At 37.4% G+C, this 144179-nt stretch overlaps 3 protein-coding genes across 3 annotated transcripts; 1 reads left to right on the top strand and 2 right to left on the bottom strand.

Moving 5' to 3' along the window:
• Positions 1-10855: 10855 nt before the first annotated feature.
• Positions 10856-17191, top strand: LOC131155975 (uncharacterized). The gene is made up of 3 exons (XM_058109430.1): positions 10856-11029; positions 11111-11250; positions 16540-17191. The coding sequence occupies exons 1-3, from the start codon at positions 10856-10858 to the stop codon at positions 17189-17191; spliced, it is 966 nt and encodes a 321-aa protein (XP_057965413.1).
• Positions 17192-30566: 13375 nt separating this feature from the next.
• On the bottom strand, positions 30567-33111 carry LOC131155974 (uncharacterized). The gene is made up of 4 exons (XM_058109429.1): positions 32969-33111; positions 32290-32923; positions 32002-32172; positions 30567-30743 (listed from the first exon to the last, which is right to left on the bottom strand). Exons 1-4 carry the CDS (start codon positions 33109-33111, stop codon positions 30567-30569), a joined length of 1125 nt encoding a protein of 374 aa, XP_057965412.1.
• A 22033-nt stretch (positions 33112-55144) lies between these two features.
• Positions 55145-135502, bottom strand: LOC131156372 (uncharacterized). Its single transcript, XM_058110003.1, has 7 exons — positions 134909-135502; positions 118586-118685; positions 87967-88032; positions 85797-85914; positions 69182-69264; positions 67499-67560; positions 55145-55574 (listed from the first exon to the last, which is right to left on the bottom strand). The coding sequence occupies exons 1-7, from the start codon at positions 135142-135144 to the stop codon at positions 55463-55465; spliced, it is 777 nt and encodes a 258-aa protein (XP_057965986.1). The 5' UTR covers positions 135145-135502; the 3' UTR covers positions 55145-55462.
• Positions 135503-144179: the final 8677 nt, after the last annotated feature.

The following is a 144179-nucleotide window of genomic DNA, read 5'->3' as shown; positions in this document are numbered from 1 at the left end:
TCCGATCGTGCATATTAGATTTTAGGGGTAGTTGGACTCAGTTCATGTCGTTGGTTGAGTTTGTGTATAATAACAGTTATCAGACCAGCATTGACATGACACCATTTGAGGCTTTATATGGTAGGAGATGCCGATCTCTTTTGTATTGGGACAAGATGGGCGAGCGGCAAGTTGTGGGACCAGAGCTTGTGCAGTAGGCATACGATAAGGTTTTACTCATAAGGGATAGAATCAGTGTAGCTCATAGTCGACAGATTGCTATAGGAATTTGGAATTCGATATTGGTGATCATGTATTTTTGAAGATAGCTCCATTGAAAGGGGTTATGAGATTTGGAAGGAAGGGTAAACTTATCCCTAGGTTTATCGGTCCGTTTGAGATTTAGAAAAAGTAGGGCCGGTTGCCTACAAGTTAGCTTTACCACCTGCGTTATCCAGGATGCAGGACGTATTCCATGTTTTCATGCTGAGGAAGTACGTCCCAAACCCTTCTCATATTATCAGTTATGGTGAATTAGAGCTCAGTGATTCACTAGTCTATAAGGAGGTACCAGCGCAGATTTTGGATAGAAGAGAACAAGAACTATGTAACAAGAAGATTCCTCTAGTAAAGGTTCTATGGACGAATCATGCAATAGAAGAGGCTTCTTAGGAGCTCGAATAACATATCAGAAAGAAATACTAACAATTGTTCCAAGAAGTTCAGACATAACTAGACAATATAAATAATTGTATAATGTTTCTTTTGCAGGTACATGTAATAATTTAGTTAGTAAGTAATATTTTAGTTTTGTAGGAAATTTTCTTTTGTATATGTATTCTCCCAAGACTCGGAATGTAACCACGGTATTCCTCCACCATAAGTGAGGGTAAGTAATAAAATAAGTAAACCGTTTTGCCTTTAAGGGATGATGAGTTATAAGAATAGTAAATTTTGAGAAAGAAATTTTAGAAGGAGGGGAGAATGTAATGACACAAAGAATGATGGTGTTTAAATAATAAAGAAAGGGGAAAATGGAAATAGTAACAGAAGGAGGTTCGCGTTCGTCGACGACGTTGCACTTTAGGCTCGTCGACAAGGGTGCGTCTCGTTAACGAGAAGATACCGAGAGAATATTTGGGCGACTCTGAATTTCGTCAATGAGGTGACGTGGCTCGTCGACGAAGCCCATGGTATAAATAGCCCAAACCTCAGATTTTTACGTAGGAAATCAGAAAAATTCCCTCTCTCTCTCTTTTTCTCTCTCTCTCTCTCTCTCTCTCTCTCTCTCTCTCTCTCTCTCTCCCGTCACTCCTGTTCTTCTCTTCTCTCTCTTCGATTTTGGCTATGATGTTTGCTGGATCGATGATCTGAGATCACCACGACGCTTCTGGGGAAGTTCTCTCCAAGTCTGTCGGAGCGGATCGTTGGTGGGGCAGAGTTGGAATTCATCTCTGGGTTAAGATAAGGCTTTTTATGCAAAATTTGGTCTTCCCATAGTTATAGGAAATGTTATTCACGGAAAAATACTGAAGTTTAGTTCTGGGAGTTGTCGTTTTCAGAGTGTTGAATGGGGAACCCTACGGGTGCAGGACGAGTGTATTTTAGGGGGGTTTCTTCTCAGAAATCAGGTAAGAGAATAAACTAAAACAGTATTTTTTCATGAAAAATTATTATTAATTGGAAGAATTATGTTCAGGAAAGCATGTATTATTTTTGTACATTACTGAGAAAATGTATATTTGGGAAAATACTACTATTATGTTGAAATGTATATATATCAGTATGAAATGCCAGAACCTATGATTTTAGAATGGAATATATGGTTTATTCAGCATTGTGTGGCATGAATATTATTTTGCATGAAAAGTATTATGTTATGATAATTTTACGAATAAATCACATTTTTAGAGATTATAAAATAATGCAGTACATGATGGTTTTTAAAATACATGATAAAAAAATTATTTATTGAGAGTGATATGAATGAAATATTCGGTGCAAAGCCGTGTTTGATAGCTGGCGTAAGGCTGTGTTATATGTATGATTTCAGCGCAAGGGCGTATTTATGAATGTTCGGCACAAGGTCGTAGATATGAAAGAAACTGGCGCAAGGCCATATGTATATATGTTATTTCAAAAAATGCTATCAATCTATTTACGTTAGATAAGTATATTATCATGTATTATATGTTATCAGAACCCGGATGATAGTTAAGTTCAGTTATAGGAGTACAGTACCGTAGCTATACAAATTAGATATTATGTTTAGACTTGTGCTAACCGCCCCACAAGGGGGTGGGAGATGGATAGTTGATGTGACTTTCAGTGTAAAGTTGTAGATGTCCACTTGGCAGTCCAGACTAGGGTGTGGCGAGCCCATCGTACTTACAGATATTTTTGACTTGACAGTGGTAGGCCAGCCATTGTCGGGTCCCGCCTTAGGGCTGCACAACCCGTCGTGGGGGATAATATATGACATCAACTAGCTATACATCCTGGGTAAATTTCAGTATTATTACATATATCAGACATTTCATGATTAGTATAAATTATTAGAAGTTATGAAAGTTATGATTATTCAGATATGTTATCATGAATGTTTTCCAAAATTTGAAATGTACTGTATATATATTATAGCATTAAATATTCATGTTACCAAACAACTGTATTTAGTTTATTTTCCCTTTCTAAGAAGTGTCTCACCCCCGAACATTAAATAATTTTTAGGAAACCCAAAAAGACCGGCGGATTGAGGCTGCCGTTGAGATAGATTGTTACTACCCCGCTAGGAGGGTAAGTTTTTTATCTAGGGACAAGAAACTTATGTAATGGGTTCCTAGATATGTATAATTTTTTTATTTTTGGGGAGATTGTATATAAACACAGTGTTTTGGATTATAGTTGACTCTGGTATTTTGTATTTTGTGGTTATGAGAATGATGATTTACATTTACTGCTGCCTAAGTTCTGCTGTGTATGACAGGTGTCCCCGTTACCCACGGGTTCTGGTTGACTATTTTATTTATTATGTTTTATTATATGATATATAAGCAGGTTGTTACATCTGGTATTGTGGTTTATTGGATGACATGTTTGTAAATTATGTTTCCTGCTGCTTAGGTATCAGAGTTAAATGATAGGTTTACCTCTGATACCCATGGGTCCAGGTTGATCATGATTATTTCAATTTAGTAGGTGTTAGAGTCACTATGAGTATTTATTTTAAATAATAATAATAATAATAATAATAATAATAATAATAATAATAATAATAATATGGTAAAATATATGGTAAAATGGGTAGGTCGTTACAAGTTCGTTGTGGTTTTCATTGATTACATATTAGTCTACTCGAGGAGTTTGAGCATGAGATGCACCTAAGGCTAATACTTCAGATGCTCAGGGAAAAGAAATTGTATGCCAAGTTTAGAAAATGTGAATTATGGTTAGAAAAAGTTGCATTTCTGGGCATGTTATATCAGGGGATGAAATTTCAGTAGATCCCAGCAAAATAGAGGTAGTAGTGAATTGGGTCAGACTGAGGAACATACAAGAAATCAAGAGTTTCTTGGGACTGGCGGGATATTACCATTGGTTTGTAGAAGGATTCTTAGCATTGTTAGGGCCTTTGATGCGACTAACTAGAAATAATGTCAGGTTTGAATGAGACGACAGTTGTGAGTAGAGCTTCTAGGAATTAAAATAAAGGCTTGTCACAACACCAGTATTGACTATTCCATCGGGAGGTAATGGTTACGTGATCTACTATAACGCGTCTTTGGGGGGCTTGGATGTGTATTGATGTAGTAGGGTAGAGTAGTAGCATATACCTCTAGACAACTGAAAGAATATGAAAAGAATTATCCCACGCATGATCTAGAATTGGCTGCAGTGGTTCATGCACTGAAGATTTGGAGGCATTATCTGTATGGAGAGAGATGTGAAATATTTTTAGACCATAAAAGTTTAAAGTACTTCTTCATGCAGAAGGAGTTTAATATACGGAAAAGAAGATGATTAGAGCTCATCAAGGATTATGATTGTACTATCAGTTACCATCCAAGTAAAACTAATGTGGTGGCTGATGCTCTGAGCTGAAAATCTGGGGAACAACATAGTTAGAAGCAGTAATTCAGTGTCCGATCCTGATGGACTTGGAGAGGCTTGGCATGAAATTAGTAGAAAGTGATCACGAGGCATTTATTGCCAACCTGGTGGTGCAGCCTACCCTACAAGAAAGGATTAAAGTTGCTCAAAGGGACGACGTAGAATCAGTAGAGCTGATAGCTAAAGTGCAGGATGTACAGGAAGAGGAGTTCAGTATTTTAGATGACGGAGCTCTAAGGTTCTGTAACAGGTAATGCACGCCTATAGATGAGGATATCAGAAAGGCGATCCTTGAGGAGGCTCACTGGTCCCTCTATACGGTACATCTCGGTAGCACTAAAATGTATAAAGATCTGCGAGAGTATTTCTGGTGGAGTGGCATGGAGAGAGAAATTGCCGAATTTGTACAGTAGTGTTTGACGTGTCAGCAAGTAAAAGCTGAGCACCAAAGGCTAGCAGGCCAGCTACAACCACTTTACATTTCGGAGTGGAAATATGATCATATTTCTATGGATTTTGTGACAGGTTTACCGCTGGTACGGCAGGGACAAAATACTATTTGGGTGGTCGTAGATTGATTGACAAAGACCGCGCACTTTATACCTATTAAAGTCAACTACTCCATGGAGAAACTGGTAGATATATATTCAAGAGATAGTATGATCACATGGTGTGCTAGTGTCTATAGTATCAGACCGAGACCCACGTTTCACGTCACAGTTTTGGAGGAGCTTATAGGAGGCTCTGGGGTCTCAGTTGTCATTTAGCACGATGTTTCATCCTTAGACAGATGGGTAGTTAGAGAGGATGATTCAGATATTAAAGGATATTCTACAGGCATGTGTGCTGAATTTTGGGGGTAGTTGGACCCAGTATCTGCCTCTAGTAGAGTTTGCATACAATAACAACTATGAGACCAGCATCAGTATGACACCTTATGAGGCACTATATGTAGGATATGTCGTTCTCCTCTATACTAGGATGAGATAGGAGAGAGGCGAGTTTTGGGACTAGAAATAGTACAATAGGCATATGATAAAGTTTGGCTTATTAAAGAAAGAATTAGTGCAGCTCAGAGTCGGCAGAAAAGCTATGCAGATAATCGCCGCCAAAAATTGGAATTCAAAGTATGAGACCATGTATTTCTAAAAATAGTGCCATTGAAAGGTACTATGAGGTTTGGGAGGAAGGGTAAAGTGAGCCCTAGGTTTATTGGCCCTTTTGAGATACTTGAGAGAGTGAGGTCAGTTGCCTACCAGTTAGCTTTACCACTAGTTGTATCCAGAATACACAACGTCTTTCATATTTCTATGCTGAGGAAATACATCCTAAATCCCTCCCACATGGTCAGTTATGCAGGGATAGAACTCAGAGAATCACTAACTTATGAGGAGATACTAGTGCAGATCTTAGACAGGAAGGAATATGAATTGTGCAATAAGAGAATTCCATTAGTAAAAGTCTTATGGAGGAATCATGCGGTGGAAAAAGTTTCATAGGAACTTGAGGAAGAAATAAATTATAAGTACCCACATCAGTTCAGTGGGGACCAGCAGTAGACAGAGGGAAAAAGTAGTAATAATCCAAGTAAAGTAGATAAGATTTGAGTTATTTTATGTTAAGTAGGATAATGTATGTATAAGCGTTACTATTGGTTATAGGATAGGTAGTGTTTTGGTTTTGGGAGAATTTTTCTTTTATGTATTTGCAATCTCCCAAAACCCTGATGTAACCACAGTATTCCTTCCCCACAAGTGAGGATAAGTAATAAAATAAGTAGCCCATTTTTCTCAAAGGATGGTGTTCAATACATATAGTAAATTTCGAGGACGAAATTTTATAAGGAGGTGAGAATGTAGAGACCCAAAAATTTATAGCCATTGAATAATAAAAAGAGAGAAAATAGGTGAATGGAAAAGAAATTCAAAAGGGGGACAGAGCAAGGTTCGTCGACAAACCTTCTGGTCTCGTCGATGAACTCTTTCACTGGTTCATCGTACGCCACGTGTCTTGTCGATGAAAATATACCAAAAGTGGTGAAGTTGGACTTGAAGTTCGTCGATGAAGGTTATAAGCTCATCAATGAACTCCCTTCTTGGCCTCGTTGACGAGGTGACGTCTCGTCGACAAATCCAGGTGTATAAATATGTCAAACTTGGGATTTCAGTGAGGAATTTTGTGTGGAAACTCTCTCTCTCTCTCTCTCTCTCTCTCTCTCCTTCTCTCTTGAAGTTCATCCCCTCTGCCTTCTCTCTTCCATTCTGGCTTCGTTCTTTGTCGATTCGATGGTTGGAAGCCGCCACATTACTCCTGGGAAGATTCTCTACAAGTTTGTTGGAGTAGATTGTTGGTTAGGCCAACTTGGGCACCATCCCAAAATCTGGGTAACTTAGTTATTTTGAGTTTTATAAGGTATTTGGTGTTTCTGGACTGAGGAAAATGCTTTAGATAGAATAATACTGAAGTTTTGTTGGGAAAAATGTAATTTCAGGGTGTTGAGCTGGGAACACCACAAGAGTAGGTTTGGTTTTTTTTGTAGGCTTCTTAGTAAGTCAGGTGAGGGGATAAATTAAACCAGCATTTTTCATGTTATTTATTATTATACAACATTTATTTTTAGGAAAATATGTATGTCATAGAACTATGTTTGGGAATACTGTTGTTGAACAGGGAAATGATTTTAACACATTTTATAAAAAAATGTGATTTCAGAACAAATTATGTGTTTATAAGGCTACTTACATTTATGTGGCAAGAGTATAACATTTCCATGAAAATTATGTTATATTGGAATATTATGATTTTCCCAAGATAAGCAAGTTATAGCAGTTTTCAGGAAAACCCTAAAAACAGTACAGGAACTATGGTTTTGAGATTATGTTAAATAGTGTAAGAATTTATGTTTATTACATTATGAATTATGCTGACGCAAATGCCGTGATTTTTATGTTATGAATTATGCTAGCTCAAATGTCGTGATTTTTACGTTATGAATTATGGCGGTGTAAAGGCCATGATTTTTACATTATGAATTATGACGGCGTAAATGCCGTGATTTTTACGTTATGAATTATGCCGGCGTAAATGTCATGATTTTTACTTTATGAATTATGCCAGTGTGAATGTCATGATTATGTATGATATGTAAGAAATCATGAAATATGTTTATGTCAAATATTACTCTGAAATACGAAGTAGCTATGTTTTAAATGGAATGTATTATATGTTATTAGAAGCCGGATAGTTTAGTTCAATTTTATGAAGCACGATACTGTAGCTATATGTTCACGATTATAAATATGTTAGTGCTACAACACATCTTAAGTAAAGTGTGTGAGATGGCAGTTGATGTGGCTTTATGGGTGTGTCGTAGTTCCTCTGGTAGCTTAACACAGGTGAAATAGGCTCATCGTACTTACACACCTATGTTTGACTTGGCATGGTCGGCCAGCCATTGCTAAGTGTCGCCTTCAGCCTGGACAACCCTGTCATGTGGGGGGGGGGGGGTAAGACATGACAATAGCTAGTTATCTATCCTGGGTAATAAGTCAATATGATATGTTTATATAAGATGATTTTGCAGTAAATAAATTTAGTACGTTAAACTATGTTATGTTAAATCATGTTTTATTCAGATATGATACAACTATCGATACCAATTATGAATTATGTACTGTTATATGTATATCACGAAAAAAATACTCATGTTTCCACACACTGATATTAGTTTATCTCCCTTACTGATAGGTGTCTCACTCCAGCCATACAAACATTTCAGGAAATCCAGGTAGGAGGGCGGATCGAGCTCCGTGGTAGTAGAGATTGGCCGAGCTACCCTGTCTATAAGGTAAGTGGGTGAGCTAGGGTTAGATGGATTTTGGGTTATGACCTTAGGATACTTTTTGGTCTTTTTGGGATGTATGTATCTGTATATGACATATTTAGTAGAACTCTGCTATGGTTTCTAGTGTTTTATGGCATGTATGTAATTTTATATTTTCCGTTACTTAGGTATCAGAGTTGTATGACAGATATATCCCTAGCACCCATGGGTCCAGGTTGATCACGACTATGACAGTTTAGTAGGATTATTATATATGTTATTATATGGGAAAAAATATATATTTGGAAAAATAGGCTGGTCGTTACAACGGTACCGTAGCTATATGTTGGCAGGGAGTGCAATCACATTAGGATGATAATGTGATGATGGATAGACGATTGGTGACCTTGGCATAGGGGTGAGCATAATTCAGGGAAAACCGAATTAATCGAATTAACCGATCGAAATTGGTCAGTTCAATTCGGTTAAAAAATTCAGTTTGGTCGGTTCGGTTAGGCTTTTCAACATTTCAGTGAATCGGGCTTCGGTTCGGTGAATAGAGAATATTAATTCGGCTAACCGATTTAATAATTAATTAAAATTTAAATATAAATTAGTAAAATAAAATCCGATTATTCACTTATTCCCTCTCAGACTCTTAGTCTTACACTATCACTACTCTCAGAAGTCAGAACTCAAAAGGCCCTCACTGGCACTGCGGCACTGCCTCTCTCTCGCACACCCGAGCTCGGTCCTCCGGAGTCCGCACCACCAGGCACCAGGCACCATCTTCACACGATGCCATTGTCTGTGTCCATCGCCATCGACGTCGTCGGCCATCTTCACCAACACAGTCATTGCTCTCAGAAGTCGAAAGGCCCTCACTAAGTCACTACCTCTTTCTTGCTCACCCGAGCTCACTGCTCCGCACCACCATCTTCACGCGATGCCATCGCCTGCTCCCATCGCCATCGCTGTCGCCGACCATCGTCACCAGCACACAAGCTCCCTCTCATTCTCATTTTTCTTCTCTCGCGCACAGACCAGTTGGTCCAGTTCACCAAGAACCACCCCCGACTCCTCCTCATCGGAGTCAAGCTCGCCCGAGCCCAATCGTCTCCCTATCCACCTCTCCTCCTCATCAGTCTAGAATTTGAATACACCTTCCCAACTTCCCCCCTTCCCTCGTTCTGGATACACCTCCCCGACTTCCCTTCTTCCCTCATTTCTTGGTTAAATTCGGTTAACTGAATTACCCGAACAAGAAATTTGATCGGGTTCGGTTCGGTGAGGCCTAACGGTTTGGTCAGTTTGGTTAACAATATTCTTTAACCAAAATTTTTTGTTAATTCGGTTAATTAACCGAATTTGGCCGAACCAACCGTTTGCTCACCCCGACCTGGGCATAGTACTCCCCTGAGGAAAGTGTTAGGGGGGGCCCATACGATCCAGTTCCGTATGACCATAGGTGGGCACAATCGTACTTACTACCTTTTTTGACTCAGCTATGGTTGGCCAGCAGTATGCTGATTCCAGCCTTTTGGCCGCACAATCCATCATGGGGGGAAGCTTGTCGTATGAGAATGTGATAGCGTAATGACGCTAGTTTAACAGTATAGGTTGTATCTTTTATACATATATGGGCAAATTTACTATAAAAGGGCTATATTGAGTCGACAGTTTATTATTCAAAAATTATGTAATTTTAGATAAACAGTGTAGTACAGTTTTAAATGCCATTTCACATATAGTTAAATAATGGAAGTTTTATATTCACACGAGAACTCATGCTAGTCACACATTGATAATAACATAATCCGTCTTACTAAGAAGTGTCTCACCCCATTATACAAATCATTTTTTAGGTCCTTTAGGGAACCGTACCTACCTTTCCTTGAGGTTGCGGATTAGACTCTTGGGAGTAGATATCAGAGCTAGTGAGATACCAAATATCCTATTTTGGGATTGTAATATATTGACAGATAGAACTCTAGTAAAGTGTTTTGATGTTTTAGAAATCTTCCACTGTATGCTTTAATTCCAGTAATGATAGGTGTACCAAGGATTCCCTAGTTAGAGCGGGTTGCAGTATATGTATATGTGGTATCAGAGAGTATTTATGTATCATACTAGCACTCCGAGCTCACGTGGTGGTTTAGGGCGCTACAAGTGGTATCAGAGCCTAGGTTGCTAGGTTCTGCAGACTAGGTCAGATGATCTTACTAGAGTATAGGTTTAAGTGGGATGATGATAGCAATAGGTAGAATAGGAATTTTGAGTTTTGCTTTATAAGCCTGGAGACAGAAATTCCTTGACGGACTTCTATGTTTTTCTATATCAGTTGATGGGTTCAGAAAACTACGGTAATCCATTGATGTTTTTGTTTCCGAGCAAAGAGGCAGGAACTTGAAAACTAGAATGGGAATATGAAATTGGCAGAGTATGTCGTAAAGATTTAGGCCGATATTTAGAATTTATTTAAAGTAAGCATTTTAGTATTATGATTCCACAAGATATGGTAGGATATTAGGGTTCTAAATTCGTTTTGGTTATGTCTACAGGATGGATCCCAAGGATAGTAACGCTGTCACCGGAGGTAGTAGCAATGAGGGAGTTGCCCATGAGGGTGGCAACAATTCTACAGTGGTGCTTTGCGATTTTTCCCAGCAGTTTATGGCCGAGGTTTTGTGGAGCTCTTAAGGGCAGGATCATCCCATTACTAAGCTAGGAGATTTTATTGAGAAGTTCACTTGCCTAAAGCCTCCTACCTTTGCGAGAAGTACCAACCTGACCCTTGCAGAGAATTGGATTCGGGAAATTGAGAAGATCTTGGTCGTACTACGATGCACCGACGAGCAGAAGGTGATATATGCTACATTTAAACTGACTAGAAAGGCCGAGAGATAGTGAGAAGCAGTAAAGCTGCTGGAGGAGTAGAGACCCATGCCGGTGGCGATGATGTGGGGCTGTTTCAGAGAAGTGTTCTTTGATCGGTATTTTCTAGCCTCTGTCAGGAAAGCAAAGACAGAGGAGTTCTTGAACTCGACTCAGGGACAGCTGATTGTTCAGCAGTACGTCACCCGATTTGTGGAGCTATCACACTTTGCTCCTTACATGGTACCAGATGAGTCCGCGAAGGCTTGGAAGTTCGAGAGGGGTTTGAAGTAAGAGATTATAAAGCAAGTGGTTGTGTTATAGGTGCAGGAGTTTGCTACACTAGTAGATAAGGTCACTGTGGTAGAGGCAAGTCTACAGGGGGATGTAGAGGCTCAGAACTCAAAGAAGAGGCCGATGCTTTCTAGTTCTCATATAGGCGCGAGGAAGGGTCCTTGGAGGAGGTATGGTAACGGCAGAGGCCAGTAACGGGATATGGGTGGTGAAGCATTCCAATGTACCTCATTATGCCCTGTTTGTCCTATGTGTGGCAAAAGGCATTCAGGAGAGTGCAGGGCAGGATTAGGTGGTTGCTTTTGGTGCAGTATGTGATGACCTGCTTAATTTTCACATTTTTATTATATATTCAATATCATAAGTCTCAGATTAGCATACCATAATCTACCTGGATCCGTGGGTACCAGGGATACATCAGAACACATAACGGAAGCCTAAGCAACAGGAAATATACAATTATATATATATATATATATATATATATATATATATATATATCACATTATTCCATACATCACAATACCAGAGTAACCACAATCACTATACACATATATATACAACACTCATCCCAAAATAAGTCTTAGGGCCATTCCCTCAAAAATCCAACTGTCCCTACTAAAACTTACCCTTTAAAAGGGCGGACAACAGCTCCAGATTAGCAGGGCTTTTCCCGCTCTCCTATCTGGGGCTCTTGAAAAGTTTACGAAATTTCGGGATGAGACACCTCTTAGTAAGGGAGATAAACTAATACTAGTGTGTGGCAACATGAGTATTCCGTGTTATGCGTATATCATACAAAATATATTCAGTAACTGTTTTGTCAAATCTAGGAAAACATATATATAAAATCAAGGCAGACCATATTGCATTTTCATAAACATATTCCATCTTATATAATAATAATAACATAAAAACATTCTTGGTAGGTTAGCTAGTTGTTGTCATGTATTACCCCCACATGATTGGGTTGTGCGGCTCGAAGCCAGGATCTGACAATGGTTGGTCGACCACTGCCAAGTCAAAAGTACAGTCTGTAAGTCTGATGGGTCTGCCAGACCTAGTCCGTATACCAGGGGCGCTCACACACTTCTTAAAAACCACATCGGACATCCAATCTCACACCACTCCGTACAGCGGCATTAACACAAATATCATGATCACGAGGACCATGGACACATAGCAACGGTACCGTGCAAGTGCTAGCCTAAATCAAGCCAACCAGATTCTAATATCATATGACATATACTAAAACTGTGATACATGAATATCTCATATCATTAATTATCAGATCAATCATATCATTTTGCATATATACGTATATCATGAAAATCATCGGCCCGTACGCCGACAAGTCATAGCACAACCCGTACATTGGCAAATCACATCCATAGCTCGGCCCATATGCCGAAAAATCATATCATAGCACAGCCTGTACACTGGAAAATCACATCCATAGTACGACCCGTATGCCGGCAAAACATATAAAAATCTTGGCCCGTACGCTGGTTTTCCATTATAAAAATCCGTATCATTCACCTTCCCAGAAAACAGTATTTCATATTAATTTTTACTCATGCCACACTAACAGGTTTTTCACATATTCAACACACCATCATTTTCAACAGTATTTCCCAAATATAAATCATATATAAATATACTTATTTTCCTGGAATCAAAGGCTATAACAATATACATATTTTTCATAAAATACTAGCTTAGTTTATCCCCTTACCTGGCTACTGAGAAAGCCCCCAAAATATTCTAGTCTAACACCTGAAGGATATACTGACCAATACCCTGAAAATGAAAACTCCCAGTATTAAATTTCAGTATTTCCACATGTATATCATTTTCTATAACTATCGCAAGACCAAATTTGACTTAAAAAGCCTTACCTCAACTCAGAGATGATTTCCAACTTACTTTCACCAACAATCCGCTCTGGCAGATTTGGAGAGAACTTCCTCAGGAGCGTCGTGATGGCTTCGGATTGTCGATTCGGCGTAAATTTAGCCCGAAATTGATGAAAGAGAGAGAGAGAACCGAAGGGGAGAGAGAGAGAGAGAAAAGTGTTAGCTTCATTAGAAAGTTAAAAATCTGGATTTTGATATTTGTAGAGCAGGGAATTCGTCGATGAGCCACGTCATTCGTCGACGAATCCTTTAATAATTTCGTCGACGAAATTCAGTCCTCGTCGACGAAATTCAGTCGGCTCAAAACCTTTCTCGGTATTTCCTCATCGACGAATCTCCTGTATTCGTCGATGAATTCTCTTATATCCTCGCCGACGAATCCCCTGTATTCGTCGATGAATTCTCTTATACCCTTATCAACAAATCCCCTGTATTCGTCGATGAAGCCTGATGTTTCCCTCGGTTATTCCTTTCAAAGTGCAATGTCATCGACGAACGCTTCGCATTTGTGGACGAAGTCGACTTCCTCCTTCTGTAACTATTTTCCATTTCCCTTCCTTTTTATTATTTAAATCCCATTTTTATTCGGGTTGTCACACAGTAGGCTCGGACATTTGGCGTGAGATTACCACATGGCATGGAGCAACGCACCCCTACAGCAGCCATATCATGAAGGCAACCGGGCACCATGCGGAAATTATCAAAGGGGTATAACCCAAGTGAGGGTATATTCCTTGACTCCTATCGACGCTGAGAATGCAAAAGATGTGGTGATAGATAACATTTATGTGCTTTCAAATAAATTCATTGTATTGTTTGACTCACGTGTATCACATTCTTTCATTTCTTAGGGATTCATTAAATTGTGCGGGGTAGAAACAAAATTGTTAGATTTTGAGTTAGAGGTGGTCACACCGACAGGGTCAGTGGTAGTGTGTAGTAAAATGATCCAAGACTGCAAAGAAGAAATTTAGGGGAGAATGATACCTGCTAACTCGATTATCTTTGACATGCATGACTTTGATCTTATTTTGGGGATAGATTAGTTAGCAGCTAGCTATGTGAGTATTGATTGCCATAGGAAGGAGGTAGTGTTCCAACCTCCTGAGGAGCCGGAGTTTATATTTTTCAGGTCGTGTGTGTGCTCTACACCACAGATCCTTTCAACTATATAGACGAGGAGGTTACTCTTAGAGGGATGTCAGGGGTATTTAGCATTCTTAAAAGAAGCACCGAGGGAGGAACGTAAACTGGAGGATATTTTAGTGGTAAGAGAGTTCTCAGATATTTTTCTAGAGGACTTATTAGGATTACCTCCTGATCGTGAGGTGAAATTTTCCATTGCGTTGCTTTTGAGGACAGCATCTATTTCTAAGGCTCCATACAAAATGGCTCCAGCAGAATTAAAGGAGTTAAAGGAGCAGCTGCAAGAACTTCTTGACAAAGGATTTATCAGACTGAGTGTTTCACCCTGGGGAGCACTGATGTTGTTTGTAAAGAAGAAAGATGGGTAGATGAGGATATGCATCGACTATAGAGAGATTAATAAAATGAAAGTAAAGAATAAGTACCCATTACCCCGAATTGACAATATGTTTGACTAGTTACAGGGCACACAAGTCTTTTCCAAGATCGATTTGTGATTCGGGTATTATCAATTGAGAGTTAAATCAGAGGATGTACCGAAGACGGCCTTCCGTATTAGGTATGGCGACTATAAATTTATGGTTATGCCTTTCGGATTGACTAATGATCCTGTGGTATTCATGGACCTGATGAACAGGGTATTCCACGAGTACTTAGATCAGTTCGTGGTGGTATTCATCGATGACATCCTGGTTTATTCGAGGAGTCCCGAGGAGCATGCAACTCATTTGTGGTTGGTACTGTAGGTACTTAGAGAAAAGAAGTTGTTTGCGAAGTTCAAGCGATGTGAATTCTAATTAGAGCAAGTGGAATTTCTAGGACATGTGGTGTCCAGTGAAGGTGTTTCAGTGGACCCGAGCAAGATAGATGTGGTAGTTTATTGGGCGAGACCAAAGAATGTGCATGAGGTTAGAAGTGTATCGGGTCTGGCAGGATATTACCGCCAGTTTGTAGTGGGATTTTCTAGATTATCAGGTCCGTTGACATGACTCATGAGGAAGAACAAGAAGTTCGAGTGAACTAGAGAGTGCGAGCATATTTTTCAGGAACTGAAGCAGTGACTAGTTACTGCCCTAATGTTGACCATTCCATTAGGAGATGGTGGATTCTTGATCTACAGCGGCACATCTAAGAAGGGACTCGGGTGTGTCTTAATGCAATAGGGAAAGGTTATTGTGTATGCTTCTCGCCAACTCAAGGATTATGATAAAAACTATCCAACGCACGACATGGAATTGGCAGCAATAGTCTATGCATTAAAGATCTGGAGGCACTACCTGTATGGTGAAAGGAGCGAGATTTTCACCTATCACAATAGTCTTATGTACTTTTTCAATCAGAAAGAGTTGAACATGGGGTAGCAGAGATGACTTGAATTAATAAAGGACTACGATTGTACCATTAGTTACCACCTAGGAAAAGCTAATATGGTAGTTGGTGCTTTGAGTCGGAAGTCAATGACTGTGTTAGTTTTAGCAATTGGAGTTCAACATTAGATCAAGATGAACCTGGAAAGGTTGGGTGTGGAGTTAGTGAAAGGAAATCACCAGGCATTTATTGTTAGCCTAGTAGGGGAACTGACCTTACGGGAAAGGATCAGGACATCTCAGACGAAAGATACAAAGATGGTGGAGATTGTGAGTGGTGTATAGGATGGGTTGAAGGCAGAATGCAATGTCTCTGACGAAGGGGTGTTGAGATTTCACACTAGGGTATGCGTACCGAATGATCTTGAAATTAAAAGGACCATCCTAGATGAGGCACATCGCTCTTTATATACAGTGCATCCAGGGAGCACAAAGATGTATAGGGATTTACGAAAATCTTTCTGGTAGTCTAACATGAAAAAAGAGATTGGATGTTTTGTTGAGCAGTGCCTGATATGTCAGTAGGTGAAGGTCGAGCACCAGAGGCCAGTAGGACCATTACAACCACTTCTCATTCCTAAGTGGAAGTGGGAGTACATTTCCATGGACTTTGTCATGACATTGCCATCGGCACTTCATCGACAGAATGCTATCTAGGTAGTTGTTGACAGAATGTTATCTGGCTAGGTTTTGACAGATTGACGAAAACTACCCATTTCATTCTAGTTAAAATAAGTTATTCTATGAATAGTCTAGCAGAGCTCTATGTGCAGGAGATAATCAGATTGCACGGGACGCCTGTGTCCGTCGTTTTAGATAGGAACCCACGGTTTACTTCTCAGTTTTGGAAGAGTCTACAGGAAGCTTTGGGAACTCAACTTACTTTTAGTACTTCTTTTCACCTATAGACCGATGGTCAGTTAGAGATGACTATTTAGATTCTATAGGATATGCTGCGGGTGTGTGTATTGGATTTCAGGGGTAGTTGGATTAAATATCTACCGTTAGTTGAGTTCGCATACAATAACAGTTATCAGGCCAATATTAGGATAGTACCATATGAGGCACTGTATGGTCGGAGGTGCCGATCTTCGTTGTATTGGGACAAAGTCGGTGAGCGAAAAATTTTGGGACCAGAGCTTGTTCAGCAGACCTATGAAAAGGTCCAGTTTATCAGGGAAAGAATTAAGACAACACAGAGTCGACCGAAGAGCTATGCAAATATATGCCGACGAGAGCTGGAGTTTGAGATAGGTGATACCACATTTTTGAGGATTTCTTTGATGAAAGGGGTAATGAGATTTGAGAAGAAGAGGAAATTAAGCCCTAGATACATCAGGTTATTCGAGATTCTGGAAAGAGTTGGTTTGGTGGCGTATAAGATAGCATTACCCCCATCACTGTCTAGGATTCATGACGTGTTCCACATATCCATCCTAAGGAAGTACATTTTGAATCCTTCGCATGTAATCAATTACGAGTCTTTTGAGCTCGAGGATACATTGGTATATGAGGAGATACCGATTCAAATTCTAGACTATAAGGAACATGAGCTACATACTAAGATGATTCCGCTTATAAAGGTACTTTGGCATAATCATGCAGTGGAGGAAGCATCATGGGAATCAGAGACAGAAATACGTCAGAAGTATCCACAGCTATTCAGAGAGGCTCAGCACTAAGCAGGTACATGTTAGTTTTGTATATAGGTTTCTTAGAGTAGGTCTATTTAGCTTTATTGTTTGTTCATAGTGGGTCTTCGAGGGAGTTTTGTGTGGATATTGTAATCTCCCGAGACATTGTGTGTAACCACAGTATTCCCCCGCCATAAGTGAGGGTAGTTAATAAATTTAAGACAAAGCTACTATGTGGGTGGCCGTCGGCTCTTCCTAGAGTCGAATCAGCAAATCAGGGATAATTCAGGGGATATAATGGAAATCAATTAACAAATTTTGATGATGAAATTTTTATTGGGGGGGGGGGGAGATTGTAAAAATTGAACCCGAGAAATAAGAAAATAAATAAAAGAAAAGGAAAAAGGAAAAATTTTAAAAGGCAAGCAGCAATTCATCGACGAATTCCCTGCTTTTGTCGATGAATGTCCTTCTGTGGTTTGTCGACGAAATTCAGGCATCGTCAACGAAGAGATACCAAGAGGAGTTTTAGGTATACGGTTCATTGATGAACCCTTTCTTTCATTGATGAACGTCCTTTTGCAGTTTGTCGACAAAGGCTCCATTTCGTCGATGAATTGTGCCAAGTCAGCGGTCTATAAATGGATTTTCAATTGCTTCTTTATTAAGAAACTTAATTTCTCTCTCTTTCTTTTTCTCTCTCTCTCTCTCTCTCTCTCTCTCTAACCTACGCCCTCACCCCTTCTCTCTTCAATTTCTCGCCGTTTGTCGCTTGAATTGATGATCGGAAGTCACCACGAGGATCTAAGAGCATTTCTCTACAAGTCTAGCGGAGCAGATTTTTGAACTGGGCTTTCCACGTACCACTCCAAAACTAAGGTAAGTAGGGTATTTTAGGGTTTTATTGTTAATTTGGAGTATATGAGGCCTAGAAAAAACCAAATGAGAAATATTATGTGGATTGAGTTGATTAATTTGTGGAAAATGTAATTTTAGGGTTTTAAACTTTGAACGCCGCAGGGAGTGGATTTAGGGTTCCTAGTAAGTCAGGTAAGGGGTTTGTATTATGTCAATTGTTTTGAATTATGGACCGACTTAATGGCAATGTATATTTTCAAAAATGGTAAATGTGATTTTCTGAATAAATTGGGTATATGAAAATGATGGTTTTGACTGTTATATGTTTTGGGAAAAATTAACGTGATTGGTTTGAAATCTCCTATTTTCTAAAAAATAAATAGTTTAAGTTAAATAAAACCCTAGAGATTCTCAAACCCTATTTTTAGCAACTTATGTCTTTCCCATCAGTTTATTTTATTTATGGTTATCGGATAAAAAATGTGTGGCATGATGAGAACACTTTCTAAATGACATATGAGAACAAAATGCTTTAATTGATTTTATACAGTTTTGACATAATGGTCGAGAGCTGAGTTTGATAAAACGGTCGGGGGCCAAGTTTTGCTATAACGGTCGGGGGTCGATTTTTGATATAATGGTCGGGGGCCGAGATTTGATATAATGGCTAGGAGCCGGGATTTACATAATGACCGGGGGCTGAGATTAAAGATAACGGCCAGGGGCCGAGTTTCGTTGAATGAAAAGTTTTATATGAAATGAGAATAAAACAATTTTTATTGTGTAAATTGTCATATATGATTCTAGAACCCTGTGGATATGAAATGTGATGTTATGAGCGTGGTACCGTAGGTATATGTTGGCAGGGAGTGCAATCATACTGGGATGATAGTGTGATGATGGATAGACGATTGGTGACTTGAGCACAGTACTCCCCCAAGGAAAGTGTAACGCCCCGAACCCGCCAAGTGGGGCCCGGAGGTCACGTGTTACATTCACCTGCTTCTAATACCATACACCACAATTATGTAGTGTAATAAAAACATATAACCTCAAATTTAAATACCAAAGTTAACCTATTTACATATATATATATATATATATACCCCATAAACATTCGCTACCATTCGTTTATATTACATACCGGTATTTTTTTTTTTAAAAAAAACATAAACTTGCATAAACTGTTTTTACATACTTCCCAGATTTACCAAAAATACTACCTTGTTAGAGCCCTAAGCCTGATCTCCTGATGGACCTGAAAACATAATCATCCAGTATGGTGAGACACATCTCAGTAAGGAAGAACAAATCATAGCAGTGTGTGGCAGAGTGTTTAAATATTACAAAATATACTATCATTTGCCAATCACCACCAACCCTAGCTGAGAAAACACATCATTAATATCAACATAAATCTCTAAATTCGTACTCACATTTAATATGCATTCTGATCTCTGATTCCACACTCACATTCATAATTATTTTTAATAATAAAACCCGAGAATAGGGAAGATTACTCGCCCATACAAGTAGCTTCCCTCTACTCTAATACCACTATCAGGGGACTCACCTTACTCAGCAATCCCTCGGGCTATGTATATAGACAAAGTCTCCAAGAATAGGGAAGATTATTTGCCAATACAAGTAGCTTCCCTCCACTCTGGCATCAAACTGAAAATACCAAGGCACTCGCCTTTTTCAGCAAGCTCTTGGCAGAAAGTTTTACCTTGTCATTTATATATATACACATATAATTAAATTATTATATCATTCATCTTATCAGATCACATTCCATATAAACATATTGTCCACACAAGACTCTCATCCATACAAAACAAATATCAACACATGGTCCACACAGGATTGGACCACACAAGACAATCATCATCATATGGTCCACACTGGACTAGTCCACACAGGACAATCATCATCACATGGTCCACACAAGATTGGTCCACATAGGAAAATTATCATCACAGATCACATTGTGGCCCAGACAGGCACCTCTAACCACCAGTACAAATCCCCACGACCTACCTGTAGTATATCAGTAGAACAACCTCCTCATGCCTGCCAATGCTCTACCCCAATATATAATGACAATATACGAACTCCTCAAGCCTGCCAACGTATATCATGATTATATCTAGGCAATATAACGAACTCTTCAGGCCTGCCAACGTTATATTGTGATACACACGAATAACCACACAAAAATCCATACACACAAATCACATTATTTATCATGCAACAATCTCAAGCAGCCAGTATTCACAACAATCATTATTCACCATAAACTGTACTCATGGCTATCCATTAGTTCACAAATCAACAGTAATTTCATCATTCTGTACTCACATCAACTAGTTAAAATTATGAAAATTGTATTCCTCCCACACAATTTCTTTTCCATATATATATATATATATATATATATATATATATACATATATCAAAAACATTATTTTCCCAAATGTTCCACTGTTCAAATAAATCATACCTAAGTATAAATGTATATTTTATATTCTCAAATGAACCAATTTAAACTTTAACAAAAATCCTACTATAATTAGTTCCCATTACCTATTCTTCTAAATTATGCTTGGGAAAACCCTGAAACGACGCCGATGGTACTCACCTGGTCCTTAATTCAAAAACCCGAGTCTATCAACCCAAACTTCAACAAAAATGCTATTTTATCACTCCCTAGACCCTATACATTCCATATTAACAATATAACTTAAAATATCCTACTTACCCTGATTTTGGGATGATTCCCAAACTCCTTAAACTGAAATTCTGTTTCGGCTAAGTTGTAAAGAATCTTTCTAAGATCAATATGGTAGCTTTTGATCTTTGAACCAGGGTGAAATAGCGCAAAAATCTTAGAGAGAAGGTGGGAGGCCATTTTCTAGAGAGAGAAAAAGAAAAAGTAAAGAAATCTCGTTGAAATCCCGATTTTCGCCTATATATAGGTGACTTACCATGTGGCCTCATCGATGAGACATGTGGATTCGTCAACGAGCCCAAGAAGATCGTTCGTCGACAAGACTAAGAGTTTGTCAACGAAATTTAGAATATCTGAAACCTCTCTTGGTATCTCTTCGTCAACGGAACATGCATACCTGTCGATGAGACTATGTAGGTCATTCATCAACGAGTAATACTACCTCGTCGACGAGTCCCTCCTTAATGCCTTTTCTAAATTTTTCCTTCCCCTTTTTTTTATTCTTTCTTTTCCCCTTTACTCATTTTCCTCATTATTTTAATAGTTAAAATTTTTCGGGTCATTATAGAAAGTGTCGGGGGGCCCATCCAATGTAGTTCCGGATGACCATAGGTAGGCACAATTGTACTTACTACCTTTTCTGACTCAGCTATGGTCAGTCAGCCATATGTTGAGTCCAGCCTTCGGGCTGCACAACCTGTCATGGGGGGAAGCATGTCATATGAGAATGTGATAGCGTGACGACGCTAATTCAATAGTAAAAGTTGTATCTTTTATGCATATATGGGAAAATTTACTATAAAAGGGCTATATTGAGCCGATAGTTTATTATTCAGAAATTATGTATTTTCAAATATATAATAAAGTATAGTTTTAAATGTCACTTCACATACAGTTAAATAATGAAAGTTTTATATTCACACGAGAACTCATGCTAGCTACACACTGATAATAATATAATCCGTCTTACTAAGAAAAGTCTCACCCCATTATACAATTCCTTTTTTAGGTCCTTTAGGTAGTCGTACCTACCTTACCTTGAGGTTGCGGATTAGACTCTTGGGAGTAGATATCAGATATCCTATTTTGTTATTTGGGATTGTAATATATGGACGGATAGTGTTATGTATGTGTGTACTCAGATAGAACTCTAGTAAAGTGTTTTGATGTTTTAGAAATCTTCCGTTGTATGCTTTAATTCCAGTAATGACAGGTGCACTCGGGATTCCTTGCTTAGGGCGGGTTGCAATATATGTATATGTGGTATCAGAGAGTATTTATGTATTTTACTAGCACTCCGGGCCCACGTGGCGGGTCGAGGCGCTACAAGTGGTGTCAGAGCCTAGGTTGCTAGGTTCTGTAGACTAGGTCAGATGATCTTACTAGAGTATAGGTTTAAGTAGGACGAGGATAGCAATGGGTAGAATAGGAATTTTGAGTTTTGCTTCGTAAGCCTAGAGATAGAAATTCCTTGACGGACTTCTGTTTTTTTCTGAATCAGTCGATGGGTTTAGAAAACCACAACAATCCATTGATGGTTTTGTTTCCGAGCAGAGAGGTAGGAACTTGAAAACTAGAATGGGAATATGAAATTGGCAGAGTATGTCGTAAAGATTTAGGTTGGTATTTGGAGTTCATTTAAAGTAAGCATTTTAGTATTATGATTGCACCAGACATGGTAGGATATTAGGATTCACATCTTGTATAAAAACCATTATTCTCAAGTTCAGTATAATTCAACGATCAGTTAAATCACATTTCAGTGTAAAATTCTCATTCTTAGTTTCAATATAAATCACATATCTTAATTGACATTGTTGTCGTCATATCATAACTGGTAAAAATGTCATAATTACTCAATCCCTAAAACATCCTCATGCCACACAATTTTTTTTCTGGTAAATTATAATATTATATCGACCCAAAAAAATATAAATTTTCTGCTAAAATATCATTTTCATGCATGCTTAGATATTTAGAAAAGAATTTATATAATATTCCAAAGATTCCTGACATAACCTATTCCCCTTACCTACTTATTGAGAGAATTCCTAGGACGATCCTAAAACCCAAGCCCACAGTGACTCAGAGCTCAAAACCCTTAAATGACATTTTCCCGGTTCAATCAACTCAACCCCAGAATTACAATTATTTTAATATTTCCTAGGCCCACTATAGAAACCTGAAGAATTATAGTAATCAAATAAATAAAAGAAAAGAGAGAAAAGGATTTTTCAAAAAGGGGATTCCGCAGGTCTCATCGACGAGGGCAGAGTGCTCGTCGACGAATAGGCTTCTTGGGCATGTCGACGTGGACGCATGTCTCATTGACGAGAATTCACTGAGAGGGTTATTCTTAGGGCATGAAACTCATCGACGAGGGTCGATGCTTGTCTACGAACCTCCTTCTTGGACTCGTCGACAAGAGGCTGTGGCTCGTTGACGAGGCCACGTGGACAACACTCTATATAAGGCCAAAAATCACATTTTCCAATGAGGAACTTGCATACAACCTCACTTTCTCTCGCTAAAATTTGCTCCCCTGACTTCTCTCTGGATTTCCGGCTTTATTCTTCACCAGTTCGACAGTCGGAATCCACCACGCTACTCCTGGGAAGATTCTCTTCAAGTCTATTGGAGTAGTTCGTTGGTTAGGCCAACTTGGGCACCATCCCAAAATCTGGGTAAGTTGGTTATTTTAAGGGTATTTGGTGTTTATAGACCAATAAAAATGCTTTAGATAAAATAATACTAAAGTTTGTTGGGAAAAAATGTAATTTCAGGGTGTTGAGCTGGGGAACACACGGGTGTAGGTTTGGTTTGAATTGTGGGCTTCTCAGTAAGTCAAGTAAGGGGATAAATTAAGTCAGCATTTTTCATAAAATATTATACAACATTTATTTTCAAAAAAATATGTATGTTATAGAACTATGTTTGGGAATACTCTTGTTGAACAGGGAAATGATTTTAACACATTTTATAAGAAAATATGATTTTAGAACGAATTATGAGTTTATGAGGCTACTTACTTTTGTGTGGCATGAGTATAATATTTCCATGAAAATTATGTTATATTGAAATATTAAGATTTTTCCAAGATAAGCATGTTATAGCAGTTTTCAGGAAAACCATAAAAATAGTACAAGAACTATGGTTGTAAGAATATTATGTTAACAAGTGCAAGAATTTCATGTACATGTACGATATGTTATGGTGGCGCCGGTGTCATGATTTTTACGTTATGATATGATGGCGTAAATGTCGTAATTATGCATGTTATGTCAAGTTTCAAGAAAATATTATCATGTCATGTTTTACTCTGAAATATGAAACTGCTATGTTCAATATCATGAAATGTATTAAATGTTATGATAACCCGGATAGTTTAGTTTAGTTTCACGAAGCACGGTACCGTAGCTATATGTTCACGTTTACGTTAGTGCTACCACACATCTTATGTAGAGTGTGGGAGATGGCAGTCGGTGTGGCTTTATGGGAGTGTCGTAGTTCCCCTGGTAGTCTGACACATGTGGAACAAACCTATCAAACTTACACACCTATGTTTGACTTAGCATGGTCGGCCAGCCATTGCTAGGTCTCGCCTTTAGGCCGCACAACCTTGTCATGTGGGGGACAAGACATGACAACAACTAACTATCTATCTATCCTAGGTAATAATTCAAGTATGATATGGTTATATAAGATGATTTTTCAGTACAGGAATTTAGTACGTTAAACTATGTTTTTTTAAATCATGTTTTATTCAAATATGATACAACAGTTTATACTAGATATGAATTATGTAGTGTTTATATATCTATCTATCTATCTATCTATATATATATATATATATATATATATATATATATATATATCACGAAAAATACTCATGTTGTCACACACTGATATTAGTTTATCTCCCTTTCTGAGAGGTGTCTCATCCCAGCTATATAAACATTTTAGGAAATCCTGGTAGAATGGCTAATAAAGCTTCGCGGCAGTAGAGATTGGCCGAGCTACCCTGTCTATAGGGTAAGTAGGTGAGCTAGGGTTAGGTGGCTTATTGGGATATGACCCTAGGATAATTTTTGGTCTTTTTGGGATATATTTTTATGTATTTGACAAATTTAGTAGAACTTTGGTATAGTTTCTGTTGTTTTATGGCATGTAAGTAATTTTATGTTTTCTTCTGCTTAAGTATTAGAGTTGTATGATAGATATATCCCGGGTACCCATGGGTCCAGGTTGATCATGATTATGACAATTTAGCAGGATGTTAGAATTATTAATGTTATTATTACGAGGAAAAAAATATATGTTAAAATAGGCAGGTCGTTACACCCACACACTCCCAATAACTAATTAAACTTTAAAAATAATTAACGGATATAATTTCAATATCCTTACCCTAGCCTTGGAGTGGTACCTAGGAAACCCAAATTAAAAATCTGCTTTGATTAAAATGACGAGAATCCCCTGTGGTGATGTCCGATCGTTGATTTGGCTAAAGATTTGAGAAAAAATTGGGGGGGGGGGGGGAGAGAGAGAGAGAGAGAGAGAGAGTTTACCTTATCTCAGGAGTAGTGCCTACGACGCCCTAATCACAAATCCACTCCAGTTAAAATATTGATGGCTGAGAATGGAACCCAATGGTATTTTTCGTTCTTCAATCGGCTGAGAATCGGAAAAAAAAAAATTGAGGAGAGAGAAAGGAAGTTTGAGGTGAGAGAGAGAGAGAGAGAGAGAGAGAGAGAGGCGAGACGTCTCAGGGGGGATTTGATTTCTCAAGAAGGATCTTCCTGATCCTTCCTGAAGTAATATATATATATATATATATATATATATATAGATATTATATTATATTATTTAATTAATAATAATTATTTGATTAATTAATTTTAATTTTTAGGATCATAACCCCAATCCAGTATAACTATTTTTGGGGTCGTTACATTCTCCCCTCTTTAAAAGAATTTTGTCCTCGAAATTTGCTACTTACTTTCATTACACTCACTAGATTATCACCGATCTGCTGATCCGACTCTAAGAAGAGCTGGTAGCCGCCCACATAGCAGCCCTGTCCCAAATTTATTATCAACCCTCGCTTATGGCGGAGGAATATCGTGGTTACAAAACATAATCTATGAGGAAATTACAAATAGCCAAACTTTCCCCAAAGCCATTCAAACACATAACACCTAGACTTACACGTACTCAACATAACTGTAGCACCTGCACAAAACACACATTTAAAATTCAAATTAACTACTTATCTATCCTCCACTGGGCCCCGTTGAACAATTGTGGATACTTCCGGCGTATTTCCTCTTTCAGTTCCCAAGAAGCCTCTTCAACCGCATGATTCCCCCGCAATACTTTTACTAACGGTATACTTTTAGTATGCAGCTCATGTACCTTCCAATCTAGAATCTGCACGGGTACTTCCTCATATGATAAAGTATCACTCACCTCTAAAGACTCGTAGCTTAACACATGTGAAGGATCTGAGATGTATTTTCTCAACATAGATATATGAAATACATCATGAATTTTTGACAACACCGGTGGTAACACCAACCTATAGGCAACTGGACCCTCTCTTTCCAAAATCTCAAATGGTCCAATATACCTAGGGCTCAGCTTACCTTTTTTCTCAAATCTCGTAATTCCTTTCATCAGTGCTATTTTCAAGAACACGTGATCCCTTGCATCAAACTTCAACTCTTGCCAGTGAGTATTTACATAACTTTTCTGTCGAAATTGAGCTACTCTGATTCTATCTCTGATGAGTCTGACTTTATCATAAGTCTGTTGTACCAACTCTGGCCCCAAAATCTGTCTTTTACCAATTTCATCCAGATCGGCACCCCTTACCATACTAGGCTTCATATGGTGCCATCCCAATGCTACCTTGGTAGCTATTATTATAAGCAGACTCAACCAGTGGCTAGAGTTGTATCCAGCTACCTCCAAAGTCCAGCACACAAGCTCGTAGCATATCCTCTAGTATTTGTATAGTCCTCTCAATATGCCCATTGGTCTGAGGATGAAATGTTGTGCTGAATGTTAGTTAAGAACCCAGGGCTTTTTGCAAACTTATCTAGAACTGAGATGTGAACCGTGGGTCTCGGTCCAATACAATGGACACTGGTACGCCATGCAGTCTAATGACCATTCCATATGCCCAAATCATACATAAATTCAAATACGCTAAAAATTCTATTTAATTTAAACATGCAATTTTTCCTAAAATGGAAGCACACGAACCACCCTCCTGGTTATTCCAAAATATGTATAACACTAAAAAATGACCATTCCTGTAGCGCCCCGACCCGACACGTGAGCCTAGGGTGCTACTTTAGTGGTGTACCTGATACCGTCTCAACATATAAAATATACAGCGGAATAAATAAAACATTCTCCACAATCTATTACGAGAGTCTAAATCAACATATATATATATATATATATATATATATATCAAGGGTTTGTCCAAACACATATTACATCTCAAAAACTAGTTCACATGCTTGGTCTGCATGACCAGCGATACAAGCCTGAAGGCCTACTACAATAACTAGTCACAAAAAGTAACTAAACTAGTCTCCACCATCTAGATCCCGCTAAACTCAATCTCTGGGATTCCCTGAAAAGATATGTTGTACAAGGGGGTGAGACACCTCTTAGTAAGGAAGATTAAGTTAATGACAGTGTGTGGTAGCATGCTTTTCAGTGTATACTCATTTCTTATTTCTTATAACATATTTCAATACTGGGAAAAAATTTACATCATTACATAAATATACAGATATGCATAAAAGATACACCCTAGAACCACTCGCCATGTATAAACCCCCGTGGTCAAGGTTGTGTGGCTCAAAGGTTGGACAAAAACCCAGGGGATCAACCCAAGCCAAGTCAACTCCCTGCTATATACGTTAGTAGGCTTCCGCAAGCTCGCTTACGGTTTCGATTGTGTCTAGGTCAATCGGTTAGGACCACCCAACACCACACGCTCGTAAATGTGGGCGCACGCGGTCAACTAGTGAAACTCTCTCTAGCAACGGTACCGTACTCGCAACACTGGGTCGCGGGTTTCCTAAAGCATATCGTGCAATTTAAGTAAATAAAGTTGTACTTTAAAACTCATTTCATAAAACCCAGCCTTGACAGTTTAATACTATCTCGAGCCTCGGCCCTCTTATAAAGTACAAACTCGGGCCTTGGCCCCTCTATAACAACTCGGCTCTCAGCCTCTGGATAAAGTTCTGCTATTTTATAAATCTCGGCCTCAACCATTTAATACACACTTGGGCCTTGACCCCTTTTTGTTACAAATTCGAGCCTCGACCCTCTCATAAAATCCCTATATTTCTCTAAATAATTCAAGTATATTTCACAAACAGTTCAATATTACACAAACATACCCATTCTAGTATTTCCATAATTCTCAAAATAATATTCAACTACCACACAGTTTTTCATATTAAAAACATAGCCTGTAGGCAACCACGAAAAAACACTATATAAATGGTTTGTAGAAACAAACCGATATTTCCACCATTCCTTTTTACTCAAAATATCATATAGTATATCCTAGGCTAAAAAATGAGCCTTTTGAATGGTTGGTTTTTAGAAATCTCAACTGAAAACATAACATACTCACCTCACAACATTTCTATCTGTTAAAAAATGATATAACACTACATTAAACATAATCCCCTTACCTGATTTTGAAATAGAAACAAAAACACTCGGAAACCAAATCCTGACCTTTATTACCAAACTGAAAATCTAATCCACTAGAACTATAGATCCTAGGTCCCTGATCCTCGTAGTAACTTTCGATCGTCGAAACGAGCGACGAACAGCAAAGAACTGTAGAGCAAGAGAGAGAGAGAGTGAACTCCTCGGTTCTAGAGAGAGAGAGAGAGAGAGATTTTTGGGTTTCCTAACCCTTAAGCAATGAAAAATGATATTTATAGGCCTTTTGACCCAGTTAAACTCGTCGATGAATTAGTCCCTCGTCGACGAACCCAAACTTGATATTTTTCATGTTGGTTAGGATCTCTTTGTCGACAAGACTCTGAATCTCGGTGATGAAGCACTGAAGGGCATTCGTCAACGAGAACATTGGCTTCTTCAACGAAGCCTGCAAAAATCCCTTTATATATATATATATATATATATTTCTTATTTTTATAAGTTCGGGTCTCTACAATCTCCCCTCCTAATAATAATTTTTTCCTCAAAATTTGCTAACTGATACTAAACGTACTTTAACTTACAACTTAGCTCTACAGAAAAGTTGGCAACTACCCACATATCAACTCCAACCCAAGTTTTTTACATACTCTTGCTTATGGCAGAGAAATACCGTGGATACAACATAAAATCTCATTACATCACACTCTTATACTAACCTCTCTCTCAATCACATGAAAATAACTAATAATCACACAACCTACCTTATCTGTCTAGAGCTAACCCTCTTCGAAGAGCTGTGGGTACTTCTGGTGTATCTCAATCTCTAATTCCCAAGAAGCCTCCTCTACTGCGTGGTTCCACCGCAGTACTTTCACTAATGGTATCTCCTTAGAACGCAACTGTTGTACTTTTTAGTTCTGAATTTGAACCGGTACCTCCTCATACGATAATGTGTCTCCAATATCTTGAGGTTCATAACTGAGCAAGGTGCAAAGGGTCTAACATGTACTTCCTCAACACGGATACGTGAAACACATTATGAACTCTGGATAATGCTGGTGGCAACGCTACCTAGTAAGCAACTAGACCTATCCTCTCTAAGATCTTGAATGGCCAAATGTACCGAGGGTTTAACTTCCCTTTCTTCCTAAACCTCATCACCCTTTTCATCGGGGCAATCTTCGGGAATATCTTATCCCCGGTCTCAAACTCTAACTCCTGTCTACGAGTATTTGCATAACTTTTCTACTGACTCTGAGCTGCTTTAACCCTCTCTCTGATAAGCTTGACATTTTCGGAGGCCTGCCGGATCAGTTCTGATCCCAACACCTGCCACTCTCCTACCTCATCCCAATATAATAGAGATCGACACCGGCAACCATACAATGCTTCATATGGTGCCATCTCTATACTGGCCTGGTAGCTGTTATTAAATGCAAACTCCATGAGCGGTAGATACCAAATCCAACTATCCCCAAAGTCTATCACACATGCCTGCAACATATCTTTTAAAGTATGAATGGTCCTCTCTGATTGTCCATCCATCTGTGCGTGAAACGAGGTGCTAAAAGTGAGCTGCAATCCCAAGGCATCCTGCAAACCATTCTAGAACCAAAAGGTAAATCATGGGTCTCGGTCTGAAACTATAGAAACAGGGACGCCATGAAGCCGCACTATCTCCTACACATATAAATTTGCTAGCCTATTCATGGAATAGCTGACTCTAATAGGAATGAAGTGTGCAGTCTTTGTCAGTCGATCCTTTATAATCCAAATGGCATTCTACCCATGCAGCGCTGTAGGTAACCCCGATAAAAAATCCATCGAGATGTGCTCCCACTTCCATTTGGGAATGTCAAGTGGTTGTAGTGATCCTGCTGTCCTCTGGTGTTTTGCCTTAACCTACTGACATGTTAGGCATTGCTCCATAAATCTAGCAATTTCCCTCTTCATGTTACTCCACCGGAATGATTCTAGCAAGTCTCTATACATCTTTGTACTTCCTGGATGAACAGTATAGAGAGAGCGATGAGCCTCCTCTAGAATGACCCTTTTAATATCAGTGTCATTCAAGACACAAATCTGGCTATGGAATCTCAACATCCCATCAGTAGAGACATTGAAATCTTACTTCAACCTATTCTGCACTCCTTCCCTGACCTCTACCAGCTCTGCGTCTTCCCTCTGAGCTGTCTTGATTCTTTCTCGCAAGGTTGGCTGAACAACTAAACCGGCGATGAACACCTGTGGGTCTTCGTCCACCAACTCTACCCCCAACCTCTCTAGATCCATCATGATCTGATGCTGTCAGACAACTGTTGAAACTGACACGTTCACTGACTTTCGGCTCAAAGCGTTAGCCACCACATTAGTTTTTCTCGAGTGGTAGCTAATGGTGTAGTCATAGTCCTTAATCAGCTCGATCCATCTACGTTGCCTCATATTTAGCTTCTTCTGAGTGAAGAAATATTTGAGACTCTTATGGTCAGTAAAGATCTCGCACTATTCACCATAAAGGTAGTTCTGCCAGATCTTCAGTGTAAACACCACTGCCACCAATTCTAAATCATGCGTAGGGTAGTTCTTCTTGTACTCCTTGAGTTGGTGAGAAGCGTAAGCGATAACCTTACCCTGCTACATCAAAACACACCCAGTTCCTTTCTGGGATGCGTCACTGTAAATCACGTAATTACCATCCCCTGATGGAATGGTCAATATTGGGGCCATAACTAAACGCTACTTCAACTCCTGAAAGATCTGCTCACAATCACTAATCCAGTCAAACCTACTATTGTTTTTTGTAAGCTGTGTCAACGGACCTGATAGCCTAGAAAAGCCCTCGATAAAACAGCAGTAGTACCCTGCTAGACTTAAGAAACTTCTAACCTCATGAATGTTCTTTAGTCTCGTCCAATTTAATACTACCTCCACTTTGCCCGAGTCAACTGATACTCCTTCTTTGGACACTGCATGTCCCAAAAATGCAACATGCTCAAGCCAGAATTCACATTTTCTGAATTTAGCAAACAACTTCTTCTCTCTAAGTACCTAAAGTACTAGCCCCAAATGAGTTTCGTGCTCTACAGGACTCCTGGAGTAGATTAGGATGTCATCTATAAATACTACCACAACTGATCCAAGTACTCATGGAATACCCATTTCATCAGGTCCATGAATGCTGCAGGCGCATTTGTCAAACTAAACGGCATAACGAAAATTCATAATGGTCATACCAGGTTCAAAAGGCCATCTTTGATACGTCATCTGACTTCACCTTCAGTTAGTGATACCCGGATCGCAAATTGATCTTAGAGAAAACCTGAGTTCCCTTCAGTTGGTCAAATAGGTCATCAATATGTGGTAACGAGTATTTGTTCTTTATAGTTACCTTGTTTATCTCTCTGTAGTCGATGCACATCCTCATCGACCTATCCTTCTTCTTCATGAACAACACTGGCGCTCCCCAAGGTGATACGCTCGATCTAATGAAACTGTTATCTAGAAGTTCCTGCAGTTGCTCCTTTAACTCCTTTAGCTTTGTTGGAGCCATTCTATACGGCACCTTGGAGATTGGTGTTGTCCCTGGTGCTAAATCAATAGCGAACTCCACTTCCCGATTTGGAGGCAACCTTGGTAAGTCCTCAGGAAAGACATCAAAAAACTCCCTTATCACTGGAATATCCACCAGCTTCAGTCCTTCCTTTGGTATTGCTTTCACACACGCCAGATACCCCTGCCAACCATTCAGAAGTAACTTCCTTGCCTACACCGCTGAGAGGATCTGTGATGCAGAGTGCACACACGACCATACAAATTTAAACTCTTCCTCCCCTAGAGGTCTAAACACTACCTCCTTCTTTCGGCACTCTATGCTCGCATAGCTGGATGCTAACCAGTCCATCCCTAAGATAATATCGAATCCCTGCATCTCCAAAATAATGAGACTGGCAGACAACTTCCTCCCCTGAATTTTTATCGAATGGTATTTAACCACCTTAGTACACACAATGACCGACCTCATCGGCACAGCCACTCCTAAGTCGATGCCTAACAACTGGGTCTCAACTCCACATACTCTAGAAAATCTCCAGGATACAAATAAGTGGGTTGCCCTTGAGTTGAACAGTACAATAGCATTATGTGACATAAATGAAATCGTACCTATCACCACATTGCCCATGTTCTTTGTATCACCCGGCGTCAACGAGTACACCTGCGCTTGCACGATGCCCCCTTGGTGACCTCCTCTAGTTGCCTGACTACTTCCTCCATACTTCTGCTGTGAAGGCGCGTTGTTTAGTACCACGTAACAATCCGGTATCCGGTGTCCTGTACTACCACACCAGTAGCAAGCCATAAAACCATCCCGACACTCGTCTATGTGCATCCTATTGCATTTAGGACAAGCAGGGCGCTGAGAATTTCCTTGAGTGGCTTGTGGTTTTGATGCCTGTTGCTGGCTTGATGAACTACTAGGTCTCTTCCTGGAGTTCTACCCAGTGCTGCACTAATAACTCTGGGATAGAGACCTCTTCTTTTGACTTGCCTCTCTTTCCCCTTTATGTACATTGGCTTCAGCCACCATGGCTCTATCCACTAGCTCCGTAAAGACCTGGACCATCAACACTGCCACCTGCGCACGTATGGCGTGCCTCAGTTCTCTTTCGAACATTCGAGCTTATCTGGGACTATATGTGGAGCAAATCGAGATAGCTCCACAAATCTAGCTGCATACTGCTATACGGTCATGGATCCTTGTGTCAGATGTAGGAACTTCTCCACCTTTACCTCTTTAGTGGCAACAGGGAAGTATTTGCTAAAGAAGACCTCCCTGAATTGGCTCTAGGTAACCAATAAGCACCATGGACGCTGCTCTTCTACTTGTAAGAACCCGAACCGTGATATGTGGGTTTAATTAATTGAATGAGGGGCAAAAAGGTAAATTAAGCAGGCCTCGTCGACGAATCCAGAGTTTGTTGATGAAGTCTTAAGGATACTCAGCGACGAGTTTCAGGGGCTCATCGACGAGGAGAAGCCGAGAGGTATTGGGAAGTGCGACAAAATTCAGGGCTCATTGAGGAGGAGAAGCTGAGGGGTTTCGAAAATCCAAAAATCTCAGGCTCGTTGATGAGGTCATGGTCTTATCGATGAGAAGACTATGAGTCCTCATCGACGAGGACGCAATTTGTCGACGAGAACGACCGAGTTAAAGGTACTATAAATAGATATTTTCATTACTTCTCAGCTAAGAAATCTCATTTTCTCTCTCTATCTCTCTAGAAACTCAACCTGCTCTCCATCTCTCTAGATTTCTTCACCGTAGGAAGTGAGAATCATAAATCTGAAGTTACCACAAGGATCGTGGAAGGATTCTCTATAAGTTCTACGGATCAAATTTTCGGTTCGGGTATCTTCGTGTTTTAGCGTAAAATCGAGGTAAGGCTCGATTTTCATTTATGTTCTAGTAGTTTTGTAGAGAATGGAGTCGTGAGTATATTCTGTACTATACGTTGTAGGTTTTGGAACTCGGTTCGCTATTTAGGGGCCTTGGAGTTCGGGATTTGCCATTTGGGGAAAAGGTAAAGGTATTCAGTTTATATTGGTTATTTTTGAAATCGGACTTGGTGGAACTGTGGTCCACGGTTCTGTGTGCGTTTTGGTTACTCATTTGGAGGAATCTAACGGGTAAAAATTATGAGTTTTTCATGATTACAATTTTGGAAAAAGGAGGCAACGGGTTGCATCCCTAGTTTTGTTGGAAAACTGTGTGTATATGGTGATTTATACTGTGTAATAGGGATAGTCGTGCCTTGACTTGTTTAAACTGTATATAGTTGGAAAATCATGATTTTAGATTACCAAATGAGTGTGGTTTTGTTTGGTTATATGAGTATGCATGTGTTGTATTTTGGTGAAATAGGAACAGGGTTCTGAATTGTTCCAGGTTTAAAAATCTGGCTTTTCCCAAAGAGTGCGCAATACCACTAAATTGGCCAGCTTTCGAGCCGAAGGGTGTGCGAACACCAGATCTGCACCGGTTCAATGCCGATGCTATGCCAGGTTATCGGGGGCACCGGTGTTTTCTGAAGGGTGTGAAATATCACCAGATTGTCAGTTTTTACCAAAGGATGTGAAATACCACCAGACAGTCCGGCTTCAAGCCAAAGGGTGTGACAACACCAGATTGTATTGCTTGTTTTTGTGAAAATACTGGAATTGGTTTTGACTGTTTTGACTGTTGAACTATGCGTGTTAGTATGTCATTATAACATTCATATGCCACACACCGATATAACCTGTATCTTCCTTACTGAGAGGTGTCTCACCCTTGCTATACGTACATATTTTTCGGGTCCATCGAGTAACCGAAACTAGCGTCCTGGTGTGGGAGCGTAGTGGTTAGTGTACTGCGAGAGCTACTTGGGTAAGTACTAGGACTATATTGGGTGGTCTTGTGTGGTTTTGGCAGACACCCGGGTTGTGTTTGTATTATGGACTTGGATTTCCTTTTTATATAGACTCTGGTATGGTACCATGTATGTATAGAATGACCTTTTTCCACTACGTAAATTCTATTGTGTATGGATGTGTATAGGGTGCCTGGGAACCCCACAAGGTCGGACCCTCATTCATTGTGTTGTATCTTTGGATGATTTGTTGGATACAGGGACATGTTAGATTACATTTTCACCCCTAGGTCCCATTTCCGGGTTCGGGGCGTGACACTACTAGCTTTGTGGATCGCCACCATCTCTTTGCTTCCCCCACCAGTTTGAAGGCGGCAAAATGTACCTTCTGTTCCTCTGTACACTCCAGAACTTCCAACAACTCCTCCATCTCTAGGACCCAGTCCTCTGCTGCAATTGGGTTTGGTCCTCCCGAGAATGCCGACAGATTTTTCCGCGAGAACTACTGGAACGTGCAGCCTCTATCAGCCACTGGTTGACTCTGCTCCCTAGAATCTCTCCGAGACACCTCTTGGCCTACTGTGCCCTGCTACGTAGCATGGAAAAAGCCTCAACATCATCACTGTTGGAGGTATCCACGTGATTGTCCCCTCTAGTCATCACTCCCTTTCCTCTAGAATCCATCCTGAAGATAGGATATGACCCAATTTAGAAATTCTACATTTATCATGTTTAAAAAAAATATGGAATAACTAACAGATAGAATACATAAGTCTGTAGTTTAAAGACCCACATGCACATTTCTACTACAAGACTTTCAAAATATCTGACCCTAGACATATGATAACACGACACACATACTTCCCAAGTCTAGTCCTTCAACCTAGAACCAAAACCATCAATGGATTTACCATGGTTTTCCCGAAATCGTCATTCTAGGAAAAGCACAAAAGACCATCGACAGAATTCTATTTCCAAGCCTCTAGAACCTATACTCTAGTAATTAACATAGACCGTCAAAGTATGCAGAACCTAGCAAACCTAGGCTCTGATACCACCTATAGTGCCCCGAATCGACACGTGGGACCAGGGTGCTACTTTAATGACGTCTGTGTACCTGATACAGTCTCAACATATAAAATATGCAGCAGAATAAATAAAACATTCTCCACAATCTATTACCAGAGTCTAAATAAACATACATACATACATATATATATATATATATATATATATATATATATATCAAGGGTCTATCCATACACATATTACATCCCAAAAACTAATTCACATGCTCGGTTTGCATGACTAGCAATACAAGCCTGAAGGCATACAACAATAACTACTCAAAAAAAGTAACTAAACTAGTCTCCACCCCCTGGATCCCGTTAAACTCGATCTCTGGGATTCCTTGAAAAGATATGTTGTACAACGGGGTGAGACACCTCTCAGTAAGGAAGATTAAGTTAATGACAATGTGTGGCAGCATGCTTTTCAGTGTATACTCGTTTCTCTTTTCTCATAACATATAAAAATACTGGGAAAACATTTACATCATTACATAAATATATAGATATGCATAAAAGATACACCGTAGAACTACTCACCATGTATAAACCCCCATGGTCAGGGTTGTGCGGCCCAAAGGATAGACAAAAACCTGGGGGATCAACCCAAGCCAAGTCAACTCCCTGCTATATACATCAGCAAGCTTCCGCAAGCTCGCTTACGGTTTCGATTGTGTCTAGGTCAATCGGTTAGGACCACCCAACACCACACGCTCGTAAATGTGGGCACACGCGGTCGACTGGTGAAACTCTCTCTAGCAATGGTACCACGCTCACAACCTTGGGTTCACAAGTTTCCTAAAGCATATCGTGCAATTTAAATAAATAAAACTATACTTTAAAACTCCTTTCATAAAACTCGGCCTTGGTCATCGGTCGTTTAATACTATCTCGGGTCTCGGCCCTCTCATAAAGTACAAACTCGGACCTCGACCCCTTTGTTACAACTCAGCTCTCAGCCCCCAGATAAATTTTTGTTATTTTATAAATCTCGGCCTCGGCCCCTTTTTGTTACAAATTCGAGCCTCGGCCCTCTTATAAAATCCATGCATTTCTCAAAACAATTCCAGTATATTTCGCAAATAGTTCAGTATTATACAAACATACCCATTCTGGTATTTTCATAATTCTCAAAATAATATTCACCTGCCACGAAGTTTTTCATATTAAAAACATAGCCCGTAGGCAACCATGAAAAAACGTTGTATAAATGGTTTGTAGAAACAAACCGATATTTCCACCGTTCCTTTCTACTCAAAATATCATATAGTATATCCTAGGCTCGAAAACGAGCCTTTTGAACGGTTGGTTTTTAGAAATCTCAATTGAAAACATAACATACTCACCCCACAACATTTCTATTTGTTTAAAAATGATACAACACTGCATTAAACATAATCCCCTTACCTAATTTCGAAACAGAAACCGAAACACTTGGAAACCAAATCCCAACCTTTATCACCAAACTAAAAATCTAATCCACTAGAACTATAGATCCTAGCTCCCTGATCCTTGCAGTAACTTTCAATCGTTAAAACAGATGACGAATGACGAAGAACTCTAGCAAAAGAGAAAGAGAGTGAACTCACCAGTTCTAGAGAGAGAGAGAGAGAGAGAGAGAGAGAGAGAGATTTTGGTTTCTTAACCCTTAAGCAGTGAAAAATTATATTTATAGGCCTTTTGACCTGGTCAGACTGGTCGACAAATTGGCCCCTCGTTGACGAAACGTAGAAGGCTGTTCGTCGCCGAATCTCCACCCTCATCGATGAACCCAATGTCAGTCAGGATCTCTTCGTCGACGAGACTCTAAATCTCAGCAACGAAGCACTGAAGGGCATTTGTTGACAAAGCCTGTAAAAATCGCCCTTTTTATATTTTTCTTATCTTTACGAGTTCGGTCTCTAAAATTACATACACCCAAATCATACAGAAATTCAAATATAGCGTATACATATAATATCCTCAAATTTAATCGATTCAAAATCTTTAAAAAGCTGACATAATGTATTCCCCTTACCTGCTTATTGGGAACGTGCCTACAAGTATCCTAAACTGAAGCCTACGGCGTTCACACAAATCCCTGCATTCACATACCTAAGTTTAATCAGCTCAACCTTGAAATTATAATTATCTAACATTCCTAAGCTCACACACTCCTATTAACCAATTAAATTCTAAAAAAAATGCGGGTGTGATTCACTTCTCATATTTAAATTTAATCTCTAACATATTTTAAAAAAAACACCAATATGATCAAATCCCCGCAATTTAATCTAATTCTAAAATATCCCCAAAAATATAATTTAATCAAATAAATTGAAGTGGTGATGCTCAGTATAGAAACTCTATGTGAAGTCTATTGCCGAAGGCCAGTGTGGCGCATAAATTGAAGCGGTGATGCTCAGTATATAAACTCTATATGAAGTCTATACTGATTCTGAAGACCTGTGTGACATATAAATTGAAGTGGTGATGCTTAGTATAGAAATTTTGTGTGAAATCTATATTGATGTCGAAGGCCTGCGCGGCGTATAAATTGAAGTGGTGAGGTATAGAAACTCTATGTGAAATCTATACTGATGTCGAAGGCCTATGTGGTGTATAAATTGAAGTGGTCATGTTCAGTATAGAAACTATGTGGGAAGTCTATACTAATGTTGAAGGCCTGTGTGACGTATAAATCGAAGGAGAAGGTTTTTGTGGCATATAGAAGTGCTATAGAAGTGTAAATTTAATTATCTGTGATGTGTTGTAAAACTTATGTTAGTAGATGTAATTGAACTCCATTATATCAATTCCTTCAGGATTAAGAAACCATAACAGAACCCCCCCAATTCACGGCAACACTCTCTCTCTCTCTCTCTCTCTCTCTCTCTCTCTCTCTCTCTCTCTCTCTCTCTCTCTCTCTCTCTCTCTCTATCCTCAACCACTTTCTCTCTCCTCAATTTCTTTAGCGAATCGTGCACCGATCGAAAAATGGAAAATATCGCTAGGTTCCAAATTCAACTACCAACATTTTAACTAGAGTGGATTTTTCGTAGGAACGTCATAGGCACCACTCCAGGGATAAGGTAACTCTCTCTCTCTCCTCTCCATTTCTCTTCAGCTCTTTAGCTAAATTGACAATCAGACGCTATGTTAGGGTCCCATCTTCCATCCTCGTTGTTTTAATCAGAGTGGATTTGTGATTTGGGCTTCCTAGGCACCACCCTAAGGCTTAGGTAAGGGGAATAAATTATGTCAAGAATTTTTATAAATTAACCAATTAAATTGTAATATGAGATTACATGAATCATATACACGTTTTTCTGAATATTCTGGCATATGGAAATTAGATTTTGGATTATTATTATTATTATTATGAATTGATTAAATTGGTGTTTGTGAGCATAGGGATTTTATAATAATAATTATTTTAAAGTTGAACCGATTGAATTAAAGTATTTGATTTTTGGATGATTATAGTGGATTTTCTAAATAAATTAAACGGCTGAAATTAATGGTCTTGGATTATTAAAGTATGATTTATTATTCACAGGCATTTTAGTAAAGTATGGTTAAATATATAAACCGTGTGACATGAGATTAATATTTTTGTAATAAATTGGTTGTGATTGTTGTGGGGTGTGTATTTGATATGTTATGGTGTCGTGTTGTTATTCATGTAAATTGCAGTATAACGTTGACAGGAGTGAGGAGTTCGTTATATTGTACTTGTTTTAAATCACAATATAACGTTGGCGGGATTTGAGGAGGATGTTATATTGTCATTTATATAGATGGGGTAAGACGTTGGTAGACATGAGGAGGTCGTCATACCGTTTTACTATGAATAGGGTTTTGTATGTTGTATCTGTGTGGCGTGATGAAGTGGTGATGCTCAGTATAGAAACTCTGTGTGAAGTCTATATTGATGCTGAAGGCCTATGTGGCGTGATGGAGTGGTGAAGCTCAGTATAGAAACTCTGTGTGAAGTCTATACTGACTCTGAAGGCTTGTGTAAGAAAGTATTAGGAAGTGAAGTAAATGTGCATTTTCATTTATGGGTGTGAGTGCATAAATGTGGGTTGAATGCATGGTAACTGTGGATATGTTGTGGTATATGTGCATGCGGATTCTGTGGTATGATTGATGTTGAATGTGTGTGAGTTATAGTTGGTAAATGAAAGTTAATTAAAGCAAAGTATTAAATGTATTATTCTGTAGTATTTCGTGTGATTGAGGCGAGGTAAACTCTCCGCCCGAGGGCTTGCTAAGTAAGGCGAGTGCCTTGATAGGTATCAGTTGTAGCCACACCCAAACTAAATGGGCAAGGTTACATAAGGTATCAAAGCAAAGGGGCGTTACATGTATGAGCGTGTAATCTCCCCAATCCTCGGGAACTCTCACTTATAAAAGATGTTGCACATGTGAATATGATTTATAAGAGTCTTAACAGTTGTTGTCGTTTAACAAATGATTATATTTTGTATACACTAAAACTCACGTTGCCACACAATGATAATAATTTATTCCATCCTTACTCAGAAGTGTCTCATCCTATTATTATCAAATATTTTTCAAATGTCATGTGGAGTATGACAGGAATCAGAGTAGCGCAGCAGAAGCGTGGGTGGGAGTCAGAAATAGTAGTTTAGATTAATTATTAAATTTGTTATTTGTGGTTTATCTTGAAATTCCTAAGGATGCATTAAATTGATATTAAAGATATTATTGATATTTTATTTAGGTTTTGATGAGTTGGGAACTTCATTGAGATACTGGGATAGATTTAATGTTATATTGGGATATTTTAGTTACTCTAATAATTGTTATGAAAATCTTCCGCTGTTTTATTATATGGTATTAGAGATTTAATTTAGAATAACACTCCGGACCCCAGTTTCGGGTTCAGGGTGTTACAATATTGACACTAATAAAAATTATTACTATAAAATAAAAATAACAATAAAAAATGAAATAATTATGTATTAGGTTTTTACGAGAAATAATTTATTTTTCATTCCATTATATAAGCAATTAAACTATACTATATATTAAAAATAAATTGAAACTAGATTTTTACAAGCATTCAATGTTACTAACCACACCATCAACGATAGCACATTATTCAAAGCTTCCATGCTAGACATTGGTCCATTTAACACTTCCATCTACAAAGGAATGCAAGTATTTGAAAATATTGCAGTGTTGTTTACTTGCAGTTCAATGTATCTTGAACTATTATATTATTTGTGTGTTCATAAAATCTGTTCTCCTCTATCATACATCAAGAGGTCTAAGCTAATACCTCTATTTCTATGGTATCTTCCTTTCATCTTCATCTCCCTTCAACCCCCTCTTATCTCTATTTCTTTTGTTGTTTGTCAATAACTTTTGAAGGTCATTGTTTAAATCTTTTTACTAGATTTTCATTATAAGCAAAATGTTTGACTTTTTCTCTCAAATGATTTCCCTCTTTACTTTGATATATTCCATTCCATTCTTAGCTAGAAGTCTTTAGTTTGAACTGGAGCACATTATGGTAAAAAAAATAGTTTTTTTTTATTTATTTATATGAAATTAGTTATTGACGATTCTATCGTGAAAAAAATGTAATTTTGTTGAATTTAAGTTTGAAACTATATTTCCGATTAGTTTTGTAATTTTACATGGTTTAAATTTGTTGAATTGTTGTTTCTGATTTGTTAAGTGAATTGATTAATTTTTGAATTATTTCTAATTTCAATGCAGTAGTAATTGGGACTTGTATTTTTTCAAAAAAAAAAAAAATGATGAATCCTTTAGATTCTTATTCGATTTCTTGGTTGGTAATTGAAGCTTATATAATTGTCTTAATTTTTTTGTAGTGATAATTGGGGCTTATATTTTTAAAATGCGCATTTTTTTCTTTTTCAATTTGTCAAATTCTTGTTCAAAGTTGTTGCTATTTAGAGCTTCTATTTTTTGTTGAATTTGTTGAATTATTCTTGCACTCCTACTAAGTTGTTAAATTTTGAATTATTATGTTTTTTTATATATTCTTTTGAGTTGTTTCTAATTTTCAGTGTTGTGCAATTGGGGCTACTACTTTTGAAAATTTGATGTATTCATCAATTTTTTCTTCAATTTCTTATGAATTAATATTTTATATATTTAATAAAATTTATTATAATAAATTAAAAATTAAGAAATATTAAATGTTATCATGTGAATAATTATTTTTTGGTCATTAATTTGTAAATTGTACATTATTTTTTTTACTCTCATAATCAAACATGAAAAAGTAAATTATATATATATGAGTAGAAAAATATTGACCTATTTTAAGATTTGACAAAAAGATGTAAACTTCTCCTAAAGTCACTAAAAATCAATGAGTTTCCCATGATTTTTTTTTTTTTTTGAAAAAAGGATACAGACTCCTAATATTTGACCAAAAAAAAAAAAAAAGCTCAAAAAAAAGTATAAAATGTCCCAAAGCCAAAAATCAAGAAAAAACATTATCTTTTATCTCTCTCTCTCTCTCTCTCTCTCTCTCTCTCACACACACACACACACACATTAATGTTCTTCAAATTCTAGAGGAGCTAAAGAGGGTAAGAAAGTAAATGGTTGGGGTTTTGATACACTTCACAGTCTTATACTACCTATCCATTGAAGTATAAGGAAACTAGAAATTTGAAATTGCAACAATGTAATATTGCAGTGTGTTAGGTCTTAGAGTTTTGCAACCCTAACACATGGTGTTGGTATATGATTTTGACTTGGAGGGCAGGTCGGTTAACTTAGACCAACTATGCGATTGTCATGAGGATGGTTTCGGTATATCACTTGATGTTGTGGTTGGTCTATATAGTTTATATTGGTGGTGTTCTAGTGATTACGCGCTTAAATTGCATAATTAGATGTTTTAATTCATGCATTATGAATTATAATTTTAATTAAATGTCTAATTAATCTTAATAAATTAACATTGTGTTATATTTATAACATTTGAGTTTTATTGAGTAAATTATGAATTTTTGGTATTTTTTATCGTAGGGCAATTGTTGAAAGCTAAAAATCGATGGTACTTCGTAATCTGTGCGTAACTCTCTCATTCGACCTCCGATTGAGACAATTCAAAATTTTGGGGAAAGCTAAGAAAGAGATCTACAATTTTCATGTTTTGAGCTTTGAGAGATACGATCTTTAGTATGGTTGAAATCGGACTTGTTCGCTGGGGGATAGAAACTTAAAATGGAGCAAATAAAATAAGAAATTGAAGAAAGAAAAAAAGATGTGGGCTGGGTCCATTGATGTGACCCAGCCATATAACTTAAGAGGCCCTAGGGAGAACTCTTTAGGCTGGCACGTGAAGGGCTGAAGGGCTGGAGGGCAAGAAAGGAAAAGAAAAGAAAAGGAGGTAGGGTAGGGTTGAGATATTAATTTCTTTTGAGGGGGCAGCAGCTGGGGTTTTTTCTCTGGAGTTCCGCGCCACTATACAGCAAGTAGAAGCTCCTCACGGCCAGCCCTCCATTGATCTCTCTCTATCTCTCTCTCCCCCTCTCTCTCTCCTCTTGTTTATTTAATGTTGTTTTGCTGAGTTATTATTTATGTTTTATTGTCATTTTCCATAAATATTTTAAAGTATTGTTTGTATTATTTATTAATTGAGTATTCATATTTTAAGTTATTGTTGGGTTTATCACTCTCTCTCTCATCTTGTTTATTATTTTTAATGGTGGTTTTAAAACATTGTTTGACTAGTTTTAATGTTGGATTGAATATTTTTCTTTACTTTATTATTTGAGTGGTTTATTAGATTAATCAATGTCTTGTCTTTCATTTTTTGTTATTTTGAATGCTTTTAAGGTTGAATTAATTTATTGTTTTAATTTAGTATACATTTAGTCTAGTGATTGGAATGATTAGGTTAGATTAATTAGTTTTCTTTTAGTTTTAGTATACATCTAGTTTATTGTTCTTTTGAGTTGTTGTCTTTTATTTTATTATTACAAAGATTTATTGTTGAAGTAATTTGACCCAGAAATTTTGGGTTGCAAGCATGTGGGGCTAAGTTTCATAACTTGGATTATGGATTAATGTCGGTTGTTTTCCATGATTTATTAATTTCCCTTTGAGATCTATTGTTAAGTTTATTTTAATTTATTTAGTTGAACTTTATTTATTGTCTAGTTTAGTCTATGTTCATTTAGTTGAGTCATTGTTAGGTTCGGTTTATGTCTACATATCGTAGGATCTATCTATTTTGTCTAAATCACTATTGTGTAGAATCAGTTCATTATCCTTAAGTCATTGTTGAAGTTTGATTTTAGTTATCTTTGTTTTGTTATTTGAATGTTTAATTAGTGAGTTGTTTGGTTGGTTTATGCGTGTTAGGTTCATAGTTTAAGTTTTGCGTCATTTTGATTCCATCACAAATTCTCCAAAAACCTAAAATTTCGAATTTGAACCATGTTCAGTAAAATTTGTTTTCTTATTTTCTTCTTCTATTTCATGCTAGTTTAAAACTAATCTGCATTCCCTGTGGAGACGATCTGGCCTCTTTCGGCTAATTATTACACGATGTAGCTCCTATACTTGGGATAGCCTTAGTGCTACTTATTTTTAGAAGTAAGTCATGTTTTTGGCGCCATTGCCGGAGAATGTTAGTTTTAGTTTCAAACTAGTGTTTTTCCCGTTATTTTAATTTTTCTTATGAAAAAGAACAAGAAAAAAAATGAGTTTTGAAGAATATATGGCTGCACCTGCACAACACAATCTTATGGATTTTTGCAGTCTAGATGCACCACTGCACCATCTTACACTGTTTTATTTGATAGTGCACTTAATTTCATGACTCAGCTTGGGAGGACGTCATTGATACCTCAGTTTTATGGGATGGAATCCAAGTGTCCTTATCGACACCTGACGGAGTTTGAGTTAACTTGCAATATTTTTTTCCCTAGTGCTAGAACTGATGAATTCACTAGAATTCATTTATTTACTTCCTCTTTGAAGGATAGAGTGAAGATGTGGTTTAATTCTTTGATGCCTCATTCTGTCTCTAGTTGGAATGATATGGAATGTGAATTTCTGCATAAATTTTCTCTCTCACAGAGAACTCAATTTTTGCAAGAACAGATCAGTCACTTCAAGCAAAGAGCTGGCGAGAAATTTCATGAAAGCTGGGAGCGATTTAAAGATCTGGTCAATATGTGTCCCTACCATGGATTTGAATCATGGCGCTTGGTCAACTACTTCTATACTGTGTTGACTTCTGACTTAAAAAAGTTTGTCCATACTATGTGTTTAGGAGATTTCTTCGATAAGGAGCCTGATGAGGCATTGGGTTTTTTGGATCATTTAGCTGATTGTGCTCGGCAGTGGAACACTAGGATTGACAGAAGACCAATTGAAACTCAACCATTGAGAGCAATACATGGTGGAGAGTGGTATGAGACACCTTAAGTTACAACGGAGACAAATGAAGTCAAAGAAAAATCAGAGAAAGCAAGCCCGGAAGTCAAGAAGTTGGTTAATAAGGAGGCCGAGACTAATAAGGAGTACCAACCTGTGGCACCTTATTCTCAGAGATTGGTAGCCATGGAACCGTCTCTCCCTACTGAAGTAAATGCAAAGGAGTGCAATGCTGAAGCAAATCTCTGCAGTGATAAGGTGATTGGTATACTAGATAGGGAGGATGAACAGAATGATGAGAGCTTAAATTTCAAGAAACTAGGTAAAAATTCTAATGTTGATGTTTCTGAAGAATCGAAAGTAACTGTTCCGACATGTTTTCCTCAGAGACTGATTCTTAAAGTATTGAATTTCCTGAAAAATATACTGAATAAAGATCCTTTCTTGTTAAAACAAGGAAGTCAACCTGCACATGTTTTGTCTGGTATCTTAAAGAGCATTGATTTGTCTGGTAACAAGACTGATTCATTGTGGCAACTCAAATTTGGAGACTCGCCAATTCAATATATAGACCTGCACCCACCAAATGAAATTCCTCCCGAGCCTCCACCAGACATACTGTGATGTTTTTCTTTCCTTTCTTTTTCATTTTGTTTTATTTTGTCTTATTTTAGTTTATTTTCAAGTACATTTTTCCTTAGTTTTAGTTTTTATTTTCCCTTACTACTCTGCCCAGGTACGCTTCTACTTCCCTCAGTATCATTCTTTTGCTTCTCTTTTCAATCATTGAGGACAATGCTACATTTTAGTTGGGGGGAGAGCATTTGTATGTGATATTGTGTGATACTGCGTGCTTCCACCTGATGAGTTTTAATGTGATATTTGCATATTATAGATGTTTGCATGTCTGTTAGGCCCACCTTTTGGGAAATACTGGTATTGAGCTTAGAGCGTGCTGAATTCCTTATTTGTGAATGTTATATGCCCAAAATTTTTTTCCCCTTTCTGAGGATATGGAACATATAGAATGTATTGCAATCAAAGTTTGAATCAAAAGAAATTTTTATCCATTTCATTTAGTTGTAACCAAGAGAAGGATGTTGAAAGTCTTGCTACACACACTTCACAGCTTAGAAGACTTAGAAAGACTATCTTAGATCATTTTTGGTTGATATACACTTTAATTGTTTGGGACTCTAATGAACCATATCCTATTGGCTTAGAAAGAAAGAGAAAAAAAAAAAGTTTGAAGCAAATGAAAACAAGAAGCAAGCTAGGGATCAGTTGTAAAAAGAATTAAAAAAAATCAAAAAAGAGGGAAACAATTGTGTATTGGAAAGGGCTACCTATTACCGAAGCCCCCAACTAAACAAAAAAGTGGGTTCCTTTTAAAGTGTATTAGCGTGAAAGCCGCCTTTGTACATTCATGCACTGGAAACGACTACTTACTATCGGAGTCCTAACTAATCAAAAAAGTGGGTGCATTTTAAAGTTTAATAGTGTGAAAGCCGCCAGTACAATGGTTTTGAAATAGAGTAAGACCGTGCGGTTGTCTCAAACTAATTGATTGTGTTTAAAACCGTTAATATTTTCTTGTGGTCAATCTTGGAATTCTGATCCTCTCTTGTACACGTGAGCTTTATTACACTCCATTACCTTGGTTGTTTTATTAAATGATGTATAAATCTTCCAATTGAGACGTAACTTGGATTAATTTCTGTCATGTGTTCCTAAACTCATTAAGCATATTTCATGGCATGTAATTTTCATAAGTATTTAAATTTTAGTGCTTCTCCCCTGGTTTGATTGCATTCACGTTATTTGCTAAGGACTAGCAAAACGTTAGTTGGGGGGTGTGATTACGCGCTTAAATTGCATAATTAGGTGTTTTAATTCATGCATTACAAATTATAATTTTAATTAAATGCCTAATTAATCTTAATAAATTAACATTGTGTCATGTTTATAACATTTGGGTTTTATTGAGTAAATTATGAATTTTTGGTATTTTTATCGCAAGGCAATTGTTGGAAGCTAAAAAACGACGGTACTTCCTAATTTGTGCTTAACTCTCTCTTCCAACTTCCGATTGAGACGATTCAAAATTTTGGGGAAAGCTGAGAAAGAGATCTACAATTTTCATGGTTTGAGTTTTGAGAGATGCGGGCTTTAATATGGTTGAAATTGGACTTGTTCGCTGGGGGATAGAAACTTAAAATATAGCAAACAAAATAAGAAATTGAAGAAAGAAAAAAAAGATGTGGGCCAAGTCCATTGATGTGACCCAGCCATGCAACTTAAGAGGCGCTGGGGAGAACTCTTTGGGCTAGCACGTGAAGGGCTGAAGGGCTGGAGGGCAAGAAAGGAAAGGAAAAGAAAAGAAAAGAAAAGGAGGTAGGGTAGGGTTGAGATATTAATTTCTTTTGAGGGGGCAGCAGCTGGGGTTTTTTCTCTAGAGTTCCTTGCCGCTAGACAGCAAGAAGAAGCTCCTCGCGGCCAGCCCTCCATTGATCTCTCTCTCCCTCTCTCTCTCCTCTTGTTTATTTAATGTTGTTTTGTTGAGTTATTATTTATGTTTTATTGTCATTTTGCAAAGATATTTTAAAGTATTGTTTGGATTATTTATTAATTGAGTATTCATATTTTAAGTTATTGTTGGGTTTATCACTCTCTCTCTCTCTCTCTCTCTCTCTCTCTCTCTCTCTCATCTTGTTTATTATTTTTAATGGTGGTTTTAATACATTGTTTGACTAGTTTTAATGTTAGATTGAATATTTTTCTTTACTTTATTATTTGAGTGGTTTATTAGATTAATCAATGTCTTGTTTTTCATTTTTGTTATTTTGAATGCTTTTAAGGTTGAATTAATTTATTTTTTTAATTTAGTATACATTTAGTCTAGTGATTGGAATGATTTTAGGTTAGATTAATTAGTTTTCTTTTAGTTTTAGTATACATCTAGTTTATTGTTCTTTTGAGTTGTTGTCTTTTATTTTATTATTGCAAAGATTTATTGTGGAAGTAAATTGACCCAAAAATTTTGGGTTGCAAGCATGTGGGGCTAAGTTTCATAACTTGGGTTATGGGTTAATGTCGATTGTTTTCCATGATTTATTAATTTCCCTTTGAGATCTATTGTTAGCTTTATTTTAATTTATTTAGTTGAACCTTATTTATTGTCTAGTTTAGTCTATATTCATTTAGTTGAGTCATTGTTAGGTTTGATTTATGTCTAGATATCATAGGATCTATCTATTTTGTCTAAGTCACTATTGTGTAGAATCGGTTCATTATCCTTAAGTCATTGTTGAAGTTTGATTTTAGTTATCTTTGTTTTGTTATTTGAATGTTTAATTGGTGAGTTGTTTGGTTGGTTTTATGCGGGTTAGGTTTATAGTTTAAGTTTTGTGTCATTTTGATTCCATCACAAATTCTCCAAAAACCCAAAATTTCGAATCTGAACCATGTTCAGTAAAATTTGTTTTCTTATTTTCTTCCCCTATTTCATGCTAGTTTAAAACTACTATGCATTCCCCGTGGAAATGATTTGGCCTATTTGGGCTAATTATTACACGACGTAACTCGTATGCTTGGGATAGCCTTAGTGCCACTCATTTTTGGAAGTGAGTCATCTAGAATCTAAGATGTATGATCATGATCATTAGATTCTTGGTGGTTAGTGACTGAGAATACTTCAAAGATATGACTTTTTGAGGAACACCAGGCAAACAACCTACCTCTCTGGTACCTTATTGGGTACTAAGTGAGCACCCTGAGGAGTGCTCAAGGATGGGCTCTTGACATCCTCAAGGGATGTCTTGAGATTTTATGTGGGATTGGGAGCCCCACATACGATCCATTTAGGAATGTGATTGCACAGTACTCTATGCCTAGAAAATAAGGTGCACGCCCTTCTTGGTCATCGACTATATGGGTAGGCAAGGTCATCTAAGACGGGGATTGAGAGTTACCCTCAATGCTGGTGGATTGTGAGTTATGTCTCTTACAGTTCGAGTCTAGAATCCTTGGTGATGACTTTAGTTTGTTCAAGGGTCGTTGAGCCGTGAGACTTGGCCACTGGGTTAGACACTTAAGTTGTTTCCTTGGACAAGGATTAGTATGGTTTGGTTGGACTTGGTGTAGTCTTGCAGCTGTATGGGTGTGACTCCTTAACACTTCAAAAGGATCTTTGCAAAGGTGATACCTTTTTTGGGCCATTAAGAACTCCACACCCATGACATTTGGAATCAGAGCAGGTCCCTGGATCTTGAATGAAAATGAAATTGAAACTGTTTGCATCAACTCAATGTGGGTATTTGGTTTATGACATTGAGTTGCAAAAGGAGCAAGCTATCTTTAAGTAGGTTCTTATCTCACGTTCCCCTCTTGTCATGTGACATATTGCGTGTAATGAAGGGAAAATTGGCCTTCAATGAATATCTTGTGAATGTTAGGCCACTTGATGGAGCCCAATACCTTTGAGAAGGGATGAAGGTTGTGCTGTTTCGAAGGCAACCCAAGAAATGGGTGAATTGGGTTACTAAAATATTTAATTTTAATTGCAAGTAAGCAAAGTACACACACAACCAATGCACATATACAAAAATAAGGAGATAGAGAGAAGAAAATGCAAACTTTTTAATAGTGATTTGGCTTTCTCTAGCTTACGTACACTCTGTCAAGGTCCAAATCACCTTGAGGATCTAGTATATAAAAAATGCTTATAACCCCTTGATTTCTATAGAGGCAATGACTCCAATATTGTATGATTGAATGAGTACAAGAAGAATTCCTCAAAAAGGAAATATGTGCACAAGTGTGTGCACATAACAAAAAAAATACTCTCAAGAAGATGAGGAGCTATGGCACAAAAGAGTTTTGAGAGAGGAGAGCAAATTGGCCTTTCAAAATATGAGAGTAATATATATATATATATATGAAAACATAAAATATTAGTTGTTTTTTTTTTCCATAATGAAAATTTTCTAGTTAGGTTGGTTTAGCACTTGAAGAGGTCGGTTGGCATATTACTAGTTGTTAGGGAAAAAAATAAAACCATTGAGGCCAACTAGGTGAATCAGTCGACCACCTTTAGCTATTGCCTGGACCGATCGACCACCCTTAGTTCACCGCCCCAAGCTAGAAGGCCTGGACCATACTTCTTTCTCTCTTTATTTCTAGGTTCAATTATCTTGTGCCACAGTCATTCAACTTCTTTAGATATTACATACAATTACAACACAAAATATGTTCAAAATTACAATCAAATAGAGAAAATAAAAGGCTTTGGAAGTTCTTTAAGCTTTGCCAAATTTTGAGTCCTTAAGAATTCCTTCAAGCTCGTATACATTTATACCTGTTTATCACACTTAAACTAATTAGCTCTTAAGTAGTTTGTTATCATCAAAATTAGACCATGAAACCTTGGGGCTAACAATCTCACCCTTTTTATAATAAAAAAAAATCTTTTTTTTGAAAAATGGGGGCAAAGGCTCCCCCTAAACACATGCATATCCTTAAAATTCTCAATAATCCATTAAAATCAAGTTGCATATAAGAGTTTTAGCATTCCAAATACTCAATCATAAGTCAATATTCATAAGTCATTCATCAACATATAATCTTATAGTAATTAGCACTTCAGTAGTTTTTATCATCAAAATTAGACCATGAAACCAGGGGCTAACAGGTTTATGGAATAGAACGAAGATGAGAACTCCTTGTGCCCTCAAGGTGGATATTGTTGCCACACTTTGGGAGTCGTCCTATTGTGGTTGGCATTAGAGTTTGGATCATTATCCGTGTCTTTCACGGAACTTGAGAAGGTTATACCTATAAAGTGAGGCGACATTCTTGGATCTATAGGGAAGAATGAGTTATGAGCGCCTTGGACAAATAGTCCTTAGGCCATGAGTGTGACTCTATGTTGGTCATAGCTATGAAATTGATCTAAGGGGTTATGGAATCAAATGGAACCACGAATGTTGCTCATTAGACTCCATTGGAACCCAAAGTTGCCCATATGATATATTTTGGTGGAAACGCGGTTGGAGACCGCTATTGTGGAATTGATGAGAGTGAGTTTGTGCCAATAACATTGTTGCCTTATCGATGACCCATTCCATAGGGCATTGGGATGTGTTTTGGCATAAGTTATTTGATCTATGTTGCCAATGGGCACATGAGCCGTTGTAGTTAGAGGGCCTTTTTTGTTTGTTGTTGCTGTGCAAGTTAGTGCGACACAAATATAGAGGGTCGCCTTTAGTTGAAAGTTTGAGTTTGAGCCAGAGGGAAAAGATATCAGAATGGTAACCAAGATGAATTGTGGTTGAGATTTGTTTTGTTTGAGGACAAGAAATTGCATATTGTTAAACTTTGATTTGGAGATTTGGATGTCTAACAACTTAGAAGATTGGTTTCGAGATTGAGGATTGTCACTTAAGGCATGACGTGAGTTTGAACCTTGAGGACTTGAGGAAGTTCTCGTATTGTTTTTATGGTTGGATTTGTGCTAATTGGCTAAGTATTGTGGTATTTAGGTTATGTCGATTATCTCGTGAGTAATTGGGTTGTGAACCCCATATGTTGTGATTGCTTATGTTTTAGGGAGTTTTCTTGGTGGGTGCTCATTTTTGGAGTTGTGTTCATGAGACTCCTTGGGCAAGGACTCACCTTCAGAACGTATATCAGTATCAAGCCCGGTTAGCTTACTAGATGTGGTAACCCCTGATTCTAAGATTGATCATTTGGGTAGAGACTCTAGAAGGTGGACTCATCTTGAATTTATGTCTTATTAGACTCTGGAGTGGTTGCTTTGCGACGGTGTAATGGTTTCGATCTTTGATGGTTACTTAGTGGGTTAACTACCAAGCACATTATTGGTCATACTTGGAGAAGATCTATTCTTGGAGTGTAAAGTTGGTAGGAATCGAAATGAGATTTTTTGTTTGCTTATAGGGCTGAACTAAGATGAATCTCAATTGGTTTTAGAATGAGTTTGGCTTCTAAGAAAGCATTTGCTCCGTGAATTAATGGGCGAATGCTCTTCGAAACTCTAGTAAGAGTTTTTTTAGCTACAAGGTTTTATATACAAATATGTATCAAGGATTTGTGAGCTTGAGTTTTGATAAGGGTGTTTCCATCTTCAAAGCTGTTATGGTTTTGATTGGCAATCAACTTGCGATTAAGTTGTGATCTTGGATGTGAAAAGTCTTGGGTTGGATCAGGGATTTAAGTGTGGTTTAGAGGAAGCTACATTAGATTTTGAATTTGAGCTTGGATTAAAGACCTTGTGGCCAAAGATGTGTGCCATAAGCGACTTCAGATCATATTGGGATCGAGTCTTTCGTGCGATTTGAGACAAGTTTGGCTAATTTGAAGAGTTCAGAATGTGGTTTGTTGAAGCCTCCTATTTTGGAGTTCCATATGTATAACTAGTAGTTCGTTCGTGTATGTTCTTCCTCATATGTTCATTAATGAGGATGTTGATAAGATTGAGTAGGGGAATGTTAGGGTCTTAAAGTTCTATGACCCTATTACATGGTGTTGGTATATGATTTTGACTTGGAGGGAAGGTAGGTTAACTTGGATGCGATTATACGGTTTTTATGGGGATGGTTTTGGTATGTCACTATGACGTGGTTGGTTCGAATAGTTTTGATGGTGATATTCTCAAATCTAAGATGTATGATCACTAGATCCCTAGTGGTTATTCATGTATAATTAAGAATACTTCAAATACATGACTTTTAGGGGAAAACCAAGTAAGCGGGCTACCTCCCTTGGCATCTAGGTGAGTACTGAGTGAGCACCTTGAAGAGCACTCAGGAGTGGGCTCTTGACATCCTAAAGGGGTATCTTGGGCTTCTGTGTAGGTTTGGGAGCCCCATGGATGATCCATTTGGGAATGAATCATGCAGTACTCTTAGCCCAGAGGTTTGGGTGTATGCCTTTCTTAGCCGTCAATTATATAGTTGGGCAGTGTCATCTAAGACCTAGATTATGTTGTAAGGATGAGAGTTATCCTTCATGCTGCTGGATTGCAAGTTATTTCCTTTACCGTTTGAGTTTGGGTTCCTTAGTGATGACTTAAGGGTTGTCAAGCCATGAGACTTGACCATTGGGTTGTACACTATAGTGTTCTCTTGAATAAGTCTGGAGTGGGTTGGACTTGGTGTAGTCTTGCCGTCGCATGGGTGTGACTCCTTAACACTTTGGGATAATTTTGGAAAAAGTGTCCTCTTGGGCCATTGAGATCTCCATGTTCATGACACAGTGCAAATGTTCAGACTTTATTGTTTCTTTCTTTTAAGTGTTTGGATGCTAATGTTTTCTTATTTTAGACCTGTTTAGTTATGAAAAATATTTTTTTTATTTTAAATTTTTCAAAAAATATCAAAATTTTAGTTTATTTTTAAATTTTTCAAGATTCATATTGAAAAAATAAAAAAAATAGAGTTTGTTAAAATTTATAAAACATTTTTTTATATTTTGTTTAAAAATTTCAAAATGATTACAAAAAAAAAAATATATTATTATTTTCTAATTTTTCAAAACTTGTATAAGGTCATTTTTGGAATAATGAATTATGTTGCTTGAATTTGTATTTAGTGTAGATTTAGAAGACTTTTTTATATATAATCAATACAAATTTAAGTCTAAGATAAAAAATTTCATGCTTCTGTATAGAAAGTAAGAGCAAGAAATCCAGAAAATTAATAAAAATATGTTTTCTAAATTTTCTACATAAAATTAAAAAAAAAAAAGTGGCATTTTTTAATAAATTAGAATTAAAAATTTAAAATAAAACTATTTTAAGAAGAAAATAGTGTCAAAATTATTTCTTATTATTTATTTATCTCATATAAATGTTGTAAAAATTTTAAAAAAAAATTAGCTAACTTTTTCATATGTTTTAGAAAACTAAAATAGAAAATGAAAATTATTTTCCACAACTAAATGGGTCACTAAGAGACCATTTAGTTTTGGAAACTTTTATTTTCTATTTTAAATTTTTGAAAAAATAGCTAATTTTTCTATTTTACAACGTTTGTATAAAATAAATTAGCAATAAATAGTTTTGATACTATTTCCTTGTGCAAATAATTTTATTTTTCAACTCTAATTTTTTAGATGATTACAAAAATGCCTCCTTATTTTCTAATTTTTAAAATTTATATAAAAAAATATTAAAAAGTATTTCATTATTTTTCTAAATTTCTAACTCTTACTTTACATATGACAGCATGAAATTAGATAATAAACCTTTATTACCATTAATTATGTATAAAATTTCTTCTAAATCCACAAAAAATCAAAATTCAAGCCCCAAAATTTATGATTCCAAAGATTAACTAATATAATTTTTGAGAAATTGGTAAACAAAATGTACTTTCGTAATTATTTTAAATCTAGAAGTAAAAAATAAAAATTATTTTCACATTTAAATAAAATATTGATTTTCTACCTTTTTAATGTGAATATTGAAAAACTAAAAAATAAGCTAAAATTTTTATAATTTTTTGAAAAATCAAAAAAAAAAAAATAGAAGAATGTTTCTACTTAGTTTCTGTACTTTGTGTTCTCTAGGTTATATTCTCTTTTAATGCAGCAGATTACTATTTGTCGCAGCTTCTGTTGCAAGGTCACTGATTTTTCTCTTAAACTAGGTATTTCCTCTAACTGACATTTACCTTCAACTCCTGTTACATTTTAATGCCACTTTTATGCTGGATTTGACTGCAGAAAATATTCTTACATATGCTCCCATTTGTCTCAGATCAAATTCAATTTCCTCTTTTTACATGATTTTGTGGATAAAATACAATTTAAGAGCCCTGTTCCCTGCTTGGTTGATAGAACATCAGCATTTATTGTGAAATCCAGTTTATTTTGTGCTTTACATTTATACAGCCACTGTAAACAACAAATTATTCACAACACTAAACAAAGACTGGAAGAAAAAGGAAAAAGAGGGAAGAGAGAGCAAAGGCAGCAACAAACAGCATTTCTTATATTCCAGAAATGTCGAAATCTATGGCACTTGAGCCGTATGACATTGAAAAATGAGACCGAGACTCAAGTGATCTGCTTATTCAGCTCCTACATTTGATTCAAAGCGATTCGGTCAGCAGCACTGTTAGTATGCTAAGACTAAAGACCATTATTATGATTTCTTCTGCAAAGAAGGTCGAGGAAGGATGGAGTTGGCAAGCTCATCATTTAACTTCACCGGAAGAGGTGGCATCTGTCTCATTACCTCCGGCATGTCATTCAAGCTGCAAAAACATTCATATACTTAGCCATGTATCCAATATTCCAAGGCTATCTTAATGCATGGTTAACATGGAAATGGGACTTTCACTGTCAGTGACACAAAAAAAGCACCTGTCAAGAAAACACTTGATATAAAATAGGCATGTTTAGATACCCAACCAAAATAGGAGCCCTCGCCAGAACCTGATTGTATGCAGCTATTATTATGTTATCTTTAGTTTAACAATAATTAAAAACGTAATAAGAAGCCCATGTAATAATTAAAAACGTAAGATGGCTTCTATGTTCTGCAATCCACTCTCAAGCTTATGGTACCCTTGAATGCTATGCTATAAGAAGCCCATTTCGCCATGGTTTCAAGACATGCCCTTAGAAAATGAAAACATTCTTTGTGTATCCGGATGGGCAGCCCGGTGCACAAAGCTCCCCCATATGCAGGGTTTGGGGAAAGGGTGGACGTGGTGGATCTATGGTATGTAGCCTTACCTTGCATTTTTGCAAAAGGTTGTTTCTAGGCCTCAAACTCGTGACCTCGGTCACACGGCAACAACTTCACCATTCGGCCTAGGCTACCCCTCCAAAACATTCTTTTTGTATTGGAATGGTGTTCCAATAATGTCGTTATTCACAATTTCTTTGTAGCAAACTAATGTAACATGGTGTAGAAGGTGAAAACATAAGAGGATATAGTAAATAAAAAATAAAAAATCTAATTTTAAAAAGATTAAAATTGTATTTAGCACCTTGATTACTAATGAACAGTGATAATAAAGCATTTTCAGCCAGACCTAAAAATTATAATATTTTTCACGATGCTTTGTCTTTCCTTCCCACGTGCTAATCGCAGATTCGTGTAAGAAGCTCCCTCCAACACTTGTCTAAGACATGAGAGAGAGAGAGAGAGAGAGAGAGAGAGAGGAAGAATGGAGGAAAGAAACAAAGAAGAGTAATCCAATTTCAACAAAAGGGAGAAGAAAAGCAGAACGGAAAGATGAGTTCAAGGCAAATAGAGGAGGTGATGAAGGACTCGAGGTCAAGTTGGAGATAAGTAAGACAACTTGATGCGAACCCCAATCGACATGCGTTGAAACCCAACAACTAATATTGGAATACTTACCAAATGATGCAAACCTCAACCGACACGCGTTGAAACCCAACAACAAATATTGGAATACTTGCCCAAAAAAGCTAAAATTCATATTTTGGATAGGAAACTCCGACCCAATGTTTATAAATGAAACGTGAACCAAAAGTATAAAGTAACAAACTCCAACCCAATGATTATGGCTTAATCATGAACCGAAGGTATAAAATTTGAACGCCACAAGGAAGAATCCTTGATAAGTTCGCAAGTTCTCTAAAGAACCAAAAGGAGTAACAAATCCTCACTTTTTCTTGATTTCTATTCCATGAATTGGTTCTTACAATGAGAAGACTATTTATAGGCATAGCTTAGGAGACAAAGCCTTAAACACTTCAAACCACTTTCAACAACTCTCAACAACTTACTAAGACTTCTTGCAAGATTACAAATTAAATATAACACAAAAGTCAAAGGTAGGCTCAACAACTTATTAAGACATGTGGAAGCAAAACAAGTTGTCTTGCATGATTACAAATTAAACATAACACAAAAGTCAAAGAGTCAAATCCCCTATTTGAATAGCACACCATTATTAAGGAGATTAACACATTTAAGCTCCATCAAAAACTTGGATTAAGTTTAGTAGACCTTCATATTTCTTTGGACCAAGCTTGGAGTAGCCCGTTTTTGAATAAGCCCAAATATCTTGAATCAGCCCATGAAGTGCTTCCTTGATCTTCTTGGATCTTGCTCTAGTATTAGGCCCAACTGGAACATGCAATGGATCCTTTAACGATGCTTGTTGATTCTCATCATTCCCCCTATCTTCAAAAGGATTCGTCCTCGAATCCATGTAGTATTTTAAACCAATATTGATAGCAATAAAATATTATAGAAACAACGGATCAAGGAAGAGGACAAAAAATCAAATTTTTGAGGGAAATGAAACTACAAGTCATGATTCAAGAAAAAAAATTAATTAATTTTGATAAGTACCAAATGAAAGTATCTATTGCTTCAATGTCAACTTTTTTTTTTTTTTTTCAATTTGGTACACGTCACAAAACAAGAACAATGAAACAAAACGAAAGATAAAAAGATAGAATGATAGCAAGAAACAAAAGATAAAAGATAGTAAACCTGATTTTAGAACCTAAGCTCTGATACCAAATGATGCGAACCCCAATCGACATGCGTTGAAACCCAACAACCAATATTGGAATACTTACCAAATGATGCGAACCTCAACCGACACGCATTGAAACCCAACAACCAATATTGGAATACTTGCCCAAGAAAGCTAAAATTCATATTTTGGATAGGAAACTCCGACCCCACGTTTATAAATGAAACGTGAACCGAAAGTATAAAGTAACAAAATCCGACCCAATGATTATGGCTTAATCATGAACCGAAGGTATAAAATTTAAACTCCACAAGAAAGAATCCTTGATAAGTTCGCAAGTTCTCTAAAGAACTAGAAGGAGAAACAAATCCTCACTTTTTCTTGATTTCTATTCCATGAATTGGTTCTTACAATGAGAAGGCTATTTATAGGCATAGCTTAGGAGACAAAGCTTTAAACACTTCAAACCACTCTCAACAACTCTCAACAACTTACTAAGACTTCTTGCAAGATTACAAATTAGGCTCAACAACTCTCAACAACTTACTAAGACTTCTTGCAAGATTACAAATTAAATATAACACAAAAGTCAAAGGTAGGCTCAACAACTTATTAAGACATGTGGAAGCAAAACAAGTTGTCTTGCATGATTACAAATTAAACATAACACAAAAGTCAAAGAGTCAAATCCCCTATTTGAATAGCAAATCATTATTAAGGAGATTAACACATTTAAGCTCCATAAAAAACTTGGATTAAGTTTAGCAGACCTTCATATTTCTTTGGACCAAACTTGGAGTGGCCCATTTTTGAATAAACCCAAATATCTTGAATCAGTCCATGAAGTGTTTCCTTGATCTTCTTGGATCTTGCCCTAGTAATAGGCCCAACTGGAACATGCAATGGATCCTTTAACGATGCTTGTTGATTCTCATCACAACCTCATTTCCAATCTCCATGACGACGACTCCAGCAACCCCGCCAGTGCGGGAAAGATCGACTCTGGCAGTGCTCTGCAGCTCTTTCTCAACCACATTCCCATCAGTTCCATCCCTGGCATCTGCAACCCACCTGGTATCCTCCTCTTCAACCTATCTGTGCGTGTTTTTCGCTTAGTTTTATTATTATTTTTATTTGGAAGATGACAATCGATGATGGATTCTACAGAAATTATTTTCTTGACTATTCAAGTATTGGAACCAAGGTCTTAAATTTCGATTTCAACTCAAATTTCGAAGCTCCAAAAGTACGGAAATTTCAACGAAAATTTCGATTTCGATGTCAATTTCGATTTCGATTTTAAAAAATAATGGAAATAAGTAGTAAGCATGGAATTATTTTATAAAGCTTTAAAAATGATTAATAGACATAACAATTTAAGTTTTAGGACTAATACATTACAAGTAAATACATCTATGTTGTCTATGAGGTGGAGAAGTTGTAATATAATATGTGCATCAAACATATTTGTAAGATAATGTCCATTAAACATATTTAGTGATTAGTTAATACAAATGAAATTCATAAACCATTTAAATATTATTTATTATACAAATAATGATAATTTAGACATGAATGGTTAAATAAAATGTTGTTGTAAATTTACTTTTTCATAAATTTCAAAAGCACTTGTAATAATATTTTGTTTCGATAAAAATAAATAAAATTAATTAAGAGAGAAATTTCACTTAACTCCAAAATTTCTCATTTGCATTTCGGGGAAATTTCATTGCATAGTTCAAATTTCAACAAGTTTTGCTAAAATTTCAAGATTTCTATAAATTTCGGATGATTTGTTGAAATTTCAACGGATATTATACAAGACAGAAATCGACTACCATTTCGATTTCAAGGATGACAGAAACCGGAAATTTCAACAGAAATTTCGATAATTTCGTGGAAAGACCATGATTGGAACTCAAAACTGGGGATTCTTTGAGAGACGCCATTCATTTGTTGTACGAGAAAAATATTTCTAGTGCTCCGATAGCAGATGTCACCGTTGACCCCAATTCGCTACTGCACTGGATTTTCCATCAAGTCCCCCGGTGGTAATGACGACGACGGCAACAACAACGGCACGCCCGTCAACTGGTCCAAGGAGAGACTATGTTGCTTAAGGCTCACAGCAGTGGCGAAGACTCATGCCGGAGATGGATTTGCTACAGTGGCGCCGGGGGAGAGGAAAAACACATCCATGCAAAACTCGCTAGATGGTCCAGCGAGATTTGGGTGCCACATGTCAGTTAGGGAATGCTTTGTTGTTTAAAACTCGCTGGATGGTCCAACGAGTTTTCCTTAAAAACTAGCTGGATGGTCCAATGAATATTCCTTAAAAACTCGCTGGACCATCTTAGGACGCATCAAAATGGGAAAAAAGGTTCCCATCAAACTATTATTTAATATTTTATTAAATAAAAAAATCAAAAATGGAAAAAACTCCAATCCAAAATACCAAATTCCAAAAGGCTAACACATTACATGCCGAGACTTGCGCATTTGTGCAAAAGACACTCCTTTTGCGCCTTCTTAGTTGAGGCTCACACATTTTGGGTTTGTAATTCTCAAGTTAGATTTGACTAGAAAAATTTAACTACATGTTTATATAAAAAGAATATCACAATATGAGTTGATTTCTATACCTCAACCTTTCCCTTGAGATTTGTATCTTAGATCTTTATAATAATTTGAACTTGTAATTATAGCTATCCTTATCATGATTTAGGTAAAGAATTTAAGTTAGCATTTTTTTTTTTTCGAATGACCAACAAGTAGCTTACAAGTTATATTTTATATATATTTTAAATTTTATTTGTGTTCATCTTAATTTTTCTTTATTTTATAAAATATATGTAATTTATTTGCATACTTTTATCTAAAAAAATTCACAAAAAATTTATGCCTCAATGCCTTAAGGCTTACAACTTGCCTTCTGCATTCGCCTTTTAAACATTGTTATTAAACCAGTGGAGGAGTTAGATACTCAGCAGGGGGATGATCAATCTGAACTCGAAAAAGATTTCAACGATATGTATGAGAAGAATGATCTGCTACTGAAAGAGATTCATGAATTTGCGGACGGGTACATGCAAAGACCTCCCTTCATGGGCGTGGTGGACTCAGAACTCTTAGCTAATAAATTCAGTTTGATAATGGAGCTGGGGGGAAAAAGCAAGACGTTTCACAACAGGGTCCAGGGGCTTTTAATGTTTCTTCTCTACCTGAACACTGGTCTGGATTTATTATGGATTTTAACAGATTCAGAAAACCCTGTGGCTCAGGGAATTTTAGCTGGTGGTATCTTTTTGGGAAACTCCTCTTCTTATCTCTCTGCTCTACGTTCCTCAGCTGATTGTGGTGTTCCTAATTCTGTGCATGAACTCCCAGGTATTTGAAATGAGATTACTAATTCTGAAAAAGGTATTTCAGCCTGTGCCTGTGCCTGTGAATGTTTTAATTGAAAAAGGATTATTTATTTTTCAAAAGAGAGGTACAGAAGGAAGAACATTGACTCCAAATCCACTGGGAGAGATGAGAGAGGCAATGGAGACCTGCAGGAGTTGCTAGATAAAATAGAGTGTAAATTAATTAATCCTCTAGGCCAGAACTTGAAGGTGGTTGTTTCCCCTAGGACTTGAGCGAAAAAAAGATAAAGTAGAGAAGGAATTGCAAAATTTGGCTACTATCAATTATTGGGGGAGAATGGGGTGGTGCTAGTAGCAAAGGTTTAGGGTGAAGCAGTTGAGATGGAAACTTAGGGGCTTGGGAGCACAGATAAGCATCATAGGATTAAGGGGATTCTAGGCCAGAATTCCCCAGATTTTATGATACAAGAGTCTCAGTTTGGTGGTGAAGGTTTTCTTAGGAGTATTTGGGAATCCAGGTTTAAGGGCTGGGTTTTACTTTTCTAGCAACTACTGATTCCTTGACGGCATTGTGCTTTTTTGAGACACTAGGATCACTGGCAAAGAGGATATTTTGGTAGGATCTCTTTTCGTCTGTTCTTTTAGAAGTCAAGGGTCAGGGGTCATAGTGGCTTACCTGGGTGTGTGGGACCTAATTGTCCTTGGTTGACAGGTTTTCTTTGGGATGAGCTAGCTTCCGTTTATGATCTGTGTTTCTTACTTGGTCTCTAGAAAGAGATTTTAATGTTATTAAATTTATTAACAAGAAATTAGGAGCTTCAGGATTACTTCTAGTTTGAGGGGATTTGACTCATCTATCAGGGAGTCAGACTTGCAGGTTATTTCTCTTTATAATGCTCAATTTACATGGTTTGTTGATGGTTACAGCCAGTAGCCACTGGAATCGATAGGATTTTATCAACTACAGTGCAGGAGGATGCTTCCCCTAGTTTAACCCAAGTGCTTCCTAGAGTGATTTCTGATCATTGTCCTTCAGTTCTTGAGTCTAACCCTACGAAGTTGGACCCACCTCTGTTTGGATTTGAGAATATGTGGTCAAGACATTCTGAGGGGTGAGGAAGTGTAACTTGGAAGGTTGGGAGGGTTTTTGTTTTATGAAGATATTGAAGTTTTTGAAAGGAAAAGTTCAAATCTGGAACATGGAAGCTTTTGGTTACGTGGTCAAGAAAAAAAAAATGCATCTTGCAAGAATTAGGTGTAATAGATGGTTTGACAGAGGGGTATCTCTCCTCAGTTGTCTAATGAGTTTGAACAACTTCTTTTGAGGGAAAGGGTGAGTTGGGGGCAGGAATCTAGGATGAATTGGGTTGAGGATGTGGATTGTAATATGAGACTGCTTCATAGGGTGTCGAATGGTAGGTGGAGAAGGAATTTTATACAAGAGTTTGAGGATGATAGCGCTTGTTAACAGGGATCCTGACGTCTTGAGGGTATGGTTATGAATTTTTATAGAAACTTATTTCAACAGACAGCAAATGAGGTGGTTCAGGATGCAGTTAGGAAAAAGTAGGGGGGCTCCGATTTGAAACTTGATTTTGAAAAAGCCCATAATCAGATAAGTTGAGGTTTCTTGGATTGATTTATGGACCAAAAAGGTTTTAGGATGAGATGGAGGAAGTCGATTTGTTGGTGTTTTTTCTTAGTGGTTGGGGAGACTAAGTCTTAAGACAGGGAGATCCTTTTATCCCCTCCCCTTCTCACTATTGTGGCAGAGGCACAAGCAGGGTGATTAACAGAGGGGTTGACAGAGGACTTGTCAAAGGGATTAAGGTGAGTCATAAGGAATCATCCATATCGCATCTTTGGTTTCTTCTTTCGGAGAACATAAGCAGTTTCTGAGTTTCTCTGACCATTTTAGATGTTTTCAAGAAGGCGAGGGGGTTATGAATAAATTTTTCTAGCAGCAGTATTGTGGATATAGGTATTGATTTGAGTTCTTTCGCCAGTCCAGCTGGGTGTGATGCTCTGAGTTGGTCTAATACCTATTTAGGTGTCCCCTCAGGGGCAATCGACTGCTCATTTGTTTTGGGACCCAGTTTTGAGAGAGTTGCTAGGAATTGGATGGCTTGGAGACGAGGAGTTAATGAGGGATTTTTTTAAAGGTTGTTAGAGTTGGTGAGCAGAATAGAGATCATCTAGTAGGGTGGGTCATTGTGACACTTTCTAAAAGGGATGGTGGGTTAGGTCTAGGTAATTTTACATCTAAAAACACTTCTTTGGTGGGGAAGTCGTTATGGTGCTCTCTATTACAAACTAACTCTCTTTGACATAAGGTAATTCAAAGTAAGTTCGGACTTCAACAAAACAGGTAGGCTGCTAATGTTGGAATCAGTATAACTCACTCAAGACCTTGGAAATTTGTATCTTAAAGGGCATTGTCCCTGTTCCTAATGTTTGGTATAAAGTCGGTAATGGTGAGAGAATCTGTTTTTGGGAGGATCATTGGACTGGGGAGGAACCTTGGGCTCTTGTGTACGCTCTTCTATTTCAATTTTCTACTCTTAACGAAACTACTATTTCCACTTTGGAACATTCTTGGGATTTTTATTTTTGGAGGAATCGTAATGGGAGAGAGACAAATGAGCTCTAAAGCACCAACACTTTATGATGCAGTGTGCAAACACAAGCTATTTTACTTTCCTAGTTTTTACTGTCATATCTTTAAGGATTCTAGGATATTATTATTTAGGAAACAGGGAACTATTATTTCTTAAATTGGTTTTTTAATTCTCCTAGCCATGTAAACCCATAAATAGGTCTTTCTGTATTGTGAGATTGCGATTGAGAATTAATGTTGTTGGACATTGGCCCTGCATCAAGAGGTATCAGAGCCTCTGATGACTGATCTGTGTTATTTAACAGGAATCGCAATTTCAACTCGAATTGTCATGGTTGTCAATGTTTGACAGGGTTGTCTGAGTTTTAACAGGGTTTGCAATTTCAACTTAAATTGCCTTGCGCCTCCGTCGCTGCCTCCACCATGTCTCCATTGCCATCTTTTACATTAGTCTCAGAATATTTTAAAAAATGATGCTGCCTCTGTTGGATCCCTTCGAAGCCATTTACATTCTCATCTTCTTCCTTGCCAATTAGCCACAGCATTGTTCTCTAGCTGATCTGCTTCCTAAATCCTGAAGTGCTCCATTCCATGGTCTTCATAGTCCCTTAGCCCCCGGTGTAATAGTCCAATCTGTGACCAGAGCCAGCATCAGCATCAAATCTTCCCTCTGATATTGCGGATTTACTTATTGGGAGGAGTCTGTTTGACATAATCATCACTATTTTGAGCACATGTAATCAAAGTTGGTTCTTCTCAATTACAAGTACTTCCCAGTTTAAATTATATCAACAATTTTGAGTACATATAAACTGCATATCAGTTTTTTGAGTCACAATCTTTAAAATGATAAACTGGCCTTGATCAGGTCAGTTTGAGTAAATTATATCAACAATTTTGAGTACATATAAACTGACCTGATCAAGGCCAGTTTGATTCCAGCTATTCATTCTAAATATTAAACCTAATCTTTATCCATTATATAAATGATATGCAACTCAGTTTCATTTTAAATATTAAACATAATCTTTAACCATTATATAAATAATATGCAACTCAGTGAAACTTCAAGGACTCATGCAATATACACATTATATAAATGAACCACTTGTTGTATAATAATACATTGTTATAATTTTTTGAACCTTAGATACGTAAGACAACATTCTATTGCTGAAACTACGTGTGGTTTAAACCATCAAGAAAGACACTTAAAATATCTGATGTGTGTGCGCAAACAAGGCAAGAGGACAGAATGATCTCAACAGAAGAAAAAGAGTAAAAATGCTGGTTATAAAGCTAGAGCAGCAGGTGTAGAAAGAAAAATCGTATGAAACGAAAAGGAGGATATGAAAAAACCATAGTAGATAAAAATGCTGGTTATAAAGCATGAGCAGCAGGTGCAGAAAGAAAAATCATATGAAATGAAAGGGAGGATATGAAAAAACCATAGTAGATGCATTGGATGTCAATTGGTTGACATTATCCACTACAACCAACACACAGCTTGTAACTTTCGCAGCCTGTTAGCATTCTCACACTAAGCAACTGAACGTCATAATGTCTAGATAGTTGTGCACATTTACAGATGTGCCCAACAGTGTGCTCTGTGATCGTAGAATACCCTTAAAATTAAAAGGGAAGTTTTATAGGACAGTTATAGGACCAATTAGCTATATGGACAGAATGTTGGGCGACGAAGAAACAAAATATCCAAAAAGTAGAATTTTTCGAGATGAGAATGCTTAGATGGATGAGTGGTATAACATTGAAAGATAAATTAAGGAATGAACATATTCGCAGTAAGTTAGGTATAACTCCTATAGAAGATAAGATAAGGGGAGGACAACTCAGATGATATGGATACTTGCCACATAGGTCACATAGTGCGCCAGTGAGGAAGAGTGAGTTAGTTACTGTTGGGGGGGGGGGGGGGAATAGAAGGGGTAGGGGTAGACCTAAAATAACTTGGGAATAGATAGTGAGTAAGGATTTAATATCCCTGAATTTGTCAAAAAAAATTATCCAAGATCGCATAAATTGACAGAAAATGATTCATATAGCCAACCCCACCTAGTGGGACTTAAAGGATTGGTTTTGTTGTTGTTGTTGTTTGTTATTTTAGTAAATAGGTGAAGCGGAGCTTAGGCGCAACGGTAAGGTTTTCACCTTGTGACCTGGAGGTCATGGGTTCGAGGCATGGAAACAGCCTCTGGCAACAATGCAAGGTAAGACTGCATATTATAGACCCATTGTGGTCCGCTCCTTTCCCAAACCCCGCATACGAAGGAGCTTTGTGCACTGGGCCGACCTTTTTTTTTTTTTTTTTTTCATTTTAGTAAATAGGTGGTGTTGCATAAGGGTTTTTATGACCTTTTTTAATCTTTTTATTCTGAATTTTAAAAAGGGCTGATCCGGATATGTACCCAACTCCAAGGACTGCGGACTGCTGTTTCTCCTTCTCCCTTCATATATCTTCTTCTCTCCTGCTCCTTCTCTAACGGTCTAACCCTAGATGCCCATATTTTTTTATTGAAAAAGAAAAATATATTAATGGGAAAAGAATTTACAAGTGGGAGAATGAGATATCTCCCAAAGAAAATCTGGAACAAACCATAAAAAAACAACTAAAACCTACAGAAAAAGGAGAAACTCAACAAGCCAGTGCATTCCTCCAGTCTCCTTGAATTTCTTGAAAGCTATTTCCTCTTTAAAAACCAAATACAATGTACGATAGTGATGCTTATAACTGGATCTTATCCCAGACCAGCTCCCATTAATTTTTTTCCCAGAGAATATCCATGCATTAAGTTCCATCACATATCCCCCATGAAACTGCAAATAAACCAGTAAACCACACCTCCATAAGGCTGCCCTCTCTTTCCTTCTACCAAAAAAAGATTTGCAAGAAGACAACTCCTCCATCTCCCTATCACAAAGAGGTCTCCTGAAATTAAGATTCCAGGAAACCAAAGGACTACTAAAATCCCCAATAAAAAAAGATGTGGCTCTATTTTGCTCAGCACTCAAATGAAAGAGATAAGGGAAATAAGTGGACAAAACTACATTAACAGGCCAAGGGTCTTTCTGAAGCAGATATTTGACCCCCTCCCAACCACAAGTTCAATGTGAGGGGTAAAAGAAAGATAAATCTGAGAAATGGGCCTCCACAGACTCCCCAAAGAAAATATTAAATTACTATTGGTATTCACCCATTCTCATCCAATGCAAGCACTTAACTCTATGCCAAAGGTAAGATTCATATAGAGTGAAGCACCACAACTATTTAGCTAAAAGAGCAGTGTTTAGACACCAACTTAACTAGACTCAGCCCTCCTTCCCTTTTAGGCCTACAAACCTCACCTCATCTAAGTGATCCCTATGACCCCCCATGCTAGATCACAGAAAGTATCTCATGATTAAATGTGAGATATGGCTCAATTTTTAAGAAATGTCAACAACAATCTTGGCATGCAAACCTCGCCTTTGCATAACTATGATCTAGAATTAATCTAGATAGGCATTTCATACATTTTATAGCATCATAGGATAGAAAAAACATGATGATTATGATGACAACAGTGAAGTAAATTAGCCATCACACAAATAAATCAAGGTGCTGCATATGAGAGAACAAACTGAAAAAGGATGTGTGCATGCATGTCTGCCATAAAGACAATTATAGATAAAGAAAAAAACCACAAAATATAAAAGCATATACAAGTTACACATACTCATTCAAGATCTTGTGAATGTTATCCCGAGCTTGGCAGAAGAGAGTGATGTTATCGTGTATCTACAATAAAACAAAAGAAGAACAAAATTGGCACAGTTAATAAACAGTAAGGCCCAATGTACAATGCTGCTAGTTTGTTAACAATATCAAGTAACCACCTAGTAGAACTCCTATGCACTGGTAGTGTTAGATTGCCAGCTGCATCTAAAAGCTTAAGCCGTTGGGACATGGACAAACAATGTATATCAAGAATTAAAACTCCCCCGCATGTGCAGACCGGTTGTACGAGGGAAAAAAACCATGAATTACACCAATCACAGGAAATATGATAACTTTTAACAACCATCCAACGAACAGGGGCAAGAAAAAGAGAACTCAGAACCTCCTCATAACAATGCATGTGCAGCTTGATTGTATGCGGAAACAAATGATGAATAACACCACATAGCATGTAAGATAATTCTTGAGCACCACATGATAAACGTGGGCAACAAGACTAGATTTCCGGCCATTTGGTATCAAATCAAAAATTATGAAAACAAAAATTAGAAACAAAACTAAAAACCAAAACCCAGCAATTGGTTTATATTTCTAAAACTAAAACAAATTTAAAACTCATTTTTTGTCCTTGAATCAAACAACAATTAAAAAATATGATTTAAATAAAAGTACAAAATAATACAAATTAAAATATTATAATAAAAATAAAAATATTTATAATGATTTTACTTAATTATTATATCTAAATATTCATTTGGCAAGAACAATCTTGTCGTACATGACCATTGCAAAATAGTAAAAATATATTGTAAATGGAATTAATTATTTTTAATTTTTAAAAAAAAATTACAGATATTTTTATTTTAATTATATTTTAATTTCATATGATCATTTTATTTTAATTGTAATAAAAAAGTATGCATAAAATGAATGATTTAGTCCAAAAAAAGTTAATTTTAGATATTAAACTACTCTAGCAATAGGTTGCCAAAACAATTGAAACCATAAAATTTGGTTCAATTTTTCCAAAAATAGATGATAACTAATAATAGAAATAGAAACAGAAAACCGACTACGTTAACAGGCATTTTCATAATCTGCTTCTTCACATTACAGAAACGAAAACAGAAAATGAAAAAGATACCAAACAGACCCTTAAGTTTTTGGGTTGTGGACCACAAAACATATATTGAGCCTTAACGAGTATGTGGCCAAGTGATTCTTCATTTGCTCTGATTAGTTTACTTGCTTTTCTTCAGCACATTCAAAAAACAGTATCAAGGCAATCACATCTTGCTGGTTTTAATCATTGAGCAAAACAAAAGAAAAAAGGCGTTTCCAATCTGGGAAAGCATCAGCCAACAGTCTGCTTGTAAGCACTTGATGGACATTTTTTTCCCTTTTTATAAATTTCCAACAAATGTTCCAGCTAAATTACCCAGAGAATTGCCTTTCTATTTATTGAATACGGGTAAATTTCAAACAAATGTTCCACCTAAATTATCCAGAGAATTGTCTTTCTTTTTATTGAATACAGATATCAAGATTAAAAATCCTGTCCTTTTAAAAAGAAAGTAAAAATTAAAAAATAAATAAATAAATAAATTCAAAATAATAGCTTCAATATGTGTTTAGAGCATGAGTCTGGAACTGAGTGCAGAATCAAAACAGTTTACTTGACCTGAAAAGCTGCAATATTTGATGAAATTTGATTGAAAATCTGAGAGTTCTGCTCAAGAAGCTGTCCTGTTGCACCACCAATGGCTGCAAACAACAAACACAATGTACTTTGTAAGTACAAAATTAATAAGGATATTAGACAGAATTGTGCACATTAATTAGGTTTAGTAGGAAATAAAGAAAATGCATGTGCACCTCTTCAAGGTCTTGGTGTGACCAAATTCAATGATCTCCCACACACTTTGATTAACTTTTACAAAATAATACTTTACACACTAATGGAAACATTTAATAAAAAAGTCAAAGCCTCTCACCAGATCATACTCTGCTAATGCTAATAACATAATTTATCTTGAAAGGGTGGTGAAATGAATGAACTAGCTATAGCATGATTTGAGTCTAAGCCCAAATAGAGGATCATGGACCAGGCAAATTGAGACGCCATTCTGGTCTTTGAGAAACTACCGAACAGCAAAATGGTCTTTTAATTTTGATGTCATTATCATACCCATTTGCATGAGCCATGGTGTCCAATTTATGGATAACTCAAGCCTTTTCAGTTCTCTTTCTTCCCCATTTTCTTCCCACTATACCCTCTAATATAAACTAGAACCCTCACCTCCTCCCCAGTGTCCAGTAGGACTAACCAACTGAAGGTTTACATCTTTCAAAAGGAGGATGGTCCTTCCCACCCTCCAAAGGCTCAATAATTACAACGTCCCGTTTAGAAACCAATCCCCCTTGGCAATTCAATGAATCATTAACTAACATGATCTCTTTAGGAGTGAAAAAAATCCACCTATCAGGGCTTCCATCACCCAAACCAGAACCTTTTTGAGCCCATTTAGTTGTGGAAAACATTTTCCAGTTTCCATTTTTTTTTTTGTTTTCCAAATAATTATAAAAATTTTATTTTTTTTTAGTTTTCAAGATTTGTATTAAAAATGTAGAAATAAAGAATCAGTTTAATGTGTGCAAAACAGTTTTCATTTCTTATTTCTAGATTTCAAATTAATTACAAAAAGACTTACTATTTTTTCCAAGTTTTCAAAAACATACATAAGGTAGCATTTGAGATAATGGATTTTGGGGCTTGAATTTGGAATTGGGAGGATTTGGAAGAAATTCAATACATCCACACAACTCAAAGTCCGAGATCCAAATCACATGCTCACACATGCAAAGAGTTAGAAATCGAGAAAATTATGCATAAAAAAAAATGTTTTCCATATTTACTATCAATTTTAAAAATTGAAAAACACGGTGGCATTTTTACAATTATTTAAAAATTTTAAAATAAAAAATAACATTATTTCAAACAAGAAAATAGTGCCAATATTTTTTATTGTTCATTTATTTCATACTGTCAAAGCTTGATATACATTGCTGGCCCACAACCTAATGGCTTAAGCTTTAGGTAAAGTGCTTATCTAACATGGTACTAGAGCATGATCCAAACTAAAACCCTATCAACAACCCAAACTCAGCCGCCACTAGAAATATAACATGGTCCCAGCGCGAGAGACTATTTCAGGCCACTTTTTCCTTATTTTTTTACTCCAGCATGTTCTCAACCCTTCCCTAGATCATATTGTTTTTTTCTTTTCTCAAAGATCCAACCTTTTTCAACCATGCACTGGTAGTAATTCGTTAGTTGTTGTTCGGTGTTTGTAAAGGCCATTTGTGGGTCTCCTGGAGCATTGGCAGTGTTCATAATTTGATTTCAGAGGCTGTGGAAGTGGAAGTGTTATATCGGTTCATAGGTGGTTCACCTCATCCATAGTAGTTTCGTTGGTTTACCTCATTTGTGGTTGTCCCAGTTAGTTTTTATTGTTCTTCGCATTTGACAATGGTGTGGCTACTGGTTTGTGAGTGTTGGGATGGGGTCTATGAATCCCAAAAACATGTTTCCTTCATCGCTGCCACAGATAACAACTGAAAAGTTGGATGGAAAGAATTATGTTCAGTGGTCTACAACTGTTCGAGTTTATTTAGCAGAGTTAGGAAAATTTGATCACTTGCTCCAATCTGGTCGTTCTGATGTGAAGAGAAACAAAGTGTGGATTCGGGAAAGATGCCTTGATTGTTTCCCTCTTGTGGAATTCGATGGAGCCCCAAATTGCATGGATGTGCATGCATCTAGATACTTTTGTACTCTAGTAACATTACACGTGTGATTTATCCCAAGAGTACTTTCAATTACAATAAGGAGATAGGAGCAGCACAGATTATTTTGGAGAGATGAAACCTATTCATGAGGAGCTTAGCATCGTGCAACCTATAACCGCTGATGTTTGTGAGATGCAAAAGCAAAGGGAGCAGATGACAATTCTTCAGGTTCTACTGGGTTTGAAACCCAAGTTTGAAGAGGCCGTCTGAACCTAAATACTTGGTAGTGCAGAGCTGCCATCATTTGCCAATGTTTATTCCTGCATCCTTCATGATTCCTTCAGCACACATTCTCCTGCTCTTGCATCTGGCTCTGAGAGGACAACCTTCCCCCACGCATGCTGATTCTAGTTTTTCAATTGCAGAAGTCATTGAGGTGATTCGAGCAGTTGTGGTGGTAGAGATGGACAAGGTAGAGGCACTCCTTGCAAGTTCCCTCATTGTGGACAAGAGAATCATTCTATTGACCAGCATTGGGATCTCCACAATCCTTCACGTGTTGCTAATGCAGCCACCGTCAACTCCACACCCTTGAGCCAGCCAATGCAGCCACCACCGACCCCACACCTTTGGGCCCAAGTGGGGCGCAACATACTACATCTATGTCAAAGGAAGAGTATCCAAGTTCCAGTAGTATCAAGCATCACAAAAGCTTCTCTTCACATTGCATCTCCTGCTTAGATAATCCAACAACATATCTGTCATCCAGTACTTCTCATCCTAGTCCTTGGGTTATGGACTCTGCTGCCACAGATCATATCACAGGTATACCAAACTTCTTCTCTACTCTCTAGTATCCTAAAAACTTACCTTGTGTTACTCTTGTTGATGGATCCACCATTGTTGTTAAGGGAATTGAGACAGTAAATCCCACTTCTTTTATTTATCTTCCTTTGGTTTTGTATATTCCCAAGTTTCCTTTCAATCTTATGTCAATTAGAAAGACTACCAAATCCATGAATTGTTCAATAACATTCTTCCCTAATTTTTTGGTCATTCAAGATTTGAAGCTGAGGAAGACAATTGGCGGAGGGTGTGAAGTTGGTTGACTTTATTGCTTTGAGCCGCTATCTCCTTCTACCGCTTGCAGTGTTGTTGCCACAACTCTTCAAATTCATGGTCACCTTTCATTGGAAAAGTTGAAATGTCTAGTTCCTGATTTGAGTTCTGTGTCTAGTCTTGATTGAGTCTTGTCAGTTGGGAAAGCATCGCCATAACACCTTTTGCTTCCCAAGTCAATAAACGGGCTGCAAGCTGTTTCATATTAGTTCTGTTTGGGGTCCTAGTAGAGTTGTGTCCAAGTTGGGTTTCCAATACTTTTTAATCTTTGTGGATGATTATTCAAGGATGACTTGGCCATATTTAATAAAAGATCATTATGAGTTATTTCATATATTTTGTGTTTTTTGTTATGAAATAAAGGCTCAATTTGGTTTGTAAATTCGAATACTTCAGAGTTCAGAGCGATAATGCTAAAAGAGTACTTCAATACTCAATTCAGTACTTATATGACTTAGTTTGGTATTGTTCATCAATCATCTTGTGCCCACACTCCTCAACAAAATGGAATTGCAGAGAGGAAAAATGGATACATCATTGTAATCATTTGCACCTTATTTTATCAAATGCACGTACCTAAAGTGTTTTGGAGTGATACTCTACTTGTTGCTTGCTATCTTATCAACAAGATACCGTCCTCTATTCTTAGTGATAAAATTCCCTACTCCGTTCTCTTTCCTAATTCACCTCTATTTTCCTTACCTTCTCGCATATCCAGGTGTGTGTCCTTTGTTCATCAACTAACTCCCAGGTTGGGTAAGTTAAATCCCCATACTATAAAATGTGTCTTTCTGGGCTATTCATATACTCAAAAGGGATATCATTGTTATAGTCCTACTTGCATCGCTTCTTTGTTTTTGCAAATGTTACCTTCGTTGAGTCTACAACATACTACACTCAGTCCCTGAGTGCTTCTAATCTCAATGAGTCTCTTCCTCTGTCTAATCTTCCTGACTCTAGTTTGCTATCCTTATCCAATCAACCACCTGTGTCTACATGCAGTTTGATTCCTTCTAATCGTTTCGGTCGTCCTTTTGCAGGTGTATTCATGACAGCGGCTCCAAGGAAGAGAGTCCCCTCTAGCTTCTACTACCACACCTTTGGTTTCCTTGTTTGATGATCATATTCCCCATGATGTTGATCCTCCCATTGTTGTCCGGAAATGTAAACGCACATGTACACAACATCCCATCTCCAATTATGTTTGCTATGGCTTCTTATCACCCTCCTATTATTGTTTTATTACTACTCTATCATCTTCTGCTCTTCCTAAGTCTATCACTGGCCTCCACATCCACTAGATGTGAAAAATGCCTTCTTGCATGGTGATCTTGAGGAGGAGGTCTATATGGAGCAACCACATGGGTTTGTTGCTTAGGGGGAGTCAGGCTGGCTTAGAGTGTCGACTCAAGAACGCACTATATAGTTTAAAACAGTCTCCCAAGGCATGGTTTGGTCAATTCAATGTTGTTAGTACATGAGTTTGGCCTTCAACAATGTGCAATGGATCCCTCTATGTCTTATCATTATACTTTATCACGTAGGTGTGTATGTGGATGATATTGTAAGTACAGGTGATGATGATCAAGGTATTTAGAGCCTTAAACATTTTCTACAAACTAAGTTTCAAAAAAAAAATTGGGACCATTGAAATACTTCTTGGGTATAGAAGTATCCTCATCTTCTACGAGACCTATTTTGTCACAAAGGAAGTATGTTCTTGATTTGTTGGATGAGATAGGGCTATTGGGATCCAAACTAGTTGATACATGCATGGATCCGGAGAGCAAGTTAGTTTTAGATATGGGTGATTTGTTGCCTAATCCTAGACAATACCAGAGACTTTTTGAAAAGTTGAATTATCTCACTGCCACTCAGCTGAACATATCCTTCACAACAAGTGTTGCGAGTCAATTCCTAGATTCTCCAAGGACAAGTCATTGGGGTGCAATAATTTGCATCTTGAGATATCTACAAGGTGCACCTGGGAGAGATCTTTTATATTGAGATCAAGATCACACTCATATTCAGGGATATACAGATGCAGATTGAGTCGGGTTGCCTTCCAGCCAAAGATCTACAACCGAGTATTGTATCTTGGTTGGTGGTAATTTGATTTTGTAGAAAAGTAAGAAAAAAATTATGGTGGCCAGGTCAAGTGTTGAATCAGAGTATAGGGCGAAAAAAATTATGGTGGCCAGGTCAAGTGTTGAATCAGAGTATAGGGCTATGGCTCACACTATTTGTGAACTTGTTTGGTTGAAGAACATGTTGGAAGAATTGAATTTTCCACATTCTCAGTCTATGGAGTTGATGTGTTATAATCAAGCTATTCTTCATATTGCCTCCAACCTAGTCTTCCATGAGCGAATTAAACATATTGAAGTTGAATGTCATTTTGTTTGGCAGAAACTTGTACAGAAGCTCATTACTACCACTTGCGTGAAGTTCGATATGCAACTTGCTGATTTGTTTATCAAAGCTTTTGTTTTTTTTTTTTTTTTTTGGGTTGGTGGGGGGGGGGGGGGGGGGGTGGGGCGCTTGTGTTAAATTTATTGTAACCAGCTAGGACCATACAATATCTATGCTCCAGCTTAAGGGGGAGTGCTAATGGTTACTTTAGTAGTACTATTAAGTGTCTTAGTGTTATGTTAATTAGTGAGAGTTAATAAAAGGGTATTATGGTCATTAGAATGTATTTGATATGTAATATAAATAAAGGGATAGATATTTATAGACCTATATCTTCAGTTAGGTCATTCATTTAATAAAAAATCTTAACATGGTATTAGAGCTACTTTCCAAAACGTCCTAGGTTCTAGTCTCATTGCCCGCGTGTTTTAAAAAAAAGTTATTGTATTCCCCGTAATGGGTGTTGTCTATTGTGTGTTTATCTCTCCACGTGCTTTTAGGTTGCATGTGCGGGGGAGTGTGAAAGCTTGATATACATTGTTGGCCCACAACCTAACAACTTAAGCTTTTGAGTAAAGAGGTAGTCTAACACACACAAATGCTGGAAAAATGAAAAATTAACTTTTTATAATTTTTTAGAAAATAAAAATGGAAAATGTAAACTGTTTGTCCACAACTAAACAGGCCCTTAAATTCCCCCTTAGATTAAGGATGGCCTAGAATATTAAACTTCCCTGAAGAAGGAACAGAGCTTGGAATGAATTAGCTGCAATATAACCATGAAAAAGGTTACCTTCCTCAAAAAAGTGATTAGTTTGGCTAGCATGATTGCTCAACAGTAAACCATGCTGGCCTGAGGGCAATAAGAAGAATGGGAGACCTACATTCAGATCCATTAACCTGACATTCACCCAAAACCTCCATTTTGTTGAGCAAATTTGCATCGCCAAAGAATTGTGTTGGAGACATAACTCTATCATCGTCTGTTAGAAGTTCCCATCTACTTTTGATGCATAATGAGGAACTTCATTTTCCTCGCAACCCTTGAAAGGTGACACTGGAACTACCTTGTATGGCAGTAGAGCAATCGGACAATCCCTCCCCCAAATATTTCCATGTTCCAGGGTCTATGACAGGTAAACACAGTAGTGTATCCTGTTCCTTGCTATGCTCAGTTTGAGTTGAAACCATGAAATCCAGGTCCCAACTACAGAATCAGTGACCAGGCCAGATTCAAAAGCCATCACTGCACAGTCCAGCACCCTATTCCCCTCCAAAGTTGTATGCCAGAACATCAAAACTCGCAGTTCCGACCTTTGAAACACCTCCTGAGAGTCTCAGAACCTCTGGTGGACTCAGGTTGCAGTGATCTTCCACCTTCTCTAAACCATTGCAAGCCCTTTCAGATCTTTTGCCTCCTCTATTCTCTGCTCATCCTGCAGAACAATGGACGATGGCACAGTGGGCTGATTTCCACTGCATTTCTCAACCCCACATTATACCAGCCCAATTCCCATTAAAACTGCTGGGCACCTAAGTGTAGATTTAATTAGGCTGAACAATTAGACCTGAGGGTTCAAACAAAGTCACCACATTTGTAATGTCATTTAGCCCCATCCTTTAACCTGTTAGCTTAATCCCTTTGATAAACAAAGAATTGTATTAAAATGAGAAGAATGTACATCAGAAAAATAGAAAAAGAAAGGAAAATAAAAAATAAAAACACACCGGGATAATAATAAAACCCCCCTTTACATCAATAGAAACTAGTTACAAAGAAAGCAACCTAAACAGAGAACTAAACTCAATGTAACAAGCCCAAACAATCGCGCTGCAAGTCTTCCAGAGAAACATGACGAGAAAAACCATTTGCCAACACCCACAGCAATGCAAGATATACCACTCTACTCCAAAGCAAATTGTAAACAGTGGCCACACCTTTCAATATTCTAGCATTCCTTTCCAACGAAACACACAAAATAATAGCCATAACGGTGCGATGCCATAGAGCTTTCCTATCTTTTCCTTTGCCAAAACCCCTAAAAGTAATGGTATAAAAGCGCTTCAAAGTATATGGACAGACCCAATTTTCACCAACTATAACAGGTAACTTATTCCAAATAGCCAATGGGAAAAAGGCAATGAAGAAACAAATGTGCACGAGTCTCTTCACTCCTCATACAAAGGACACAAATGTCAGTGGACAGGGTCTTATTAGGTCTTCTCTTCTGAAGCAAATCATTGGTATTAATTCTTTCAAGTATCACAGTCCAAATAAAAGATTTTATTTTCGAGGGAGCTTTAGCTTTCCAAATCAAAGGATACAAAGCAAAAGGATCCGCAGTAGTCACAATTCAAGTAGGTGAAAAAAGATTTACAAGAGAATTCCCCAGAAGGATCTAAACTTCGAACCCTATTATCACTCCCCAAATGGACATGAAAAGAATCGAGCAACCCAGTCAAAAGAACTATCTCATTAATCTCTCTCTCATTTAGATTTCTCCCAAAATGAAAGTTCCAAGAATGCCCACCTTCTTGCAAAAGGCGAAAAGCAGAAGTCAGGGTGTCATGAAGATTCAATAAATAAAGAAGACAAGGGAAAGTACTAGCCAAAGGCATCTGCCAACGATCCTCGCAAAAGTGACTATGCTCTCCATTTGTATCTGAATTTTAAGATGTACTGCTTGTTTTTCGGCAAAAATTGTGTGCATTAAATCTTCTACTAATAAAAATACTCCCCCAACCTGTGAATGCCTCTTCCAGCCAAAATTGCCTGAAAACCTCCATTGCTGGCCAAAGCCTGCACCACTCTTCAATATGCCAGCATATTTTAGAGTCTTTTCAACAGCTAGCCTTTCAAACACAAATTAATTTGCCATGTCCTTCCCTGATCTCACCTATGTTAGTAGTCCTACAATGCATTTCAGGACACAAGGATCACAGGTGACTGCTCCCCCATCCAAGAATCCAAACTCAAATATCTTCTTAAAGGAAATGAACCACCCCATATTGTTTACCATAAATCTCATGAGCAATAAAAAACCTGAAACTCTAAGTGTCCTGACCAATGGATGCAGTGATTTTGCACATCGAAGAAGCCTCAATGTTCAGAATCAATCTGCAACCTTCCTCATCTATCTGACATGATAAAAAACATTTTTTCAACCAGCAAGCACCTAAAGAAGTTGATAATTTCATTTTCACCAATTAATTGGAGATTGAAATTTTTTATCAACCCTAATAATTTTCTGAAATCCTTTTCTCCCTGTCCCTGAAGTATAGACAAGGGAAAGCCTGCAACAGCAAAATTTGCAGAACCCACAGAATCTGCAAAACCAACAAGTTGCATATCACTGAGAGACTCTGGCATAACAAGTCAACAGTTAGAGATTTCTTCAGATATTGTAATACATGCATAACCACGTCCCAGTGTGGGATCCTGGGCTGATCCATTATTGGCTCCCAAGGATAACAGCAGAAGAGAATATCTAGTTGAGTAATGGCCAGTGATTATAAATCTACCAATAACCACCTATAATGTTTTGGATTTTCCATCAAATCTCTCTCATCAACCAATAGCTTTACATTAGGATCCATAAGGAAATCAATTGGTTTACATTTGAGTAATCTAGTTTCTTCAAGAAGATTAAGCACATATATTCTCTGAGACATACTGATTCTTTTAGGAGAATCCTATTTTTCATTTTCCCCATAGTTTTCTCCACAATTATACAAAGTTTACAGTTTTAGAAAAATAGCCATGCTCTACATAATAAGAACAGCTGATCAAACTGCCATTTCCATTCCAAACATTCCTTCATCAGTTCCTATTTACCTTTTAAAACCCTTTTCTTCCTAACCCTCAATTTATTTTCCCCACATACAAATTAGATTCTGTCCCGAAAAATTTATCCATTTTGGTATTTTAGCACTCACCTATCTATGAACTCTAAAATTGCTTTTCTACCTTCCCAAACTTTGAAAGCTTACCCTTACTTACCCTACCCTTTGACCCACAAATTAAGTGATTCTAGGCAACACAGCTTTAGGTGTTGACCTGCATTAAAAATATTTGAGCCGAAGTCCTCAGTCATTGTATAATAAACAAGTTCCAGGAAAACATATTACGAGTTGCTAAAGCTAAAATCCAATTGGCCTGAATCCAATCCTATAAGTAGTTTTTTTTTTTTTTTTTTTATCGGAAGTTATTACTCATTTCTGCCCCAGCAGCTATTTTTTTTCCAGTTCTTTTTTTAATTAATAGAACGGAAAGAATGAAAAAAAAATTATTAAATAAAAAAATATATATATTAAATTAAATTAATTGAACCAATGAATATAATTTTTTGGATAAGTATAATTACCGTTTTAATTTCAAGTAATTTCATTCAATATAAGTATCATTTTTTATTCTAAGTACTCTTAAAAAATATCATTAATATTATTTTTTTCAAAATATTTATTTCTGAGTTCAGTTTATCACTTTATCTAAAAGTTAAGTTGTTGGGTTTTGCGCCAACAATAAAAATTTCCCACACATGCAGCTAAATTGCATGTGGCGAGAGAAACAAACAATGAATACCACGCATTATTGGGAATGAGATAATTTTCTTAACAAACTTACAATAGACACAGGCAACGAGGGTAGAATCCAGGACTTCCAAGCAACCATGGCTCTAAGCCTCTGAGATACGATGTTAGATCACTAATTTACCTAAAAGCTTAAGTTTCCAGGTTGTGGCCAATAATGTGTACAAACCTTAATGCTAAGCATAAATATGCCAGCAAGTTATTTTCAAGATGACTCCCCTAACAGATGGTTTAGGTCATGTTGGGTGGCAGTCAAGTTTCAACACATAAAATTAGAACACTTTTTCATTAATTTGATATATATTTTATTTTTTTCTTTGATAACTAAATATGATAAAATATTTTTTTTATATTTTCCTTCTCCTTTTCAAGAAACTAAAATTTAACATCATTTTGGAACTAATGCTCATTTCTGTCACTAAATTTTTTAAATATTGGAAACTAAAGTTTCCATCTTGCAGTTCACATACAAAATTGATGCAATTATTGGGGGGGAAACTCCAGCAATTTAAAGAGCATAGTATTAGAATATATATATATATATATATATATATATATATTTATTCTACTGTAACCACATAAGGGAAAATATTTTACAATGACCAACATTAAATAATTTTAAAAATTCAATGGCCAATTATGTGTTTCTCTTCTTTGCGCATTAAAAGAAATCCATTGGTTCAACAAACTTCTGCTTTGAGTGTGGAAGCTCTTGGGTGTCTTCACTTTGATCCATTTAACATCCTCAGAAAATGTAACCACCTTTGTCAATGATCCAAACATTGAGAGTTTCAATTGCCATACTAAGTTCTGCATTTTAATTTTTATCTACTTATATAATTGACTAACGTTTCTTTTTTCAATTGTGTAAGAAAGTGACCAAATTCATATATTACTTGAAGAAAGTCAAAACTATTGCTATTGCCACAAAGGAAGATGGCTAACTTTTCCAACATGCAGTTGAATTTGTTAAAAATCATTAGCATAACAGAATGGGAATGCATTTGAATAATTCTATGTACAATTGCACACTCAAGAAAATTAATGCAATATTTTTTTATAAAAAATTATTAAAATTTATATGGTGCACGTCAATTTAACTAGTATAAATAAGAACAAAAATTAAAAATTAAAAATTAAATTAATTCATCATTCTCGGCTCATTGTAGTTGTGTGACCCTAATTTAGTTTAGGTTCATAGGATGGGGACGAAAAGAATACGCACAAAAAATTATCCACTATTTGCTGAGTTCAGTATGTAGAATATCAAGTCATTATTCTGATGTACAATATGCAAATCTGTGTAGATCTGCAAATAAATAAATAAAATTATCAAGGTAATATCTTGATTTGACAATATCCTTATTCTTTTCTTTTATTTCCATTTTTAAAAAAAAAAAAATGTTTACTTCTTATCCACCTTCAGCTTGTAATGCTTTTCTTGTATATTTCTTTTGATACTCATAAAAAGACATGGAACAGATCAACCACAGAAGTGAATATGATTCACTCCGTTCAAATAAAATGTGAAACAATTGTGTAACGTTTCAATTATGTGAAAGAGTATTTAAGATTTCAAACACATTTCACCAAAGAGCTTGCCAGTCTTGGCCATCCATCTCTCTACCTAATGAATTTATAGTAATGATTCATGACAACTCCCTAATCACTTAGCCACTTTTAGCCTTTGGGTGAAGCAATTGTGCATTAGTCTTTGAAAGCATAGAGGAATGCCACAATCATATTGGATGGTCCCCAAATTAGTACTAGAGAAAACATTCAGAGATATCATATGCCCAACAATGATGGAAACAACAGGGCAAAAAATAAAACTAAGAAAACAGAATCAACTCAAATTAGAGGACAAAAAAAAAAAGAAGAAAAGGGATATCGCCCATTGAAAGGGTGTTAGGTCAAGCATACTTCTGTTAAATTGCCAACATTGACTTGAGTAAGGTCCAAAGAACAAATACGTTTAAGCAGCAGAAAGTTAGCCGGGTCAACCTTTCTGCCCTATGCATTGTCAATCACAGCAAGGACGATATCGAAGGGTAATTTTCATGGTTAGGTCCTTCCATATTTTTCCCTGAGGAGGTAAGGAAACGTCCCGGATGAGGTATAGAAAGGGGTGGGCATGAAAAACCAAAAAACTGAAGTAACCTGCAGAACTGAACCAAAGGAATGGTTAACCATTTTTTTGGTTCAGTTTTAGTTCACAAGTTTCAATTTTTTCAATTAATGGTTTTATTTCAGTTCAGCCTATGCAATAATCACAGTTAACTGAACTGAACTGATGTATTATAAATACATAAAAATGCATATTATGTATATTTAAAAGTTTTGTTTTTTATAATAATTTAAAACTTAAGTAAATTACATTATGCCTTTTTTTTTTTAGAATTAAATCTTGGATTATGGATTTTGTTATGTTAAATTCATGGTTGATCTTTTAAGCTTATACAGGATGCTAATTTAAAATTTATAAATTTAAGACTACTTACTGATGTTCGAATCTTAATTATAAATTCACAAATTGATTATAACGGAAAAAAATATATCAATTTGTAGTGATTTTAAAATTTTAAATTTAACAATTCGGTTTGGTAACCATTGGCTATCAGCATAAAAATCAATTAACTAAATTTTGGTTAACCATTTAGAATGGTTCTGTTTTGATTTGCATTTTCTAGTGAACCAAAATTTCAATTCAGTCATGGTTTTATTAAAACTAGGCATAGCAAGTGTGACGGTGCAAGTTGCCTTATTCTAATGCAGAAAGGCACTCCAGGGGCCATCTAATGAAAGAAAATATTACAAAGACACTTCCCTTTGCAACAGAGAGGGCAGTCCGCTATTCTCTTTATAATAGGGGTGAGAACTGAGTCTAGGTAGACCTGGAACCAATCAAAACTAGCCTTGGAGGGTAGGTTCATGTATGGTTCCAAGGCATTCTCGAATAGATTCTTATTCCAATACTTAAGAATCAACCTTCAGAGGGTTGGTTTTGAGCTCTAGGAGTCTATTCCCCAAGAAATGACATAGCAACTGGCCCACCATTGTTGGTTTCAAAACCAGTGGAAATCAACCTTAGGTTTCAAAACCAATCTGCCGAGTCTACCTAGTCTTTTAAGTTGTAGATTTTTTGTAGGTTCAATTTATTTTTTGAAAAATATTAATTGTATAGAAGTATGAGCCCAAGATGTCTCATCAGGTGAGAAAAGTTAAGAACAAACCAACAAACCCAAGCAATGTCTACTAATAACTTTTTCTCAGAATACTACTCATAATAAAACTTTTAAGATGCCTACAAGAGGAACGAAATCTATTAGTTATTTGAGAACTGAGAATTTACATATATTCTAGATTACCTTTTCTGAATTATCTTGCAAAATAAGAAAATTTAAAAATAATAGAAAGTTATAGGTTCTCTACAGGTATAGGATCTCGAGATGTCCAATAAGAATTTGGAATCAATTGCAGGTTCAATCTTTCATAGGCTAGGTCTCAGTTCCAAAATTTTCAGAAGTGATTCACAGGGTAAGTGATAGGTCCCAGTTAGGTAACCTACCCACTTAACCTATGCTCACCCCTAGTAGGATCATTAAATTAATTCACATTTTTAAAAAATTAAATTAAATGTAGGACACAACAACCCATATTAGGTGGCAACGAGCATGAGACCTTATGGTTTCACTCACATGGTCTCATGGTCCCATGGTCTCATCCTTTGCTCCTTTTAAAATTAATTGGGCCCCAAGTAAGTATGATTTTTGCCTTTTTATATACGAATTATTTTTTTAAACACTTTTTTGATGATATTTATTCCAACAATATTGTTGTAGGATGCTTGTTACAGCTCTAGCTTCCATTCTCGCTCTCTCTTCTGTGTTTCTTCATTCGTTTTAATGAGCCTGTTCAGAACTAGGTATAGAGGAGAAACTACACAAATTGTTGCGGAGTGAAAGAAAAATTCTCAATTTGCAATTGGAAAAAGCTGGGTAAGTAGTTTCTTACATCTGGAGGAGAAATCTTGAGATCATAACTGGTGGATATTAAGATTATTTTATCAGCCGCTAGATGGGAGTGCAAAGCGTTTGCCTTTGGTTTTCTCAAAATTGGAGCAGCTCACTCATTACGGGAAGTTTGGGAGGATACAGTATTGGGTGGCAATTGAATCAAATCATAGGCAAGGGTTATTCAATCTTTATCTGGGGGTTTCAAGGAGGAAAGTCAGTCTCAATGTATATGCAAATGTTGCAGGCGCCAAGGTTGTGACTCAAATCTTTAAGAGATTCATCTTCAGTGGAAATGGATGTAACATCTACTAGTTCAAACTCAAAGTCCAGGGGTTTGGAGTAGCATGGGCCAAAAATTCTTATTATTAAAAAGTGCATTTGGATCGGTTATTGGGAAATAAGACAGTTCCCTCGGTAATTTCTGCGTCCAGTCCACTACCCCTGTTAGTCAGGCCCATCCTCAAAATTTTGCTCAGGATTCAGGAGCCAATGTTTAGGGCCTCAAGGATGAGCGATGGTCAAGCTCAAAGCGGTAGAATGGTTCATTTTCAAACAGATGGCAATAGACGTGACCAGGCCCAGATTAAGATTTCCAAACCAGAAGGGAAATTGTCTGGCCTGAATGTGACTTCCTCAGCACTGGAGAATGGGATATTGACTGCTTCTTCTTTACAGGTGCCAGGGAGATCAGATGCTTCCTCTTCACAAGTGCCAGGTAGATAGGATGCTTCTTCTACACAGTTACCAGGGAGATGTGCTGCTTTTTGAATGAGTGTGGGAAATCTGCTGCTTCATCATCCAGGCCCATGATGCTGTCCAACAGAAATCAGGGGTCCAATATCCACAAGTGGAGAGGGCGTACCAATGTGAAGCCCAGGAAATGTCACAGCAGGATGTAAGTGTAGGTCAGGTTTGTGTAGCAGAGGATTTTAAAAAGGATAGAAACAGCAGGCCTGGTTTCAGACAAAGTGTGCAGGTAGAGGAGAAGCAGATTTGTGGGTCATCATCTCATATGAAGGATGAAAGTGCAAGTGGGCAATGTGAGCTTTTGTCTAGTGGCCCAAGAGCCCCGGCCGAGGTGGGGAGGGGGGGGGGGGGGATGAGAGATTTTTAGAAGTTTTTCTACATAGGGTGGAGCTCAAGCAAAGGTTTCTGGGAAGCAGGAACTGCTGATGGAGGTTAACTATACTGAAGATCAGGTTGGCATTCGAGATGGCGTGAGCTCTAATGATGCAAAGGTGGGGTCAGGTGTGGGTAATAAAACCTCCGATTAAAAAAGGGCGCAGAGGGGGGAGGGGAAGCAATGTCAAAGATATGTACTCACCAGGGGCAGAATGGCATGGAGTATAAGAACATCCTCAGTTGAGAGGCATAGTAGTGTGGATGTGCAGGTAAGTTTTTATATTGAGGAGATTATGAATGGGTTGAACATAGATTCAATAAAGAAGGTTAGTGAGGAACCCCACTATGGAGAAGAATTGGGGAGATTATGAGAGAATTGGACAGTTATTTTGATTGTGAATGGAGAGTTACATATAGATGACATCCATCATCAATTTGGGTATGGATCAGAATAAGTTGGTTTATTGGGTGATAAACCATACAAGCCTCAATCTTCAATGGATGGTTTATAGGATGCTTCTATTTTTGAGGATGATGGAATAGGTAAGGAAAGAGAGAATATTGAGCTGATTGAGGCTGGTATTTTGCCCACCCTTGCATCTCGTGTTCAACATTTGCTGGATAAAATGGGTGGTTATCTGACCCAGGAGGTAAAAATTTGGATAAGCGGTGAAGATGAGGCAAGGGGCAACAAGAATTAGCATATTCACAGTGCTCTATTAACTACAATGGAAAGGGGGAAATGGGTTTTCTTAGGTGGCATTTGTTAGGTCTCTTTCTAATATTTTTGGTTTCATTTTTCTCATTTTTAGGTTCTCTTTCTAGTTTTCCTTTTCGAGGATTTCTTGTCCTCTATTGACTGTATTTCCTTCCACATTTCATATATCTTCTTTTTCTCAAAAAAAAAATAAAAATAAAAATAATAATAATAATTGGAAGTTTGGCTATATTATGTCTAACATTCTCTTGCCCAACATGAAAAAACACATGGGCTTACAAGGAAACAGAAACATGTGAAAAATATATAGGTTTAAAAGGATAAAGCAATATCAATGACAAGTTTGGTGGTTCTTAAAGCAGGAAAGATCAAATGTAGGTTTGATTGTACAAACAATAAAACAGCCTAATGGCCTAACTGATACTGTCGGCAAAGTGAAAATCCACTCCAATCCAATGCACAATTATTATATCAATGAAAGGTCATTACATTTTCTACACCACATTTCAAGTTGATAAATGTGTACCAACCTTGGTATGAGATCCCATCATCATTGTCCATTGGGACCATTGGAGGAGCATATGGAGTGCCATTGGGACGGGGTGTTAAATGAGATGAAGACTTTGCAGAAGGATCCATAACCCTTTCCTGAGATTTAAATGTTTAAAAAATTTGAGCTTTAGCAATCCTACACACACACACACACACACACACACACACACACACACACACACATACACATATAGATTGGTTGCATAAGTCGTTAGTCCATTTCTCAGGAGAAATGTAAGGAAAAAAGAAAACAAGAAGCTTTTCATTGATACATAAATACGTGTCTCATTCAATTCTAACAACTGGTTACACAGTTAGGAAAATCTGAATACCAGATGTGGACAACTACTTTGAAAAAAAATAAATAAATAAAGCAAGATGCTTTGGTCTTCTCCTTAATCCAGGATCAAAAATGTGGGCTTGCCAACAGTCTCAATATCAAAGGCATTAGCATTTACACACAGAAATCAACTGAGATTTGAGCTTCCCCAGTGATGTGTTTGTGGATAACAAAAAGTTTAAAAACAAACATAAAAAGAGGTTTAAGTTGGAGCTTGTCTCTGGTGAGTTAGTGCTCAATGGATACAAAAAATTGTTAGTGCACAATGGATACACAAAAATTGATAGAAGAAAATGACAAAGATCATGAAGACGATGCAATCTTTCAAAAGAAAAAATGGGCAAAGTAAACCTTCCTTGAATTAAAATAAATATTGGAAAGCTGAAACCAAAAATCTTCAAACTAGAATTTTAGTAAGGTGGAAGTAATAGATTCTTACCCTATGTTTGGAGAGGCCATAGATTTAGATTTGTATTCGATTTGGGTAAGATATAAGTATATAACATAAAATTGTATTGAAATTTGTCCAAATCCACCCAAATCCAAATCCAAATCCGAGGTCCGAAATCCATGCTCCCGAACACAGCATTATAGAAATTTGGTAGAGCTAATTTTGATTATTGTAAATGAATCCTTGGGAATGTTATGAAGAAAATCTTTAAATTTTTTTGAAGCTATGTTTGCATTACCCCTCCCCTCTTGCTTTCTTCCTTCTTCTTCTTCTTCATTTTTCCTGTGCGTGTGCACACTAGGAAACCACAATATCATTGTTGAAAAACAATTTTTTCACTGTGTATGTACCCAACAAAGATGTTCTGTAATGCAATCTAAACACTGGAACAAGACAATAATTTGTGGTCTGTAGTCTGTACCACTTAAAGCAATAAACTTCACATATCATACAGCATGATCAAAACTCAAAAGCATAGAATTATTTCGAACATAGCAAGAGGATCCTATATATCCTCTAGAAGTGAGTTGGCCAAGGAAATTCACACAATTGATCTACGTGACAAATAAGGATGAGGCATTCTTGAGGCTAAGGATATTACAAGAAATAAGTTATACGGGACATTACCCATCTGAAATCCAATTCCTCAAATATAAATACACATACATACATAATTATTCATTTCATGGATCCTTAACCCTTTTCATACTAGGAAAGGAAAGAGAATTGAATTTGGGTACAAGTAAATCACAACAAAGGCAACACAACTAGAACCACCATTAATAAGTTAGTCAAAAGACTAAAAACTCACAAGTTAGTTATGAGATATTAGACAGGTGTATCCACAGGATTAGAGAAAAATAACAGGAAATTAGCCATGGAAACAGGAGAGGCCATTATCACTCTCCTGAGCCAGAGAGACAACAGAAGGGACCCAAAAGACCTGCACTGAATGGCTCCTACAATTTTCAGTAGCAAAGAGAAAAGGCACATTCATGTAGGGAAGGCAACACAATGTGGGCAATATTGGCATTTTAAGAATTGACTCCTGAAGCAATTGCGATCCCTCTTGTTTGCAAGCAGAGAAAGAGTGCACCACCATAGGGCTTCATAATTACTTAAAAAAAACAAGAAAGAAATTAGTGAACATAACTTTTGGGTGCCTATCCATCTTGTGGTATTCTTGACAAACTGCTCCAAAGTTGCAATACAAGAATAGATGCGGAAAGAGATATTTTTGTTGGGGAGTTCAATTTAGTTTCCTCACAAACCAATTATGATGCAGAAAGATGTCCAAGCAGTAAATTGCATAGTTAATTCATATTTCCATACACAACGAAATTTCAGAGAAAGATACCTTTCTGTCTTTACTTTTTCTCGCTGAATTATGATCTTCTTTCCTTCGCTTGCCATTTTCCTTTTTCTGCATAAATAAATGAAATCAGTATTTAGAATTATAACTGAGAATTTTTAACACATTAATGATAAACATAGGAGTTAGCAAAAGCACCTAATTAACTATTTTATTATCATTATTATTTAACGAAAAAAATTATCCAATGCATTTTTTTTAAGTAAAGGTTCTTAGATTAATTCAAAATGATGTAGCCATATGCCACTCCATAGAGTAATACTCTTGCCTAGTTATTCAAAATAATATTATGAGGGGTGGCGATAGATATGATTGGTGGGACAGAGTTTTTGACAGAGCAGGATATTTGAGGACAGTTTGAAAAATGGGCTACAAAATGTCTGGTTGAAGGAGGTGATTAGTTGGATATAGAAGGTTAGGAATGTGTTGGTGAAAGTGGATGCTTGCAACACTTCTTTTTCATAAGGTAGAAAAATGAGAGTTAAAATATGATTAGGAAGTTGGAGATAAAGGCAAATATATAGTTTACGATTCAGAGGTTACTGCCGAAGATTTTACACATTTGCATTAGGTTTGTTTTCTAGGCATAGCATTTTTAGGCCTTTTTATATACCAAAACAAGAAATTCATTGATAGGTTAACAACATACAAACAGGAGAATAAGACATCTCCTTAATAAACTCTGGGAAAATCCATACAAAAACAAAGAAGAAATAAAACCAAAAAAAACTAGCATGCATTAACAACTCAACAAAAAAAATGTCAATCCCACTGAATATCTGAAAAGGGCACCCCCTTAAAGTTCCCATGACCCACACACAAAGAGAAGCCAAATAATGAATCTTCTCCCAAACCAACAGGAACAACACCTTCCCTGAGAAAATACACACGTTCCAACCAGTCCCTAAAATACTACAAAGAAAGCATGCTTCCATATGTTGCCCTTCTCTTTTTCCTACCAAAACGGACAAAAAATAAACTGCTAAAAAATCCTCCACTGCCCAAAATTCTCAAAAATAATAAATTAACTTGTTCCAAACCGTCCAGGCAAAATCACAATGCATAAAAAATGCGATGCAGATTCTGAACAGTAAGCAAAACACACATACATCTGTAGAGAGAGAGTTCAAAGGTCTCCTAATTTGCAACAAGTTATTGGTATTGGTTCTATTAAGTGCAACCAACCACATAAAAGCTTTGATTTTAGGGGGCACTTTGGCCTTCTAAATAGCTTTATAAAGAGTAAAGGAAGAACCAGTACTTGTCAAAAATATCACAAAAAGATTTGCAAGAATAAACCACTAAGGAATCCAAAGACCAAGACCAACTATCCACTTCCAAAGAGACCCAGCAGTTATTCAACAAGACTAACAAAGAGGACAACTCTTCCATCTCTCAATCATTCAAGGACCTCTGAAAATGAAAATCCCAAGAAGATAAAGGACCACCCAGATAGCAATAAAGAAAGATATGGAACCATTCTGCCCCGAGCTCAAACAAAAGATGTGAGGAAAAGAGGTGGACTAAACAACATTCCTCAATCAAAGATCTTTCCAAAATGAATATTGCAACCCCCCAGCCAACAAGAATCTAGTATGGGGAACAAAGAGAAGACAAATCTGAGAGATAGCTTTTCACAGACTTTCCGAAGAGCATCTAGATCCAAATTAATATCCCACCCATTTTTATCTAGTCCAGCTTTACTTTTAACAACTCTATCCCACAAGGCAGAATCCTCCAGTGAGAACCAGCAAAGCCAATTGGCATGGAGAGTCATGTTTAAAGTACCAAATTTCCAAGATCCAAACCATCCTCTTATTTAAACCTTCAGACCACCTCCCGCCGCACCAAATAATCCCTAAAACCACCTACCCTGGAGCATAGGAAATCTCTCATTATTCTCTCAATCATACTAGCAACCCCTGCAGCAATTTGAAGAACAGACAGAAAAAACAACTGGATACAGAAAGACAAACTTAAATAAAGAGTAATCCTACCTCCAACAGAAAATGAGCACCCTTCCAGACACCCTCTCCACAGCCAGATCCCAAAAACTAACAGATCTAGGATTATTCCCCAAAAAAACCCCTAAATAGGACAACAGCCAATCCAAAACAACACACCCCACCTCCAAGAACAACCCCTTGACACACTCAACAGGCAGATTAATAGCCACAATACCACTCTTAAAGCACAGAAATCCTTTCAAAATATCTAGAAGACCCAAAATATACAAAAATGAAGTCCGATGATCCTCTAAGAAGAAGATAGTATCGTGAAAAAACTAAAGGTGCAAAACCATCACCTCCCCTCTTCCCTCCCCACTCCCCAGCCCTTTCACTAAACCTCTATCCACAGCCTATCAACCAACCTATCCAAAATGTCAGCTCCTAAAATGATCAAAAATGGGAAAGAGAGTCACCTTATCTAATACCCCTCATAGCCCTAAACCAAGATTTAGGCTCACCATTCACAAAAACTGAATAATTCACCAACAAGCAACCTCTCATCCATCTACGCCATCCTTCACCAAAACCCTTCCTCATAAAAATCTTATCTAAGAAGTTCCAACTCACTCTATCATAGGCTTTCTCAAAATCTAAATTAAAAATGAGTCCCTTCTTTTTTCTTCTCTGAATGTCCTCAACGACTTCAGTAACAATCAAAATGGGATCAACAATCTGTCTCCCCCTAACAATGCACTTTGAGTCTCAATAATAGTCTTATCAAGCACCAAACTCAACCCGTTAGCTAGTATTTTAGTGAAACTTTTATAAACACTACATACTAAACTAACAGATCTATAGTCAGAAATCTTGATAGACCTACTTTTCTACAGCACCTAAGTTATAAAAATGAAATTAATATTCTTGCTTAAAATCCCATTTCAGTAAAATTCATTAAAAACCTCCAACAAAACATCTTCGACCACCACCCAACAATCTTACAAGAAAGCCAAATTGAACCCATCTAGCCCTAGAGCTTTATCCCTCTCCATCCAAAGACTGCAGCCCTCACTTCCCCTTCCTCATGTCTCCCCAGCCAAGCCATCTTATCACCAAACAAAGGATCCGACTCCAAACCTGCCACTATCTATCTTCAAACATCCTCTTCAGAAAACAAAATATTAAAAAAATCAATAATCTTGGAAGCAAACCAACTAATTAGAAGCAATCCAACTAAGATCTGAGATCACCTCCCCCCTATCCACCTCCAACTCCCTAATCTAATTCTTCCTCATTTTTCCATTTGCTATTCCATGAAGAAGTCTAAAATTACAATCAACATCTCTAATCCTTTTTTTTTTTATAGAAAAAGAAATTCATCAGATAGAATTTTCAAGTAGGGGAGAGGACATCTCCTCAACAAAGTCTGATAATCCTCAGGAAAACCAAAAAGAAAATTGCAAAAATAAACAATGACAAAAAACTCAAACATCGTTAGAAGAGACTTCCAATCGTGCTGAACTTCTGAAACACACGTTCCCTTGGAATTTCCATAGCCCATACACCATAAAGAAGCCATAAACAGAATCTTTTCCCACACCAACCAATATGGTAACTTCTTCCCTGCAAATACACGCGCATTACATTCCTTCCACAAGCCCCAAAATACTGCAAATATAGCACAATTCCATAATGGAATCCCTTCTTTTTCCGTCCCAAACCCCACAAAAGAAATTGCCAAGAACTCCTCCATTGTTATAGAACAAACCCAAGTTTCTTCAAAGTAATTGAATAACTTGTTCCAAACCTTCCATGCATAATCACAGTGCAGGAAAAGGTGTGAAACGGACTCTGAACAATTAAAGCACAACATACAAATATCACATCTGCAACAAGTCATTAGTATTTATCCTATTAAGCATAACCAATTAAAAAATCAATTTGATTTTAGAGGGAATTTTGACCTTCCATATAACCTTGTAAAGAGGGAAAGAGGAATTTGTCCCAACCAAGAATTTGAAGAAAGAATTATAAGAATAGACTCCTAAAAAATCCAACAACCAATATCAGCTATAATTTTCGGAGGATACCCTACAATTATTTAACATAATCAAGAAAGAAGATAACTCAGTAGTTCCCCTATCATTCAAGGCTCTCCTGAAATGGAAATCCTAAAAGGGTAAAGGATTGTCCAAGTCTACTCTAAACAAAGAAATGGGATCATTTTGCCCTGAGCTCAATCGGAAAAAAGCGAGGAAAGGAGGTGGACAAAACAACATTCCCCATCCATAGGTTTTTCCAAAAACAGATATTACAATCCATACCCAAAAAAAATTTAGTATGGGGGATAAAGAAAGGGTAAATTTGAGATATCGATTTCCACAGACTTTCCAAAGAGCATCTAAACCCAAATTAGTATCCCATCCAATCCCATCAAGTCCAAATTAACTTTTGATTAACTCTATGCTACAATAAAGAAACCTCTAGAGGGAACCGCCAGAGCCACTTAGCCAAGAGTGTTTCTATACACCAAATTTCCAAGACCCAAACCAAACACCCCCCCCCCCCTCTTTGTCCTACAAATCACCTCCCAACTCACCAAATGATCCTTAAAACCTGCTACCCTTGACCAAAGAAAATCTCTCATAATTCTCTCAATCCTAATATAGATTCCCATTGGAATTTTAACAATAGAAAGAAAATACAACAAAACACCAGAAAGACAAGCCTGAATTAGAGTAATCCTCCTTCCTAAAGAATAAAAGGCTCCCTTCCACCCATCTAAATGCTTAGACACTCTCCACCACAGGATCCCAAAAACCAAATGATCTAGGGTTAACTCCCAAAGAAACCCCTAGATAGGAAAATGGCCAACCCAGCCCAGCGCACCCAACTTCCATGGCCAAATCCCTAACACACTCTGCAGGCACGTTAATAGCGGAAATATTAGCCTTACCCAACTTACTCTTAAGCCCCAAAACCCTTTCAAAGATTTTAAGGAGCCCCAAAATATTAATGAAAGAAGGCTTTTGGTCCTCCAGAAAAAAGATAATATCATCCGCAAAATGAAGGTGTGACACCATGATCTCCTCCCTATCCACTTTAAGGCCTTTCACTAGACCTCTATCCACAGCCCTTTCTACAATTCTACTTAAAACATCTGCCACTAGCACAAACAAGAATGGAGAAAGAGGATTTCCTTGTCTAATCCCCCTCGTGGCCTTGAACCAAGATTTGGGTTCGCCATTCACTATCACCACAAAATTCACATTAGACATACAACCCTTCATCCATCTACGCCATCTCTCTCCAAACCCCTTCCTCACAAAAATCTTACCCATAAGCTTCCAACTCACTCTATGGTCAGTTTTTCAAAGTCCAACTTAAAAACAAGCACCTTCTTCCTCCTCATATCCTCAACAGTTTCATTTGCAATCAAGTGCATCCACAATCTGTCTACCCCCGACAAGAGCACTCTAGGCCTTAAAAATAGTCTTATCGAGCACCACACTTAACCTCTTAGTTAGCACTTTGGTGATTATTCTATAAACACTCAAAACTAGACTAATCGGTCTTTAGTCAAAGATCTTGATAGAGCTACTTTTCTAAGGCACCAAAGTTATAAACGTAGAATTAATACTCTTACTTAAAACCCCATTCCAATAGAATTCATTGAAAACCTTCATCAAGTCATTCTTCACCACCGCCCAACAATCTTTATAAAAAGCTAAATCAAAATCGTCCAGCCCAGGAGCTTTATCACTCTCCATCCCAAAAACTATAGCCCTAACTTCGTCTTCCTCAAAAGGTCTCTCTAACCAAGCTATCTTATCAACAAGCAGAGGATCCCATCCTAATCCTTCCACCATCGGTCTACTCTCATCCTCTTTAGTATACAGATTTTAATAAAAATTAGTAATCTTAAGGGCAGTTATATTAGGATCCGAGAAAATAACCACTTATCCGCCTTCAATTCCCTAATCAAAATTGTTCCTCATTTTTTCATTGGCTATCCAATGAAAAAATTTAGAATTACAGCCACAATCTCTAACACATTTAAGCTTTTTGTCTTCTTCCTCCAACTTCTCATATCCTTTCAAATTAGCTCTTCCAATTCATTCTCTAAAGAAACCCTTTTAACCTCTCCCGCCCTAGAAAGGATCAATCCTTCGTCCTATCTAACTCTTCTAACTCTCCTAGAATAATAGACATTTTAATCCTAATGTCTCTTCAACTTCTTCATAAATCTAAACCCCTCCCAACCCCTTTCCACTTCCTCACTGCATGAGTCCCTAACCAAGGTCTGAAAGGAGCCATGCTCTAACCACATATTCTCGAACCTGAATAGGGTGAGGCCCCAAGGCATTGTCCAAGATTCCAACAAGATGGCGAAATGATTAGAAGTGGGTCTAGGTAGCACCATTTGAGAAAGATTAGGAAACTCCTCCTCCCAGCCAATGGGAAACAAGAATCTGTCAATTCTACTAGTGACCTCCCTAGCCCCACCCACTAACCACATAAAATTAGCATATTGCCCAAAGGAAGATCCCTCAACCCATAATCCCTGATAGCCAAATCAAACTTCTACATAAAGACACTAACTCAACCACCCCCCTTTTTTTCCCTAAGGGAACTTGACTACGTTAAAATCACCTCCCACTGACCACTTAGGTGAGCATAAGTTAGGAAAAAAAAAAATAGCTCATCCCAAAAATTTCCCCTAAAAGCAGGTCTAGGAGAACCATACACAAAGGAAATCCACCATTGACCCCTATCTCTAATATCAAGCAAGACAAAAAGAGAGAAAAAAACCTACTAAACCATGGACTCTAGTAATAGACCTAGTGTCCCACAACACTAAAATGCCACCTGTCGTGCCCGAGAAGGTATAAAGTCCCGATCCTAACACTGCTTTTCCCAAATCCCTCTAACTACCTCCCCATCTATTAACTCAAGCTTAGTCTCCTGGATTAAGACAATATCAAGGAATTCCTTAACAAAACATACCGAATAAGACTTCTCCTCCTAATATCCCCTAGACCCCTAACATTCCAACTAATAATCTTCACTGTTTAACATACTTACCTATCCCCTGTAATTGATGGCAAAAATTAAAAATTTTAACTCTTTTTCCACCTTTTTAACTCCCGTAAGCTTTTGGACTCACCCCCAATTTAACTTCAACTCTTGTAGACTCACTAACTTCAACCCCATAACATTTAGAGCACGTTCAGATCTCTATAGTCCCCTTCACTAACCCCTCAACTAGCACCGAAGTCAATCCCCCCATTAGTTCCCTCATTTTGGCATAAAGAATCATCAGAAAAGAAGGACTGGAAAGGAGTAGGAAGAATACCTTTTCCAGGTTCCAAAGAATTTGAATTGCCCAGTAGAGCAGGTATCTCCTCATCATTGCCCCTCTCGATGCCTAAAGGACTAACACCAACGTCCACCTTAATAGGAATAAGCTTACGAGTAGAGGACAAATACCCCTCGTCAATCAAAGTTGTCTTTTGATCAAACTTGTGCTTAATAGAACTATCTAATCCTTGCCTGATATCAAAGGGCAATAAAGAACTCTCTTCTTGTGCAAGCTGACATATATGAGATCTCTTCTTGCTCAAGAATAACTCTTTCGTTTTTTCATCAAAACCCAAATTTCCAACAAGTTCTTCCTAATTATCTTCTCCTCCCATATCTAACTTCCTCCTGAACTAATCGACTAGAACGTCGGACTTAGAATCACAAAAGTTGCTTAGGTCATCATATGCTCCTAAGCTCCTCTCATCCTCCTTGAACTCGTCAATTTTAGTACCATAATATACAACTGAATGTGTCTCTTTGCTGCAACTTGGGTAAGTTTCATAAGAGAACCTGCCCTCTTTTTGCTACGATGATTGTTGTACCAAATTCTCTATACATACCTACTGCCTAGTTACATCATCAGTAATCTCTACTTCCTCTTCAGCCACTTCACCCCGATTCCATATCCAGGTCATTGGGAAGATCAATCATATCCTAAGTATAAATTAACCTGAGTATGCTCACTAGAAGCCTTCATCTCTAAGCTGATTTCTATATTTTCTTCCACATTTTTGGTCCCTGTATTTTCCTTGCTGGTTTTTTCCATCATTCTTGTGGATTGTGTACTAACCTCTGATCTCTTATCTTCTAAGATAGGCCCAACACCCCTTTGGATAAAGCTTGGCCCATTGATTTCTTTCCTTTTAATTATTAATTTAGTGATTATAAGAGGCCCGCTAATGACAGGCCCAAACTTCCCTCTTCCAAGCCTAGAATTATATTTAGAAGCAAATTTAAAATTGCATCTGGGTAGGAAAGTTGCAAAATCTTTCCTGACATCACGAGATTCTCCTACTTTCATTCTGAATCCCTCCTTCACCTCGCCAGCACATCGTTGACGACTTCTAGGAAGGATCATCTCTCCAGCTACCTCGAACCTTCACTCTGCTCCTTCGTTAACATCTTGCAGTTAATTATGATCAAGACACCACAGTATGAACATCAAAATACAATCTCCTTGTCTTGTTCAGATGAGAGCTACAATAGACATTCGAAGAAATCCCTCTAGCCTTCACTGTTCTTACTCTCAAGGACACAAATAAAGATTTGTTTTACTTATGCAATCCCTTTTTCAAATCGTAGGAATCTTCCTTTATGATTGGATTGCAAACTGATTGAGACCCAAGATCCTTCACCCCCTTGTAAGTATAAGCCTCCTCGAGAGAGTTCATCAACTCCTTGATTATCTTCGCAAATCACCCCCAATAACTTAACGAACTAGAGAATTTCCTCTTTTGTAGTAAAATGTATGAGAACTTTCTCCCTGCAAACTCCGAGAGTCTACAGTTTGAAGGCTCGAGACGATTAGCACAATTTTTTTGCGATCGACCAAAACAACTTCTTACCTAATAAGCAGTTGGTCTCACCCATTCTGCAATACCACCTCGGATCGATTGGAGTCATGAAGAAGCCAAAAACCAATTGGGCAATCTATAAAATCCAAGGATAATAAGCCTTGAAGGGATTCGAAGATCTGTTGGGCTATTTTGAAGGGAATTGAAAAGGTTTTCTGAAAAAGGATGGAAAACGAAAGGAAAATGGGGCTCGATGGATCTTCATAGAAGAACACTCAACTAGCTGGATAAATGATTGGCTATGATAAAGTCAAATGATCACCCTATATCATTGACGTAACTATGGGAACCCTTAAAGCCAAGGATGGCTTGCCAAATGCATCAAAGAAGTTGTACAAGAAGATGACAGGTCTCGTTGAAGTTGTAGAATCTATGATTTAATTTGATTCAAGGTCAAGGATAGTCAAGAAACTAATATTCAAGCTAGAAGATAAGGGAGAAGGATGTCCAGAGTAGTTCGTCATTCTCGCTATCACGAAGGATGGTCCATCTCCTCTCTCGAAGATAAGATGTTGTGTTGTTTCAGCCGTCATAGTTTGACCAAGTTAGTTGATCCATCTCTTATCCATTTAAACTTCGTCTTTTCTCTCCAACTACTCATTTCCTTGAAAATCACCTTTTCCAATTCATTCTTCAAAGAAACATTTTTCATCTCCTCCTCCCTCGAGAGAGTAATGCCTTCTTCCTTCCTAACTCTTCCAACTCAACTAAAATACTAGCCTTTCTAAACCATTAATCTTCAAACACCACCCTATTCCACTCTTTCAACTTTTTCACAAATCTAAACCCTTCCCAACCACTCACCAAAGGTCAGAAAGAATCATGCTCCATCCACACATTTTCAAACCTCAAGCCAAGAAACCTTTCTTGATTCCAATAAGATAGGAAAGTGATCAGAAGTGGGTCTACGTAAAACAACTTGGGAGAGAATAAGGAACTCATCCTCCCACTCAATGAGGAACAAGAAGCTATCAAGTCTGCTAGCCACCTCCTTAGCTCCACTAGCCGAACCACGTAAATGCAATAACCCTACCTCCCCCCCCCCCCCCCTCTTCTTCTCTTTAGGAAGCCTCACCACATTAAATCAACACCCACAATCCAATTAGGGGAGCAAAAATCAAAAACAAAATAAAGCTCATCCCAAAAAAAAAAAAAAAAACTCCTAAGTGCAAGTCTAAAGGACCATACACCGAAGAAATCCAACATTGACTCTGACCTTTCACTTCTAATAAGAGAGAGAGAGAGAGAGAGAGAGAGAGAGAGAGAGAGAGAGAGAGAGAGAATCACTAGACTATCCACTCAAGAAATGGAATGAGTGTCCCATAAAACAAGAACACCACCGGCCAATCCATGAGAAGGTAGAAAAGCCCAAATCCCTACAGCCTCCTTCCCAAATCCCTCTAACAACCTCCCCATCACATTAACAACAACCTTAGTCTCCTAAATCAAAAAAAAATTATTGGGTGAATTTCTAAGCAAAACCTCCTTAATTAGACTTCTCTTCTTGAAGTCCCCTAGGCCTTTTAACATTCCAATTGATAATCTTCATAATCCAACACATTTACCTCTCTTCCTCGCACCCTTCCCATTCCCATATTTAATGGAAGAAGCCAAATTCTCTTACTCCTTATGAACCTCCTTCTTTTTCCGCTTATACGTTCTTGGACTCAGCCCAACCTCACCTTAACTCCTGCAGGGCTCATTAATTTCAAACCCAAGTCATCTAGGAGCTTGGTGGGTGTCCATAGCCTCTCTCACAAACCCCCCCCCCCCCCCCGGGGGCCTGTACCAGGCCAAATATAGAAGCAATACCCCAATAGATCCCTCCTTGTGGCATAAGGTGCCAAAGAAAAAATGGACTAAAAAATATGAGGAAGAATACCTTTTCCAAAATTAACAGAATTCGAATCGACCAAAGGAACAACTGCCTCTGCATCATTACCCCTCCAATCATTGGAAGGAATTTTAACAAAGTCTATTGTATCATGAATAAGGACCCCTTATCAATCAATTCTTCCATTTGGTTTTGACTTGTGCTTTAAAGTACCTACATCCCCCTACATAGTGTCAGAACAATTGAACGCACTCTTCCCCAAACTGCTACATTTCTTGTGAGGAATGATCGCTTCACCTCAACAATTCCTCTCCTTCACTCACGAAAAGTCTCTTTGAGAATTGCGCCGAGGGATCGTCTCCATCCAAATCTAAGTTAGCACTCAGCCAAGGTCTTAAATTTTGATTTCGACTCAAATTTTGAAGTTCCAAAAGTATGGAAATTTCGACGAAAATTTCAATTTCGATGTCAATTTCAATTTCAATTTGAAAAAATAATGGAAATCAATAGTAAAGCACGGAATTCTTTGTGAAACTTTAGAAATGGTAAACAAACATAATAATATAAGTTTTAGGACAAATATATTACAAATTAAATACATCTATGTTGTGTGTGAGGTGGAATGTTTGTAATATAGTATGTGTATCAAACATATTTGTAAGATAATGTACATTAAACATATTCAGTTAATACAAATGAAATTCATAAATCACTTAAATATTATTTATTATACGAATAATGATAATTTAGACATAAATGGTTAAATAAAATGTTGTTGTAAGTTTATTTTTTCATATAATTTCAAAAGCACTTGTAATAATCTTTTGTTTCAATAAAATAAATTAAGAGAAAATTTTCACTTCACTCCTAAATCTCTCATTTGAATTTCGAGGAAATTTCATTGTATAGCTAAAATTTCGACAAGTTTAGCTAAAATTTCGAGATTTTGATAAATTTCGAATGATTCGTTGAGATTTCGACGAAAATTATGCAAGACAAAAATCGACAGCCATTTCAATTTCGAGGGTGACGGAAATCAGAAATTTCGACAATTTTGTGGAAATTTAAGACCATGCTCTCAGCTGACAATCGAAAATCCCTTCTCAAAATAGCAAAAGTTGCTGAAGTCGTCTTCAATATGACTATATATAAACTCTCTTCAGCATCTCCACTATCCCCATCCCTATGTGCTCCCCCAAAATCAAATGGTAATGGAGAACAAAATCCATTGCATGCATACAATCCTCTCCCCTACTACTAAAGGAACTTCTTCCAAATGGATACAAGTACCTTTTGAAGTAAAGACTTTTGTTGTTGTAAGCCTTCCCCATACCTCTTCGACATATCTTTGACATTCTGTGCACTACAATCCTCTCCCCTGCTACTAAAGGAACTTCTTCCAAAGGGACACAAGTACCTTTTGAAGTAAATACTTTTGTTGTTGTACGCCTTCCCCATCCCTCTTCGACATATCTTCAACATTCTGTGCACCAACACCTTTGGCTATATCACCTCTCTCTCCCCCTTCATTCTAATGCAGTAGCTTCAAAAATAATACTCTTGCCCTTTGATTGTATGTCCTCAAGTTTTTCATTTTAACTGTCTCTCATCATACTGCCTTTAACCTTTATAGTCCCAAACCCTGTCCAATCTTCCTTCCGACCCTCCCATCCCTCATCATCCCTATTTTCCTTTCTCACTAGGTTCTCTTTAAGAGAGCATACCCCCTTTAGTCAAAGAAATAATGGGTCATGCAGCCCACTCAACACCCTCCCTTTAACAACCCATTTTGCACTTGCTTTAGGTGGGCCACTTAGAAAAGACCCTTTTTCTCCCTCTTTTGAATCCAGAATTAAAATTAGAAACAAATTCAAAATAAACTTGACTAAGGAAACAATTGTTTGCCCATGTATTCACGGAATATGCTCCTCCAACAGGTACTCCTCCCTAGTGTCGGCATAAATCTGGCGACATCGGCAAATTAGCAATTCTTTGACAACTTCAAGAACACACCCTGCTTCATCACCCGCTTCTCATATCGAATAAGGTTCGAAGATCCACACTCTACACATCTTAAACGAGGGTTTGCACTATCATCTTAATGTTTGAGAGCTTGGATTGAAGTCTTATATCTAGGGAGCAAAGTTGTTCATTCTAAGGTAAAAGATGTGGTGTTTCGTATGAAGAGGATCAAAGCTCCAAGTTCAAATGGCTTCCTCTAGTCATTGTTGGGACATCATGAAAGGTTGTTCATGAATTTCTTGCTAATGGCATTGCAGGCATGAGTACAAACTTTATTTTTATTAAACTCATTGAAATAAAGAAGTGATTATAGGCCAATTAGTTTGGTGGCCAGTGGGTCTAAGATTTTGGCTAAGATTTTATCCAAGAGGTTAAGTGTTGTTTTTTATTTTATAGCAAAAGAAAATTTCATTAATAGGAATAGAATTTTTTGTTTTTTGACAATAATAGAAGAATTCATTAATAGAATAAGAATATACAGCTAGGAGAATAACACATCTCCTTCACAAAGTCTGGAAAATCCAGATAAAAAACAAAAAGGAACAACCTACAGGCTAAAGAACAAAAGAGAAAAAAACCATGATGAACTGACACTCCAACACATAACGCCAATTGCTCTTGAATATCAGAAAAGCTCACCCACTTCAAATTCCCTGGTCCCACACACCAAAGAGAATCCAAATAATGTATCTTTTCCCAAAGCAGCAACTAAGCCAATTTCTTCCCTAGAAAAATGCGCAAATTACGCTCCATCCACAACCCCCAAAAGACTGCAAAAAGAGCACATTTCCAAAGCACTACCCTTTCCTTTTTCCAGCCAAATCCAGCAAAAGACACTGCCAAAAAATCCTCCACTGTCTTAGAACTCACCCAACATTCACCTAAAATACCAAATAACTTATTCCAAAAACCCCAAGCATAGTCACAATGAATAAACAAATGCATTGATGACTTCGAACAATTAAAGCACAGAACACGTATGTCTGGAGATACAGCCTTCAAAGGTCTCCTAACCTGCAGCAAGTTATTGGTACTAATTCTATCAAGCACAACAAACCAGATAAAAAGGTTAATAAGAATAGAATTGACATGTGGGAGGATGAGACATCTCGTGAAAATGGCCTCGAACAATCCCAAAAAAACCAAACAACTAACAAATAACAAAAGAAGAGAAGATCAACAAGCCAATAGGTTCCTCCAATCTCTTTGAAACTCCTGGAATCTAATTCCTCTGAAAAATACCAAACCAGCCAAATATTTTATCCCAAAACAGGGCCCAATAATTTCTTTCCAGTGAATATCCCATTCATTACACTCCAACCGTAATCCCCATAAAACTGCAAGTATTCCAAAGTGGAGATTCCAGGAAACCAAATGGGCTACTCCAATCCCCAACAAAGAATAATAAGACTCTATTTTGCTCGGAACTCGATCAAAAGAGACAAGGAAAAGAAGTGGAAAAGGATGCACTACCCAGCCAAGGGGTCCGTCCACAAATGGATACGAGAATTCCTCCCCACCTCAAGTTTAGTGTGAGGGATGAAAGAAGGATAAAACTAAGATATGGACCTCCATGGACTCCCTAGGAACATCTTAAATTAACATTGGTATCCCACCCATTCTCATCTAACCTGAACTAGCTTCTTATTACCCTATGCCAAAGGGACAATTCTTCTAGAGGAAAGGAAACCACCTTTAGACAACAACTTCCCTAGATCCAGCCCTCCATCCTTTTTTGACCTACAACCTCACCCAACTAAGGGGTTCCTATGATCCCCCACATCAGACCACAAAAATTTTCTTCATAATTCTCTTAAGATTGCTAGCAATCCCCATCGGAATCTTAAAAAACAGACAGGAAATATAACATATGCTAGAAAGACAAGCCTAAATCAAGGTTATTCTTCCCCCCCTAAAGAGAAAGTGTCCCCTTCCAACTGTCTAACCTCTTTGTCACTCTTTCCACTACTGGATTCCAAGAATCCGCCGATCTAGGATGTCCCCCTAGAGGAGCCCCTAAGTAAGTCATTGGCCAATCCAAAATGCCACAGCCCACTTTAGCAGCCCATTCCCTAACTCATTCTACATGCACGTTCAAACCTACTAAACCACTCTTCCCTATATTAATTTTAAGGCCAAACACCCTCTCAAAAATTTGAAGAATAACCAAAATTCTCCTAAAGGAAGGGCTATGATCATCAAGGGAAAAAATGGTATCCTCAGCAAACTAAAGATGGGGAACCACCACTCCCTCTCTCCCTACTTCTAGATCTTTAGCCAGCCCCCTTTCCACAGCCCTATCCACCATCCTACTCAACACATCAACTGCAAGGACAAATAAAAAGGAGGATAAAGGGTCACCTTGTCTAATGCCCCTCCAAGCACTAAACCAAGATTTTGGATCACCATTAATAATCACCTGAAAAATTAGACAAGAAACCCCTAATCCACCAATGCCAACGCTCACTGAATTTCTTTCTCACAAGGGCTTTATCCAAGAAGCCCCAACCCACTCTATCATAGGCTTTCTCGAAATCTAATTTAAAAATGAACCCCCTCTTCTTATTCCTATGAATTTCCTCCACCACCTCATTGGCCACTAGAATAGCATCCGCTATTTGCATGGTTTTAAATCGCGGTAGCGGGTAGCGTAATGTAACGGTAACGGGTGTAAAAGAAGCGGGAGTAGCGGATGTTACATAACAGGACGCAGGTGTAACAGCCGTGAATGTTTTTGAAGCACGCACAACCTTGTGCATATTAGCGTATTTGCATGTTTTAAGCTTTTAACCCTTCTTAGAAAGAGTTTTAGTGTATTTTGGATCCTTTAGTTCATGTAACTAAGTTATTTGGTAAGGGTAACAAGTTTACATTTGTTTTAAATCACCATTGATAGAAAAATTACATGTGTGTGTGTGTGTGTGTGTATTTATACTTCTCATTGTTCTTATCTGTGATAAATTCTTATGTGTACTAAATTAATTAGTAAAACAAAATACATTATACACTCCATTAATCTATTAGACACATTAGACATATGAATAATACAAATATAAAATAGCTAGAAAAGAAAGAAGGTTGAAGTTGAAAAATATAGAACATAAATATCACATTATTAATATTATCAAAATAAAATATTTTACTAATAAGTTACCATTTTCAAATTGTTAATTAATGCATCTATTGTGAGTATTTAAAGAAATAGTAAATTTTGTATCTTTGTCATCCTCATTATAATCTTTTCCCCCTCTTGCCACTAGGTATATTGAGAATGACATATGAAAGAGAGAGAAAAGGTGAGAAGAAAAAGTAATAAATAAAATATTTTTTTAGTGTAACAGTCCTGTAGCGGTTACGTAACGGACGTAACGGCCGTAGCGGCCTTTATGTAACGGTCGTGATCTGTAACGGCCGCTACGACCGTGATTTTTTGTCCCACCAATTTCACAGTGTGTAACAGTATCGGTAACCCAAAAAACCGTTATGTAACGGCGTTACGTAATGGTCGCGGCCTTTATTAAAAACCATGGCTATTTGCCTCCCCCCACCTCCACAAATGCACTCTGGGCACTAGACATAGTATCAACAAGCATAGTTCTCAACCTAATAGCTAAAACTTTAGTGATAATTTTACACAAATTCTAGGCAAGGCTAATAGGTCTAAATCCTCAACCTTAATAAATTTGGACATTTTGGGCACCAAAGCTATAAAAGAGTTGATGCTTTTGCTCAAAATCCCATAACCAAAGAATTCAGTGAAGACTTTCAGCAAATTGCCTTTAACACCTCCCAACAATCTTGGAAAAAAGCAATATTAAACCCATCCGGGACTAGGGCCTTATCCCTTTCCATTCCAAAAACCACTCCCTCACTTCCTCCCTCATCAAACAGACTCTCTAACCAACTCTTCTGATCAACAGATTTAGTAATCCAATCTAACCCCTCTAACATCAGTCTACAATGGTCCTCCTCTAAATACAAAATCTGAAAGAAGTTAATAATAACGGAGGTGATCTGACCTTGACCATTGGTGTCTTCCTCACACCCCCCCCCCCCTCAAACTCCCTGAACAAATTTTTTGTTCCGCTTGTCATTAGCTAACCTATGAAAGAAGAAAGAGTTACAATCACCATCTTTAATCTTCTAGTCTCCTTGCTATTGAAGAAGCTAGTCTCCTCCTCCTTCCTATAGAAATAAGCCAACTCCCACAATAGTCCAAATTTTCTAATTCTACCATCGCCATAAACCTCCTTATTCCAAACTTTTAGCTTCTCCTTCAAATGTTTCAATTTTTTCATGATCTAAAACCTTCCCAACCTCTATCAAATGCCTACCCTAAAACCCCCCCTTTCTTCTCTATAGATCTTCTCTATAGGAGATCTTACCACATTATAGCCCCCTCCCACTATCCACCTAGGAGCACAAAAACCATAAACAGAGATTCTTCCCAAAAAAGAGCACCCCTAAGAGAGTTGGTCTCGAAGGCCTAGACACTGAAGAAACCCACCACTAACCCCTCCATCTCACTTCAAATAACACATAAAGGGGGGAGGGGGGAACCCGCTAGTGTGTATGGGGTAGCTCCTAAAAAGGTAAACAGTTCTTAAGGGGATATGATTAGTACTATGCCATTTCAAGTCGTGGATATATATATATATATATATATATATGTACTCAACTAACAATTCAAATCTTCTTTAAATATTTCAATTTCTTTTACAAAATCCCAATGAGAGAATATAATTACATAATTATTATTCTTAAATGAAGAATAATTAACCAGTAAATTGACTTATTTCTTTGTAATATAAACTAGTCTTCTAATTTTTTTAAACTACTAAATAAACAGATTTGTTGGACTCTTTAAATAAATTAGTAAACATAAAAATAAATTAGTAAACGTAAAAACTAAAATTAATAATTTCCAGCTGTACAACTTTCGAAGCTAAATGTTTGGTATTCCACTACAATAACAAATAAAAAAGATGGAGGCTGAAAAGTCAAATCTCTCTCTTGGGACCGAACAACCCTCATATCTCGCTTTCTCTCTTTCTCTCAACTTGTTTGATGGGATGGGATCCATTCGCCATTGCAGCAAGGGAGGAGCAGGAAGCTGGAGCTTCTTCCATGTGTTGCACACTTCAGAGCAGCAGTAAGTCCTCTCTTCTCACCATCACAGGCTTCACAGCAGTTCTGAGGCAGCAATATCATCTCTGTTCTAGGGTTCTACCTTGAAGGTTCAAGCAAAACATTTGCTATTTTCTTATGATTTGTCTTATATTTTCTGAACATTTTCATACAATCTTTTTAATGAGAAAATGTTAACTGATTTGGGACTCCACTTTTGGTGAATTGAACCCCAACCCCCATCAATCTGGGACACTATCGATCCCCGAACTGAACATTCCATCTGGATCGCAGTTCTAGGGCAGGCAGCAACACAGATAACTATGGTCTTAATCTCATCCTGAATCTCATCCTACAAATAACACGAGTACTAGAAGTAAAATCAGGATGCTAAAAGAGTCAAAGGTGCCAAATCCTCCACATTGAAGACAGATTAATATTCATATGAGCAGCTAAATCAAGTAAATAAACATTAAGTCCAAGTTTTCTAATAATGAGGAAAGAGCCAGTCGCACAACCAAGAAAATTTCATAAATAAATTATTGGGTTAGTGTCCAGCACAAATGCAAACCATGACACTATCACCTACATTAAAATATCTCTATGATGCACATCAGCAATGATAATTTAAATTACTTATTCAAGTGTGTGCTTAACCTCAGCATGCAAATCATCTATATGTTAAGCAAAAGTCACAGCAGCTTTTAGAAGCAGCCATCAAGTGGTAAAGGAATAAGATCAAGCATAGCACGGGTTTTTGTATCCGAAGACACTCAAATGGACTCTTACCCATGGACCTATTCATTGAATTATTACGAGCAAACTCGACCATAGGCAATACCAAGTCATAAGTGCCCAGTTTTTCTCCTACAACGCAAATCAGGAAATAGCCTAAACTACATTAATAACCTAATTTTGACCATCTGTGGGTGGAAGGCAGGAGAACACATCAAATTAGTGCCTCATAAGATCTAAAGTGTTTTCTAAAGGTAACTAATAAACTTGACATCCCCATTAGACATGATAGAGCTAGGCAAACCAATAACTTCTAAAAGAATAGCTTCATGATGTGTGAAGCATCAAAAGTCTTATTGCCAATTATCAACTACTGAAAAAATAGACCAGGTTGGCCTATGTATTTGTTAACCTATTGTTGCACACTCTAATCTAACAACAGCAGGCTCTTATGAAATTTATGGGCGTGCATGTCATTATCCTTGCCATGTTGAGTCAGCGATCACAACAGGGAGTAAGCTTCCCTAAGCATAGTTGGCTAGCACAAACTTCTAAATCAGCACTTCATAATCCAATCCAGATCCACCCAGTGGTGGGCCCCTCTACTCAATTCCTGCATTGGGAATCAGTATTGGCCCCACCAAGTGTTGGCATAACCTTTTAAACCAGTCATAGAGATCATGCAGCTCACTTCACCATGTTGGATAGAGTGACCTTGATTCCTAGTCAAACTGCTGAGTATGATGATGAAAGTTGCATACATGGGGCTCTGAGGTTCCCTCGCCAGTGAGTGCAGCCAAGCGCAAATGCACCAGTATCATCAACAACTTCCTTCCCTTTTGTCCAACCATCCATGTGAGCCAACAGATTGGCCAATTGGCTGCAGAGGCCCTTGATGTCTCTATGGAGGTTGGCGATGTCCTTGCTGTTCCATCGAGTCACCATGAGTTCGATGCAGATCATGGGTGTGATCTTGCAACTTGTTCAAATTGGCCACATCTCTTTACATGAGCTCTAACTGGTCCTTGCTCACCATAGTTCTGCTAGTATGGTCAAACTGAGGTCTGGCTCAGAATTGGACTTGTTGTTGATAAAGTGGGTCACAGTTTTGGGATTTGACCGGAAATAGAACTAGCTCAGAACAGATGGGATTGAGTCTGGGTTAAAGACGATGACATTGGGTCGAGTAAAAAAGTGGCAACTGGATTGGTTAATTTAGAAGGCAACAGGGTTGGATATGGTTTGTTGAGTTAGGTACAAGAAGGAATCGGATTAAGTGGAAACGGGAATGAGGGCTTTATGCTGGTTTCAAGATGAATGGTGGGATGACACATTTCAGAGGCTGTTGCGTTTCATGATGCTGCAGCGATTTTACAACAGCAGAAAGGACTTCACATGGGCAATGAAACAGAGATTGCCTACCATAAGTGCAGCAGTGAAATGGCCACTGGTTGGGGTGGGGTTGAAGGTGAAGTCACAGGAAGGTGGAGATGATGACAACAGAGGCATTGCTGGTCAGTCGGCACCAGGCAAATGCAGGCACTGATACTGGAGAACCCATTGGCAAAGCGCGATGATGTTTGTTGCTGGGTGGATGAGGAAGAGGGCCATCGACACTACCTGAGACTCGGTCAGCAGAGCCTTGTCACTGCTGTCATGGTCCACAAGGGGGGTGACCACCAAGCTGTCCCAAAGTGAGGCTTGTCACAACAAGCCTTGTAGTTGAAGCTCAGCATGGCACTCACAGCACACTTGCTGCCACACAGACGCAAGGCACAGACAGGTACGAAACCCAACAACCAATTCCTGCCGCACAGGCACACGTGCGGTACAAAACCCTCAACACAAACCAAATCTTATTCAAAATTCAACCTTTCCAAAGGCTAAAGGGAAATACTATCCCAATTCACTAAATTGAAACATTCCTTAAAGGGAAATGCTTTCCTAATTCACTGCATGGAAACAATACAAAAAGCAACTAAATCAAATCAAAAAATCTGACTCCTTTCTTAGGGCTTCTGGATAGGTGTGCTTCACGAAAACCATGCTCTCTTGCCCTCGTAAACAATCAACTCTAGAAGCATACATAGTATACCACACCATGAGATAATCCCTAAAAGCACCAAAAGAAGACTCCCAATCCTTAAATCACAAGCCCTACATACTCTTAATCAAGAACATATCAACCAAATAAAGCATAGTCTCTTGCAACAACACTACATCTAGAGAAGCTATCAGAATGATCCCTCTAACCACCCAATGCTTATTCACAACCGTTGGCCCCTAATATTCCAACTACGGATCTTCATAAAAAAATTACCAGCTATTTAACTACCCATACCCCCCCTCCCAAAAAAAAAAAGGTAGTTAAAAATGTGGTTATTTTTTGCAACTTTGCTTCAAATCCCTTTTTTCAATAAACATAGAACCTAGGCAAAACTAGCACCCCTAACCTCCCCCAAACACACTGACTAATTTCAAACCCACAACTTCTAAAAGGCTCAAGGGTCTCAGCTATCCCTCTCACCCCATGCTAACAAGAGGAAAAGATAAAGAGGAACAAATCTAATTATCAAAAAAGGATTTACAAGAAAAAATTCCAGAACCATCCAAGGTCCAAACTCCAAATATTACAATCCTCCCTAGAAGAAAGCTCCCCCCCCCCCCCACCCCACCCCGGGCGCCATTGTTCTAATAAGATCCCTATGAAAATTAAAGTTTGAATCCCCATCGAGAATAATGAAAGATGAAATATGAGCACCTTGTAAGATGGAGAGTCGATAATGATGAGGAAAATGGTATAAGAACAATGATGAGGAAAATGGTATAAGAACTATCTCCCAGCCAGACACCTCCTAAGAAGCATATAGTATAATTATCACCACCCTCAACCTTGAGACTTATCAACAGCCTCCAAATTAATCAAGGTGTCATTTGGTATCATTGTCAAAAATTATGAAAACAAAAACCAGAAACAGAAACTAAAAATTGAACACCAACAACCTGTTGGTTAATTTTTTTTAAACCTAAAACAAATTAAAATTTCGATTAAAAAATGCTCATTTTTATCCTTGAATCAAATAATAATTAAAAACATGATTAAAATAATAATAAAAATTAAAATTTCACTTAATTAATTGAAAGATAACTTTGAAAAAAAACCCAAAGCAATCTTACAAGAAGTTGTAAAGTAATAATTTTCTGTTTGTGGAAAAGAAAATGATTGCAGTGGGGATCATGGGTCTAAAAGAGAAATATGTATATAAAAGGCATCCCTTTGCTACTTGTCACCCTTTAACAACGACCTGAAAATTCCTATTCCAAAAAGTTCATTTCCAAATATTTATTTTTTCCCTTCCAACTAAGAATGATCAGCACTGCATTTACAGATCATCTCCAGAGAAGGCAACCCGCAAATTTCTTTCAGTAAAAATGAAGCATCAATATTTTAAAAAAAAAAAATGCTCAAATAGAGGAGAAAAAGATGGGGGAAGTGAGAAAGAGAAAAGAGAGGGGAGGGGCTTTGGAGGGCTGCTGCGAGAATAACAAGGACGATGCCCTGGGATGGCTTTGGGGGCTGCCGTGTGGAGATCAAAGACAAATCCCGTAAATGGTTTTGAATAGAAGGGGAAAAAGGGATGCAAAACAGCAAAGTTAAAACCACAGGAATTGAAAACTGCAACCCATAAGTAATTTTTTAAAAAACAACTGTCCATCCCGTTTGCAAAACACTGGAAACCACAAAAAGTGGCTTTCATTTTTTAAGGAAACTAGAGAAACCATTTTCATTAGGATTTCTAACAAAACCAAAACGCTTTTACTCTTGTTTTTGCATAAAAGGAAACAGAAATGAAAAGCCATCAACAACAATGATATGAAATGCACCCTAAGTGATCACTCGTCTCCCACACTCCCAGCCAAAAGTAAAAAGTCCCTCGTGCTTCAATTTTTGTTTTTGATGTAAAAAATCTCCTGATTCAACTTAAAAATCATGTTTCTAACAAACTCAAAAAGGTAAAGAAATGAAATGTAGACACGCACATACACATGAATTAAGAAGTTCATTTCTAGATTAGGAATATAGTCCCTAACATTCCAACTAATGATCTTCATAATTTAAGCACCCCCCCCCCCCGGCGGGCCCTTGGCCCTTACTCTACCCCAACCCTCTCCATAATTCACCAGTGTAGCTAACTTATTCAATGCTTTTTGCACATTCTTTTCTTTCCTCTCATAGTTCTTAGGAGAAACTACTTCTCTCATTTATTTTCCTAAAAAGTTCACCATCTTCATTCCCATCCCCTCGAGGAGTTTTTAAAGACCCCGGTTGTCTCTCTTATCCCATAATGAGTAAATGGTCACAACCCTTCGCTTATAAGATGTATCCTTTTAGCACAAAGCATTAAGAATAGAATTTTTAACAAACAAGGAATGGGTAATATACATTTTGGGAAGTGGAACCCCTTGATTTTCCAAGAAAAGGTCATTCTCAGCCTTAACACACTCAACAATGAGAGCAGACTCATTAATGATTTGAACAGGAAGACAATCACAAGAAGAAATGATAGGTAAAACCCCCCTCTTCGACTAAATTTTCTATATAATTATTTGACCTATTCAACTAGTCAACACTAACCTAAGCATCTTTAAAGGTCCCTTCACAAGCTTCACACCCACCTCATGCTATACATAAAAGAAACAATCACTTAAGTCCATTGTATTATCACATGGTACCTCAGGAGTGACAAATGAAATCTCAAGTTGTAACTTATTTGGTGAATAGCTCAAAAAATCGTCACCTCTCCCTTGTTCTGCCATCAACTAATCCAACAATAAACCCTTATCAAACTCAAATAAGCTCTCCAAATCATCATTAGACTCATAAAAGCTTTCCTTCCCAACCTCATCCTCTTTCAATGATAAAACTTCATGTTGCTCACCATTTTGTTTCTTAGGGCCATCCAGAGAACATAAAAGAGAAGAAATGGCTTTATGCACAGGAATAATCATATGTGAGTTGCACAATTTATTCTCTTACATAACCTTCATTGCCCTTTTGAGTTAAATTATAAAGCTTGTTAGTTGGAATGTTAAGAAGTCTAGGGAGCTTTAGGAATAGCAGTTTGATAAGGGAAGTCTTGAACAAATACTCACCAGCTATTGTCCTTATCTAGGAGACTAAACTTGAAGAGGTTGATGGAGGGGATTGTTAGGAGTTTTTGAGGGGGTTGCAGTAGGAAGTGGGAATTTTTACCCTCGCATGATGCTTCAGGTGGCATTCTAGTTATGTGGGACTCTCAAACTATTTCCAAATTGGATACTTTGTTGGATTTTTTCTCCCTTTCTATGTTATTTGAAGTGAGAGGGCAGGGTCAGTGGTGGGTATCCTCTGTGTATGGGCCCACTAGACCAACTCTTAGGAGTTCTTTTTGGGAGGGGCTATATTATGTTTTTGGATTTTGCTCCCATAGGTGGATCGTGAGAGGTTATTTTCCTGCAATGAGATTTCCCAGTGAGAAGATAAGGGGTCGTACAGTAACAGCTAGCATGCAGAATTTTTTTTGCTTACCAGGGATTGTGGTTTAAGAGATACTCCTTGGGGAATGCTCCACTTAGGGGGGGGTGGGGGGCTAGAGCAGCGGCTAGTAGACTGGATAGGTTTTTGTTTTGCAGCAAACGGGAGGATGAATTTCCTAACCTTTCTCATTGTGTGCTTCGTAATACTACATCTGACCATTTTCCATTCCTGTTGGAATCAAGAAAGGTATCTTGGGGTCCTACACCTTTTAGATTTGGGAACATGTGGGTGGTTCATGCATCCTTCAAGCCTTTGGTTAGGGACTCTTGGGGAGAGGAATTGGAAAGGGGTTGGGGAGGAATCTGATTCATGAGAAGTTGAAACACCTATTGGAGAAGAGGAGAAGTTGAAAGTTTGGAATAAGGAGGTGTTTGGTGATGTCAAAATTAGAGAATCGAACATCTTGAGTGAGTTAATTTCTCTAGATAGGAAGGAATAGGATTGTAACCTTATGAATAGTGAGGAGGTTAGAAGAGTTTCCCTAAAAAAAGAAGCTAGTATAGGTGATCTTTCAGGAAATAAGGCGCCTTAATTCCTCCTTTACAGCCTTGGTGCCGAAGAATTCTAATTCTATTAAAGTGGAGGATTTTAGATCTATTAATCTTATCTCTACTGTGTATAAGATTATTACTAAAGTCTTAGCTAAAATGTTGAGTGTGGTGCTTTTTGATACCATCTCTAGCGCTTAAAGTGCATTTATGGGAGGGAGGAGGCAGATAGTGGATGCTATTTTAGTTGCCAATGAGGTGGTGGAGGATTTTTGTAGGAATAAGAAGAGGGGTTTTGTTCTTAAACTAGATTTTGAGAAAACCTATGATAGAGTGGGTTGGAGTTTCTTGGATAGAGTTTTTACGAGAAAGGGTTTTGGTGTGCATTGGCGTTGCTGGATCAGGGGTTGTTTGTCTAATGTGTGGTTTTTAGTAATTGTGAATGGTTTGGTTTGGACCATTTGGTGCATCGAGTGGTATTAGACAAAGCGACCCTTTATCCCCTTTTTTGTTTGTCCTTGTAGCTAATGTTTTGAGTAGGATGGAGGATAGGGCAGTGGAGCGGGGTTTGGTTAGGGGCCAAGAAGTGGGTAGAGAGGGTGTGGTGGTTTTCTCATCTCCAGTTTGCTGATGACACCATCTTCTTTTTAGATGATCACAATCTTTCTTTTAGGAGTATCTTGGGTATTCTTTATATTTTCAAGAGGGTGTCCAGGCTTAAAATTAATATGGGGAAAAGTGGTTTAGCAACTATGAATGTGCCAGTCAAGCGTGTTAAGGAGCAAGCTAACGAAGTGGGGTGTGGTATCTTCTATTAGCCTTTGACTTACTTAGGTGTCCCTTTGGAAGGTAACCCGAAAGTCACAGATTTTTGGAACCCAGTAGCAGAAAGGGCGACAAAAAGATTAGATGGTTGAAAGGGAGCCCTCTTTTCTCATGGGGGTAGAATTAATTTGTTTCAAGCTTGTCTTGCTATCATCCCGTTATATTTCCTGTCAATTTCTAAGATTCCGATGGGGATTGCTAGCAAGCTTGAAAGGATTATGAGAGAGTTCTTATGGTTTAACTAGGGAGTCATAGGGACCATCTAGTGAGTTGGGATGGGGTTTGTGTAGATCTAAAAAGGAAGGGGGCTTGGGTCCAGGTAAGATGGTGTCTAAAAACACTGCTCTTCTAGCTAAATGACTATGGCGCTTCCCTCTAGAAGATTCGTCCCTCTGACATAAAGTAATAAGAAGTAAGTTTGGGATGGATGAGAATGGGTGGGATACCAATGCTAAATTAAGATGCTCTTTGGGGAGCCTGTGGAGGTCCATTCCTCATATCTATCCTTTTTTCACTCTTCACACTAAACTTGAAGTGGGGAGGGGTTCTCATATTTGTTTTGGAAAGACCCTTGGCTGGGAAATGCACCATTTTCCACTTCTTTACCTCATATCTCTCATCTAAGTTTTGAGCAAAATAAAGCCATTTCTTTTTTTGTTCATGAATTGAGCAGTCCTTTGGTTTCCTGGAATCTTCATTTTAGGAGACCTCTTAACAATAGGGTGATGATGGAATTGTCATCTTTGTTATCTTTATTGAGTGGAGGATCCAAAAAATTTATAAAAATTCCTAAGATACTATGCTTAAAAAAGGAACCAAACTCAATGAATTAACTTAGAAAAATGCAATTAATTAGCACAAAAAATCTATTAATCATCCATGGGTATTAATGTTACTTTGCTCCTCAATTGCATTCAACTTAATTGTTGTTTTTGTACATTAGACACAATTAAGTTGAATGCAATTGAGGAGCAAAGTAACATTAGTACCCATGGATGATTAATAGATTTTTTGTGCTAATTAATTGCATTTTTCTAAGTTAATTCATTGAGTTTGGTTTTTTTTTAAGCATAGTATCTTAGGAATTTTTATAAATTTTTTTGGATCCGTCCAGTTATGGAAATAATTTTCATTTTCCACTTCTTTACCGCATATCTCTCATCTAAGTTCTGAGCAAAATAAAGCCATTTCCTTTTTTGTTCGTGAATTGAGCAGTCCTTTGGTTTCCTGGAATCTTCATTTTGGGAGACCTCTTAACAATAGGGTGATGATGGAATTGTCATCTTTGTTATCTTGATTGAGTGGGCGCAACCTTTCTTCAAGGAGGGACTTTCGTTCTTGGTCTTTGGACCAGTCAAGAGTGTTTTCTTGCAAATCTTTTTTTCGAATTTTTGATTCGTTCCAACTCTTCTTTCCCACTATACTCTACTATTTGGAAGGCTAAGGTTCCCCCTAAAATAAAGGCTTTCACTTGGTTGGTTGTTCTTAATAAGATAAATACTAATAACTTGTTGCAAATTAGGAGACCTATGAAGGCTCTCTCTCTCTATGTATGTGTGCTCTGTTACAACTTACAAGAACTCTGAGACAGCTTCTCATTTTCTTTTGCAATGTGAATTTGCTTGGAGTATATGGAATATGCTTTTTGGTGTTATGGGAGAAAGCTGGGTTTGTCGTTCCTTGGTGGAAGATTTTCTAGAAATATCGCCTCACAGGTTTTGATATAAGGAAGGATAGGGCAACTTTACGGAAGTGTGGCTTTTTCGCAGTCTTATGGGGTGTATGGATGGAACGTTATACTCAGATAATTTCTGGGAAAAAACTTAACCAGATGCTGGTTCGGGAAAAAAATAAGTACTTGGCCTCTCTGTGGTAGGTGTCGGTTAGGGATTTTTTAAAGAGGCAAGCTTCCAGGAGTTTCAGAGGGATTGGAGGAATATGCTGGCTTGATAATCTCTTTTTTCTTGTGTCTTTTTACTTGTTAGTCTTGGAGTGTCTCAGTTTGTCTCAAGAGATATCTCATTCTCCCTCTTGTAAATTCTTTATCAATTAATGATATCTTCTTTTATAAACAAAAAAAAAAAACTTCCACAATCCCTTGTAAATCATCATCCCAACCTCACTGTTTTCTCCTACAGTACTCATATTTTGATCAAAGAAGTGCTATGCTGTTTCAGCAATAGAATGAACCATACCAAACCTAATAAGTTTTTCCGAATATCTTGGTAGGTCCATCAAGATTATTTTTTGTTTAACCACAAACCCAAATTTTATTGCTCCTCTTTCACTAGCACTTGCTCCAAACTGATTTACCATAGCCACCTTTATAAACTCATTGGGCTCATTATGCCAGAAAACTCCCCCTTCCCACCATTTTGCCCAATGATCGAACAAAAACCCCTCAAACTCGCAAACTAGTGCCCTCAATGATGAACAAACCCCTCATATGTCACCAAAGATAATCCTTCCCACCATTTTGACCAATGAATGAATAAAACCCCTCAAACTCGCAAATCGGTGTCCTCGATCATGAACAAACCCCTCACCTGTCACCAAACACCCAGATTGTTCGCAATCTGGTACCTGCAATTTTGAACCAAATCCTCCCTGATCATCGAAGAAGATCCCATATTATTTGCATTTTGATACCTGTGATTTTGAACCAAATCCTCTACAATCATCTAAGAATATCCCAGAATATTCACATTCTGAAACCTGTAATTTCCAAATCAAACCCTTGTCGGGTGTGGCATCCTTTGTTGGAGCAGATCAAAGAGCTTCAGCAAAAGAAGTACTCAGCATTCTCAGTGCCATAACACTCCCATTTTCCTCGATTCTTTGCAAATTTGTAGAACCCCAATTGGCACCACCAAAGATCATTCCTGCATCCCCCGAAAATCTCTCTTCATGACCGACAAAAACCTTCAAAGCACAAAAGAGCTTCCATCATCCATTTACTTGAGAACCCTTTAGAAAGCAAAGGGAACAACCAAAACCCCCTTCTCTGTAATTTTCCCAGCACAAAAATCTTCACATGTTCAAAAGTAGCTTTAGAGGAATGAAGCCTCTTCCCACTCTACGTAGTAAACCACCAATATTCTTATCCAAACCACAAATCCCTGGCCAAAAATCCTTAAATTGAGTGAAAAATCACTGAAAAACATCATTTCTCAGCACCATAAGGTAAATCGCTACCCACAAACTCAGTTATACAAATCAAACCTTTCTCCAATATATCAAAATTAAAAATTTTACTTTCCACCTTGAAAGACAAGTGAAAAACCATGAGAACCTCAGTTCTACTTCAACAGTATAAAACAAAGAAGAAGATTCGGAAGATCAGAATGAAAAATGAGAAGAAAAAAAAATAGAAAACCCAAGAATAATGATCAAAAGGTTCAGGAAATATCAATGGATGAGACAAGACCAGAAAAGACGAATGATGATCATAGAAGAAGAGAAGTGTTGGAAGATGGAACAGAAAGAAACCCATTGCTGCTCGTTTTAAGCTTGGTGATTATTTGCATGTTTAAAACTCAAGCTGACGAACTGAAGAAGCTTAAACTTGGATCAGTATGGACTTGATTAATAAACAACATAAATCCATCCTACAGAATCATATAAACGTAATATTTTCATTGATGAATGGGTCAATTTGTTTGGATTTGTACTCCGAACTGGGTGGTGCAGTAGATGTCAATTTTATTAGAAACTCTCTCCTACTCAAAACATCAGTCACTAACACAAACAGAATTGGGGAGAGAGGGTCACCTTGTCTAATACCCTCACGGCACTAAATCACAGTTTAAGCTCACCATTCACTAAAACATACAAGCACACATTAGACATACAACCCTCATCCAATGACGCCATCTCTCTCCACCCCTCGCAAAAATCTCATTCAAGAAATTCCAACTAACTCTGTCGTAATATTTCTCAACATCCAACTTAAAGATTAGCCTCATCTTCTTTCTCCCTTGAATATACACCACAACGCCATTAGCAGTCAAAATGGCATCCACAATGTGGCTACCCCAAGCCCAACCCCCACCCCCACCCCCACAAGCCCTAATACCATGTTAGGTTACCACTTAACCTAAAAGCTTAAGCTCTTAGGTTGTGGGACAATAATATATAACAAATATAACAGCTTACTCTACATCAAAAGATCTATGTAACCACGCAGCTTTCACCTCCTCAATGAGACTCAATGAAACACCTCTAATAAGCCTATCCTGAATTTCCACCAAATACATTCTAGAATCCGCTAATCTCCTCACCTACTTGCCTCTTATCCCTCCCTTACTGCAAAGCTAGAATCCAACTCCAACTCATTAAGAAAACTCTTCCTCCTTCCATTAGCCACTTGATGGAAAAATATACATTTACAATCCCCTTCCTTAACCCATTTTAATCTCGATTTCTAAATTTAGCTTGTCCCTCTCAAATATTGTATAGAAGGGTTTGGACCTTGGATTTTACAGGGATTTTTTTTCCCTACAAATGTATTTTCCTTCATTTAAACCCTCGTAACCGTGTTGATCATTTCCTTTTGTACTCCTTTATTTGGAAACCTACGACCCCTTTGAAAATCAAGACTTTTGCTTGGTTTGTGGTTCTTTATCAGACCAACGCTTATGATATTTTGCAGATAAGAGGGCCAAATAATGCCTTCTCTCGGAATGTCCTTTGTTTCCAGAATGGTTTGGTATTCTTGATGATAGTTGGGTGTGCCCTTCTTTTAGAGGCCTTTCGTTCAATAGTTTATGGCTTTTGGCTGGCATAAAAGGAGGAAGCTTCTTTGGAAGTTTGCTTTGTTGGCCACTCTTGATGCAGTGTTTTTTATCCAGTGCATTTTAAGGACTGTCACCAATAGAGTTGGAAAGAGATTGGAGGGCTTTGCTTCCCTATTATGGCTTGTCTACTGTATTTTTCATGTTTATTAGGACAGTTTGTTCACTTTGTAGTATCTTTTTTCCTTCTGAATAAAATTCTTTGTTTATCTAAAAAAAATATTGTCAACAATTAGTATGCCAGAAAATACTCAATAACATATTTTCAATAAAAATACCAGCAAAAAGAAATCATGCAATAGCTTATGGAACACATACAGTCATCCATCTACAACGCAGTGCGACATCTCTAACTGTCTTATCCTTCAACCGCAATGCAATCTTTGCATACCGAACTATGATCGAGTCAGATGCATGCCTGCAAAAAGTTATATCAACATATCATTTACACATATTCATACATAAAATGGAAAAAGAAGAAACAAACATTAAATGAAAAAATAAGAAACAAGCAAATAAAACAAGAAATAAGGTAATAACTAATACAGTTAAATACACTACTAATGAAATATGAAGCAGAGATGCATTTAGCAAAAATTAAATATAAGTTACTGAGGAGATGATCCCCAAATCTAGATCAGTGGAGAAAAAGAAACTGTATGTTTAACATAAATTAGACGTAAAAAAGGTATGGTGGTGGTGCCTCATTGTATTAAGAAAAGATAAAATGGCTAAGAAGAGCTTAAATCAATTCACTGGCAGCAACCCTAATTTTATCATCACTCATACGCAAGGCAATTAGCAGAATAATATTATAATAATAATTATAGTAATCCTTTAAATTAAACATATCTTGAGAGCATATTTTTTCATTTGCCTGGTTCATCTGCCAAGGATATATTTGTTCATCTTAAGACACGAAAAAGTTAAATATACTTATTTTTCTTGTCCAGTGTGGATAGCTCTTACAACCAATTTCATTTCAACATTACTGGGAGATATTTGACCATCAAGCACAGGAGGAATATTTGAAATCAAGTGTCCCTGCTCCACCCACAAAACCAATAAGAAGAAGAAGAAGTCAATGATAATAAAAGTAAATGAAAATTTTAAAAGAGATACAGAGAGGAATTGTAGCACAATTTTTTTCATAGGAATAGTAAATGATAGACAAAGGAGGAATGTGACTAGAGAATTGAAAACCTCAGGATGCCATTGTGGAAGAGATCACAAGGTTTTATACGAACCACTATTATGAGGAACCTTTGTATCAACCTATGATTGAGCAGTTGGATTGTTGTCCTATTTCTGCTATCCACTAGAGTGGTTTTTGGTATGACAGATAGAAAGCTCCTAGCATATGGTTTCAATTTTTCTTTCTTTCAGCATCATTGATATGTGAAATTTCAGGAGTTTTATGCTAATGGAAGGATCCCAAGGAATAAGGTTTCAACTTTTATTACATTAGTTCCTAAGAAGGATCATTCAGGTGGGATCAATCAATTTTTATGCTATTGTTTTTCTTTTCTTTTTGGATAATAAAAATTGCATTAACAGCTATCCAGAAGGGGCACAATAGAGGGCAAAACAAGGAGCCCTACAAATAAAAAAAGTAACAAAAGAAAACAAACAGAGATAATAATGCTGCCTTCCAATCCCTAACCAGGTCAGGCAACAGCACAACCCGAAAAAAGGTTGATACTCTGCTCTATGCCACAGCAAGTAAATAAAGATAGTTCGATCCTTGAAAATTTTCCATTCCTTTTTTCAATCCATAGAGTCCACAAAACAGCAAAAACCACGTTGCGCCAAAGAACTGCTCTTGCTTGAACCCCAAAATCTCACCAATAGGAAATTGCCCATCACCTGCAGAGACACCAAGCTTCACCAAAAGCAAAAAGAAGCACTCCAAAGATGAGATGCCACCTTGCAATGAAGGAAGAGGTGTGAGCATTCATTTCAAAGGACTTGTGGCACATCACGCGCGTGTTAGGGTTGAAGGCTTTCTAATCTGTAACAAATTGTGCGTGTTAATCCTGTTCAGAATCACCATCCAGATGAAAGTTCGAACCTAGAAAGGAACCTTAGCCTTCTAAATGATGTGGCTCCAAGGGAAGAGGCTGGGGGAAGGAGATTTAAGGAGGTGTAGGAAGAAACATTTAGTGGAAAAGAGGCTTGAAGAGTTGCACTCCAAAGCCCTTGAGTCTTTCCTATTGATCAGAACAAATTGATTCAAAGAGATAAGTAGGATAGAAAGCTCATCAAGTTCCTCTCATTTAGACCTCCCCTCACCGGCGCAGATTCTACGCTTTTCATTTCTTTTCCTCGTCTATATCATCTTTCCTTGCAGCATAATGGACTATATCTTCCTTTCTGATTTCTGATGGGACAATTATACTTGGAATTTCCATTTTCATTCGCCTCTCAATGATAGAGGGGTTCAGGATCTTTCTTCTTTGTTGTCTTTATTGGAGGGTTATCCGCCTTCCAATAGGTGGGATGTTGAAAAAAAACGTCCTTTGCACTTCATCATGGTATTTGTGAGGCCAAAGTCACCTCCAAGATTAAGGTTTTCATTTGTTCGTGTTTCTTGATAGAGTCAGCACCAACAATTTGTTGCAGAGTAGGAAGTCTTCTAGGGCTTAGCCTTTGGATGTGTGTAATCTGTGTTTTGAAAATTCGAATCGGCATCTCTTCCTCCTTTTTTTTTGTGGCATTGCCCTTTCTCTTGGAGGGTTTGGAATAAGCTTTTAGAATTGCTTAGAGAGAGTGGGGTTTGTTCTGAACCCATGGAGGATTTGTTACCAATTAACTTTACAGGTATATGGAGAGGTATGGATGCCTCGGCCTTATGGGGGTCTGGGTTATTCTGCTGTCTTGTGGGATGTTTGATTCGAACAGAATGCCCATATCTTTACCAGGTTGAAGTGAGCCTATTCTTCCTCCCTTTCTCTCCACTTCTTCTCTTTTCTTCTTTCTATGTGAATAATATGTGGAGAAAAACAATTTCTTTTCTTTCTTTTATTTTCTTTTCTTTTCTCTCCTCTTCCCTTCCCTTCCCTTCCCCTTTATTGGGAATTAATCACTTTTTAAAAAATATTAAAATTAAAATTAAAGGTTCCCACTTTTTAAAAATAAAAGATTTAAAATTAATAATTTGAAATTCAAATTTCAAATCAAGTTTATATCCAAACATATGCTTATCTTGTATTTCAAATTTGGTTTTACTTTTGAATTTGAATTTTACGTACATTTTGATAAATTACCATATACAAAAATCATATTTTTTTTCATCCAAAGACACAAATCAAATTTGATATTTGAATCGATGTTATATATAGTTCTCATGAAACCCATACACTCCATACAAGTAAACAACATAAGGTTAATGTCATATAACATAAGCTTACAAATTAGAGACACTAGAAGAACACATCAACAAAGCTCATGAAGCTATTGCTTCTAATAGACGTCAACATAACTCATGCACAATCAATGCATGGTTGCCATTATTTTACAGAGATCTTTATTTGCAATCACACAACTTAGATATTTTGTTCCACATTTGTCTACCATCTTACGTACCATTAATTTTGATTGGCTCAAGGCACATGTTTTATTCCATATTGCATAACTTATGAAGATGGGACCAAATATCCATTTGTGGGGTATTTGTTCTATGCTCTGGAATAGGATTCATTATTGACTTCACTCTGGCTTGCTGCAGCTGGTTGTTTTAAAGGATGACTATTTTTCAGATTTAAAGGAGATGCCTACGCTGTGATCTTTCTTTTTCTTTTTTTTTGGATAGCAAAAGAAATTTATTAAGAGAAAGAAGAGAGAGAATACAGTTCAGGGGAGGATAAAATATCCTCAAAGCTAGAAAAGAAAAAAATAAAATAAAATAAAACCAACTCTAAACCTAACAAAGCACTAAATAAGAAAACCCCTCGTCAAGCCCTTCCTATCATAATTGACCCAAAAAAAAAAAAAGGCAGCCCAGTGCACAAAGCACCAGCATATGCGGGGTCCAGGGAAGGGGCGGACCACAATGGGTCTATAGTATGCAGCCTTACCTTGCATTTTTGCAAAAGGCTGTTTCCACGCCTCGAACCCATGACCAATTCCCACTGACCTTTCTTCAATTTTCTTTTAGCACCATCCAAACAAACTTCATTACCTCCAGGATCAACCAAGCCCAGATTCATCTTATCCAATAAATTTTGAGCTTCTAGATCCAGCCCAAAAACCTCCTCCACAGGGGTAGTGAGAATTCCGTTACTCATTATCAAAGCATGACCCAAACCCCCTCCTCAAATAGAAACATCCTTCAAACCTTCCAACAGAGGAGGAGGCACATAAGAAAGATCCATAAGAAATTCAGAAGAAATGGAATCATGACCAAATTAATCATTGAATTCATCCAACAATAATCCACTATCACAGGCAAACTCACTGTCATTGTCTGAAATGTCACCCCTATTGCTTTCCCTTTCAATCTGATTTTTCTCTGTCTTCTCTACGACTGACTGAGAGCAGTATTAAGATTATTCAACAAAAAAAATCCCTCGCAGAATGTCTTTTCAAAAAATTTGCATCCCTGGTGGTTTGATTTCATCTATTATTAACAGGAAATCCCTTCTTAACTGGTCCCTCCTACTCCTCTAACCAACACTGATAAACCTTCATATCCTCAACCTTATTACATCCATTCACTTTCTTGCTTACCCCAGATGAACGAACCTCCTCAGAATGCAATCCACTACTGATTCGATTCTCACTGTGCCCTTTAACAGGAAGCTTCTGCCCACGTGAGTTCTTCCACCCTGATCATAGGCCAACTTTAAAGCCTCTTGAACTCTAAAGTTAGTACAAGGAATTTGGGCCTGTTAACTTGTTAACTTAAATGGCTCAACTGATCTTCCTTCCTTCCCAAAACCCACCCAAATCCGAACCCACTCCTGGTCTTGGCCTCATTTACAATATTAACCCATATCTGAACCAATTACAACCTGGTCTTGGACTTGTTTATAAATTTGGCCCAGATTCAAACCCATTGTCTGACCCAAATCCAAGGCAACCACCAGACATCCACTCCCACTCCATCTAACCTTCATCAACCTCTCTTCCACTCTTGAGAAACCCTAGCCATCTCAAGAGCCCTAGTAACCCCAGCTGAAACCGTTGATGGAGGCACTGCAGTTGCCACTGCCCCTAAATGGTGAGGATCACCAGTAGAAGATGAAGGTGCAGGCACTGTGATCTGCATCACATTCCCATAATGACCACACACCTGTTTCCTCCTTCCTTCACGACCTTGCTCCACAATTTTGCTTATGGCTATGCTTAAACACAAATAAAAACTCACTCTTCCCCACTTTGCGCAGTTTCAAACAGAAGGTTTTCAATCTAGTTTTCTGCAGTTTCCTTCCTTCATGGTCTCCAATCCCACAGCAAAAAACTCTGATGAGGGTAAAAAGAGGGAGGGAGAGGTTTCATGAGATGTCATCTTGAACTTGAGCTTCTTCCATTTCTAGTTGGGTTTCTTGGTTTAAATGTTGGCTGGCTGTCATCTTTTACTTGTAATCGTTTCTTCTTTCTCTTATTTTCCTCAAAAAGAAGATTCCTTAGGCTCCTTCTTGTACATTATTTCTCATAATATGATATTTCTTCTTTTTCTATCCAAAAAATTTAAAAAAAAAAGGATCATTCAATTAGGATTAATGATTTTAGACCATATAATCTTGCTGCGGGTGTTTATTAAATCATTGCAGAAGTTGTTGCTCATAAGTGTAGGGAGGTGGTAAGGAATATTATTTCTTGTTCTCAATTTTCTTTTGCTGAAAGTAGGCAAATTTTGGATGCTATCCCTATGACCAATGAGCTTGTTGAAGAAGCTTGTAAGAGGAATAAATGAGCGCTTAATTATTTTTTTTTTAATAAGAAAAAAGTTTAAGCAAACCAAAGTACAGAAGTCTGAGGACAAGGTGTCCACATGGAAAAATGAGCAAAAGATCAAAAGACCAAGAAAGATTATATAGGAGCTGCCCTCCAATCGCTTTGAAGATCCAACAGCGTGAAACTCCAAAAGAAGCAAAGAGAATGGACCCAAAAAGAAGCCAAGATAACCACTCTATCCCATAATGGATGTAGGGTAGTTTAGTGTCCCTTAAAAGTCCTCAATTCCTTTTGAACCAAAAGTCCAAATGACCACAAAGGCTGTCTCATTCCATAGAGAACACCCCCTTTCTTCTTGGACAAAAGCCCCTTAAATCACTAATAAGAGATCTCTGATATTTTAGGGCACCACTCATGCTTCTTCAAGATGCAAAAAATAAGATGCCACCTTCAAATGAAGTAATGATAGGCATTTGTTTTATTGACTCACCAAACATCAAGAACATATTGGCACTTAGATACATGTAGGGCCTTTTTATTTGTAGTCATTTGTATTAAGTCTTTCCAAGTAAAGGTCCAAATCTTCGAGGCAACCTTACCCTTCCAAAGGATTTGGCTCCAACGGAAAGGGATTGGGGAAGAGGGGGTGTGCTAGTAGGAGATGAGCAAAGAAAGACTTAGAGAATAGCCCCGAGGAATAAACCTCCCAAACTCTTTCATCCTCATTGGAAGAAATGGAAATAGTCCAATACAATAACAAATGTGATAAGCTCTTCAACCTCTCTTTTGTTAGGATGCCTAAGAAAGGGGAGATACCTCCCTTGGAAGAAAAGAATGAGCCTATAGGTGCACTGCAAAGAGAAGAAAGCTTGAACAATCAACGCACTTTCAACTAGAAAGAAACCTCATCCACTCAAGCATCCTCCCACCAAAAAAAAAAAAACTCAATTTCTACTAGCCACTTTAAATGAGGTAATAGGAAAGAATTGACACACAACCTAGGACACAAACTTCCAACAACAAGCATCAAAGATAAATCACTTCCTCTAGTCTCCCACCTAGTTCGATGGAGCCCATATTTACTTCTAATCACCTTGTGCCAGAGGGAGCTTACTTCCAAAGGAAACCTCCACAACCATTTACCAATTGGGGAGATGCTTTTGGAAACCATGTTACCAAGTCCCAATCACCCTTCGAATTTGGATTTTTTAACACACACAACCCTCCGACCCCCCCCCCCCTTCCCCCATCCCCCACCAAAAAAAAAACAAACCAAATGATCCCTTTTGCTCTCCCCTAAACCTGATCAAAGGAAATCTTCTCAAGTTCCCTGACCACCTTTAAAGGCAATCTAAAGAGAGAGAGTAGATAGGGATGTTGGATAATGAGCATGATGCGGCCTATAAAAGATAAATACACGCTCTTCCACTCCTCCAATCTCTACCCACCCTCTAAATCACCAAGTCCAAAAAGGCCAAGAGTTTGGAATGCCCCCAAAAGAGAGGCTAATATAAGAAAATGGTCATTTGAGGGAGACAAACCACCAAGGTTTTGAATCTTTCCAACTCCCTATATGCTCAAACTAATGCCAAGCCCCTCACCCACCCACTCTTTGACAGATTAACCTTTAATCCATAAATCTTCTTAAAAAAAAAATAGAGCAAAGTGATGGCCATGCAAAATTTATTGTCCACAAGAAATAACATGGTATCATCCACAAATTGGAGGTGAGAGACTTCCACTTCATTCCTCCCCATGCAAAGGGCTCTAATCACCCCTAAGTTATGAGCTCGCAAGAGCATCATACTCAAGGTGTCCACCACCAAGCTACAAGGAATTCCCTTGCCTACACCCTCTAGCAGCTCTAAATTGCTCTCTAGGTTGACCATTGACAACAATTGACAAAGTTGTCAAACTCAGGCAAGCTTTGATCCATTTTCTCCACCTCCCCAAACCCTTTCTTACACATTACCTTAGCATAAGATTTCTCGAACTTCATCTCGAAAAAAGCCCCTTCCTCCCCCTCCTCCTCCACTACCATGTTAGCCACAACCGCAACGTCTAAAATTTGCCATCTCTAATAAAATGTAGCCACTAAGACCTCACAAAGTCTTTTGGCTAGTACCTTGGAGAGAATCTTGTAAAGACTCATGACAAGATTAATAGGTCTAAAGTCCCTCACTCTCAAAGATCTCACTTTTGATGAAACTCGTCAAAGAATCTCGATATGACCTCCTTCAAAATCTCCTAATTTAGCTAGAAAAGACCGTTGTGAATCCCATTAGGCCCAAGAGCCTTATCCATGCTCATCCCAAATGCTGCTTTCTTTATTTCTTTGACCCCGGAAGGTTTCTTTAGCCATTAGGCCGCCCTCACCCTCCAGCATTGATCTATTTGGATCACCAAATTGAATGAAATTATGAAAAGGCCTACGATAGGGTAAGTTGGAATTTTCTCAATAGAGTTTAATTAATATAGGTTTTGATGCAAGATAGAGCAAGTAGAGCAAGGGTCATCTTTCTACCACATCCTTTTTCAGTCATTATTGGAGACTTGGTTTTCGGCTTCTAGAAGGTTAAAACAAGGGATCTTGGCTTTTGGCTTCTAAGGGATTGAGATAAGGGGGACCGTGGTCGTCTTTCTTTTTTATTCTGGTTGTTGGATGTTTTGAGCGGGAAGATTAAGAGGGTTGTTAATAGAGCGTATGTTCAGAATATGGTAGTGGAAAAGGATGTTGTGGTTGTTTTGCATTTACAGCCATGATACTACTGTTCTAGTATTGTTCTAATTTTGTGTGATGATAGTCTTCCTTCTATAATATTCTAGCTGTGTTTTTTACGGAGTTTTGGGGCTTAAAGCTAATTTTGCAAATCCAAATTAAATTGAAGTTTCAATGAAGAAAATATAGCTCTTTAGAGAGAGAGAAGATAAGAAGAGATTGGAGGGAGAAGACCTTGTTGGCAGCCCCTAGAACTTATGTACAGCTTAAGATCTCCCCTCTTTATATATAATTAAGAATAGGACATGGAGATTCTTTTCTAACACTCCATGTCACCTATTGACATCATCTGACCCCAATTTGTTACAACAATTAGACAAGGAAGGTTTAAATAAAGCCTTCATGAAAACATTGCTCAACTCATCTACAATTTTTTCACAACCAGTGTCTTCACAAATAACAGCTAATATCAACGTGCTTTGTCCTCTAATGAAACATTAGGTCGCTAGATCACAAAACATATGGGCTTCATTACCAAAAATCTTATCTCAAGCATAAGAGAGTTCAATCACACAAGATCACTAACCACAATAGAAGCCATAGCTTAATATTTTGTGTCAACATTGGATCTTAACAATATTAGTTTGTTTCCTGCCATGCTAGGTGACAAGATTACCACCCAAAAATATCCAATACACCTTTTCTAAGAGTATTTTGTAAATTGGAAAACCAAATCTCAACAATAGGTCTCTCCCTCGATTTATAATTTATGCCGAGTAGATAACATGAACATAACACCCTTACTAACTGCTGCTTACCAACATAGCAATAACACACAGCAATAATACTAAATAACTAAAGTAACAGTGACACACCCCTTTAAGTCGGAGCATAAATATCATATGCTCCTAGCTTGCTATAAATGAATTTCACACGAGCACCCCCAAGGATTTAGGGAATAAATCAACAACTTGGAGTTCAAACTTCACCAGTGGTTATAATGAGCTTTTGCATAAGTTTCTCTTGAACAAAGTGACAATCACTTCAACATATTTCATCCATTTAAACAAGACTAGGTTGGAGGCAATATGTATATCAACTTAATTATCACACATTGACTACATAGGCCAAGAATCTAGAAAACCAAGTTCTTCCATGAAGTGAAGTTCATGACCCGATGCTCTTACTCAATGCTCGACTAGCCACAACAATTTGTTTCTTACTCTTCCAAGATACCAAGTTACCCCCAACAAAAACATAGTACATGACTTTGGATCCAGTTAGAAGGTAACTCAAGCCCAATCTGCGTTTATATATCACATGGGTGTGACCCTAATCCTAATGTAAGAGACCGCACCTAGGTGCACCTTTAAGGTATTTCAAGATACAAATGACTACTTCTCAATGAGTTGCGCTCAAACAATCAAGAAATTGACTCACAACACTTGTTGTGAGAGACATATCTAGTCAAGCGAGTGTGAGATAATTCAACTTTCCAACAAGTCTCTAGTATTGTCGAGGATGAGCCAACAAATTGCCCATATCTAGCACTAGTTACTATTATGATCCACAAGTGTGTTGACTAGTTTGGATCCCAACAGCCTAGTCTCATCTGAATGGTCTATAACAAACTCCTCCATTACGTTCGATACAGGAGATACTTCTATAAAAAAGAAGTATTTCAAAGGCTTTAAAGGTTTGAAATCGAATCTATACCCTATAAAAAAAAATGCTTCAAGCTCTAGATATATTGATCATCAACTAGTAATCACAATATCATCCATATGCACGATGAGCAAAATCCTCCCAAATGCAGTATGGCAATAATACAGAGTGATCTACTGCACATCACTAAAGATCAAACTTAAATACTAAGGCACTAAATTGACCAAATCTTGCCCTAGGAGACTGCTTTAAACCATTCAAGGATTTCTTGAGCCAACACACTAATTTTGACTCCCCCTGAACACCAAACTCAGGCAGTTGCTCCTCCTAAAGATCACCATGTAAGACGGCATTCTTCACATCTAACAGATAGAGAGACCAGTGATAGGTTGTGGCTAAGGAGATGAACAAAAGACAAGTTCGGCAACCAGACAGAGTACAACAACAACAACAACAAAAGCAACCAGACAAAGTGTGTTGCAATCATCCAAATTAGCCATAGAACCATTTGAATTGACCTTCATAGCATACGCCTAGCAACAACCAACCATACACTTATCAACAGGAAAAGGTACTAGTTCCAAAGTGTCATTATCCTGTAACACACGCATCTCATCAACCATTGCAGTCCTCCACCCATAATGGGATAAGGCCTCAAAGTCAAACTTAGAAAGAGGAAAGAGCAATATTCATTATAGTGCTAAGGAAACAAAAATATTAAGATGACAAGAAATCATGGCAAACGAAACTTGAGATTGGATGTAGGCTGCAAGTGAATTTACCTTCCCATACAACAACAAGAAGATCAACATCGTAGGAAGTAGGATCATCAAGCAAGAAAACAAAATGTGTAGAAGTAGAAATTGGAGGAGGCTCTGCTCCCATGAGTGTGCACCTGCAAATTAAGATGATCCAAACAACAAGAATGACTCCGTGAAGATGCTAAAGTGCTTGGCAAAGATAATAGATTAGGAACTAGGACACTAAGCAAAGGAAAAGACTCATCAAAATCAAAAACGCTCAAGGAATTAGAATAGCATGGTGTAGACTCAAACAAGGTAACATCAAACACAAATAATCAAAGTAGCATAAGGATATAGCATCGATATCCCTTTTGGGAACTGGGGTAGCATCGAAAAATACATTTGATAGGATGAGGATCAAACTTATTTGTTTTTTGACTTAACTAATGGACAAAAGACACACAACTAAATATACAAGGAGGAAGTGAGTACAAAGGAACCTTCGGGAAGAGAACTGAATAGGATATTTTACCACCAAGGGCAGAGGATGGCATTTTATTGATAAAAGAGTAAGAATTGAGCACACATTAGTTCAACAAACTTTGGGAACATTCATATACAATAAGGTGCAAGTGACTTTGAGAATATGCATGCTTTTCCCCATTCTTACTCCATTTTGCTGTGAAATGTAGGCACAAAATGACTAATGAATCATACCAAAGTTAATCATATAGAGTAGTGAATTGGGTACTGAAGTACTCCTCAGCATTACCACGACAAAGTTGTACAACAGAAGTCATAAAAGTTATTAAAAACTCAAAACAATATTTCATTAAATTGATCCAAGTAATCCTAGCATAGTCATTGACAAAGGTTACAAAATATCAAAACCCAAACTTCAACGTGACACGACTGGGACCCCAAACATATGAATGAACTATCATAAAAGGGCTAACCGCCTGTTTATCGACTCAAGAAGCAAAAAGAACACAATGGTACTTTCCACACTTAAGATTAGACATAGAACTCAAAGTAGGAACTAATTATTTTAACTTGTCCAAAGGATGACCCAAGGCGACAATGGATCTAAAGTGGTGCAGCAGTAGTGCACGAAATAGGAGGAGTAACTCAAAGTAGTAAAGTCCACCAGCCTCACATCCTACACAAATCATCTTCCTCGTCTTCAAATCCTGAATAACAACAGAATCATAAAAGAAGATTACGAAACAATTTAGCAACCATGTAGTCTTACAAAGATAGATTGGGGCAATAGGATTTAATGTTCCTATACACTTAACTATTGCACTAGACCCATAGGATAATTCGAGGGAGGTCTTCCATATATTAGAGGGCAAAAAAAAAAAAAGTTGGGCACAAGTGTCACATGGTCAATGGCAGCAAAATTAATGACCCAAGGACAAAAGGGAGAGATTATTGGATAACATGTAGGCCGAATGGTTATCTTTCTAAGCAAAAAATGCTTATTGGGATGCCTATAGGAATCTTAAATACTCCTAGACAGTTTTGGTACATTGGGTGAACAAGTGGTTGGTAAAGGAAAAATATTTTTGGGATTTATGACCTACATCCACAAACCCTCAACCAAAGAAAATCATAAACACACAATGAAAAAGATATTTTTAGGATTCATGGACTACATACCAACACACACAACCTCGACCATTGAAGCAAATCACAAACACAACAAACAAGATAAACAAGTGGAACAAATAATAAATACAACATAGCGCTATTTCAGGCCCAATGAACTCAAAAAACAATGACAAACAGCCCACACAATCATTCCTGGAGTGCTGCACATGAACAACAAAAAGGCAAGATCTTTGAACAAAAATCCATCACCAAAACCTCAATAATATGGTTTATATAGGAAAAAAACAAAATAGCAATAGGATCAATTCAAGCTAAAAAACAGGGTTGTTCATATGCCAACATGTGAGGTTGGCACTATCAACCTTCGATTGACCGCATAAGGAAAGCTCCAATGATGGATTTCAAGGTTGGCAAATCAATAGTGTATGTGGGTTGTTATTGTGTTGGTTTTGCAAGATCCAAAGAGGTTTGGTGTTTTCTAGGGAAGTTCGGATGGTTGTTATGTCTTCTAGCAGCTGTTGGCTAGTTTACAAGCCTACGTGGTCCTAGTAATTCTCCTAAGATGGTAGACATGCAAAGGATTTAGGGTTTTTGTCTTTGGTTTGACTGTGGTTGTGGTGCTCAAGATGATGGACATGCAAAGGATAGGTCTCTCCCTTTATTTATAATATGTACCAAGTACATCGCAATAACCACAATACCCTTACTAACTTACACATTTACTAACATAGCAATAACATGCAACAATAATGCTAAATACCTAAAGTTTTCTTGTAGTTGTGTGAAAAGATAAAACAAGCAGCCGAAAGGGATTCTAGTGTGAAAGTTTCTGGCTCGAGGTTTAGGTTAGGAAAGATTGTTGCACTCAAAGCAATGCTTGTAGTGCAGAAAACCAGCGAGAAAGTTTGTTCATAATGATAAAGATGGCTAGGTATCTGAGAGATGTCATCTTTTTCCTTCATCAAAGATGGAGAAGGTTGGGACAAACTTAACTCTTAATCTTCTCCTTACATATATCGTTTATAAAGAGGCCATTCGCTAGTTTTAACAAAGGCAGAAGCAATTGTAATAATTAAATAAAAGGCATAAAATGAGAAATCTTGTGAAGATAATCAGCACTTATTTGGATAAATTTGATGCATAGTGCCATAAAAGCCCTCCAACAAGATTGTTCATTGCATGTGAAGCCATTGGCACAAGGATTCTTGACAATAAATAAGTAGCATAAACATATGCAAACCCAACGATAGTTGCCCCAAAAACGATTCACCACAAAATCATGATATATCAAGAAGTTTCTTGATGAACAATTTATACCACAATTCCTTGAATCCTTAAGCTTTGACCATTTTATCTACGTGCTCTTAACTTGAGTCCAAATGTGACTTCTAGTTTTGCCACGCTTGCAGAGAGTAGGTGTCATGATACATCCAACTCTTTGTTTACACTTCAAATATTAACCTTTTCCATGGGACTTCCATTTGCATAAATATTTTAACCATAGAAAGAGAAGGATTTTCTTTACTTCTTTTGCTATAGGGAATTATACAGAGGTCAAAAGAGTGAGAGGGTCTTGGGTCTTGGTTCTTTCATGTCCAAAAACATTATTCATGGGTAAATGGTTATGACGACTAATTCTCTTTGGCATAAAATTGGAGTTCGAGTTATGTGTGAAAAAACATGCAAATTGATTTCATAGGTGTTCCCCCTTCTCTAACCTTGCACTAAATTTAAAGGGTAGATGCATAGTTGTCAAATCGAGAACTAAAAGTCCAATTTCAAGAATCAAGAATTGAATCGAATCATAAGATTCAATACAAAATTTCAAAATTGCTTCCAAATGACATGCATATAGTAGTAGACATACAAACACACAAAATAGTAAATACAATGAAATTCATCAATAGAAAAATCATATTTCATGTCTATGCCTTGTCTAAAAAATAAAAAGGGGACTGAGTCAAAAAAATTATAAAATAATAACAATAATAATAACTTTATGGTGTTAAGGGAAGGAATCAATAAAAAAATGATAAAAATTGAACTTTTGTTGTTTCATCAACAACAAGAAAATCATATTCATGCGTATCCTTTCTTTAAACCGTGTCGTTTCAATGGCAAAGCAATATATGCCTCCAAGAGTGAAGAATAATTTTGCCAAGTATAAGACCTAATCTTCTTCAGCACAAAACTGACATGGTGACTAAAAAAAAAACTAATAAAAAAAGGAAAGATGTTTTGGGGGTTTTAAACAAGTTGGGTCAGATTGGATCTAATAGGTTTAGACTTTAGAAACATGTAAATCTAGAATCAATAAATTCAGATCAATTCATTAGATTCAAGGGGTGAATCAATAGGTTTGACAACAATTCAATTGCTTTTTGATTCTCTAGTAAGATCATAATCGATTTGGTGTGGAATTTACATGTGAATTGCAAGATTCAAACCATGAATCGTAAGATTCTAACAACACTTTGGTTGTCTAGTTAGCTTAAGGAGCAATGTCTTTCAGTTGCTTTCCCTTCACTCTTACGTCGTGACTCATGACACACCAAACTCTTTATTTAGGTTGTTGATACTAACCTTTTCATGTGAATTCCATTTTCATACAAATCTTAATGATAAGAAGAGGAGGATCTCTCTTTACTTCTACTGCTGTGGTAGTCATCTCATTATTTTTATTGTGGTTGTGGGTGTAGGGATGTCAAAGTTTGGAAATTGGATTCTTCTAGCGCTTTTTCATGTAAATTGTTCAATTTCTCATTTGTTCCAATTCTCGCATTATTTTCCTCTTGCCAATTGTTTGTAAAACGCTAAGTTCCCTTATAAGGATAAAGATTTCCTATGAATGGTCATTCTTAACAGGGCTAAGACCAAAAATTTGTTACAGCTTAGAAGTCCTTAAGGCTCCTAATGTGTGTGTGATGTGCTATGCTAGTGATGAGACACATGCTCACATTTTTCTTCATTGTTCTCTGACTTGGTCTTTATGGAACCCCATTCTTTGGAGGATTTTTTCTTGACTAATTTTAGAGGATTTGGGAGGTGTAAAGATGCAAGAAAACTAGTCGCTGTTCTTGCTGTCTTGAGGTTTAATTATTAGATAGAAATGCTTATACTTTTTGAGATCAGGATTTGTCTATAAATATGATATGAGACCTGATTTTTTGCTTCATCATGCATCTTTTTGCCCAGTTGCTTTGGGAGGGTGGGTTCTTCTTATATTTATACCCATCAAGGTTGGCTGGCTTGGCTAGCTTTACTTTGGTTTTTTCTATTTCTAGGTCGCATTTGATTTTTTTCCCCTTTTGCTCATGTTTTGTTCAGGAGGACATCTTATCTTCCCCATATATTCTTTCTTCTTTTAATAAAGTTTCTTCTTCTATCAAACAACATTATAATAATAATAGTAAGAATAATAAAACTTTGCTCCAAAAATTTTACACAAGGAGATCACAGCTTCCACATCATAACCAAGCATGTTTATATTGCTTTTTCAGTTTCGAATGAAATAGGCAAGGCTGTGAAGAAGGCTAGCTAATATATAGTTCATAAAGAATTCCAATACATGTATATCACTACACTTGAAAATTTTTTAAAAAGAATAAAAAATATTATTTTACGACAACATTTATTTAGATTCAAAACTTCAAACGCAAATTTAATAAATTCGCAGCACAAGGGATGTGGTTTAACCGTCATCCCATTTGAATGCCACAATTAAACCGCCCCATAAGCTAGTGCAGATGTTATCAAAACATGACTGTATAATAATTAAAACACTTCAATTTTCATAAGACGTTTTTCATGCACAACAAGTCCAGCACTTCAATTTCTGTGACACATCCAAGCACCAAAAGAACGAGATGCAGAACAATAACCATAAAATCCCTAGATGGTTTTAAAAAGCTGGCAAGAAAGCAAAGAATTCACCAAGGATTCCATACACACACAGACAAGAACATGCGAGTACATGTATCAGAGAGACAAGAAATGACTGACTTGAGAAGCAATTCATCCAAGGTCGACTGCTCATCCGGAGTCCACTCCGAGGAAAGACCGGGGTTGTGTCTCAACACGGCCTGCGTCTGAGTGTGCCCGCTCGAATTGTCAGCTGCCGCTTGCTGCGGCGGCGTCGGAGTCGGCCCCGCCCCCGAACCACCGCCGTTGTTTGGGCTTCCGCCATTCATGGACGAAGAAGGCGAACCGCCGTCGCCCGGGTTCACACTCGCCGCCATCAAACAGACTGCCCGCCGCCACCAAACAACCCGTTACTCTTAGACTCTACCGAGCATACATGAGAGAGAGAGAGAGAGAGAGAGAGAGAGAGATCAGTGGACAGTGGGGGGAATTAGGGGTAAGGAGAGTGAGGTGAGCAATTTCAATTTTGAGCAGATTCTTGTTAAGAAGGGTATATCTATCTATATTTTCTCCGTTCTTGGGAAGAGCTTTTTGCGATTACTCCTCGAGAAGAAATCAGGAAACTCTCTCTCTCTCTCTCTCTCTCTCTCTCTCGTTAAGCCCACGGAAATGGAGCGGATATCGTTCGAGCTTTGAGGTTAGAAACCAAAAAGATGCGCAAATTACATGCTCCTAGTTCTGGCCTCACCCTCATCCCCGATATTTTGAAAATACCGCCGTCGTTCTCCGCTTCTCCCTCTGCCGACTGCGAACACAAGTTTTAAGTTTTTTTACTTTTTATTCTTTATTTTTTTAAACAATTATAAAAATGTCATTTTGTTTTTTAGTTTTTAAAATTTTAGATATAATTTTACTCGTAATAGGATAGGATAGTTATAATAGTGAGTTACAATTAGTTATATATAAAATTCTAATGTAATTATAAACCAAATAATAAAGTGTAACTTTCTATGATTCCATAATAAGAAATAGACAAAAAATAATTATTCTCAAATTTTATCATGAGAATATATATTCATTTCTAATAAAAGTTGAATCAAAAAAAATAAACATATAAGAAATAATTATTACTTATATTTTCAAATTTTTTACTGTATTCCTTCTTATTCCAAAAAAATAATTATTCCACAAATCAAATGAGTCTGCCTAGTCAAAATTATGCACTACTTGTGTGTGGAGTTATTTTTTTAAATTTAAATTTAATTAATTTATCAATTTCTTATTTTTTAGATAAAATGGGAAAACGAGGAGATATTTTTAAAAGTGTTGTACCTTAAATTAAGGAGCCTTGGCACACACTTTGAGAACTCAAATTCTTAATGTCTCATTTTGTTTCTAAGTCTTTTAAAATTTATATAAACAATTTTTTAATAGTAAATGTTTCTAGTCGTTAAAAATAATTTTCATTTTTCATTTTAAGATAGGAGTGAAGCAGTGTCAAATCAAAATACCTAACGAGCATTAGCTCTCCCTAAAAAGGAGGTGATATAGTCGCACCTTCCAGTACGGCTACTTTGTTATGACTTCACTCTAGTCACTAACCCAACCTTTGGCATCACCCTCCTTGCAGTTAAGGTAATGAATTTAGGCATAGCCAGGCCCCATAGTATGACGAGCGGTGTGTACAAGGTCTAGGAATGAATTCACCGCAGTATGGCTGACCGGAGATTACTAGCAATTCATACTTTATGTAGGCAAGTTGCAGTCAGCAATCTGAACTGAGGAGGGATCTTTAGAGTTAACTCATCCTCATTGGATTGTGACCATTTGTCCCAACAATTGTAGCACATGTGTCGCCCAAGTCATAAGAGTCATGATGACTTGATGTCATCCTAACCTTCCTTTGGCTTATCAATGGCAATTTTTTCAAGGTTCCAAACTCAATAGCAGCAACTAAATACAAGGGTTGCACTCATTGTAAGGCTTAACCAAACACCTTATGGCACGAGTTGACGACAGCCATGTACCATTTGTATCTGCAAACTCGAAGGCACCCCTCTCTTTCAATAGGATTCGATGCATGCCAAGCCCTAGTAAGGTTCTTCACTTCATATTGAATTAAACAACATGCTCCATGCTTGTGCGGGCCCCGTCAATTCCTTTGAGTTTCGTTCTTTTGAACATACTTCCCAGGTGGGATACTTAACGCGCTAGCTGCAATATTTCCTAGGTGGATACACATAACACCTAATATCCATTGTTTATGGCTAGGACTACTAGGGTATCGAATCCTATTTGCTCCCCAAGCTTTCTTCTCTCAGTGTTAGCATCAGCTCAGCATAGTGCTTTCGTCATTGGTGTTATTTTCGATTTCTACACATTTCACTGCTCCACCAGAAATTCCCTCTACCACTAACAAAATCTAGTTTGGTAGCTTCCACCACCTATTTAGGATTAAGGCCTAGAATTTGGCAGTGGACTTAAAATGCCACCTACAAATGCTTACGCCTAATCATTTTGGATAGCATTTGCATCCTTTGTATTACCTGCAACTACTAGCACAGAGTTTGTCAATGCTTATTCCCCAAATACTTTCGTTGCTTCTTCTTCGAGAAAAAAAGTTTGACCACCCATGGGCCTTCTACCTCCACGTGGCATTGCTCAAACATGCTTTCATCCATTGTCAAAAATTTCTCACCACTACCCCCCTAGGAGTCTGGATAGTGTCTAAGTGCCAATGTGGTTGATCATCCTCTCGAGTCAACTACTAATCATCACCTTAGTAAGTCATTGCCTCACCAACTAGCTAATCATACTTGAGACCCTCCTCGGGTGGATTCCTCCTTTTGCTCCTCAAATTACACGAGGTATTAGTAGATGTTTCCAGCTGTTGTTCCCTTCCTAAGGGCAGGTTCTTACACATTACTCATTTGTCTGACATTAGAAACACTACTTCCCATTCGACTTGCATGTGTTAAACATGCTGTTAGCATTCATTTTAAGCCAAGATCAAACTCTCCATGAGATTTATAATTGCATTACTTATAGCTTCCTCATTCATAAACAAAGTGGATTCCCGCTACCTGGGGCTATAGTATGTTCCAAGGGTTGGGTTGTTCACTTAGAAAGTGGTAAGTAAGCTATGTTCAGAATATTATGAGACAGTTTGATCCATATCTAGTCTAGGTGTTAGACCATTGAGAGGACCTTTCCCTAGTACAATAGGATCGAGAAGGACGTAGCTCTGGTGTAAGAACCTAAACCGTGATATATGGATTAATAAATAAAGAGAAGGGTAAAATAGTAATTGAGTAGGCTTCGTCGACGAAGCCAAAGTTCGTCGACAAAGGCCTTAAGTTGCTCGGCGACGAAATGTAGGAGCTCGTCGACAAGGAGAAGCCGAGAGGTTTAGGGAATCCGGAAATCTCAGGCTCGTCGATGAGGTCATCGTCTCGTCGACGAAGACGCCATCTCGTCGACGAGGGTGGCCGAGTCAAAGAGCTATAAATATCCATTTTCATTACTTCTCAGTTAAGAAATCTAAAATCCTCTTTCTATCTCTCTAGGAACTACACATACTCTCTCTCTCTCTTTAGATTTCTTCGTCGTACGTTGCGGGAATCGTCAATCTGACGTTACCACGAGTATCAGGGAAGGATTCTCTACAAGATTTATAGATCAGATCTTCGTTCCAGTTATTTTCGAGTTTTGACTCGAAATCGAGGTGAGGTTCGGTTTTCAATTCTAATCTAGTAGTTAGTAGAGAATAGGATTGTGAGTATATTCTGTACTATGGTTTATAGGTTTTGGGAACTCAGTTCGCTGTTTAAAGGCCGTAGAGTTCGAGATTGATCATTTGGGGAAAGGTAAGGGGATTCTGTTTATGTCAGTTATTTTTTAAATCGGACTTGGTAGAACCGTGGTTCACGGTCCTATGTGTGTTTTGGTTACTCATTTGGGGAAATCTAATGGGTAAAATTATGGGTTTTTCATGTTTCAGTTTTAGGAAAAAAGGGGGCATTAGGTTGCATATTTGATTTTGTTGGAAAACCGTAAATATATTGTGATATAGGGACGGTCGTTCCTTGACTTGTTTAAACTGTATATGTTGGAAAATCATGATTTTGGATTACCAAATGGGTGTGGTTTGTTTGGTTATATGAGCATGCATAGTTGTGTTTTGTTGAAATGCAATAGGAATTGGGTTTCGAATTGTTCCAGGTACTAAAAGAGTGTCCAGCTCTGTATTCGAGAGCGTGAAATATAGCCTGTCATGTTTGGCAAGAGTGTCTGGCTCTATATCCGAGGGCGTGAGTCTTATCGGTTGATCACCGAAGGGTGTGGATCCACCAGTTGTACCGGTACGATGCCATGGGAGCCTAGGGCTACGCTATGTTCCGGAGACGCCACGTAATGTGGGTCGTCTTCGGGCCGAAGGGTATGACGACACCGGGTTACTTGATCATATGTGTGTGCGTGTATGCACTGTACTAGAACTGTTTTGTAAAAATACTGGAATTGCATTTAACTATGTATGTTTTATGTCATGATAACACTCAAATGTCACACATCGATATAACCTGAATCTGCCTTACTGAGGAGTGTCTCACCCTTGTTGTACGTACATAATTTTTAGGTCCTACAAGTAACCGAAACTAGCGTCCTTGTGTTGGGAGCGTAGTGGTCAGTGTACTGCGGGAGGTACCTGGGTAAGTGCTAGGACTGTATCGGGTTGTCTTTTGTGATTTTGGCTGACACCAGGGTTATGTTTTGTGTTATGGAATCTGGATTCCTTTTGTATAGACTCTGGTATGGTATAGAATATCTATAGAAAGACTTTTTTTCTGCTGCTTATCTATAATGTATATGAATGTGTATAGGGTGTATGGGAACCCCACGAGGTCGGACCCTCATTCATTGTGCTGTGTCATTGATGATTTGTATGAGTGCTCTCTTATTTCGACTTCCTTAGAGCCTTCGATAGCATAGCTAAGACACCATGGATTCTCTACACCTAAGGGGATGGAGTGACATAAGTTTTGAGAATTCAAAATAAGGTCATGGCAAGACAAGTCATTTATCATTACATGTGTCAAATGGAAGTGTAGTGATGTATGTAGCTGAGGCATCTAACAAATCGATAGACTTGAACCTCGTTCCCACATTACCTAGTCAATTTGATTAGGCACTTGCTACCTATTTTCATTGACAACATGAAAAAACCAAAGGCTTTGCCCTTCCATCTTTTGGATAGGCAGAGAAGGAGGGTAGAGGCCTTTAGTGTCCCCTTTAGTCAAGATTTAAGGCCTCACACTTACTAGCCAATATAATATGCTATTCTCACATGCCTTTTTGTTGAATTTTGAAGTCCTATCCCATTTTGATAATGACAAATCACAGCATCTCATTTGTGTGTTAAGTATTTGAACAGATTTAAGTTTTAGAAGGCACAAATTACTGATGCAAAATGGAATCCATGAACTACCTAAATGAGCACATATCTTGGCGCATTCCATTGATATTTGAAGAGTAAAGCTTGAAGACCTTATATTTTTTCAGTTGTAATGTTTTTAAGTTTCAATTGTGCATGCGTATCATCTTATTTAAATTGAAGCTCTCATATAACCTTAGGCTGAACTTAGGCACTCTATATTTTATGGAAAATCATTTTACAAATGTGCAAAAATTATTTCAAGTGTAAAAATCTTTTTTAGAATGAAAAACTCCAAAACAAGTTTTTCAAAAACCCTTTCGTGTTTCTTTTATCGCATTGATGAGATCTTTTATCGATCAATACATTCTCTTAAAAATTGTTCAGCACAAAAGTTTTGAGATTTCCTCTTAGCTTTCTTTTGATACCAATAACGTTCCATTTGGAGTTTTCTAGAAAAAGTAATGCCCAAAATACAGAAAGGTGTCCGCAAAAGAAAATTCCCTTCATGTTTCTGCCGCCTCAATGATAAGCGATTTTCATAATCAATCACTTCTTCTCCTAAAAGGTGTTCAACATGAAAGTTGTGTGATTTTCTCTTAGATTTATGTTGATACCAAGAACATTCGATTTGGAGTTTTTTAGAAAAAATTATGCTTAAAATACTGAAAGGTGTTCGCAACCTCTCGGGAAAGGTGTAGAAATGGCCGAATGGCTAGTTTTCAAAATAAATTATATTTTAACACCTCAACGGCCATAAAACGGTTATATCTCCAATTTGTCTATAAATACCTTGCCCAAACACTTGAACAAGCTAAGAAAATCATTTGGAAAGCCTACTTGCATATTCTTTCATTCTTCTTCATATTTGACACCCATTTTGAAGATCAAGTTCATATTTTTTCCCACTCTTTCTTTTTGAAAAGCTTATATTCATACTCATATATATTGCTTGAAAGCCTTCTTGCAATTTGATTTTTCAAAGGTCAATCTTGAAAAAAACATTTCTCTTACTCTTCTTTTGAAAATTCTTTTTGGAGAAAATCTTGTGAGTTATACAAGAAAGCTTTAAGCATATATTCATTTATATATACTTGCTTGAAAAGTTTGTTGACAAAAGTTAGAGCATGTATTCATTTCAATATATTTTGCTTGGAAGCCTTTTTGCTTTTGATATTTCAAAAGTCTATTTGAGAAAAATCATTTTCATACTCTCACTCTTACTTGCAAAACATTTTTGAAAGAAATCTCTATACTCTACCGAACTTCATATTTTAAATCATTTAAGAATGCATTTAGATATATTTTTCATTGTACAAATCAGCTTGTGAAGAAGCATTTTCTTGTATGCAAAAATTATTTTCTACCATTTGTATTTTTGCGATTTGGGTTAAGAACCAAGCCAAGTGAGGGGATATCACTTGGAGAGGCTTCTCCGCCTATAAAGAGGGAATACGGTGTGTACCGTGCAAGACGTGGGGTATTGTGACGCCCCGATTTTCATACCAATTTTTTTATATAAACAATAACAAATATTCACACGTCATCTGTAATATTCACAAATCGGCCACGTCAACAATCATATTACCGCCCATATGACCCCACCCGCATTCGGTACCGGGTAAATAGACATTTCATTTATACAACCTAACAGCGGAAGACAGTATATACATAACAACTAGAATACAATACCCAGAGTATCAACATACATATATACATACATTACTATCTCATATCCAAAAACAACACAACCCTAGGGAAATTACACCTCCCTAGTCCAAGAACTCACCTTGTGTATCAGTGTCTCAGGTCCCTACTGTATCGGAGCTCTTTCACCTAACCTATCTCTGTTCCCTAAAAAGTTTAGATAATTTAGGTGAGACACATTTCAGTAAGATGGAATAAATTATTTACAGTGTGTAGCATTATGAATTCATTTATATCAAAATACTCATTAAAGTGATTTTCATCTGAGAAAGTATACAAGTTCATTTCCATACTTGTATGGATATACATCACAAGCTTTTAAAAGCTTTCAATTTCATTTCCAAAATCATTCGTACACAACTCATGTTTATCAGCGAAGTTCCTGAGAATAAGGAAGTTTACCCGCCCATATAAGACACTTCCCTCTGCCCTGATATCGTTTGTATTTTTACACGAATAACCCGGGTTCGGCAACAACTAATACTTATCAAGACATTCACCTTACTCAGTAAGCTCTAAGACGGTGTGTTTCACTTCGCTCTAATTATTTATATTATTAACTCACGCAATTTCATTTCTCATTTTCTTTCTTATTTCCATTTTCATTTCATTTCCATTTCCATCTAGCTCATGAGTATCCCCGGTAACCATTATACCTGTTGACTCTATGAGTTTGATCCTGTTTTGATTATGACAAAACCAATGTTTTTCACCTGTGCACTGAGCTTCTTGAACAGGTCTATCCTTAGCATGCACTATTGGTAGGAACTCAAGCATGTCATACAGATTATGAAGATCAAGCTTCATTTATGGCGTCTGAAGAATCGAAAGAATGAAGACCTATTCTCTATTGTATTTGCATTCCTTTTTAATTGGTCTGTAATAATTTATATGGTCTATAACAATGCATCTGCATGCATGATAGGATTTAATGCTCAACAAGATCATAGGGATCAAAGGACCTTAGGTTCAGTCGACCGACGCCAGGTTTTTTAAGCATACTTGAAAAGACCTCAGGTCCCAACACATATGCACTAATAAGTCCCCATTATCATTCACAATCAGGGGATCAAAATTGAGATAAAATGGAGTTAAATTGAAAAGGTTGAGAGGGTTCGGGCGACCAAACAAGTCAACATGTTAACTTCATGTTTTGGGCACTCAAACCTATATTGAGCATATCTTAATCAGGCACCCGAACCTGTGTCAGGTTTCTTTTCAACTACTCGGGCGCCCAAACGATCACATTCAAAATGGACTCAAGCAACCGAATTGGCTGGTTCAGTTAACCGAACTTAGCTTCGGGCACCCGAACCTCAGACAGAATGCTACTGACTTTGGTTCAGCCAACCAACTCTGATTTCAGGCACCCAGACCTTTAAAAAGTGAATTTTTGAGTGTGTTTATTCAGGCACCTGAACCTCAGATCGAGCACCCGAATCTCGCGGGGTAAATTAATTTTTACTAAAAATTAAAAGGGGTAAACTGAGTTAATTTTTCTAACCCTGTTTTAAACTTTTCTAATAATGCCCATTGAGTCTCCAACGGTCATAATTTTGCCCTTGCCTATATATATCTTCTCATTTGCAAAATTAAAGGTTGACTAGCAAGATCATTAAGGAAAAATTCTCTCAAATTTTCAAATCCCATTTAACCTATACTACTTCCATACACTCTCTATTTTGCTATTCCCTTGATAGATCAAGTTCCCAAGAGTGTTATTGAGTGTTTTACATTGCTAAAACTCTCCTTGCTTGTTGATTGATTATTTTCATTGAGAGTTCTTAGCTAGGGTTTTTTCCCCGATTTAAACAATAAATCTTTGAGTGGGAATACCCTTATAGCTAGTGAGTCTTTGCATCTTGATTACAAGACTCATCAAGCTTGTGGATTTTGATTTGCAAAAATATTATTTTACACAAGCTTGCATATTATCTTTGATATTTTTTTTGCCAACTTCAATTCAAAATATCTATTGTGCTATACATTTAGAATATCCTTGAGATATTTGATTTGGATTGTGTTAAATTTCCTTTGATTATCTGTGTGTTGAATATCTTATCTTGAATCAATTGTTGAACTCTCACATATACATACACTCACACATCTTAAAGAGTTTACATATTGGATCTCACTTGAGCATTTAATCCATATCATCTGTGAGTGCATAGTTGTTTGTGCTGTATTTTGGTGCATATCTGCTTGATTAAAGAAGCATAATCACTGTACCGGTTATATTGTGAAAATACTATTGTATTCTAGGCGTGAACTAAG

This window comes from Malania oleifera, chromosome 5 (genome assembly GCF_029873635.1).
Source record: "Malania oleifera isolate guangnan ecotype guangnan chromosome 5, ASM2987363v1, whole genome shotgun sequence".
In the NCBI taxonomy this organism is placed as follows: Eukaryota; Viridiplantae; Streptophyta; class Magnoliopsida; order Santalales; family Ximeniaceae; genus Malania; species Malania oleifera.
Note: the sequence above shows the minus strand (reverse complement) of the source record. Positions and strands in the feature narration are given on the sequence as shown.

What these genes read in the sequence shown, in the direction of transcription:
- LOC131155974 (XM_058109429.1), bottom strand. Translation starts at nt 33,111, where the DNA reads ATGTTCGAAAGAGAACTGAGGCACGCCATACGTGCGCAGGTGGCAGTG. An exon ending in GAGGCAAGTCAAAAGAAGAG is followed by an intron (nt 32,924 to 32,968) that starts GTCTCTATCCCA and finishes GTAGAACTCCAG; the next exon opens with GAAGAGACCTAGTAGTTCAT. An exon ending in TAGAGTGCCGAAAGAAGGAG is followed by an intron (nt 32,173 to 32,289) that starts GTAGTGTTTAGA and finishes AATGGTTGGCAG; the next exon opens with GGGTATCTGGCGTGTGTGAA.
- LOC131155975 (XM_058109430.1), top strand. Translation starts at nt 10,856, where the DNA reads ATGCCGGTGGCGATGATGTGGGGCTGTTTCAGAGAAGTGTTCTTTGAT. An exon ending in CACACTTTGCTCCTTACATG is followed by an intron (nt 11,030 to 11,110) that starts GTACCAGATGAG and finishes GTTGTGTTATAG; the next exon opens with GTGCAGGAGTTTGCTACACT. An exon ending in AGGAAGGGTCCTTGGAGGAG is followed by an intron (nt 11,251 to 16,539) that starts GTATGGTAACGG and finishes ATACAATAACAG; the next exon opens with TTATCAGGCCAATATTAGGA.
- LOC131156372 (XM_058110003.1), bottom strand. Translation starts at nt 135,144, where the DNA reads ATGGCGGCGAGTGTGAACCCGGGCGACGGCGGTTCGCCTTCTTCGTCC. An exon ending in TGATGGGATCTCATACCAAG is followed by an intron (nt 69,265 to 85,796) that starts GTTGGTACACAT and finishes TGTTGTTTGCAG; the next exon opens with CCATTGGTGGTGCAACAGGA. An exon ending in CAAATATTGCAGCTTTTCAG is followed by an intron (nt 67,561 to 69,181) that starts GTCAAGTAAACT and finishes GTTTTATTGTAG; the next exon opens with ATACACGATAACATCACTCT.